Source organism: Dryobates pubescens, chromosome 2, assembly GCF_014839835.1.
Source record: "Dryobates pubescens isolate bDryPub1 chromosome 2, bDryPub1.pri, whole genome shotgun sequence".
Classification (NCBI taxonomy): Eukaryota; Metazoa; Chordata; class Aves; order Piciformes; family Picidae; genus Dryobates; species Dryobates pubescens.
The window spans coordinates 37,407,187-37,551,365 of NC_071613.1; the positions used below are offsets into that span (position 1 = coordinate 37,407,187).

At 38.6% G+C, this 144,179-nt stretch overlaps 3 protein-coding genes across 4 annotated transcripts; all 3 read right to left on the reverse strand.

Moving 5' to 3' along the window:
* Nucleotides 1–8,067: 8,067 nt before the first annotated feature.
* Nucleotides 8,068–14,963, reverse strand: TBR1 (T-box brain transcription factor 1). Of its 2 annotated transcripts, XM_054175153.1 has the most exons (7): nt 14,140–14,963; nt 13,587–13,741; nt 13,139–13,260; nt 12,616–12,774; nt 11,722–11,783; nt 9,623–9,740; nt 8,068–9,517 (listed from the first exon to the last, which is right to left on the reverse strand). In XM_054175153.1, exons 1-7 carry the CDS (start codon nt 14,829–14,831, stop codon nt 8,897–8,899), a joined length of 1,929 nt encoding a protein of 642 aa, XP_054031128.1. In that variant the 5' UTR covers nt 14,832–14,963; the 3' UTR covers nt 8,068–8,896. The 2 variants fall into 2 exon arrangements, with proteins under 2 accessions (XP_054031128.1, XP_054031121.1); XM_054175146.1 differs by having other exon boundaries at nt 8,068–9,740.
* A 4,045-nt stretch (nt 14,964–19,008) lies between these two features.
* On the reverse strand, nt 19,009–59,676 carry PSMD14 (proteasome 26S subunit, non-ATPase 14). The gene is made up of 10 exons (XM_009911143.2): nt 59,606–59,676; nt 44,058–44,129; nt 43,614–43,733; nt 42,679–42,749; nt 41,583–41,733; nt 28,697–28,804; nt 25,243–25,317; nt 22,880–23,005; nt 21,603–21,665; nt 19,009–19,432 (listed from the first exon to the last, which is right to left on the reverse strand). The coding sequence occupies exons 1-10, from the start codon at nt 59,651–59,653 to the stop codon at nt 19,334–19,336; spliced, it is 933 nt and encodes a 310-aa protein (XP_009909445.2). The 5' UTR covers nt 59,654–59,676; the 3' UTR covers nt 19,009–19,333.
* Nucleotides 59,677–101,263: 41,587 nt separating this feature from the next.
* TANK (TRAF family member associated NFKB activator) lies at nt 101,264–130,554 on the reverse strand. The gene is made up of 10 exons (XM_009911075.2): nt 130,457–130,554; nt 129,659–129,792; nt 124,494–124,640; nt 121,249–121,357; nt 120,316–120,428; nt 111,735–111,914; nt 110,457–110,533; nt 108,152–108,270; nt 105,982–106,562; nt 101,264–101,683 (listed from the first exon to the last, which is right to left on the reverse strand). Exons 3-10 carry the CDS (start codon nt 124,590–124,592, stop codon nt 101,516–101,518), a joined length of 1,446 nt encoding a protein of 481 aa, XP_009909377.2. The 5' UTR covers nt 124,593–124,640; nt 129,659–129,792; nt 130,457–130,554; the 3' UTR covers nt 101,264–101,515.
* Nucleotides 130,555–144,179: the final 13,625 nt, after the last annotated feature.

Consider the following 144,179-nt stretch of genomic DNA (forward strand, 5'->3'; position numbering starts at 1 on the left):
GCAACACCATTAAAGCTAGGAGTTCAGCTGGTACATGCTACTTAAGAAAAAAATCAGAAACAAGACACCCTGGTTATGCAACTACAAATACTAAAAATATTTACTTTGTAGATTCCTACAAAATGGGTCATGTTAAATGTTTTGTAAGGGTTAAACCCTCCACAATCACATAAAACTCCATGTAAATGTAAATTTAAAACTACTGGTATAAAAGAGAGCAGCCTTCTATGGATCTCATCTTCTTCAGCAATCCTGAGCATGGCTTTCCTTGTTTAAGCATCTTCCACAGAAGTTGTTAAGAGACAGCACACATCTACGTGCTCAAGCTGTAAACAGAATAAGCCACGGATGAGCCAGTGAAGCCCCCCCACCCTGGGGTAAAGGACAGAGGAGAGCAAAGCAGAGGATGAAGCTCACAGGAGGCTTGGACATCTACCAGGGTTAGAGACCAGAGGCTGGAGACTACAGCCGTATTTGCATCAGCTTTGAGCTCGGCTGCTTCATCACCCAGGAATACAGTGATGCATGCCGCATCTTAAAAAAACTCTCTGGGGGCAGGTTTCATGTTATAGATAAGCCTATCTCATGCCCACTTGCTGTGAAAGGGATCGCCACCTTCCTGTTGTCCTGCCCTTGCATCCACCAACCTGGCAGCCTTTACCATGCAGTATCACCATCATCATCCAAATTACTTCAGAGAGCTGAACTGACAGCAAACCACCCGTCACAAGAAGGGTTGTGTACCCAGAACTACACTTAACATCTTCTAGATCCTTATCCTGAGGCAGTTGTAGAGATCAAAATAAAGTTAACATGAAACATAATTACTGTTTAGCACAATGTGTATTCAGCATTGGCACTACTGTTGTCCTTCTATACCTGGGAAATGTGACCACAGCAACAGAACCACATTTTAATTACGAAGGGGAAAAAACCACCCCAAGCCCCACAACACGTAACACTGCTAAAGCAGAACAGACTTGGGCTCTGATCCTGCAAAGACTTCTGTGCACGTACATGCTAAACTTTACACTGTCACAACACAATTATTTGTGTTATTTCTCCATTTATAACATGCTTGGAAAACAAGCACGTAACTGCTAATCACCTACTGTGGGATTTGGCCTTCTACATTACATATCTCTAAATGGCATTCAGTGAAATACATTCCTGAAGCACTCTTACATCCACATGTTATTACAGTAGATTTTTATGATAATTTTTAAAGGCTGATTTTTAATTTCTGTGATTATGTTACATTAGTTTACATCTACTTATATAATCAGTCTGTCATTTAAAAAAAAAATCATTTATATCAGCGAGAAGTTAAAGTGGACAATATACAGAAACACTGAAATGTTTAGAAATACAATACTGAACATTAGCATCAGAGGGATTTATAGTATTTAGCACAAAGTGTGTGTGGGGGGGGAAAAGAGCTACACTAGAAAACTCTGCAAAAAATGTGAAGAAGATTTGAGCATCATGAAATCCCAGACACATACAAGAAGAACTGAAAATACCTGATTAATTTCCTTCCATTCAACTTCTGATCATTTATATTGAAAGAATACTGTTGTTTTGAATACTGCCCCTAAAAAGGGACAAATTCTTGTACAACATACACCAAGCAAACTGGGTGTGAATCAGTCATGAAGATAATTAAACCCTCAAAATCAACCTTGACAATAAACAGAACTGAACAGAGACCAAAAAAAAAGTACAGTAAGGTAACAGTTGATTTTTTATATAATTATTTTAACACAGGAGAAACAAGGATGGATATAAAATTAATACTTAGCCCTATCCATTCCATCAAATGGCATCTGCTTCACATAGTATCTGAACCACAAGAGGAAACATTCAGGTGATACAGACTTGTACTGAATCACTGAAGCCAATGCATTGACATAATTTGTACACAAGTTAAGGATTTAATTCATGCTATTCTGACCCAAACTCTGCAACAAATACCAATCCTCAATTAATATCTGAATTAACTGCTCAATTATGCACCTGAGAATAAAACTGCAAAAAGCGTGGAAATGATTTAAAACTGCAAGCACTGGAGATTTTTCAGTGAGATTTTCATTTCTGAACATGGGCTACTGAACTATTCAAGAGACTTCTGAAAAACACCCATTGCCACCATCACTTACATACTGCAGTTTCCACAGGAAATTTGAGAACTGTCAATAGAAAGCAGAACCTTTTACATCTTATTCAATATCTTGCGCCTAATTCAAGTGAAATGCTCCCTTCTGGTGCAAGAATAAACTGAACTCCCAGAAGAGAGCTCACACCAAGCTTAAAGGAAGACCTGTGTACAAACCCATTATGCTTTAGAAGTACAGTGGTAAAGCAGTGGCAACATGGAAAGGTAAGAGTTGCCAAAAGGGGACACAGTGTGGAGAATCGTTACTTCTCTGTGTTATTGCACCACAGATCTAATTTGGGGAAATGTAGGCACTGATCACAGAGCAACAGGTGAGACAGAAGGTGCTGCGGCCAGGCCCTCAGGTGGGATTCCTCAATAATACAGGGTGAGTGTAAACCTTCTCCAGGGCCAGAGAAGAATCACCATATTTCCTCAGTGTATCCAGCAGGAGGTCTGTGGAGGATGGAGATGTGAAAGTCCAGTTGTAGTTTACTACCGATAAATGACATCTCCCCTACAGCAAAGATTTCCACAAAGGTATATAAGCTCCACACAGGGTGTTGATTCATCATCAAAAGCATTTGCTAGCTTACATTTACGATTTCAGTTTAATTTGCTGAGAGTGGGTGTCTCCATCTAAACCAGGATACCTTTCAGCAATAAAAAATTTCTCTCAACTGAAAATACTGGTGCTGCTCCCTCACCCTTTAGTCCCAGATCAGCATTGTCCACTTCTTGGATAAACAAAAGCAGTCAATCTACAACTAAATATAATTCAAGAAAGAAGCCCACCTACAAAAATTAATTCCACAGCATTAAGATGTGACTTTTGAAAAGTTTAAGTTATGCATCAGTGCTGTCACTTAAAAAAAAAAAATAAAATTACCCAAACAAACAAAACAAGAATATTACAAATTATTGAAGTGGGAGCTTGTGTGATGCTCTTCGGTAATTCATCAATGCAGTACTTCCGCTATATTAAAAATTCAAATTATTAAGTGTACTCTAAATCAGTCAGTCACTTCAAGGTACACAGCTATCACAATTATTGAAAAAGGCCTTGATCCTGAAAACATTTATGCCTGTGAATTTTTAGACAAGCGAATAGTCTTTGTAGGACTGACCTTTTACTTTACGTTGTTCACACATATGAACTTGCATGCACGATCAGAGACTAAGGTAGGAATGCACATTTACAAGCTATCAACATTTTACCTAAAATGTCTCTTAAAACAGATTCAAAGTCATTACCAGCTGTTTCTTATTTAAAGCTTAAGAAATAAATGCTTGTTAATATCAATGTAATAGTATAAATAGTTTCATAAAGAAGTGATGTACCTGCAGTTTTCATCCATTCTGTCTCCAGGGTCTGTTTGTGGAGGTTTTGGGGGGTTTTTTGTTGGTGGTTGGTTTTTTTTAAATACACAAAAAAATCGATCTAAAAAAAGTCAATTTAAGACCCACAAGATCATCCATACTCATATCAGCCCCTTAGTGTTACAAACACTGCAAGTACGAGAAATTGCAGTGATAGCATGAATAAAGCATCGCAAAATTTATTGTGTAATATATTTTATAATGCCAGAAGTTATATCTAATCAGTAACAGCAGCCTTGTATCCTTAAAAATTAATGATTATTCTGCATCTGTAAGAAGAAAAATGTTATCTATGCTCCACGAGTTTTTTATATACTTCAACCAGTGGGGTTTTTTTCAGATATATAGATATAGATATTCGAACAAATGCAGAGCTTTCAAGTGTCATGCTCTCAAAGAAGTGGTGCATTTGTTTGTGCATTCCCAGTTAAAATGCATTCTGACAAATGCATGAAATGTTATTACTAAGCTGTGAGGTTCTCCAGACCTACCACAAATATATCTATTTAGCTGGAAGGAACAGGATGCTGAACACAAACAGTTTCCTTCCTTCCCTCTACGTATCACTGTTATTTCTTTTTTTTTTCTCTTTGACTTTGCCCCTGTATCTGAGCAAGTGACACATTCCCCACTGGAAACCACATTCATGACAAGTTTTAATATTTAAAATGAAAACTTGTGTTCATTCTGCACAGAACAGTACCTGAAAAGCATACTTTCATGCAAAATTCTTTTTTTCCAGCTTCTCCCAATATACACACATTCTTTCTTTTATACATCACAGTGATTTTAAAATGGGCTTATGTAATTTAAAGCAGATTTCCAAAAACAGTAACCTTTTACAAGGATAAATCAGAGCATTTCCAGATGACAAAGTGATCTGCAAGGGCCATACAAAGCACCTGAAAAAACAGACTGAAGAAAATAATTTTAACTATAGCAACAGCACTCACTGCATAATGTTATAAAGAAAATTATGCAATTAGCTATCTTATCAGACTTATGAAAATTCAGATTTATGCCAGTTGGGAGGGAGAAAAAAAATAATCATTGTTCACATCTCCCTTGAGCACTACCTAGGGGAGGGGAGTGATGACCAGACAGCGAAAATTAAGAAGAACGTGTCCCACCTTACGCCTATTCTGCCAATCTGTCATGGTTGTTCTTCTAGCTCCATAGGTTTACATGGTTTTTTTCCTAATTTTTTTTTTTTTTTTGCTGACAAGTAATACAAGACAGATTTTTGCCTTCTTAGGATCTTGCAATCTAGTTTAGACATAGCACGTCAAGTGGTGATGAAAGAAGGTTAGGGTGGGTTTGAAAAGATGAGGATTCCAACAGTAAACGATGCAGAGACATCAGTTTTGTAATGTACACATGTTTTGCATGATTCATTGGACCAAAATGGCCAAAGGAACTTAAAAAGCTGTCAAAGGCATCTTTACCTCTGACCTACCTAGTCATCCATCTGCTTCCTCATACTGTCAATCAAAACCCTCCCATGCTTATCACTATTCTATTACACGCATTTTCCACAATCATTTCTCCTCCAGCTCTTAAAAACTATCTTAGCGAACATTTCAATCAGTCATTAAAAATCTTGTTAAAATATGCAATGTGTCATCAAATATGCATAGCGTACTCGTGCAAAATCTGCAGCACGTAAATCACTGTATTACATTTGATATAGCATTAATGTAAAACGCTGCAGAAAGTATTACCAGCAAGACCTTTGAATTAGTTTCTACGGATCGGAGCTTGACATTGTGTTATATCACATAAAGCAAAGAAAGGGCAACTGAATAGACTATTTTGCACAATAAATCAAAAAATTAAAAGCCCAGACAGCACACCTAGAATGATACTTCATGTAAAATTCATGCAATTTGTTGCTGGACAAACAAATTCATATACTGGTTTTGCTTCGACTAAAACAAGCAGAAGTACACCTCTGATAACAATAACCTAAAAAATTATAATAAAGTGACCTACCGACAGGAATTAGCCTTTTTTTACTTCTGCAGCCCTTAACTCTTCAAATCTCTTGCAGAAATAGTTATGGAATTATCCTGCCGAAATAGTTATGGAATAACATTAACCACTCACGCACAGGGAAGGATTTTCTTCAGACCTGTCACACGTTACGTATTTATTCCAGACCCGATGGATAATCACCAGTAAATACAACCTAGCACAGTAACTTTTAACAAGCGGTCTGCCTTTAGTGAGTGCCCGCATGCCCGGCCGGCTGTAACCGCCCGCGTCCCGCCGCTGCAGCGGGCTCCCCTCGGGGCTCTCCGTCCGGGAACGCCGCTGTCTCGGTCAGCAACCTTAGATGTCTGGTGGGGACAACGCGCGGGACAGAGGGAAGGGAGGCTTTTGCTGGCCGAGAGCAGGGAAGAAGGGCCAAAGTCATTAACTTTTGCAGAGCCTTGCACCACCTGGTGCGGGAAACACCTAGGAGGGCGTCAGGACAAGCCCCTCACCGTGCCGTTGAGGCCTCCGGGCACCGCAGGAGGCAGTTTGACGCTGGAGAGGTGGGGGGTCGCGTGGGGGGTCGCGAGCGGCGCTGCGGCCTCCGCTGTCCAGTATGAGGCGGCCGGGGAAGGGCGCGCACCTCTCGCCGCACCGACTGCCTGCTCTTCACCGAGGGACCTTCTCCCTCCTAACTGTCCAGGCTCCGAGGGGTACGGCCCCCCACGGCCCCTCTGTGGGCGGGCGCCCGGCGGCCGCGCAGTCCCCATCTCCGTTCTGGATGCAGCCCGGTGAGTCGACTCGACGGCAGCCGCGGGGCGAGCGACGCATCCCGCTGCCCTGCGAGTTCGCCGCCGTAGGCCTGCGGACCCTGCTCTCTCCCGCGTCCCCTCCCCCCCCACGGCGCGCACCCGGCGGAGGCGTTAGGGATGCAGAGGCCCCACCTGAGGTAAAACCGCCCCGCACTTCGCGGGGGTGCGAGGGGAAGAACTGCAATTAGGCTGCTCAAGTCCTCCCGCGTCAATACCGTGACAGGACAGAATCCCCGTAGCAACTTCGCACCCGCGCTTCCATCCCCCTTCTCCCTCCCCCCCGCCGAGAAATCAGAATTAAACTGACCTTTTTCCCCAAACACCCTGCGCACCACAACCCACGCAGGTGCCGGGGATGCCGCCTTTCCTAACGCCTATGGATAGCTTTTTTTCAAAGGGGGCTGCACCCCTAGAAGGTCGGCAGAGTGGTGGTGCTGCGGGAATGGGGAGCTCCGCCGTCGCTCCATTGCCGCGGCAGCCCGCGCAGCGGGGAAGGCTGGTCCTCCGAAAGGACACCCGCCCCGGGAGGCCCGGCCGGGCACCTCGCTGAACGCTGTGGGGGCTCTGCCTGGGCAGTTCATGCCCCAGCCAGACGAGAGGAAGCTGCGGGCGGGCAACGCTGCGCCGCGAGCAAAGACCCCCGCCACGGACCTGTCCTGCCTGCAAAATGCCGTTAGGGAGTTTAAGAGTGAAAGGCAGGGGTAATTATAAAACTCTCAAACCCGACGGGGTTTCATCTCCCTCTTTCTCTCTGCAAACCTTCAGGCTTAGCGCGGTGTACGCCCTCACCCCCCACAAAACGCCGAGGGCAGACTACCGCGCCTCGAGCCGAGACCGGGCGTGGGGCGAGCTCACGCTCGCCTCCTCCCCTTGGCCTCCCCTAACTTCGTACTTGCAAAACAGCGAAGTGCTTCTCAACAAGACGTTAACGTTTTGCCAGGTTTATTTTACTTGGTATACACAGACGATACAAACGGGCAAAAACCGAAACATTCTCAATGGAGCATGTACTGGTATAAATTATTTAGTTCCACAGACGTAACAGAACAAATATAAAAATCACAACATTCGATTTACATAAGAGTCAAAAATATACACACGTTTATGACCCTGAATTTCTATTAGGAAATTTCCTCATCGAGTGTAATCTAGACTGAATATTTAGCCTGATGCATATTTCAGTTTATAATTGGTTTTTTCCATATAAAAATGCGTTAATTGTATAGATTTGCTACTCAAAATTCGAAGACTTACTATTCTGCTTCGCCGGGGGGGGGGGGGGGGGGGGGGGGGGGGGGGGGGGGGGGGGGGGGGGGGGGGGGGGGGGGGGGAGGAAGGGGGGCGAGGAGGGGGACACCGGACCTGGAGGGATATTAGTTCTCCTTCATTAATATAAGAGGTTTACAGGAAAGATCGCTCTTACTTTCGATGTGCATTTGATTCCCCAGGAAGTCAGATCTTGGTTAGCTACTTTATGAAAAAGTCAATTCCAAAACTAAATGCAGTAAAATATACAACTCACAATTCATCTTCACTGGACTACACTATGGTTACCAACAATTCAGTCGTCTATATCTTTTTTTTTCTTTTTTTTTTTTTTCCTTTTTTTTAGATTATTCATTACAAAGATTTACAGCAATATAAAGAATGAGGGGGAAACTGCAAAGAAATTTGAAAAGAGTTTGTCAGCATATTTGGCACCTGCAGGGACCAGTAATGGATTTGGCACTTGGGGGCGGGGGGGGGGGGGAGGGAGTGTTGGGGGGAATACCATAAAAATAATACTGCTGATGTCGAACTAGTTCGTTTAAAGAAAAATACAGAGGCAGTCAATTTTGCTTTTGGAAGGCGTCATGCTACTTTAATCGACTTTCCTATGAGATGTATTTCTGTTCTTTTGAAGGGAAAGCTGAGCTTTGCCTTAGCTGTGTTAGCCCAGGGCATGGCATAATTATTTCATACCAGGAATTGCAGAGAAAGTGAGAAACCCATTACTCGCTGCTAGAGCTATGGACCACTCTGCATCTCCAGAGGCATTTATTAAGAGTGTTTACCTGGGGAGGAGCAGGGAAAATAAGGAGCGAGGGAGATGTAGGGAAGGGCATAAAGAAATTTAAACAGGATCTAAGTTTTGTGACTTAACAATGAAACAAAACCAAAAAAAAAAAAATCCAAACAAATAATAAAGAAACAGAACCAAAGAAAAGTAACCGGTTACAATAAATTAAATACTATGTACAGGCATTTCACAGGCTCTTTTTCCCCCACTGCTATCCCCTAGTAACCATCCGTAGTAAAAGGAAGGAAGCGCTGTACGGTTTAATAGTCTAAGCATCCTACTTATCAGTGGGTTTCGGAGCGGCCGTGCCCCCCGCGACCTCGGCGCGCCCTCGGGGAGCGGAGCGGGGGGCCGTGGCGGCAGCCGCGGCTCTAACTCCCTCCCTGCTTGCCCGCCGGGCCCCACGGGGCCGGAGCCGGGGCCGGGACTACGGATGGGACAGCTAGGGGCGGGGGTCAGTGCGCTAACGCGGAGGAGTTATTGTGCAAAAGGACGGCGGTGCCGGGCGGGCCGCGCCTAGCTGTGAGAATAGAAGCCGTAGTAGCCGATGTCCTTGGCGCAGGTCTTTTCGCAGTCCCGCTGGGTGAGCACCTCGCTCTTGAGGGGCGAGGAGCTCTCGGACACCGGGGTGTCCGAGGGAGAGATCCGCCTCCTTTTAGCCTGCTCGTAAATCCCAGAATCGGTGGAGTCGATGGACTTAATGGACGACGGCGTCTCGATCCAGCTGGAGTCGGACAAATCTTTGGGCTTGGAGTCCTCGGCTCCCGGCAAGGGGGACCGCTCGGGGGCCAGGCTCTCTGCTTCTTCCCCCAGGTAGGGGTTGCCAGCGGCCATGCGCGCCGCCGCCGCGCTGTTGGGCCAGCAAGAGAGCACGGAGCCCGATTTGCTGCAGTACTGCGGAGGGCTGCGGGCCCCCCAGCCCGAGGGGTCAGCGTAGTAGCCTAGCGGCCGCCCGGCGCAGCCTGCCGCCTGCAGTGGCAACGCCTTGACGCCGGCGGCCGCGTAGGAAAGCAGCGTGGCAGCATTGCCGGCGAAGTCGGTAGCCGTGTCGTAGGCGGAAGCGGCGAAATCGAGGCGGTTGTTGGCGGGGGCGACGAACCAGCGTTGCGGCGAGGGGGCCCCCGGGTCCTCGGCTTGCTGTGGGGAGAGCAGCCCGTTGGTGTGGGGCACGCTGCGGTCGGCGCCGGGCCCCGGGCCGGCTCCTGCCCCGGGGTGGAAGCGGGACTTGGCGTAGTTACTCACAAACTGGTCTTGAAGGAAGGAGCCGGCCATGGCGTAGCGGGCCCCGGGCACGATCTGCGAGCGGGGCGAGTCGTTGGGGGAAGGCGTCAGCCGATCCATGTCGCAACCCGTGTAGATCCTGCCCAAGAGAAGGGGAGAGAACTGGGTGTCCGCCACTGCCCGGCGCCCTTCTTGGCGCGGGACGCTGCCGGCCGCAGCCCTAGCGCTTTCCCGCCCCATCTGCGGCCTGCGTTCCCCTCTGGGATCGGAGTCCTCCGGCGCCAGGAGCGCCGAGGGCCTCAACCGGGAAGGCGGAAGATGGAGAGAGGCATGGACAACAAATATTCAGCAACCGATTGGTCCTTCATTGACGGGGCAGGGATCTCTTGCTCCGGTTCGAGCCCAGCATCCCAATGGCGTCAAATCTCGCGCCGTTACACATTGACCAGTCCCGCTGTACGAGCAACAGGCAACCCGGTCATTTGCCGCGAACAGCATGAATGGCAGACTAAGGAATTATATCGGCTGTTTAACACTTATTATTGGGAGTCATAGACGAACCATCAACATTTTACCGAGTTTAAATTAAGCTAATCTTTAAACACCTACTGTAGAAAATGTAAAGACAGACACATCCAGTGTTCCCTGCGTGGCCTATATATAATTCTCCCATGCTGGGCTGCAATTTGCGATTATAAAAACTTTAATGGATGAATAACTACTATCTGTATTTAATTCAGGCTAAAACTGTGCTTTAATTAACCCTCCACGCCTCCTGGAATTTCTTATCCAAAATAAACTTGGCCCTTAAACAAATTCAACGTGCTAGACAACATTGAAGCTTCCCCCTCCCCCCATCTCCTTTCAAGTGACGCCTTATAAAGTTTTTTCCTTATTAAAAAGAGAAAAGCACTTGTGGCTGGAGGCGAAGGCCATGCAACCTTTCCAAAAGCTGCTCATCTTCCTCGCAGGACGCCCAGAAACGCGGACAGGCACGGATGCCCCCCTCTCTGGCACCAAGTACCGAAGTTCCCCTTCCCGCCGGCGGCTTGGTTTCCCCGCCACAGCCACCGCGACCCTAGCCTTTGAGGAAGAGCCTGTGATCGGTCCCGAACCCCTCTCACATTAGTTCAGGCCTAGGTGTCGTTTCCACACTTGGAAACTGCTGCTGGAGGATGCGGGACCGCTGTCAGAGCTGAGGGAAGCTTAAGCAGACGCTGAAGATATGCGCGAGCTTAGGCACTCCACAAGAGAGGCCGCTCCCCGCCGCTGTTTAGAGTGGCAAAAGGAGGTTTTACCTCTTAAAGTCGGAGTCACGTACCGCAAACCTGTGGCTTGCAGTGGGGCAAGTGAACTCCAAAGCCGCCCACCCTTCAAAAGGCTGGGCCGCCCTATGCCCGCCACCCGGGCTGGCCCGGCCCGGGCTGGGCAGCGGGGTCATCGTCTACCGGGACGGGATGTCCCTATTCCGCTCCCGAGCGCCAAGAAAAGCGGCGGCACCAGCGGCAGCTCCTGCGGAGGCACGGCCTGATGGATCAAACGGCCGTGCCTGGGAATGAGCGGGCCGAAGTGGACAGGCAGAGGGGACAAACCGCGGTTAGAACTTAGGAGGCTTTAGCTCTACCCAGAAAATAGGGGGTAAAAAGAAATAATAAATTTAAAAATGCATGTCCATAGAAGAACAAAACGAGCCAAAGAAATTGCTCTCTGAACACCGGTTCTGTGGACCTCAGGACTGTGCAAACCCGGCGGGCTGTGCGGGTGAGTCTGTCGGAGCCCTTGCGCGGAAACTTGGAACGGGGCGACACGTGCGTGCCCGGAAAAACCAACAACAAACCCGCCGCGAGTGCTGGAGCCAGGTGCGGGCTCAGTCATGGGCAGCGTGGCCCCGGGCGCGGACGTGGCCGTGGGCTGCGCAGGGCTGCGCTGATTCCAGCCGCAGGGTCGGCCGCTCCGACGCCTCGCCGAGAGAGCTTACGGGTACCTCCCTCCCGGAGGGCTCTGGAAAAACCTGACATTACACATTTCAATGTGAAATGAAACCAGCTCGCATCCTGAAGTGTCCCTCTTTGACATGTACGTGCAGCCGGCAGAAGGGTAGTAAAAACCGCTTTACTTACGTGTCATAATTGTCGCGGAAGCCTTTTGCGAAAGGGTTGTGATCTATTTTCAGCTGTGTGATCTAGAGAAAAAGAGGAGCAGAACGCACGTTGGGAAAGCCTGGAAAATGTACCCTGCTGAGCCAACACATTTGAAAAAGGATCAAGCTTTACTCTATTCGATCAAATTGCTTTTAAAACGTGAAAAATAAAGCCTTGGCGTGTGTATAGGTAACACAGTCTAATTTAAGGTTTAGTTTATTGTAAAGAGTACGATAGAATTTAGTGTTTGGCCCCGTGTTTTGAGACCCATATTGCTGCTACATAGGTATTAATATATTTAAATCCAGAAATTCTACAAAACGTACCGCAGAACGGTAGCTGAGAGTTTGCATTTGCATCGAGCAAAATAATTAAAGCAAAGATGTGGACTGAACATATGTCATTTGAAAAGGGGGCACCGGGCTATAGTAAAGCCAGACCACCCCGAAACGTAGCCAAGCATTAACGAGCTTTTAATTTGAGAAAGTTGCTCCGTCACCTCCGGCGAAATCAATGAGGTTGTTAACTGATCTTTACAGATTTGCAGCTCAAGCTGACAGCTTAACAGCTAACTGAGCTGCTTCCGACTGAAAGACAAACGCCTTTGCTGAACGCCCAGCTCCAGGCGTAGCGGCACGATCGCTGCGCGACCGGATCCGTCGCTCCGGGGCAAACGCAGGGTGGCGCGGGTGGCTCCAGCCGCGACCGGGGTTCGTCAGGCTCGGCCAGAACAGAAGGGCATGGAGCGGGAGATAGGAAGCCTCATCACCCCGCGGGTGGGGAAGCGCAGCATCCGGGCCACGCCGGCCTCTGCGGGGGGCACTGCGGAGAACGCGGGGGACCATAAGCGCAATAGACCAGAGAGCACTTTACATCAGTGTTTTGGTAGGCGGTGACTGCTATGAACTGGGTCTCGGGAAAGGTGAAGGTCTGCACTCTGCCCGGCTGGTTGGTATCCTCCGTGCCGTCTTCGTTCACCTCCACCACATGCAAGCGGGGCTGGTACTTGTGGAGGGACTGCAAAACCACCATCTGTCAGGCAGAGGAAAAAGAGGAAGGGGGCCGCGGAAAGAGGAGGAAATTAGAGCGAGAAGAACCGGGAGAGCGATGCCTGCGGGCGGCAGGACCCCGGCCGCCTCTCCGGGACTGTCTCGGGCTTCCCCGGCCACACTGGGCAGAGATGTCAGCCTAGGCAACGTTCTTTGGGTCAAAGAGGCCCGTGACAAAATAAACGGGAGTGCTTTCCTCCACCACCACTACCCTTTTATTTTCACCTAACGCGACGATTTTTAAAAAAAAATTTTTAAAAAATCACACGTCTTTTCGGAAGCGGCAGGATTTTGCCTGAAGCAATTAAAATTAACTCCGCCAGAGTGTCTGCGTTTCCCCCACTGACCTGCCCGTTGTTGTTCGATGCTCCTTTATTATTTGTAAGTTTTAGTTTCCCAAAGGAGATTTCCTGGCGCATCCAGTGGGCTCCCGTGTTGGGAGAGTCGGGGTGCATGTACACCCGGTTTCCTAAGCAAAACGACAAAAGCCACAATCGCATCACAGTTCCCACATACACCCCGGTTCTGCCTCTGTGTAGCAGCACACCAGATCGAAGGACCCCGTTCAAGTTAGCAGTATTTTACTGCCGACATTGCTTCATTTTAGCAGAGAAGGATTAAAATAATGTTTTCCGAACACCTCTTACTTTCTCCTCCACCCTCTTAAAAAAAAAAAAAAAAGCATCATTGGCCCATTCTCGTTTTAAGAAGTTGCCAGAGCCAGTCCACAAAGGCTTTAATTAATCATTCTCACCTACATATGTGTCGGGAAAAGTGTTAATTGCAGGAACTTGCCTTGTACATTGGTGTCCGCCTTGCCGCAAGGAACCCATTTGCCTCCCTGAAATCTCCAGTGGTTGGGATCCGCCAAAATTACATCCACAAAAATATTGTAGTGAGCCGTGGGGTCGAGACCAGAAATATTAAAACTTAGGAAAGGGAACATGCGCCTATAAAAAAGGAAAGGGAATAAAAAAAAAAAAAAGGAAAAAAAAAGAAAAAGAAAGGAAAGAAGGAAGGCAAGCCATCGGCAGCGACAGGCAGACGCTGAGAAACCATCCCGCTGTGCTTTATCCTTACGGCTCCCGATAGCGACCGGGAAATAAAAATCAAAAGAAACTCCCTCCCCGAAACGTCGAGCTTTCCGTGGGGACGGGGTGAGGACAGCAGGCGCAGGGACCTGCGGGGTGGCAGGGAGGGCTGCCCCGGTAGGGTCCGGCACCGACGCTCCCGGCGCCCAGCGCAGGGGCCCCGGCAGCGGACGGCTCCCCCGGGGCGGCGGAGGCTCCAGGCGGCTCCCCCGGCGGAGCAGCCCCGACACCCGGCGAGGGTCCGCGCGGTGGCTTACCTCCCCTGCTTCGTGATGATCATCTCCGTCTGGTGCCGGTGAAATTTCAGCCAGAGTGGCCTGTTGCACAGGTAGACCTGAGCCTTTCCGGGAACTAGCCCCGGCTGGGTGGAGGAGAACTGGTAGAAAGGTGCCCCTTGGTAGGAATGGCCATACTGCTGGGGGTAAGGATAGCCCGCCGCGGGGTAGCCTTGTGGAGAAGAGTTGGACAGGAGGCTGTTATAAGCTCCGTTGGTGATCACAGGATGGTGAGCCATGTAGCGGCTGGGGCTGGCGATGGAGAAAGCTGGGTGAGCAGGTCCATGCTGGCTGGGGTAAGGGAACATGGTACTAGGAGCAGAGGCAGCAGACTGGGGCTGGCTGGACTGAGAGAGCAGATAGCGATCTGCAGCAGATCCATCGAAACTGTGACGAAGCTCAGAGACCCCGTCCAAGACGGGAGAGAGTTTATTTCTCTGGACGTCCCCTGGTGTGTCCTTGGAGTCAGGAAAATTGTCTGTATCTGACTGATTCGTCATCCCCCTGGTAATTTTTTTCAAAGGTGAACTTCTCTCCAGGTTGTCAGTGGTCGAGATAATAGGATGATCATGCAAGGCAAGCTCAGATCCGCCTGCATGTGGGTAACTGCTGCTCACATTGAGAAATTTCTTGGAGAGCATGATAGAGGGAGAAAGACAATGCTCCAGCTGCATAGCTCTAGCACCACAGTAATAACCCTTCAGTCCCTGGATCTGAAAGGGCTCCTTAGTATCAGAAGCTAGACATCCTGGGACCCTCACTAGACAGAAAGCACTTCATCCGCCAAATGCTTCCCAAACGTTTGATTTACTTTTTTTTTTTTTTCCTCCTTTTTTTTTTTTTTTTTTTTTTTTTTCCTCCCTGGGAGAAGAGATTGGCCAATTGACACTATGCAGCAATCAGGAAAGACTCACTTTTGATCTTGCTGCTTGTGGAGAGGATGAAACGGCTGCTGCCATTGGTTAACCGCTGACAGTAATTTAATTAGATAGACATTAATTAGGATAATCACCTGGCTTCTGGTCGCGACGATCATGGCAAATTGAAGGAGATGATTTTATTGTGAGATAGAAGGAAGGGGAAGGGGGAAGGGAAGAATGTGTTTGCTGTAAGAACTCATTATTATGTGACCTTTCCAGCATTTTTTTTTCTTTTACTGTGGCTGGAAAAAATAAATCAAACCCCCCTGCGCTTCCCCAAATATTGCGCGCGTGTACCCCGCCTTTGTGTGTCAGGGAGGAGACCGGCTGCTGGGGGCTTCGGGAGCCGGCTGGGAGGGGAGCGCTGGGCTAGGCGGCTGCTGCCCTCGGCTCACCTCCACGATTTGCCTTCTTTCGGGGCGCGCAGCCCCTCTCTCCCCAACAGCTCCTGTGAGCGACCCCCCCCCCCCCCCCCCCCCGCTACCCTCGGCACAACGCCCCCACCCCTTCCCACCCGTGCCTGCTTCGCGGGGGAGAATACAACCTCCGTCTCCCCTGACAGCGGCCGCGTATCATCTCTTTTAAGTTCTGAAATAATCATAAGCTCCGCAAGCCGAAGTGCCCTAATGTATTTGCTGCGATGTTTACGGGTTCTTCAGTAAATTTATATTTTACCCGGCAGCCGTAATGTCGGAGATTATCAGCAAAACAGGGTGGAAGGTATCCATCCACCCCTCCGGCTCCGGATTTCTTTCCCCTTGATGCCTGCCATCCTTCCGTGCTTCAGTCCCACCAGCAGCGCTAGGAGGGGAGGGAGGTTTTTCACAAGGTTGGTCAGGAACAGCTGCCTCTCTTGGCGGCAGCGCGGCCCGAACGATAGGCTCAGGACGGGAGCAGAGAGCAGGGGTCCTGCAGCGGTAGCCGCCGGCACCCTCTGCCCGAGGGCGGCTCCGCAAGATCCGCCGGCCCGGAGGAGCTCTAGTCCCGATCCCGGGCGGAGAGCGGTGGCCCTGGGTGCGCACCCCACGGGGGCTGAGCGCGGCCAGGCCAGGGCGAGGCCCGCGCACCTTTGGGAAACGGGCTGCTGCCGCCCGCCGGGACACCCCGTTAGCAGGAGGGATTGGCAGGCAGATCCCCCACTGTGGTCCTTTGAGCCTCGGGCTAACTGAAACCGGGATGCTCCAAGACGAGAAGATGCGTCTGAATAGTTCAGGGCACTCTCCTACCACCCAGCCTCTACTAAGCATCAATCTCCCTTCTTAGGCAAGCTTCTAAGATCTTAAAAGCACCGTTTTGTTGTTGTGGGTTTTGTGTGTTTGCTTGCATATTTGTTTTCTGCCTACGGAGGACCTCTTCCTTTAGCAGTTCGGACTTCAAAGTATTTTACAGACCGTGTCCTTTTCCAGGTGACATCAGCAGCCGGCTTAAAGTTGGCATAATAAACCCAAGACCATCAAATCATCATCCGAAGCCAGGTTGAAACTTGGCAAACTCATAGCCAGAGAAGACTAGAACGAGGATGTTTTGTCAGAACATGTATTTCAGCACTCTCAAATCCCAGGGCCATTGGTTTCTCCATTGCTTAACTGTGAGCTAGCTCAGTTATTTGGAATTTCATAGAAGCAAACATACATTCTCTGCAAGGAAATTATTCTAATAAAATAAACCAAAAACCAAACCAGTTTTACTCACAGTTGGGTAGTACACCACATGCAACTTTCCATACTCCACCTTCTCTTTTCCATGCTAAGAAAATAGTTTTATGAGTATCAGTTCTAACTTCCTGACAGTTTTCATCAGTGTACTCAGCCCCTTCCCTTTCACTGCTTGAAACCGACAGAAAGGTAATGGACTTTAGAGGCAGGAGATGGGTCGAAATGCAGATAAGCCCTGGGAAACGTTGCCCTGAATTACAGAGCTACATCCATATAGATGCAGAGCTGCAATGAATTCAGTGGTATACTGCCAATCACATGGAAGTGCTAATGTATGCCAAAAACCTTCAGTGCACCACTCCTAAACTGGTATAATAGGGGAATATGAAATGGCAGGTGGTGTTACAGAATCGTCGTAGAAAGAAAGAGGTTTGCTAATACAGTATGTCTATCCTTCATGCTGACAAGTGACGAGGGGTCAAGCTGCTAATGAAGGTCTGCTCCATTGTGGCTGAAGGCTCAGAAGGTGGCAACTTCAAAACCTCTTTCTTCCTCCAAGATGGTATATGGGCTGCTGCTTTTCAGGTTACTGCATGCACACATTCTTCCAACTCCTCTGCGTAGCTCCTAAAGCACTAGACAAAAATGAGGAAAGATGCCCCAAAACCCAGCCATTTGTTTATTCACAAAACATCTTAGTAAATGGAAAATTGTGCCTCCAAGTCAAGCTAAGTGGATAGAACACAGGGCACCACAGCAGAAGCTCATGCTACAGGAGATCTGCATCTCTAGCAGACTCCCTTCAGCTACCCTCTGCAAGATGTACATTTGTCAAAATTAATTTAGAATATGCAAGACTTGCTGGTTTATCTCCCTGCTTACACCGGCCTTTCACACATGTATACACTGCAGCACTGTGATAGCTCCTCTCCTGTTCTGCAGTGCCATGTTACCCACGACCTGCCAAACTCTGTCTCCCTCGTGGCATTACACGTGCGTGTGGGAGTAGGTAGCAGCAGGGATGTAGAGCCCGGTTGGAAGATGAGCCCCAGGGCAGGTGCCCCAATCAGCTCCTGCCCCATGTCACCCTGGGGCAAGGCCCAAAATACAGCCTTTCTCGATGACATGCAGGTTTTTAGTGCGAATCAACAGAAAGCACTTCCACCTAACTATATGCAGGCAAATGTGGTTTGGTACATCTCCATTTTCCCTGTCTGATATTCTACTGCCTAGTGTGGGGGCAGAGGGAAGGCCATACGGAGGGCAGCTGCAAAAATCTGCATGTTTCCCTCTGAAGTAAGTGCATGCTAAATATATTTTGAGAGAGAGTTATTCTAAAATAGTAAATTAAAAGGCCTAAATAAATTCCAAACAAAAGAAAAACCTTCAAATGGCAATGAATAAGTAAATAAAAAATTACTGGGCACAAAGTGGAAAATCAGACAATTTTATGGGCTGTTTCTTTACTATGTGAGTAAGATGTCACATACTTTAAAAATAATCTTCAACACAAAAGAAGATATCTGGTTTTACTTGTGTGGCACAATTTTGTTCTTTAAAAAATCCAGTAAACAAATTATTGTGAGTGACAGAGAAAGAAAGCATTTCTGCCCAGATAAAAGAATCAAATCAGCCTAAGTGTCATCCAATACTTGAAAATCTCCACTAGCCCCCTTCCCCAAAACCACCATCAATCACCAAACCCAGTTATTTGGCTTTGCTTAAGACCAAGCAGACAAACCACCTGTGTTCCTGTGAATTTTCCTCCCTAGCCACTGGAAATGGTTTAAGTGTCATATTCCAGTTGAGACTCCTTCCATATATTTATATATATGGATGTCTCAAGTATGTTCTCCTTCACAGGAGGGAAGGTTCATATAACCTGGAACAGCCTCTATCACTTTAATGTTTATTCTCAGAATACTGCTATTTATGATACCACTTGTGAGAGTTGTATGATTCAGTTATCAGCATAACTGAATTAATTTTCTTAAGGTCAGCTGTTTCTGTGGATATTGGGATTTCAATAAATACTGAAAGGGGAGGTAGCAGGGGAATTTTCAGCATTTTAATTTATGTACATCCTCAGAATTCAACACTACTACATTTTTTTTTAAATCTTACAGAACCTATCTGGTAATCAATGAGAGCCAAGTTTTTGTTGTCCTAGCAATCAATATCAGAGTAGTTTTGCAGTGGGTAGAAGTAAACCTTTACCAACACTTACCTACACTGTTGATTCCCACCATCCTTTTTCAAAAAAGGCCTTCCAGAAGACAGGTTTGTAAATGTATTTATTATGTTGCAACAATCAAAATATATATGTACTACTGATTTTGCCCCCAATATTAAATGAAAATGTAATACATTTTTGCCCACATTGTGTTCTTGAATGCTTTGGAATCTGTGAAGACTCTGACATAAAGAAACTGAAGCAACTGCACAATTAGAGACTGAAAGGTGTTTTAGTGCTGCACTTACATCGTGAATTAAGTCAGATGTCTCAGTTTAATCAAAGACAGCCTTAACAGTCCCTGTTTTGTGAGTATTAGAAAAAAACCCAACAAATATACACAGAAAGCATCACAAACAGTAAATGGGTTATTTAAATACAACTGTATCCAACATAGCGGCTAAACACTGGACAATGTTTGAGGTCATCAGCACATCCACATGCTCTTCTAAATGACGTTTGGGATCCTGAAATACAAAGGATGCCATGAGATAAATGACTGAAACATCTCTGAAGGATTTCATTTTGTTCAGGTCTATGTAAGATGATTGCAAGTTAAGGAACACAGGTCAGTAATGTTCCTAAACTTTCCATTCTACCACGACCTAGCAAATAACTGAGTTTCCATGAATACGATTTTATTAGCCCATACCATCAACTCAGGTAATTTGAGGATAGGTTTAGGAAGTAAATTTCCTCCCAGCATCCAAAAAGGAACCATGACAGTTGTGAGTTTTGAAAGACATCACACAGTGTGTGTGGAATTCATTATACATCTCACTAAGGCAAATATTTTAATCTTAGTTCTGGTACACTGCAGTTTGTATTCAGACCTTTGTACAAATGTGTGTTCTAATCCTGTAGAGACTCAAGCATGATCTAACACGGTCTTTGAACAGTTGTATTGACTGCAAGAAAATTAGTGCATTTATACCCATTGGAAAAACCAGAAAAATGCACAATGCTATGTTTAAATGTTCTGAAAAATGGAATGTTAGGCTAAGCCTAAGTAGTATTTTGAAAACACACATCCACACAGACTCTTACTCAATTGATGTGGGCATTTTTGTGGGCATCTGGATAGAACAATAAGATTATGTCTGGTTGAAAGCCATACTCGCGTACTTCTAAGTAATTCATCTCTAAATAGCACAAAATTATCAGGCACGTTTAAAAAACATCTCTAAACTTCACTGTAGTATTATTGTAGTGGAAAGGAATGAAAATATGGAAGACAATAGTGTGGGAATTTTAGCTTTTTTTTTTTTTAAAAAAATGAATTGCTGTCAAAATCTAATGAACCAGTGTACCAGACAATCTGTGTGAGATGTCCTTCTTAACTCATTTCCAAAGATCATACAGTTCTCCAAAATTCTCTCTGTTCCTAGCAAATTATGAAACCTAATAAGATAATATCCCTGTTGTGGGCAGCTCGTCATTTATGAAGCTTTTTATAAAGACTGCATTAAAAAACCCAACACATGGAAGTTACTTAACTGAACCATTTTGTAATTTAAAGAAAACAGTAGTTTTATTGGGAAAAAATATTTTCTTTTTAAGGAACTGGTTTTTTGTTTGTTTTTTTTTCATGTATGCATAATGATTTAAACAACTAGTGAAGCTCAGGTTTTCTTCGAGATGACATCGTAACTCTTAAAATACAGCCCTTCTTACATGCTTTATTTTGTATATATATTTATCTGTGTGTAGGTGTGCACAAACACCATTGTTCTAAATGCCTCAGAAATACACGAGTGACTGAAGAATAGTGCAGATGTGTTATGACACAGCTGCTAGAAGCTGACATGTAAGAACAATCCAGAATCCTTTAAATTCTTCTATCACTACCAGCAACACAACAAATGCTGTTCTTTCAGGACAAACTGGATATTTGAAAAGCTATTTCTTGTTTCCATTGCCCTTCTTGAATTTGGACAGAACTTCTTACGAACTTGTTTTGCTCTCCTCTCCTTCATCAAGGCACATTTCCTCAACCTTGATGTCAAAATCAATTGTAGAAATAGTTTTCTGTCGTCTTCTGTAACATTCTACCTTGACATTGCCAAGTGATGTAATGCATTGATAGGTATTTTCAGTTTCAGCTAGGGTCCTGACCTGTTCTCCTTCACAAGCAATAGAATGCAAAGCAGCTTACCTGCATGCATACATACATAATTAAGCTCAGCACTGACAGTGAGTTCATGAACTGAGGGCAGGGGTGAGCTGGCTCATTAGCCATGATGATATATAAACAACACTCCCACTATTTTTCAATTATTACCATTTTAAAAAATTGTCCACAATTTTGGCCTCTCTGACACAGACTTGGGTACTTTTATACCTCTTCTTGGAAAGAAGTTTACAGAAAAGAACCCCAACAACTACCAAATCTCAGCACTGCTCCTCTGCATGGAACAGAAATGCATATAGAACACAACTTGCAGATATTCTGCTGATTACTATAGTCACAAGCTGTGATCCTTGCACAACAATCTTCGACAAAACTAAATTCATTACTTGGGAGTGTGGAGAATATCTTGCATGTAGAACTAAAGTCACCTACGCATATGTAAAAAATTAATATTTAGAATGAACGAAGCATATCATTCCACCTCACTGTAATTCATCACACCTCACCTGCTTGCCAACATTTTTTATTGCCAGCTGTTCAGGTGTCATCTTATCTTCTTCTTCAACAGCCTGTGAAAGAAACACAGAAAAGGTCACTGTTTCAAATTTCATTTACTTTTCCCCCCAAGCCACAAGATCCTCAAAATATAATTTGCTTTCTCAAAATTAAAAAAAAAAAAAAGGGGGGAGAAAAAAAAAGGGGGGGGGGTAAAAAAAAGCAAACAGCCATGGTTTTAATTACTGTTAGTGCAAAAGATCAAGGCAAATACTCCCGAGTGGTATCAACAGATAAAGATAGCTGGAGATAGTTAAACTACTAAAGCAGAAGAAAAATAATGTTACTTACATAACTTACTTTCAAGTGCTGAAGGTTTGACCTCAATAAATTTTTTACACTGTTTATAGTCACATATTTTCATATATTTGTATAATATTCTGTTGCCTCCAAACTGTAGCTTTGTAAAGTAAATCCACTAACTTAACTAAGTGAATGTAAAAGTGAATTTTGGTTTTAAGGACTTCTAAGCAGTTAAGAGAATAGCACTCATCAGGAATGACTGACATGCTTACTACTCAGAGCGCTGCTTGTTGAGATCTGGTATTTATAAAACATAGTTCTAAGTGTAAGTGGCAGTATTAAAACAGCACAAATAACTGTGATTCCTCTTTCTTACACCACTAATAATATATTTTTTTAAATCTAAAATGAACATTGAATTGGGCTTTAGACCATGTTCTAAATACTTACCATCCATCTACCGGAATGATACAAATAAGTAATTTTTATTCTGCACTACTGATCAAGTAGTCCTTGACTGAAGGGATGAAGAATACAATCAACTGCTTATTTTGGTTTACAGGAATCTTATGTTGTCTTCACTAATCAAGAATACAAAATTTATGTCATTACTCACATTTCAAAGCAAAATGTGAAATGCTTTGCTAGTTTAGGGCAAAAAGTCAGGCAGCAAAGCCTGAAGAGCTAATAGGCAATTAGAAACGACACATAGTTGGTTAGTAAGAAACATTATCCACCAGGCCATTAAATCCCCATTTGTGCCTAAATTATCAAATCCTACAAGACTCTTTGCCAAAAATTAGATTATAGAAATCAAGTAATGAAAAGTTTCCGCAACAATTGCTTTGTTCTTATAGCCTAGTCCTTCACAAGGCATTCTGAATAAAACCTGCGATATTCAACTTCTTACTTCTGAAATTAAGCAATTAATTTCTTCACTTCATAAACACAGCCACAGTTATACTATCATATGAGATATGAATACCTTGTTATAATTCTTAGCTAATTCTAACATCTCCTTCACTACTGTTTCATTGAGTTTACAATGTTCACTGTAGTCCTGCAGTGTCAAACCTTCCATCCAACTCTTCTTATGCAAATTCAGCAACATCTGCAAAACAAAATCTCTTTAGAGAATTCATTGTAGAATAAATTGACAATACTATGAAGATCTCTTTGACAGAGAATCAACTTATAACGGTAAGAACATAATAAACATTTGGTGATCTTACAACGTTTAAATCCAGGAAATATAATAATCAACTATTCTTCTACAGCAGATGATAGATTTTGCATAAGCTTTTGAATATCAAACATCTTGAACCCTAAATATGAAAAGCAGGCATGAAAACCAGGGTCACATTTACTTGGACAGGAATACTTAGGTTTTTCTTTTGTAACTTTAAATTTGTTGCTGTAGATTGAGAGCACACAACTGCACTGTAGAAGAGCTAGCAGAAAGGTGAATATTTTAGCTGTCAAATAGGGAATGGTTCAAGCTTCTGGCCTCAGAAGTTGAAAAATATTTTAATGCTTGGATTAAATATATGAAGTAGTTATTTGGGCTTCACTGATTATCCTGAACTGTACGCAAGCCGTTCCACAATTGCAGAAGAAGTGAACTTCTAAAACAACCAAAGCATGACTTGTCTGTGTTTCTCCTCCTACAGCCCTAAAAACAACTTGATAAAGTCATGCAGAGTTTTGATGAGAGTAAGTGTAGGAACTATTAGAAATACCTGCTATGTTTAACTTGACACTCTGATGTCATTCTTGAAAGAGTGAAGGAATAGCTACAAAGATAAATTTTCTGATTTTGATGACTAATGAAAGCGTACCTTGTGGATCTTCTGCAAACTTAAGGTCTGCAAACAATTTTCAGCTTGCCTTCAATTTGCAAACGCTGCATCTTTGAGAACCCACAAGTCCTGTAATTGCTACAACTTGAATAAAAAGTGCCTGTTTCATCCTGCGTACATACAAACTGAGTTGAAGCCTTGTGTCTTAATTCGTATGGCCAAGGTCTTCATTACTGACAGAAGGAGCTGTAGGTATGCTGCATATGGATAGTTTAACAAGGCTATCTGGAATTTAAAGGTATGGTTTGGTGTGATTGGCTCCTCATCTAATATATGAAGCATGTATTCTTGCATGTACTCTTCTTATTACAGATGGACATAACACCATGAGGGGAACTTGATATATATATGAACCTGTGTTATGATCAATGTGTGAAGATAGCTGCTGCTTCATAGAGTTACTCTAACTTGCTCAATATTAGTCTCCTACTAGTAAAGGTACCTATGTATGTAAAGCTGTTAAAAGAAAATTCACAATTTGAACTTCAGAAAAGACTGGATTGGCCACTGTTGTATTTTAGTGGAAACAATAACCTCTCAAAGTTTCATAAACATTACCTAAGAGAGATGGTTTTGTTGAATCAGTTACTTTTCAGTAACAATGAGGTTCTGAAAGTGATACCAGCCTAAAAAGGGGTTATGCATTTCACAAATTCTTTTAAGAATGCACATTTTTCCATTATTAAAAATTGGTGGATTTTTTAATTACTTCAAGCCCTCAAAAAGTCAAAATAAAGAGAGAAAACTGTTCTGGCCATTTAATTGTAAACTCCCAACTCTTGAGATCAATTTATAACCCCAACAAGGCAATGAATGTACATAGGTATAACTCAGGAAAGAACCTGGATTTTCCAAGAATTAGCTTCTAGATGATAAATAAGTTTGGGTTTTTTCTTCCTTTCTGATTGTTTTCCTGGTTGAGACTGTAAACCTAGATCTTACTGGTAACTGAGTAAGTTTGATACAGAACTCACTCAGAACATTTGTAAGTGAACAGTATTTTTTTCTGTAAATGCAGGACATCGCTACTTCCTCGTGTTCAATGAGACTTCAGGAGCTTCATACCAACTGGAAGCACTTCCCATTAAAGTGATTATAGTAAAAACCTAAGATAACTTGGTTATGTAATTCTATTTTGGAAAATATGGTCTTCTATCTTCAGGAATTCTAGCCTGTGAAAACCTAAGGCAGCTAGCATGTCTTTCAGTTTCATCAATGAAAATTTATGTTTTGTGTGAAGTTTCAAGTTAGAAAACAGCACAAGGACATTCCATAAAACAATTGGACAAACTATTCATATGAATACTAGAATGTGGTTTTGGAAGATTTTGTCATCATGACTACACACCTAAGTGCTTTCTGAAAGGGAAGCCATCTACCCCAGGAGTTAAACAAATACTGAATGTATCAGCAGTTGAAATCAGAATATTGCCACAAAGTTTAAATAGTTTGTGTTCTTTGTCCTCTGAATAAAAACTAAACCAATTACCTTCTGTTCTAGTTCATTCTTCCTGTAGTTGATGGTGATGGAATAGTAATGCCTGTTTAGTCCATGAATTAGTGCCTGTAAAATTCAGGGGAAAGTTGGCATAAAAATTGCCCAGCATTGAAATGAAGAAATATTAGAAGGAAAGGATCCATTTAAATACAACTATCTTCAAGCATCACAAACAAAAGAAAAAACACCAAGAAACATACACAGAGATTTTAAGTAGGCATCAATATACCTATTCCTATTTCTCTTTCAGTGATTTTTTTCTCTGACAGTCCTACTTTCTATTTCTAAACCATATTTTTTTCACACATGAACAACTACTATAGGAAAAAGTAGTAACTGCCTGCAAGCATTTGACCGATACATATGCACAGACATAGGTCTCTCAAATTTTTACTCTCAATAAATTTGGTAATCACTTCTATTAAAATATGTCTGTTTCTGTTACAAATAAGAGAATGTTGGCTATCTAATAATTTATAAACACTGGCAACATTCACCAAATGTGTCCTCTAAGGTACAATACAAAGAAACAGTAGCTGAAGCAATGATTAAACACGTCAGATATGGGCATCAAATTAACCTTTGATATTAAAGCTAATTTTCTTTTTTTATTAAACTTTAAATGAAAAGTAACCTTGTTCACTGTAATCATGCACTTTGCAAATTTATCCTTAAACTTGTATGTCACAATCTGATTGACAGAGATTAAGTAAAGTAAAACGTAAATACATGCATCTTCTGTTTTGCTCATGTGCATATAACCTTTTCTTTCTTTTTTCTTCCCCCCCCCCCCCCCCCCCCCCCCCCCCCCTTTATCCCTTTATGATTTAATTGTGAGTTGGGTTAGTATTTTGAGGGGAGGTAAAAAATTCTACTACAAATCCTCATCACAACTAAATTAGTAAATTTTTCAAATAAAATTTTACATATATATTTAGATTTATTTTTTAGACCTACAAAGAATGTATTTGCATCTTATGCAACTTAGCATTCCAAAATTATCAGTATGAAAGCTGAAAATGTTCTCTTCCACACATTTTAAACAAATTCCTTCTGCAAACACATACACAAAGACACAAAACTACTGGAATGGCTACATTTACAAGAACCAGCAGTTACAGATAACCATTACTTGTGCCACTTACTTTCATCAATGAAGTAATTTATGCTTGCAACTATTAGCAATAAAGCATTTCACAGAATCACAGAATGTCAGGTTGGAAGGGTCCCCAAGGTGATAGAGTAGTTTAAATGAGATGGCCCAGCACCTTGTCAAGCTGAGTCTTAAAACTGACCAATGCAGGGGAATCCACTAGTTCTCTTGGGAGATTACTCCAGTGTCTAACTGTTCTCATTGTGAGCAGTCATGACTTCCACTGCCATTTTCTTACCTCACTCAAAATGACTGCATATGAGGTTTTGGGGTTTGTGTTGAAACTCACTTGTAGATATTTAGGATGTTCTCTAAAGCTCCTAAAACTTGACAAACATCTTTGCTTTTCCCCATTATTCTCTCTTTCCTTTCCTCTTCCAAAAATCACTCTTTGAAAGAGCAGACAAATGTAAAAGATAAACAACTGTTCCACTTCAAACTTGAACAGTACTTTCATTTAGCCACTGCAAAAAGTTAAAATTAAAACCCATAAAACACTTCAAAACAAAGCTTGTCTTCTTGTGTTCTGTCACAAATGGAAGTCAACATTTCAACAAGGATTACAAATTAAATACACAAAGAGCAAGTAAAAGCTGTAAGAGAACATGGGGAAAAAACCCAAAAAAGGAATGAAATCAGGCCAGACACTATCATTACTGCTACGATTTTAAGGATGTCTTAAAATCCCTGCTTCTAGCCCAGCAGAAATCGATACTGCTTGCTGCTGACCTCAAATAGGTCAGAATTTTATTCACAACTGTAGAATAAAAGCACAACAACACTGCAAGAGCCCCTGCAGTTTTAAGAACAGGGTATAATTCTAAACTATGATTTTTGTCTTAACAGTGATATTTGCAACAGCTCACTGCCAACTTGCAAAAATAATATTTAAAAAAAACCACCCAACCCAAACCAAAACAAAACCCCCACACTAACAGAAACCTAAACCACCCATGGCCAAAATAAGCCATGCTATAGTGACAGTGATCTTAAATAATGAACTTGAATAATACTGCTGGGGTTTACAAGGGAGGTCATTACACATGGTCCAGGAAAGCCCAGCAACATGCAAGCATAGGCTTGCCTGTATCTAATCAAGAGTATTAGCTGCTTATTTGGTACTCATTACGGTTCACAGATTTTACCAATTCAAAAATCAAAAGTAAATCACAACAACCTCCTGAAGCAGATGCTCTTTAATGGTCTGTGGGGTTTGTTGGCTGGCATTTTTCATAAACAGTAAATGGTTTCAATGCATTAGTGATAAAACCCCTGATCTTTTGAAAGATAGGGGTGTGGTGACCGAGCAACCCCCAAAGGACAGCTCTTGTACAGCAGTTTAGCCCTTATTTCCTATTTAGCCCTATGAATAGTGCATGGTCTTTTTCTTGGATTTTTATCTAGAAAGTACTATTTTTATTATTGAAGTAACAGATTAAAAGAGCAGGAATTAGGCTTTATGGTTGTAAGCACCCGTGCCCTTCAGAATGTATACTAAAGGGAAAAAAAGTTTTCTGGAAGGCAAAAAAAGGAAAAAAAACCCTAAGGCAGAAGGATGATACACATAAAAGCATTAATCACTCAGGGGATATTTGTTTCAGTACAGAAGCTATTTCTCCAAACAAAGGTTTGCTTCGTTGAAGACCAATACTTTGGTCTAATTAGCAAAAGTCAACTTCAGAAATAAAACTCTGAATAGTTAAGTTTCACAAATGTTTGCAAAGAAATACAGAACAACCTACTCAAAAGAAACACTACAGCTGAAGCCGATCAAGCATCTTGCATTACTGCATTCTATAAAAATCAGAGATCAATTATTTATGACACAAAGTCAAAGCTAGATTTCATATTAAGTAACACCCTATGTAAGCATACAGTAGAAAGATAAGATTATAAATGAAGGAAGAACTTTTTCCATTATTTACTTCAGAATAATTTATCTTTAGGAAAACTGGGATGTTAATAAGCAGCAATATTGAACTCATAGTACCAAAAAGAGTTACTACCAAGCATCACACAGTATGACAGCAAGTTGCATTTCCATAGGTCTGTACTTTAACCTTTGCAGTAGGTAGTTACACATGCATTCCTGCTCAGGTAGCTAATTTAGGGCTCAATTTTAAACCCTTCATGTATAGAACTCCACTGACAAATCAAATCAATTATAAACACACGCCAAAAAATGCTATGGAGAGAACAATAAACAATTTATAGCTTACTGGTTTTAAGTACTTTTCTCCAAAACTGCTGAATAAATCTTCCAATTTACATGACTATCAGCACTGTATTTACCTGGATAGATGGCTTGTTTAAGTGACCCAGATTTGAAGTTGTTTGTCTTGGTTCATGTCCTAAGACCATCATATTAGCATTGATCAATCTGAAGGCATCAATAACAACCTGTAAAAACAAGATGTCAAGTCAATTCTTTTTAGAAAATGCAACTAATAGTGCCAAGCAACAGTGGACAAGGCACAATCAGCTCTCATCTGTTTTTGGCCTTTATCCAGAAAATCATTTAATTATAATATTAATAAAAAAGAGCCTCCTGCTGACTATGCTATCAGCACACTACACTAACTTGTATTGTAAGGTGACACCAATTATTACCTTTTCAATGGAGCTCTAAGTTTTATATCCATGATATCACCATATAACATTGAATTTTTATGTACACCTACTCTAAGCTTCAAAGGTATGCATATGTTTGTCACCTAAATCTTATCCAATCAAAGTGAATGACAGAGAGAGACTAAAACTGAAAGTGAGCACAAGCTAAGGGACCAAGTCTAAAGCCCAGTCCTGTCACATCAATTATACTACCACAATACTTGAAATGACAACAAAATTATAGCCAGCAAGGAACTTGCCCCATGTATTCCCTTCTAGTCAGATGCTTTTTGCTTCTTGTGACTATGAAAGGGTCTATAAACTGTCTGATGGATTAAAAAGTCCTTGTCAGTGTCATGCTCAGGAGTAAAAAAATAGAGTAAAAGAAAACCAAGGTCATTTATGATTTAAAGGTACACGGTAGGTAATATTCAGTGCCGTTTCCTTGCAAATAAAGTAAAACCTTCACTGATTTTTATTCAGTCCTGAGCTGAATTTGTCTATAAAAATCTTGAGAAAGGATTTCCTAACCCCATACAATAAAATCCACATCCCTATCCTACACCTTGGTGAGGTGAAACAGAACAGAGAAGAAACCAACAATCCATTCAAACCCACCCTTACTGGGTACTCGCCATCACAGACTTTTAATTGCAGGATCAGAGTTCTTGCTTAGACCCCAGTCTTTTAACTGGGCCAGTCCAGGTACAGCCTTGTACATCCGCAGAAACACCCAGGCAAAACTTGCAGGTATCTATCTTGCCTGCTTGTGCTTGAAGGTTTGTTCTGGTTCACTAAACTAGATAGTTCAAATCTTCTTTTAACAGCTTTCTATCACATTTTTTATTCTCTTGCTCTCCATACTACAACAAACCAACCCATTTATATGACTGCTTTGGCATTTTTAGAAATTAGACCTGAACCACATCTTTTATGAAGTCAACCACTGCTACTGGAAGTTTGCAGAGAAAGCAATACTGAGCCTCCCACCTTGTTCTAGAATTTCCCTCTCCATTTACACAAATATTAATAAATAAATAAGTTCCACTTTATTAGGAGTACAATGTAAACAGTGAGGTTATTCACGTGGAAATAAAATTAACTGGCAAGTAATTATAACAAAAAAGTAAAACAAAAAATGTGAACTGTAAAGTCTAATTACTTATTACCTGTTGTATTTACTTCTGAGAGCCAACTATACCAGTCATGTTGAGTGACTCAGTGCCACTAATAGTTATTGCCTGGACTCCCAGGTGACTGGCCAGATTCATCTGCATGTCATGACTTAAAATTGCATGCAGAAAACATACCAAAAAAATCTTCTTTATTAAAATTGCTAGGGTGTGACAATTTTTTTCCTGAATAATAATAAACCCATAACACAATTCAGATTGACTATGCAGCAGAAGCATGCCATCTGACACTAGTGCTACCAAAAAAAAAAACAACCAACCAACAAAAAACCAAACCCCACAAACACAAAACCAAAACCATCCAACCAAAAAACATCCCCTCCCCCCCCCCAAAAAAAAACAAAACATCAAAAATAATCTGGAACAGTTTCAATGTATCTTTACATTCTTATGGTAACATACAAAGTAATTCTATTTTGCTTTGATTATCACCACCAGACTTTTTTCTATCTCAAGCTTTTGTATATGTGTTCCATTTTAACAAGATGCTCTAATTACAAACATCTGGAAATGCCCAACCATAACAAACGGGCAGTAAAATAGTCAAGCAAAACAGAACAAAAAAATATTCACTCCACAGGTCCTCCAGAGACTAGCTAGATAAGGGGAGAAAAAACAAGTGAGGGAAAATTCGCTCTACGAAGCAAGCAAGAGTATCTTGGCAATATACTATAATCACAGGGAGCTGCTTTGTAATGGCCATGATCCTAGATTTGAGTTTAACTGAGATGCTCACTAGACAATGTTGAGTTTATCCAAGAACAAATAGTACTGTTCAGCACGGAGTCATGTAAAATTAAAAGAAAATGCAAACCAAAAAATTATTAAACTTGATTTCAATGATAAATTCAACATTTCAGTTCATGTTCTCAAGGTTATGAGTGGATAAATTTCGTATTAAAATATGAGAACTAGCTGCTAAAATATTTCTGAGTGATACCGAATTATTCTAGCATCTTAATACTGACCAGAAGTAATTTTCCTAATGTTTGAAGTACTACCTGTGTGGGAAGGATCGCTCTCTTTACCTGTCCTCCTGAAGCAATGAAATAAAAGTATCTCCTAAGTAGGACAAATGTCAATCTAACAGAAAGTGGTATGAAATAATAAAATCACAATATTAAGCTTTGAAAAGGGATAAAAAAACAATTTCTACAATCCCAGAGGGGTACAAAAAGTACACGTGTGAATATTTCTCATCTCGGTTACACTGTGACGACCAATGGTAACTAAATACTTTAACTACACTAAGATTAAAGGAATTTGCTGCTATCACTATAGCAACCATCTTAAAGAAACTAACATGCTCAACAACCTGGAGGCTAAATTTAGACCTAATATGCAATAAAAACATAAATACAACAATAAATCCTGGATATTCCTTTCTATGAAATGCAATTGTTGGTTTTTTCACAGTGAGCAGAAAACAGTCCCTCCTTTAAAGGATTATATAAAAATAAATAGACTCATTAATGTCCAATGTACTAATGAGCAGAGGGTGAAGTAGGTGTTAATTATGCCACAGTAAGATTCAAGAAAAAAGCCATGGTACGCACTTGGAGGTGTGTACAAGCTGAAGCCTCCTCTCTATGTTTGTGTATTTTGAAGTACAGTATGATGCAATCAGATGACAGCAAAATGGTCACTCTGTAGTCTACAATGGAAACTAGACACAGTACTTGGAACAAAGAACTTCTAAGGATTAATTAAAAGCTGAATAAACCCCCATTCAGTTACTTAGCAATTTTTTGTTGTAAGAAGCCTGTATTTCTCATACAAAAATTGTGAGCTTCCCCCATACTTGAATTACTTAATGCAGCCGGCACGGTTTTTAGTAAAATCTACTGCTTCCGAGCTCGATGCTAAATTCCCTTTCTGTAAAAGTTAAACAGAAGTCTATGCCATTGGGTTATTTTCCAGAAATACAAAGGTAGATTTTAAATTTTTTTTCTAATGCACTTTCACAGTTTGACTCTTTCACCACTCTGACCATTTAATTTCTCCTAGTGTAAGTGTCTTCAGATTTTTCAGAGGTCATTTCAACAGCAGACAGCTTATAACAAAACCATTAGCAGTTTGGCTAGCTTAAGGAAACCTCTTACTTTCCTTTTTTGTTTATTATCACTGCATGAATCTGCAGCATATGAGAGTTTATAATTTCTCAGGCTTGTTAAATTCATGTTAAAGGTCTGTTTTCTTGTTGAATAAATTTTGTTCATATAATGCTGCCTATTTCATATACTGAGTCTTTAATAGCACCTTTGGTCTATGCGCAACTCACAGATCAAAACAGAGGACTAAAATAGGGGTTGATGATGCTATTTACATGTGTGATTCCTGCTGTCTTCTTGTTAGTAGCTTTAATATAATAGAAGACCTTGTCTGTTTTGTAATTAACACATCTTTACTGGAGAGATATTTGGAAGTGATTGCTGTGAATATACTGGTTAGTAAAATAAACACAATCACACACCACTTTCTGTTATCAGACAAATTTGTGAATTGTACACATTATACTCCAGATCAACAAACTGTGATATAACAGCCAAGTAGAAGACACATTTATATAACCCTTTATTTTTCTGAAAATATGTATTCAATCTGACCTTGCAAATATAATTAGCTTGTGGGATGTGTGGATTTCAGTACCATGGATGCTTTACTAATTGCAGCTCTTGGAAATAGATACTAAATATTTGGAAGCTGCCAATACAAAATAAAAACTGCATCTTTTTGTACATCTGTCTTAGCTTAAAAAAGCATAATAATCTAAAAAAACAATAACTATACAGCAGTTTTTAAACATTTCCTGGGGGTCAACAGCTCACAGTAGAGCCCACATAAAGTATTCTTAGCAATAAAATTCACAATTATCTTCAACGTACTTAATAAATTTGAGGCTAGCTATAAATAATATGACTCACAGTGATTCACAATTTAAGAGAAGTGCTGGACTCCTCAATTGCTAACTAGATAAAAATCTGGCCTTTTATATTCTGTACATATTGAAAATAATAGCAAGATGAAAATTTAGGATGCTTACTAGCCAGTCTTATTTTAGCTTCTTCTGACAGTGTGAATGTCATATATGTATTACCCCTTTTTCTAAAACAGTCCTCTCCTACTTTGTGAGGTATTAAAAAAAAAATAAAAAATTCAAAGAGTACTTCACACACTTAATTGTTAAATCCCTCCAGCGACAAATCTATCAAAAATGCTGAAAGAAACGGTTCTGTTTTGCAACACCCACTATAATTTAATGGTAGATTTCAGTTAGAAACAATTACTCCTCTTTTGTTTAAATTAAACTAATATCCGAGACCAATATTTTTCCCAATGAGGAATCTACAACATATGGTGACTACCTAAAAATGTATTGTGCCCTTGGAATTGAAAAATGTTTAAGAACAAACACACCAGTGCTTAAAGACAACTCTGCAAAGGATGTAACGTGGTTATGCCAGGTGTGGAAAAAGAAGTAATGTCCCGTCTAAAATCTCTTTTATCACCTGCAACTGACCTGTTATCAACTGCTTAGTTTATTTCTAGATTCTTTAAAAATGAAATGGAACATGTGACCTGAGAAGTGCAGCTTGGGTTTATGACCATTTCGTTATTTATGCTGCCATGCACTGTTAGACAACTACAAGTGAAGAACATCTTCTGTCCCCTGTAAGCCCACAACATAAAAAATTCAAAGAAATCTTACTTTTTATGCCATTTCCAATGAAAAGCACTAAGAACTGAAACTGACTCATGCCAAATGCATATCACTGAATTGCTGTGATTGTGAGTTTGAAGTTTGCAACATGGAAATTATTTATAAAAATGTCAATTTTAGCTCCGGAAAATATATTCCTAGGAGTATGTGCATTTTCCTTCTCTATCCTTAGAGAATTGTTTACTTGTGGTCAAATCTACAGTACAACTTGAATATCCATACTGGGTGGGAAGAGAACTACAGTATAACACATTTATCTTGACAAGTGAGGGCACGCATCCATAACTCCCAAGTAGCAAAGCCGCAAGTTTTAAAGCTATATGCTTTAATGAAGATAAATGGACTATTCTACATTCACCATGTCAAAAGGAAATTAAACATTTAATACTCTTCCACAAAAAGTCTTCTTGGAACTTCTTTTTAAGTCCTAAGGAAGTGCATGAACTGAAGTAACCTATGCAAATGGTTTAGGAGGTAAACACATGCTGCTTAATTGAATCACAGAAAGTCCAAAGCTGCATAAAAAAAATTTTTAAAACATCACATTGATATGAACAATTTAGGTATCCCATCAAAGAATTAGGAAGTGAAATATGCAAAATGTTATTCTGAATCTGTGCAATTGCTATAAAGAATGTTTGCTTTCAAACAAAACAATTAGAAAACAGTGGTAAACTGGTAGCAATAAACCAGTTCCATACTTTGTGGTTTACGCTTATGTTTAGCAAACACATCCTGAACAGAGAACAGTGAGTGGCCTGCACTGTAGTACAGATGTAATTCACCTCTTACAAATGTGATCCTTCAGGGAAAAAGAGCATCAATCTTTATGGAATTGATAGCAATCAGACCCAGCACAAATTTATCTACTTCCTTATTCCCTAGTTCAGGCTCCTACTGAAACTCCATTCTTGCCTACATTAGACTGGGATGCTTTCCTCTCTGATATGCAGGTTACTGCACCAAATACTCTTGTTTAGACAAAAAACACACTACTGTACCAGTATCCAAATGTTCTAGAGATTGTACAAAATACACAGAAATGTACATTTGAAATTTCAAAAGTTACACATTGTAAAGTTATCTTCTCCATTTTAGAGTTTTCCCTTTTACAATAGAAAAGGGATAGCAAGTTCAGTTCTAATAATGAAACTTTTTTCCAGGTATAAAAGATTCTGACATAAAATTACAGGTGTCACATGGTTTTAAAATATATTTTCTTGGAAAACATTATCTGCATAACAATTCACAATAAAAAGACACATCTGTGAAGCAGTAATGACAGTATAGTTAATCTATGGATTTGTTTAGTTGTTTTTAATGAATACTTTCCAGATGTACCCTAATGACTGTTGAATTCACATGTGTCTAGGAAAGGATTTAAGGTAAAGGTTATTAAGACAAATGCATGAAGTGGGGAGGGGAAGTTTGGTATATAAAGAAAATCTTGTTAAATGGCTCCAATCAAAGTTCTCAGAAAATTTTTAATGTACTACTTTAAATTTCAAACTCCAGGCATTCCACTAGTGTCTCCTCCACACATCTCCTTTTAAGAATTGCATTCTCTCTGCCTTGTTCTGCAATCTCCTCCAGTCCTGTGCTTAATTTAAACAAACAAGAGAACAGGACAGGTTCAAAGGAATAACAGCATTCTGATAAAAGCATGGAGGTCTGAAGACATGGAAACTTTCAGAAAACTATTGTAAGACATTCAGATGAAGAAAATTTTTTGAGGCTAGGTGGTAATTCCACACAGGTTCACACCTACATTTGGTAGTACCGGTGGGCAAAAAATAGGAATAGGAACATTTTATGGAAGAAGTTGCCAGAACAGGTCATCCCACAAATGAAAAACAAAGCTCTGTTCAACCACATGATCTGTGGCTTCTGTGGTGGTACTTTATGCCATGCCTACAGAAATTCTGTCCAGTTTGAAAAATGGATACAATCTGATTGGCAGAGTAAGAACTGAAAACATGCCGGAATACTACAAAATTTCAAAGCATAGTATTTGAGTCATCACACTTTTCTGACAGATTCAGAATTCTTTATCATTCTTAACAGAAATCTGAATATTTAAAGACACTATTTTTCTTTGTTAACAGCTCAAAAGGACTTTGAGAACTTCACCTTCCTCATGATGACCTTGGCTATGGACCTCCAGCAGCAAACTCAGCTAAGCTCTGTTTCAGTTATTCATTTGTACAATGAGGGTAAAACCAGCATCTTTCTCTCTCTCCATATAATAGCTATTCTAGGACTAATAATACTTAAAGACCCCAAAACTCCAAACACCACACAATAAGCAAATCCATACAGTATAACTGTCCCTCTTTGGGACTTCTAGAAGCATAGTAAGAATATTTTTTTCCACACTTTAAAAACTAATAAAAGAACAAATGGTAAAGTTCATCAGATTTGTTGCTCCTTTTAGAGTGAATTAAAAAAACCCCAATCAACCAAACCAGTTTATGACTTCCACTGAAAAGAAGTTGTTTGAATGAAACGGGTTTGGACTACAGTCCACATACTGGCTACACTTCCAGAAGAAGTTACCTGGATCATAGAACAAGGTTCTTCAATGATGTATGCGACAGAAAACAGTAGTAATAAACAGAAATCACTCACTGTACATGGGGGTGGGGGGAAGCCACAACAAAACCGAACAAACAACTACAACAACAATAAAGGATTTGAACAGCTATTCCCATGAAATGATCACATTTTAAGACTCAAGTGAATAAAAGCCTAAGTGAGCTGGTCTGAAATAAATGTTGAAACTGCTCTGCACTAAGTTGGACCAGATATCTCCTGAGATAATTTGCAACTGTAATTATTTTGATTTACCTGCCTACCCAAATCACAGAATGTTAGGGGCTGGAACAGCCCTTGAAATCATCTAGTGCAATGCCCTGACAGCACAGGATCACCTAGAGTAGGTCACACAGGAACACTTACAAGCAGCTTTTGAATGTCTCCAGAGAAGGAGACAGCACAACCTCTCTGGGCAGCTTGTTCCAGTGTTCTATCACCTCTTCTTCCTCTGCCCTCTAAATGAGATTAAGATAACCATAAAATACCATAGCAAAAACCTCTTTTATGAAGGCCTCAAGGTGTGGTTTAAGCCCACAATTAAGATGCATGTCACATTTCTTTTTATCTGTGAGGAAGCGATGAACATGCAAAGTAGAACTTATAAAAAGTTGTTGCAAAGACAGGTCTTATCCTCAGCAAACAATTAAAAATAAAAAAGGAAAGATTTTTGCCATAAGCCAACAGATCTTAGAATCACAGAATGGCTTAAGTTGGAAGGGACCTGTGGTGTGTTGAAGTTTCCCCCCCCAACATCAACTTTGCAAGACCAACTCAGTTAGAAGCAAATGAAGAAGCTGTATTTACAAGCAAAAACTACACTCTACAATGGAAATGTACGAAATATACAGTATTTACAATGTTATATAGATATTTACAATTAGCAAACAACACAAAAACTCCCCAGGTCAAGAGACCAGGGAAGCTGTTCCACTGCCCGCCCCCCCATCCCTCTGTCCCAAGGAAGAAAGGCGCAGAGAGAGAAGTAGTGTGTTAGACTTAGCCAAAGCCAGCCGATAAGCAGTTTATCTCTCCTGAGCAAAGCAAAACAGCCAAGATCAGAAGAGAAGAGAAAAGGGAAGAACTGTTACGGTACAGCTCTTCTCATTCCAGATATATACCCAATGAATTTGTTTAGAATAATCTTTTGTTTTTCTTTTTACACCCATTAGTGATTTATTTATATTTTTCTACTTTTCTGCTTGAAATCTGTAACTAAATTTCAGAGGCATAGCCTAAAACCACCACAGGACCTTAGAGATTACCTACTCCAACCTCCCTGCCATGGGCAGGGATTCTTCTCAACTAGACTCGGGCATGTCTCCACTAGACTCAAATACAGCGCATTGCTAGGAAAAATTGTGGTGTAACAGACATGAAATTTTGCTGTATGAACACATTTTTGCTACACATCCCATTACACACCACAAGCACCAACAAACTTCTCAGCTGTACAAAATGGAATTCTGACAATTTTGGACATTGTACCCATCATGAGCAGTTATTTATCACGGGAAACCAATTAACTGCCTCAGAAAACCAAACCATTTGAAAGGGTGATTTTGTTTTATAATAAAGATTTAAAATTTAGAACAGCTTAGAAAAGAAAAACACCTTTCTTTTTTTTTTAATTTAACATTTATGAGCACAATACAGTAAGTTAATATTTGTAGTGTTAAAGATGCTATATTATAGTGGGTTTAGTGTAGTTACATCGTTATATTTTCTTTATGAGGTGAGGAACAGCTGGTAAGTTAAGGCCAAAAAAAAAAATTTTATAAAAAAGAAAAAAATTAACATTTGGCAAAGGTATGTAGTTTTCTGTACAGACTTTTCAAAATATGTGTTGGAATTAAATATGAAATATCAATATTTAGCTTCATTGCAGATCTTTAATAAAATTACTGCTTCTGTGGAATATTATAAATACATATTACAACTTCCATTGCACAGACTGGAAAACTGGAGGGGGTAAAAAAAAAAAGATTTATTATTAAGCACAAGAGGAAGCAACAGCTAGCCAGGCTGCCCCACTGGCCATCTTTCAGCATGTTTACTTTGACTCCATTCATAGAAATCAATTTAAAAAACCCCAAAAAAGCTTTTTCTTTCTGGGTTCTGGTAACATTGACCTTCAGTTACAATTCACAGATCTGTTCTAAGTTTATTTTACAGACATTATTAGAACATTATTAGCCTAAAAACTGATCAATACATGGTACACACAGTCATGAAAAATCATATTGTGTATGCAAGAATATGTATGTAAAGTACTAAGATCAGGATTTAGAATTAGTTTTCCTTCATGCTTCCTACTATAATAACAGTTCTAAAATCGTCATTAAAGCAGTTGGCATTTAATCCACAGACCTCTCTGAGGGTTTTCTTTCTATGTAAGGATTTTATATGACTTTTTAATTTTGCTCATTAGCTTTAGGAACTACTAATTTTTAAACCAACGAGAATTATCTATGTGTTCTTATACTTAAGTTGCAATCACGCATCTCCTCCTTCCAGGTTTTTGAAACACATGTATCCAGATGAGGACAGCTAAGAAGTTAAAAGTTTTCATTTCCTACCAGTGACAGGGCAAAGTGTTTTTTTATTGCTTTAGCTACTCAGGGTGAACCCGAGGCTCCCCATCTGAATTCATTTCAACTTCCTGACACCTGAAAATAACCCTTGCCCTAGTTATTCCTCACTACTAGAACCACAACTACTTCACTGACTATAGGCCATAGCAACTTATGTGGGCATGGACCTGCCCTGAGGTGGGTTTAAAATTAGCTAAGTTGTTATTCTGGACTTTGTTTTTAAATATATCTAATCACAGCCCAAACACACCACATTAAAATCTTCAATGCCACATGTTCACTGTATTTTTTTGCCAGACAGTTACGCTAGTAAAAGGTACAAAGAGCAATGATCCATGGACTACATGAGCGAAAAAAGCCCACCAGTATAGTGGCTCTGCAAGCAGTTGTTCTTTTGCTGGCACTGAGAAAAAGCAGGTACTTCCCTGAAATATGTTTAACTCAAGTTTGCTAACACATGAAGAGGCATTGGACACCATACTAAGGCAGCTATGCACATGAAGCAGTCAAACCTGACCTAAGAAATTGAGCTCTAATGTATATTCTTATCTCAGTTCATCTAAAAATCAAAATAGATTTCAATATAAGTGATCTTGCCAGCCAGGCTCATAAAAGTCACAGATATTCCATAGTCCAATCTCACACCCCAAATCAATAGATTAATTAAAAGGGGGATTCTTTCTGTTTCGAAGCTTTTAAGGATGCACTTGCCAGACGCATGACAGATGTAAACTTTTTTAATGTGAAACCTGAAAATGTAATTTTGTCTGATTGTAGCAGCTAGACATGTACAAAAAAATAAACATTACAAGACTACTAGTGATCTCAAGTACTGGCAGCAATGCTGCAAGAAGAGCTGTAATCAAGAAATGTTTAGATGGACAAAGCTTTATTCGCATTCAAAATAAATATGCCAAAGATTATTTTCCTGAAGAGAACAAAGACCCTCAAAGATGACATCTGTGTCAAACAACAGTGGCAAAAAAATATTTAAAAAACCACAACACCCTGGCACTTAGTGAGCAAGTGTGGTGTAACAGTAGTGTGACTTACTGGCAGGCTTTTCTCCTTAATGAATGTAATAGCTAGTAAGTCTAAATTAACTATTAGCATAGTCCCAAAAATTGTATTTTCATAAAATAAAAAGAATCCACTTTCAACAGTTCCACTGGAATGAGAAAATTAAGAAAAAGCAGAAGGAAAAAGTTTTAGAAAAAACAGGCCGGGAGTAATTCAATATTCTATGCTATCTTCCCCTCTCCCTCCAATAAAACCTACCCAAATTTTCTTCTACTCTTAAAATAATTTAAAAGGCAGAAAAATTGATTCAGATGTCCAATAGGTTCCAAACAAACATCAGAAGCTATTAATTTTTCAATTGCCTATTGCACAAACAAATTTGCTATGGGAATCAGAATTAAAAAGAACCCAAACAAAATGTAGCTTCAGAATGTTGAAATTAAGGGAACCCTTACTGGAATTGTTTGGTAGCTTTAATATGCTCTGCTTCACAGGAAATACGATACTACAGCGTTACAGAAAATGAACACCTACTTTGTAAAATATTTATAAATTTACAATAATATCATCCATATATACCACAAGGCATTTCAATAATTATTCTACAATACAATGGGAGTGCATGCTCAAACAAAACACCTCAGCAGTATTTTAAAGCAGTAAACCACCTAGCCAATTTCTGTACGTTCTGTAGTTTTTCTAATCCACTCTCCCTGTGGTTGAGCAAAATCGAATTGCCTCTCACATTTGCAGACAGCTCTGTGAAGGTGATAATAGAGCTGCTCCCTGCTGTCATGAGGCAGGAAATAGGAAAATGGCATATGGGGCTAGAAAGAAATAAAAAGAGAACTAAACAAGAACAAAAGAGATTTCAACAAAGGACAACTATAACCCAATATGCTTCACAAGTTAATCTCTTTTCATAATCGTTTAACATACTTAATCGTTTATCTACACAAATCTCAAAAACTCAAAGGCTTTAATAGCAAGTCCTCTGTAAAGTTTTATTGCTCAAAACATTTGCAATAGAAATGATACTAAAAGCCATCACATGCAATGCCTATAAATCAATGCTGCCTTAGTACCCAAGTTAAGGAGCTGTACATATTACAATCTGTTAGTAATTGATCTTAGATTTTGTGGCTAAAATGTAGTATCTGAAACAATGTATATGTGGACCTTTAGTTGCAATGCAAACATGTTGAGTAATATCTGAATAGCAAAACGTTAAGAGATGATTATGATTGGCTATGCGTACTGACAGCATCAAAACACTTCCAGTCTGTTTAAGGACTACTTATGTAAGATGCAGAAAAAAGGATCTTAACAGTGACAATTTACTTTTATTTTTAAGCACAGAATGGGCCTCGAAAAACACACCTTTACAGTGCTTCCGTACAAAAATCTTACTGAAGTTCCTTAAAAAAAAAAAAGGAAGCCTACTATACCTTTCCTTTTACACTCTGAATGGGATCCACCACCACAGCAACAGCTCTTTCTGATAAGGCTTCAAAGCTCTGCTGAGTATTGATATCTACACCAGACAACCAGCAGCCAAAACCAGGGTGACTGTGATACCAACCAACTACCATTTCAGGTCTGAAACAAAAATAAAAACATGTAATACAAGAAGAAATAGTAATGCACCAGGGCATAAATTAGGATGAGCTGTGGAAAAAACCATTAGCAACAAAATAAACAAAAAACACCCTGCATTAAAAATATTTAAATTACTCAGTATACTATGGTGAAAACAGACATGAATAAATGCAACAAAAGAGAGCTATCATTAAGGGATGAACATTAGCAGTGGTAGATTGTGCTTTCAGTTTTCACCCTGCTACCACACCTACCCTGAACCAGTTTTTACCCTTTCAGCACTCAAATAAATATCTGCTCTTTAACTCCTTGGTGTCAAGGGTTGAATTTGCACAGCAAAAAGTCCGTTTCAAACACAGACAACCGGAACCAACAGTGGGAAAGGATTAAATATCAATTAAACCAGCAGCAGAAGTAGGAACTCAGTCAAAAAGCAATTTGCACTGTTCTATTCAGCTGCTGAGCCTTTTGCTAACATTAATTTTGAAGTTTTTCCCACAGTAAAAGAATTTGAGCAAGGAGACGACAACTGTTGAGAGGAAGGAGTGAAAAAAACTTGTTTAAATATTAGGATCTTTTACAAAATTACTTCGCCTTTCTTTTCATTAAAACTGCTCATAAATAAGCTGCAACTTTCTAAATTTTTAAATATTAATTAAAATAATTTTTAAAAAATCAATCTTTTAAGCAGGTGCTATGTAGTAACTACCTATACTGGGCTGAACAGCTTTCTAACCTTCATGTGCAATAATCAAAGCTGTACGTTTAACATGACAACCAACAATCTCCTAATAACTGAAATGCATGAGCTGAACTAACTTACCTGTTATGCTCCTCACCTGATTTCTGGGTCAATTATTTATTTTTAAATATTATTAATAGCTCCTAGATCACTAGTTTTGCAGGGAGTACTTCTTACTGCCAGCCCTCTTTAGGGTGACTTACCTTCCTGTTTGTTTCAGCATATCTAACATTTTTGCTTGAAATACAGGATCAACAGCCTCCACACTGACACCCTGGTGTAGAAGATATACAGAAATCATAGCAGTTGTACACAAAGCAATATTATCTTTTAACTTGTTACTTTCAACAAAAAATAATTTAAAGCCCATTCATAAGCATCCAATTAAAAGGACAGCCTCACTACTTTAGAACTACTTGACAGAACATCTTCAAACATAAACCATAACTTTTATAAATGTATTTCAATGTGTATTTCAACTCTGGCCTGTGGTCTCTTACAAGTTCAGCTCTAGAGGTTTTATCCAAGATAAATATCACATACTGACTTTTTGCAGATCCTGCTTACACCATGCACACCCATTGAGTAAACTCAGGACAAGACAACTGGAAAATTTCATTTATGTGCAGCTCTGAGTTACAAAGGGACCCATGCTGCTTTTAAGAACAAATTTTTCACTCAATTTACATCGAGAAAAAAATCATCATAAATTTTGTTATACCCACTGGCTCATCATCTCTTTAAACTACCTCTTAATAATGTGAATATTTTTACTCAAAATGAAAATACACCTTTTTTTCACAACACATAAATAACACTTAAGAGATATGCCACCGTAAGGTCTGTCAAACAGAGCAAGTTTGAGGTATATTTGTAGCACCATCACAACTAAGGGCATGATACACTTCTAGCCAAACCTTTTATATTTTGAATCCTTCTAGTTTTAAATAATTTTTGAACTAAACCCCCTAAATCTATTAGACATATTCAATTATATCCCATAGGTTATACCTTAAGATTGCATAATGAGGCAAAACAAGAAAAACTATTAAAAAAAGAAAAAAAAATTACCACAAGGAAAAAAAAATAATCCAAACAAGTACACGAAATTAGGAAGGTCTAACTGCAAAGAGCTCACCGTTCCCGACTGTGGCATTGCAAAAACATCAATCACTCTCACAGTGTAATCATCAACAAATTCTCCGAGCATCAGACCCATAACTTCCATAGGGACACCAGCGCGACCATGCTTCAGCATCTGGAATTAAGACCAAGTAACAGTGCATGTTTAACAGTGGGTTCAAGTTTGACTTGGGATAGTTCTTTCAGCCTTTACAGATCCGTAGGTAACTTGTAGCACTTTTGGAAACTGTAAGGATCTATAAAATAGTAACATCAAAGCCAACAATAAGAGAAGTCATTACAATAAGTTTCTGACTCTGAGTGTTCCAAACAATATTAATTTATTTTTAAAATTAGTCTGATCGGCACATAAGGAGCACAAATCCATAAACATTGGAGAGGTGCCAGGTGCTCTATCTCCATCACTATGCATAGTTCAGTACACAGACAGAACACTTACTTTCAGCAGTGCAAGGGAAGAGATATAAACCTGTTCCGCTGTATCGACCGCAGGAGCATCTGTTGGTGGCCCCTATAAAAAGAATAAATACTTATTTTCTCAATCATTGTTGTTCCGCTGTTTCTAAACATTTTCTTTTGTTCTCTGTATTATGAACCTTACAGAAAAATGCATACATAATTGTGACTTTGTATTAGGTGCAATTCCTAAAATTAATGAGAGATAAAAAAAGGCACACCCACCCCCCCCCCATCTTTACAGCACTAACGTATTTCATATTACGAGTCACCAGCTAATATCCTCATCCCAAAATAATACCAGTCTCAGTCTAAAGAGCAATCTTATCAGAAGCAGTCAAATAAAAACCTGGCAAGCACTGCACTGGGTACAAACCTGTTACAAGACATACAGCCTAAGAGTCAGCTAAGTTTCCATTAGTCAGCCCTGCTGCAATGCTAACCTTCGTCAACTGTAAAATATGGCCAGTTCTCCAATTAACTATGTGTTTCTTACAGTGGTGTGAATGTAAATGCTGCTGGGCTTGCATGATTAACTGGCACCAACACAAACAGCAATTTCCCTTTGCTTCATCAGCTTTCAGCTAAAGCGGACTTGCAGCTAAAGGCTAAGGGAGTACTTTGCAGATACAGTGGTACAGTGAGAGAAAAAACGGACCTCCGATCCCTAAGTGGAAAAGCTGTGAACAAAATACTTTGCTCTTTGCCTTATGAGTAGTTATTCAAAAATTAGCACAACTGTCCCAGGTGTGAATGATTGGTTGAAACAGGTTCTGTGTACTGCTGAAAATGAAAAACACAGGAGGCAGCAGTTTAAATGTCCCTTCCTCCAGGAACAGGAGACATATTGCTCTTCTATACAGAACTCCGTATGACTGTATCTCATTACAGCCAATTAACAGTACATTCATTACTTTATTACCCAATTGTGTACAACAAATTTCCACTAAAAAGACAAAAGGTTACCCCTGCACTATGTGATGTAAACTCAGAAGGGCAACAAAGCAACTATGGAGTATGGTAACAAAACCAAACACTCCACAGTAAGTTAAAGAAGAAAAATTATGCCTGTACACAAATATATTGTAGATTGAGAATTTTCATTTCACAGTTATAACCAAAGTTGGGGAAAAAGAAATAATTGAGCAAATGATTGATTTTTCACTTAAAGTGGAAAAACTCAGTACAACATGCCTCTCTATATGACACCAAACAGAAGACACGGTTATCAACAGAAGCCATTGCCTCCTGTGGATCATACCAGGAACTTAAATAATTAGCATATTAAATTTGTGTAGTAATTGCCCTATCTGCGTACTTTTACGCACACAGAAAACCATCATCTAGTCTTCAGAACACTTTAAAGAAAGAATAAGTTTTCAGATTTCTTTCCTTAATGTCAATGAACTCCTCCTCTATTGCATATCTAATAATTATATTTCAAATCTAATCTGTATTTTGGAACTTGCATACATGCATGGATGTGTGTCATTGACACCTGCTTTCTGACACCCTCAGACCTTTATTTCCAACTTTGATACTGCTGACTATCACCTTTTGGTATGGGATCTCCCTCATGTCTTACCACTCGTTGCTAATTCTGTCACTTTGGCCTTCCCATCAGCAATCTTCCAGCAGGTTTAACTGTTCGCTTTCTACAATATTCTCACCAAAAGTGTGTTTTTAACCAAATTTCGTCTCTTCATCAGGTATTTCCCTGTCTAGCCATAGTACAACAGTGAGATGCTCCAGTGAAGAAGTGTTCCTTTAACACTTATGATGAAAAACTCTATGAATAGCTCTTCAGAATGTTTCACAGAACCAAAGGCACAGGGCACCTGAATCATGTAATTTACTAGAAATAAATTTTTGAACTGATGAAGCTCCAAATATCCAATCATTTTCTGATACTGTTACTATGTTCTTTTCTTCATAAGCATGTAAGTTTACTTTCTTAACTTTAGCTCTCCTTATTAAGTTTATTCTAAATGACCTTTTTACTTGGATGTCTTAATACTTTGGAAAGCACAGAGACAGATATTTCCACTTAATCACTGCCAAGAATAAAGCACAAACGGGTTGGGTTTTAATTAACAACCCCCAAAATTAGTTTGATAACATAACATAAAGCTCTCCGCCAAGTCTTTACCAGTTCTAGATCACAGAGGGTCTGAAAACAGGGCAAAAGTACAAACACAGTAATCATCTGCTTTAGGACAATAACACCCATATTGTGATCACCATACCTATTGAACATTTGTCCCAGATTTTGATTAACATTCCAGTGTAAGCAAGTGTCCCATAAAACCATTCAGTATTTTTAAAAATAAAGAATAACATTAAAAAAAAAAGAGAAAAAAAAAAGAAAAAAGTCTTCCTCAAACTCACATATGTAGTTCTGAGATTTTTGGAAGGCTAATGTTGATGTTTGATTGAGCCTAGCCTCTCAAAAATCAGGAGCTGGAACTGACTGCAAAGTTCTTGAAGAGGCTTTTCTATACAGAATCTCTTATATCTGTTAAGATGGCAGATCGCACTGACACCCTTCCTGCAGCTGAGGCATTAATCACGTCTGTCCCCTATGTAGACACCTGGGTTCACAACTCACGAGTTTAATTATTCTTCATAATTTTTCCCATTTTAAAACAGTGAGTGGATTCAACACATACAAGGAGGAGATAAAGACAAATATTTTTACATTTTGTTTATGTGAAAAGGCAACTAAATTACCTTTAGTTTAAGTAAAGGCAGGAACTAAGGCAGGGTAATGCTTTCATCTTTCCTTCTTCATTTTATTTTATTTTTTATTAATTTCTTGGGAGTTTTCAAATGCTTGTTTAGTATCATAGCATAGTATCAGTCAGGGTTGGAAGGGACCACAAGTATCATCTAGTTCCAACCCCCCTGCCATGGGCAAGGACACCCCACACTAGATCAGGCCAGCCAGAGCCTCATCCAGCCTGGTCTTAAACCTTGGTGATGGTCTAAAGGAGAGTATAGTTCACCTTATACATTATCAATCCTATAGGCACTCTATGAGATGAAGTAGTTGCCATTTTCAAAACTAGTGTTAAGGTTCTCATGCCAGCAGCCAGCACCCAAAGCCTGCAATTCATTTTTGGAACAAGAAACACTGCTAATTCATGAAAGAACATTTCATTAACATAAACCAACTTGCTTATAACTTTTTTTTAAAGCCATAGTATTCAGTGTGAGAGATTTTACACACTGAGTTTATATATATACACAAATGGCTGCACTGTCAGACTATATTAACTGCAAATTCCACTGTTTAAGCCATGATAGCTCCTACTTTTATCACTCAGTTCAGCCAATTTACCTGAACTCTTAAAAATTACTTAATGGTAGTATACAATGCAAATAAAATGTAGGTTAATTCATTATCAGCCTTATAAAATACAGCACATACTTACTATTTTCTCAGTAACAGGCACTTTTTGTGAAAACCTTACTATTTTCTTTCAGCCTGCTACATTTCCCTTAAAATTACTAGCTACGATATGAGAAAAGGAATGAACCCATTGCACTATACACAATTATGTATTATCATGTTAATATTTCTTCCTTTCTTTTGAATATAGATTAGAATGAACTGCTCAGGAGTTCTGTAATGATTCCAATATACCAATGTAAGAATTTTGAGAAGGAAAAAATCCATAAGTCAAAATTGGTCCAGAATCTAGCTTCACAACATACTCAGTTTCATATAATTTTTCCATCAAATTGGTAGACAGAACAATATAGGCACACTTACCTTTCTACAGAAACTTATAAAATACAAGGCTCAAATGCTTAACCTAAAACTTTGAAATATTTAACCAGAAACTAACAGAATACCTCTTGGGTCTTCCCCAGGAAGTAGTTTACTTAGCTTTAGACACTGCCATTTGAAAGAACAGACGTTTGCAAACTGGAAACCATTTACTTCCATCTCTCACTACCTCCTTCTCCAAAAATGGCTCATAATCTAACAGTCTTGGGGTGACTTCTATTGCAGCTTCTGAACACTAGTTACAGAATCTGTGGGAGCTAGGCATAGGTGCTACATCTTGACATTTCTTTGGCCTACTTGTGGTAGTCTTCCACAAAAATTTACACATTTCTTTCATAAAGCAAAGAGAAAGAAAAACTTTATTAGTTAATCTTTTTCACAGAGGCAAAGACCCTCCACAGCATGCGCTAATATCACTGCTCATAAACTTCACTGTCTGCCAACTTTAACAAAGGAGCATCATCCTTAGGAAGCAGAGTACCAAATTAATTAACTGGTATCAAAATGCAAAGAATGCATTTGATTCTGCAATGCAAAACATCTTTGGGTATTTTTATTGCACACTGGTATTCAGAGGTGGTCATTCAGTTCACTCACTATAGAGAGTTTTTAAGACTATCTCCCTTCAAAGCAGTGAATACTGCTTTCATTCTGCATCTCCAGAGTTTTTGGATAATTTCTTGGGGAACTGGAGAAAAATGGGACTTGGAAGATGCATCGAATATCGAACATTCTGTTTTCCAAGCATCCCTGCATAAGCTAGACACAGTAATTAAAACAGAACTATTAAACCCCCCCCACAACTGTTATTGTGCTACTTACTGGAAACTGATGTTTCTTCTGAATGAACTATAAATGCTGTCAGTAAATTGAGCTGCCTGACAGCCAGCTATCTCATAAAACCCAACCAAACTCTGGTTTTGTTTTTGTTTACAATGGCAGAATCCCAATTTTAATAATTGAAACAAATGAACTTACCACTATTAAAATAGGTTGGTTGGGATTTTTTGCTTAATTTTCTTCAGTAAGACTTGCAATGGAAAAGGAAATCACATCCAAGTTATGAATAGAAGATTATACTGTAATATTAAATTATGTATGGTACTATTTTTGCTTCAAATAGTTAAGAGATGATCCAATATCAAAACCAGCCCTTTATTTGGGCAGTCCTTGTTGACGAAGTGTTAAAGGCATTTGCCATTCTAACAGGATAAAAAACTAACACCTTGAAGTGATACCTACTCAGGCCTTTTAGCAAATTTGTTAACACTTTTAGGTATATTACTCCACCTTTCTCTTAGTGTGAACTGATATCAATTATTTAGCCAATTTTATTATGTTATTAAAATACCTGCTGATTAAATGTGAACCTAAGTGCCATTTAGGAGCACTGCTCTTTATTTGTACTATTTTACGTTTATTCAAATAGGTATAGAAAGTGGACTCGACTAATTACACTGTCAGCTGAGAAATCTTCCACAACTGGAGACACTTTCTATTGTTTAAATGGATCTTAAACACTGCTCCAGTGTCATGGTAATAGCACAAAAGATGACTGCAAAATACATCATAGCTGTTTCAAAGAAGCTCACTTTTGCAGGGGCAACTGTAATTAAAATAAAAATAAAAATTAAAAAAAAAAATTAAAAAATCAGTGAGCCAAGTGCTGTAGAGAAAATTTTAGCTTTATTGCACCAAACAACATACTGTATAAAACATGAGAGCTGTTATAATCAATCCTACTTTTTTTATTTTTGCAAGTGGAACAATTTAAATGTGAACATAGGACCACAAGCAAACATTGACCGCTATAGTGTTTATTTCTTTCCCAGGAAGGTAAGACAGAACCTTTTAATAGTTTAATTTTGTGAGTATTAAACAACTAGTGTGAAAAACAAGCTGCATGTAAACTATTTCTACTGCCTCTGCTTCAATGACTAGCACAGGCAACCTGTTATAGGAGGTGTTAATTGGCAATAGGAGTACAAGTCAGAAGCATGTTCCCCATCGTCCTAACCCAGCAAGGCTAGGTCATTAAAGTGGAAATGAATTCTTTCATGCTGGCTTAACCCTTTCAGTACATATTTTCAGCTGTTACATCTAAATACAGCTGAAGAAGATAACAAAAAAACCCCGCTAGAAAACAAAACCACCAAGACAAAAAAACTTACACTACACTTTGGAATTAAAAAAAAGTATTCACCCACCCCATGTTTTCTTCACTTCTCTTCTCTACCTCCTCCAAAACACGTGTTTCAGATAATCATGGCATTTATTACGTAGATAAAGGGGGAGAAGGGCACTAGGGTATAAATGCAACGACAATCATTGTAAAACAATTTATCATATCAAAGGATGCAAAAAAGATCAGGCACTTAAAGTGAACTTAAAACTACCATTTTGTTGAGGTAAATCCAATGGTCAGCATATAGCTTGGTTAGAGGGGAAAAAAAATACTACAGAATATTGCCTGCAGAGGGGACACAAACATGAGCAAGCTTGCAGGGCAGGCAGAGGTATTGGTGATAATGAAAAGACCTTAAGAGTTCACCAGAGTACCACTGCTCTTCTCTACCTGCCCTTTGCCAGTAAGTGGTATAACCTGACGATATAGTGACATAAAGAATGTAAGATTTTAGATCAGCATAGTGCTTTTTACACATTGCTAAGCCTGAAAGTCTCAACAAAACTGTGATTGTGGAGCAATTTTTCCTTTACTGAGACAATACACTTACTGAAAATGCCAGCTCATATTCCTTTAGTAGAAGTAGAAGTGGTGAAGTGAGCAAGCCATATTTCCAGATTTCAATGGTTCTAGTAACACTGTCATGACAAACACCAGAAGCCATGTATTGCATTTTCTGCAGCTAACCTTATCAGTCATGACTGAGAAAATGATCCAGTTCATGCAAAAAAAAAATTAAAATCACAGTTCATAATAAGGGAAAAATAAGATTACTTTGCACTGTGAATCGCCACGCTAATTAGCAGCATTTTGAAATTTCATTGCAACTTTCAAGCTAGTACACACAGGGTTTTTCAGTTAGTTCCACATCAACAGGATTATATTTTGAAGCTAGCATTATGTCTAAACACTTTTTATGTTTACGCCCATTTTTATACCAATTATAATCAAGCATACATAACAGATCACAAAATACCATAAGTCTTAAACAGCCTAGATTTCTGAAAGGACCACATTGTCTTGTTACACCATATGTCAGCATAAAAATTCTAGTAATATGCTTAGTCTCACAGAGAGTCTCATAGACTCCAAAGTGGAGTAGGGGTACTATGGAAATATTATGACATTAATTACTACTTTAAAAATACCTGCAAAAAACCCTTACCAGGCTACATAACAAAAATGTATCTCCTGAAGTTTATCCAGGTTCACGTTTACAACCAAACTCCATAAAGAGCAATACAGATAGACTTGAAATATGTAACATTTCTTCTCTCCTCTTTAAAAATCAAAATTACAGAACACAGAATTTTGTAGGCTTTGAACAGTTGGCTAAATGGGTTGGGATACCCAGTTTGCAAGCATGTCTTCATCACAGAACCCAAACATTACTACTTACCTTCTTGGTTTGTTAGAGTGCTTTGTTTCTGTTTGGTTTATTTTTTTTAAATTTTAAAAAAGAAAGGAAGGCACTAAAGTTTAGCTTATCCTATCCATCTAGCAGTAATCTCTCTTCCACTACCAGCAGTTTCATGGAAGAGGTACAGTAATCCACAACCACATGCAGGATTTCCCATATATCCTTCTAGAATGCAATGTGTTTTGCTCATGTAGATGTCCCAAACTGTCAGAAATTTACAGGGTCTTTTACACTCCTCTTTTTCAATACTACCATTGAAAATACTCTCAAAGATTGAGGATTAAAGCTTGCTAAAAAATTTAAAAAAAAAAAAAAAAATTACCAGGTTTTGTCATAAAATTATGCTAGTTGAATTTACTTTGACAGGTAATCTTAATTTTACTGTAGTGTAACTTACAGTCATTTTGTTTAATTTTTATTAGAAGTAAGTACTTATCACCCAATCTCAACATGTGTCCATGATAAAAAGTCATTTACATACATTACTTTCATGTGATTTTTCAATAGACTTTCTGCAATGTCCCCAACACAACTACTGCATGAAATGGTTGCTTACGTGTAATCTTTCCTTGTTCTAGCATTTTCATTCTCTTTACCCTACACAATCTACAAGTTCAATGATACATAAAAAAAGCTAAGGAAGGTTTGCTGCATCACTGCAGTTAATGTTCCTGATTATCAAGCATAAGCAAAATTTTGTCTAGATGATCTTTAAAATGTCTCTTCCAACCCAAACCTTTCTGTAAATTCTATGACAACATGTTTAGCAAAAAAAAGTCAGATGAAAGACTCAAACCAAATCATAAGTAGGATTGCACATGTTTTTGAAAACAGCTACCATTTTTCACAATCTCAGGCTACTAGGAAAATAGAAATTCCAGAAAATAAAGAAGTCAGTTTCACTCCACAATAAAACCAGGATGGACCTGTTACCTATTCCAGTGTAATTACAGAATGTATTGGGATTTAGAAATGAGAGCCTGAAGGCAGATAATGGGTCAGCATTTGTAGATTGTCTGCCTCCAGAAGTTTTGCTTTTATACAGATTTTTAATTAGCTTATTCTAGACACAGTTCTGCCAAGAAGGCAAGGTAGCCTTCAGCAGATGCTCTCTGAGAACACCCTAAAGAACACTTTGTGCAGCAGAGCAGTTAAGAAGGATTTACTCAATATGTAAAAGAATACAGTGGGCTCTATATGCCTACAAGCTCGCTGTTATGAAGAGTATTGCCTCTAGATACAATGTGAACTGGAAGACTCAATGACAGTATCACAGGTAAGATCACTCTCCTCTAGGGACCAACTACAGAAATGATCCCTGAAAGTATAGTCTTATGAGGGTTATTTGTTTTGTTTTGAAAAACAACTTTTGTTTACAAGCAACCTCGCACCAATATGAGAACACGACTTCAAACTTCCAGGAAAAACCTGAAGATGAGTCTTCTACACCAAAAGAAGAAAACAGAAGTCCTCGTTCAAAGGTGCTGCATAGCAACATCACAACTTCAGTCAAGAGCACAGTATTTCAGAAAGAAGAAAATTAAAACAATCACTGTAAGGGGGTTGCTTCTTGCCTGCAGAAAGGAACATTACAAGTGAACAGGTGTAATGCAAAACGCACAAAGATGGCTGCTCTTTAGTCTTTTAGTTTAGTTTTTCCCCCCCTCCCTGTTCTTTCTCATTATGGCAACACTAATTTCCTTGTCCAAGATCCTTTGTCTCATCTCAGGAAAGTAGACTGGACTACACCGGCAATTAAATTGAAGAGAGAAGCTAATTGCCTAATTATTAGAAATAAGGAAGTTTAAGATCTGAGGCCAAGAGAAGACAGCTAAAAACGGTTTCCAGAGTTTATAGGAAAATAGTACATCAGAGGAAACTAAAAACGTACTGGCTTTGTTAGTTTTAGTTTTATGTTCGTTTGTGATTAATATCTAAGGTATGACTGCAGTGTAGTCCATACTTTAAGGCAGCTTTTATAATAAAGTTCACACGGTGTTGAAAGTACAATCATATGACTGTTCTTAAACCAATTCTAGCATGTTTCTCCCTCTCTTATTAGCACTTTGAGATATAAATCACTTTACAAATACTCAACTGTGTTTTGAATGTAGGAAAACTATACCCAGTCTTTTGCAGTCCCCAACAACTTTTGAATAAGAATACACTACCAATGGAGCTGTCATCATCTCCAGTGTAAGCAAACACAGTCTACACCAGTACCTTGAATCTGGTACTTTTGAAGCTTTCAGTTGAACAGTACTAACTGATACAGTAAAATACTTGTCTCATTCAATTAAACAGCACAGTTTGATACCTAAGATATCACAGTACATTAGAGATTGGAAGGGATCATCAGGTCCACCCCCCTGTTAAAGCAGGATCACTTAGGGTAGTCTGCACAGGAATGCATCCAGGTAGGTTTTAAAAATCTCCAGAGAAGGAGACTTCCACTGCCCCCTTCCCCCTCCCCCCCTTCCTTAAAACAAACAAAACACATATTTTGGATATAAAAAAACCTGATGCGGAAACTTTCTACGGCTAAAACAATCACTTAAGAGTTGATGTCAGATGTTTAATGGATGAAAAAGGTAACTGAGAAAGTCCTTCTACTCTTTAAACAGGTTGATGGCTTCTGGGGAAGAAAAATGCAGAACTGGAATAACCCACCCAAACTGTATGCCATCTCATCTACTGAGAGTTATACTGGAATTCTAGAAATACTAAACTTCTTAGTACTTGAGAACTTTGCTGGAAAATGTCTCATAAAAATGGCACAGAAATGATGCATGATTTTAAGAGCTTTAATTCAGATTTATTCCCCTGGCAGAGTATTCTCAAACGAAGCACCTGAAGCTTCAAATACATGTGAGAAGCAGACAATAGCATATCGCCACAACTCAACCACATAAAGAATATATATCCAGGAGACTCAGGAAAGAAAAGTCATGCAGGTGCAACAGATACTGAGATACCAAACCACCCTACAACTTTCCAAAGGAAAAAGCACTTCATTACCTTACAGAGAACACATTTGCACCCTTCAAACTAAGAAGCAACCTGTTTCAAGAAATCAATTAACAAAACCAATTTTCAATAAGATGTTGAAGTGTTGAGTTTCCTGGTTGAGTTTTGAAGACTTGAGATTTATTTTTTTTAGGAGTAAATTGGAGGGGTACTTGTTTGGATTTGTTTTGGTTTTGAGTTTTTTCAACGTTGTTAAGTTTTGGTTGTGCCTTTTCGTGTTGCTGTGGATTTTTCAAATAGGGAGTCATATGATGCAGATAGTCAGCTAGAACATAGCATTTATTTCAAGAGACACATCATCTTCATGAAGTAAATCAAGGAAATTTGAATTTAATTGTTAATTGGAAATGACCTACACTGAGCCTGACCCTCCCCTCTGCCAGCCAGATCACCAACTCTTATTCTGAAGCACTGCAGAATACTGAGCCAGTAGTGCTTTTTCTAATAATCATCCTGGCTAGATCAGCAGATGAAACAGAACTTTAGATCAGTGGCAGGTCTCCCAAGTTCCCACGGTGCCATAGATTTACTAAATGGGATCAGCATGTTCTAAAAAAACATGGTAATACGAGGCAAAAAGGTTCCACAGCATCAAGCAGTGCAATGCTTTAAACCTCATAATCAAAGTGACAGTTTTCAAGTGCCATTTACAATGCCCTAATCTGGAAACATCCCAGCTAACCCATCTGATCAACTATTTCACAGATGGAAGCACTTGATGGCTAATTGGCAAGTCCATTATTCAAATAAAATAGCTCTCTACACTTTTATTTTCTATATTCCAAGTCAAGGTGTAAACATTCCTTACAAGACACAGGTCACTTGTTTCTCCTTCTCTTCCCATTTGGATTTTTTCCCTTCCACTCTGCCATCAAGTATGTTAATTTAGAAACAGAGAAACGGTTTTATTTTTCACTTATTGCACTAGAACAGTTGTCTTCATCAACAGAGCCATGTAAATTAGTACTTTCAAAAATCCATCAAGTAATAAACCAAATTATTTTAACATGATTTCAAGCAATGCCATTATTTCACTGCTTTCTATCACATCTGGATTCAGAAAAATAGACTGGACACATCAGCATGAACAAGAACTTATATAGCTTGGATTATTGTTCTTGAAGTGTTGGGGAGAGAGAGTTCTGCTAAAAATGCACTTAATTTTCTCACACTCTCAAATGGTATCCAGCAGGATTGCCTAATAGAGGCATATGTGGAACTGATTTCCCTAGGAAACAATAGTTCAGCATACAAAATGAAGAGGAGTGTTGATCTAAATTCCTGCCTGCTGCATAAGTAAAATGCTTACCCCACAAAGGCTGTTAATTTGTCTACAGCAAATGTACAATGCAAAATGAAGTATTAAATCACTAGTGAAATTTTGGGGTAGGCAGTATTCCAGGGGAATGAAAACAGAAGATGGGAAAGAATGAACCAGGGAGATCAATAAAAAACCCACAAGGTACAAGAGGGAAAAAAGAGAAAACCTTACAAGAGAAGGAAAGTGGATATTGTCAAAATCTGAACTCCCATGAACTACAAAAGGATATTTAAGAACTAAGCATTTTATCTGTGACATCACATTTTCAAACTCTAACAGTTTCCCTACTTTTTTTTTTTTTTAAATAAGCTTGAATCACTCACTCTTAGGCAAGCATCATGAGAGCAGAATTTCAAATGCCTACAGTATGAGGCACGCAAGACAATTTCTGCATGAAGTACTGTTGCAAAGGTGGCCTTCTCTATGGCAGCAAGTTCCAAACTAACCACAGGTGCCTTCTCGCAAAAAGAACACAAAGTTAATGATCCAAAGTCACTCTCAGGAAACAGTGTAGATGACTTGTACAATGCCATGAACTTTCAGATCCTCATACTTCCTCTTGTCCACTTGCTGTCCCATGAAGACAGTCCCTTATACATCTAAGACTACAAGAAGAGAAATGACTCAAAATTTCTAAGGCATAAGTTGCTACTGAAATATCACTTTCAGATCGCTTCCTTAAAAACCTGTTTTATTAGCCATACAAAGACAAGCTATTTAGCACCAACCACCTCTGGCCAATTCAACACTGAAGGCCAATCAGACACTCAATAGCACACAGAAGGAAAAAGCATTAAGAAAAGAGAAGAAGAAGAATTCACTGAAAGCAGTTTTCAAGTGTAATACAAGACAGCAAAAGAAAAGAAAGTTGGGGAAAAAATACAACGAGTACTTAGGACAACATATATGAGTTTGAAAATTAAGGGGAAAAGCAAAAACAAAAAAGAATAGAATAGAATAGAATAGAATAGAATAGAATAGAATAGAATAGAATAGACCAGACCAGACCACGTTGGAAGAGAGCTTCAAGATCATCGTGTCCAACCTATCATCCAACACCACCCAACCAACTAAACCATGCAACCTAGCACCCTATCAAGTCTCCTCCTGAACACCTCCAGTGATGGTGACTCCACCACCTCCTCGGGCAGCCCATTCCAATGGGCAATCACTCTCTGTGTAAAACTTCCTCCTAACCTCCAGCCTAAACCTCCCCTGGCGCAGCCTGAGACTGTGTCCTCTTGTTCTGGTACTGGTTGCCTGGGAGAAGAGACCAACCTCTGCCTGTCTACAACCCCCCTTCAGGTAGTTGTAGAGAGCAATAAGGTCACCCCCTGAGTCGAGTCTTCTCCAGGCTAAGCAACGCCAGCTCCTACTAAGATATAATCAAAAGAGGTGGATTTACCAAGGTGAAAGAGCTAACTGTTGAAGAAGCAAAGTCAAATCAATAAGAAATAATTCCTTGGCAGAGATCAAATAGGAACTGTGCTGACCAAGCATTTTCTGTTACTTAAACATTAATGTAAATCAAACATGCTGTTAGCAGAATTCCTATGATGCCATCCCCTAAGAAAACCCCTAACTCAAAAAACAACCCAAAAAAACAAAACAACACACAACCAAAAACCCAACAAAACCCCCCTAAACTTAAAATTGTTATAACTACTTCAAAAATGCTTTGCTTTTTCTACAAGACTATACACACAGATGACCCTTATGTTAGCAAGCATGACTCATTCAGATGTTTTTGTTACATTCAACCTTAAAAGTAAAACCTCTAAAAAAGAGAAATGTCACAAAACAGTAAGAAAACCTAGAAGTTTTGTACAGTTGTTTAAAACACTCTAAACAAATTTATTACCATGCATTTGCACTATTTCCTAGCAGGAGCAAGTATGTCCATGAAATACCTGACCTCACTTCCACCTAAAAGCCATCTGATTCACTCTGGATTATCTCTTAATCTCAATTCTCAATCAATCAATATTCAGAACAGAAGTAACCTTTGAAGGTCCACTGAAAGACTGTATTTTCAGGATATAAAATTGTTTCTGAAGAGCCTTCCTGATGATTCAATACACAAGAAGATTACAAAAGTACTCAAGCAGTGAGAGCAGAAACTTGCATAAAGAGCAATTCAGCTTTCTGCCTTTTTTTTTTTTTAATCCAATACATACTCATCAATTCATTTAAGATACAATTAAGAGACAATTCCATATTTAAACAAACACAGGGCAGCTCTGCAGGCTAAAGCTGCCAGAGGAGTTCAGTGAGCATCTTCTGAATGTCCTGTTCTATTGTCTGCCACAATTTTCCAGCAAGCTTTAAGTTAAAGCTGAGAAATGCAGAAAGCAGTAGAGTTAACTGTTAGTTTGAAAAACAGCTTTGATATGCGTCAAGTTCAGAGAGGACTAAGAAGTGAAAGCTTGAGTGATTAGACTGCGCAGATGTTAAAAAAATGAAGAGTCATGAAGCAGGCTGGCAGCTCAGAGGAATAAGAGAAATAACTGTTTAAGAAAGTGAAACTAAAAATAACTGAGGGCTGTTTGAAGATTAACTAAGAGAGCATGAATAGAATTTTAGCTATAAAAAGGAAAAAATATGCACCAAAAGTCACAGCTTATTTGGCAAAACACCTAGAAGCAGCAAATCAGCTTAGAATATTTCATCAAATGCTCCAGTATTAAACCACTCCTTTCCTAGTTATACTGGATACAAAGACACTGAACACAACCTAAAGAAGCTGTGGGCTTAGCAACTGCAGTCATCCCAGAAGCAAACTCATACACACATGCATCGTGACATCTAACACAAACAGAACTGATTTCTTCAGAATAAGATTCTGGATTCTCATTTCAGAACAGAGCCCCAGAGGCAGAGGATGAAAGCTGAGAAAGACCACATACTGTGACCAGCCAAGACTGCAAAGGAAGCTACATGGGACTGCTTTACTGAAGGAAAGAATTCTTCCTACAGGATTCAGATTACGAAGTTCCCAACTACTTATCTCACCCCGTGTCAGCAGTAGTCACCAAGATGAACCTGGTTTTATTCTTGAAGACTGCTGGCCATACCATTTGGCTGAGTAAAAAAACACTAGCACTTGCCCTATTAGTAGGAGAAGCCATACAATGTGTGTATGTCTCCCAGGGGAACAGGACAGCTATCAGGGAGGTTCTTTTTGCTGCAACTAGAGTAACTAGAAGTTACAGAGTTATAGAAGTGAGGACAAAAGTGAACAAAACAAGACATAAGTGGCTACAACTACCTGCAAGGGCTAAACTTAACTGAAATGACATCTCAAAATTTATGTATACTTCAATATCTTATAACACCCATCACAAAGTGATCCATGGATAGGATAGATAATTTATAAAGAAGCAAGTGTTTATGCTTATCTTCACATTCTGAAAAATCCAGGTTACTTGCAATTCCATTTTTTTATTAATCTCTTAATTCTGTTTCCAATGCTTTTCAGTCCAAACTTTAAAACAGTCAAACACAAACCTAAAAGTTTATGAACATTCTGCAAACTCCATGCCAACACAGAGTTCACACTGACAAAAAAAAAAAACAAACCCAAAACAAAACCCAAAACCACACCAAAATCAACCAACAAAAATCCAGTCAGGCTGCAACAGTGATTTGCATACACTTACAAAGCATCTCTAGAGTAAGGAGATTATTACTATGAATTCTGTTGATACTGGTTTTAAATAAAATAAAAGGAATATTCCAGAATTTATTAATATTAAAGAGATGTTATTGACAAGCTACATACTAACCTGTCCCAGCCCAGGCACACCTCCTCCAAGTCGCAGAAGTCTATCCATATTTCTAGAAAAACAGAAACAAAGGAAAAATGTTCCCAAGCTCTGAAGTGTTTACTAAATTGCTATCTATGTAATTCACCTTTAGTCACTCAGTATGTCAAAAATATTGGTGGTAATTACAACACAACATCAGACTTCCTGTTAATTAACACCACATATTAATTCAAGAAGCTGTCTTCCATGCTAATTAACAGACCTTGTTTTATTGCTTTGGTTTTGGGTTATCCCCACTTCTGAAGATGAGGACTCTTGTCAAACTTTTCCAAACTTTTCCATCATTCAATTAATTGGAGGAATTTTATTGCTCAAGAACATCACCTACATCCAGGAAGTGCCTAAAACTTATTAGTTATACAACCAAGTTTACTCCAATTTGTTCAGAAAGCATCAATAAAAAATGTGGAAGTACGGATTTTAGCATCCTCATTAGTAAGTTCTGCGCTAATTAACTTACAGCTTGTCAGTTATCATCAAAACTACACGTGAAAGACACTGAGCAGATTACAGATCTCTGAATTAGCATCAAAAGCTTTTTTTAATGAACTCATTATACTAAAAGAAATACTGTAAAGTAAACATTTAATGTGTATATAGTTAGAAGACTAGTGACAATACAGTCATTTAATACATTTCCCATGTTGCATGCACCATTGCTTTAGCACAATGCCAATCAATGCAACTAACTTTTTTTTCATGCAACTAATTTATTCCAATCAATGCAACTAACTCATTACTCCAGAAATAAGAAGCTGCAAGGTGCCTAACTAAAAAAAAAAAAATTACACTGATATTTCTCTGGGTTTATTAATTTTCTACTGTTGAAAAGTAATCTACTATTAAACTGTGGATATCTAAGTAAGGGTTCTGTCCAGCTGTACATATTTACATTGCTTACTTAGCTTTTTCAACTTCTTAGCTTTATAGAAAACCAAATTGTGATAAAATAAGCAAAAGCTACTGAATGTGACGTTTTAGAGAGCTGCTTTCAGCATACCCAGCCATTTCCAAGGTTTATAGAAATGAGTACACTTTACTAGATTATTTTACTTGTGAAACAGTAGATACAAAGAAAAGCATCAGAAACTACAATCTTAACTGCACAAGTTTTAATGCAACACAATAAAGGCTGTTCACCTTAGGCTGTTCACAAGTAATTGAGAAGAGCACCTTCCAAAACACATTCATCCTTCAAATGGATGTAACATTACATGTAAGCAAATTATACAAACAAATTCAGACTGCATTAACAGCACTAATTCAAGAAACTTCTTTTAAAGTTAATTATGTGAAACATCTTTTAACTTATTATGGAAAAGTAATGTCATTTATATATTAAAGTATGTTGACAGTGAATTTCATCTCATTTTTTATGAAATTTGGTATTTTTACTAGATACATAATAACATGTTTAACTTCAGTTTAAATCCTATTTTAAGCTTCTCGTTAGCATAAAAAGAGGCAGCATTTGAACATACAAAGTTATCTAAGTCCTACTTAATCATGTATGGAATTTCACCCATTTCAAACAACAATATCTAAGACACATGAACCAATAAAACTTGCCCTATTTGCCAATTTCACTTTCTTAGTTTAATGCACTAGCAAGCTATTAGTTTCATTTCATTCACTCCCTCAATGTTGTAGAACATGCAAACCTAATAAGTGCAGCCTCAATTAACAATACATACTTTCTTAATGCTACTCTGGCACCGTATGAATGAAAAGGAGTTTATTAAAGGGTCAATGGTCATGCTTTTCTTTTTAGACAGTCACTGAAACCAAGCTTCTTTTTTACAACCAAAACCTGCACATTAAGCATACACACTTTTCAATCATGAACTACAATAAATTCCAAATCAAGTTGTAGGCTTTCCATGGAAAGGTCAAGTTGCTGTTTAAAGCTATTATGCAAGCACATGGTAAATGGCTTCAACACAACAGTCAGGAGTACAAATTAACACCAATAACATTTCATTTTACCCCTCTATGGTAGATACTCCTCCATTTAAACCCACAGTGATTCATCTTTCATGACACTAATGAGGGCTGAAAAGTAGCTGAGAAGTAGGTTTAAACTACTAAGATTATTTTAAGCAATCATGGTTGCACATTTAAGGAACTCTTAGTCTCTACAGCTGGTAACACTAAAACTGGCCTTTCCTACACCTAATGCATCTTCCATAAGCCTATGAAGTACATTACTGATGTACTTTAAGAAATAACACTGAGTTAAAAAAAAATTAAATCTTAAACCTGTTTACATTGTATGTGAAAAGTAAGAGTTGTTTCTAGCGCGTGAATATTTTCTGTACATAATTTATTCAGTATATAATTCATAGGAACATATTTTGTTGTATATTAAAGCTAGATTAGACCAGTTACGCAAACTCATTTATCAGCACAAATTTCCAGGTTTTGAAATAACAAGATCTCATTTTCTTACAGAACTCAAGGGATGTAACATTTTCCACCTAATAATCACAGACTAACCACTAAACTGAAGATGTTCAGAATCTCAGGATATGAGCACAGAGAAAATCTCCACAAAGCAGTTCTAGATGTACTGCAAATTATTTCACTAGCTCTGCATCTTGACTAATGCTTTACTTTCTACTTTGTAAATGAAGCTGCTTTAGTAGGTCATAATATATTTAGACCAAATCATATTTTTGTTTACTCTGTATAAACATCCCAATAATTCAATTTAGTCATATAAATTAAAACCCACTTTATATGTTTTTAATTTATGGTGCTCTAAAATAATTTCAGCTATAAATTCCATTTATGAAATAATGCTTTCGTAAACTTTAAATTAGCTTCAGAAAAAAAATTCAACCTTAATTAAGCTAGCTCTAGAATTCACAAACGAAGAAAATACACGTTTCTAACCTGGTGCTCCAGAAGAGATGATCACAGAACAAACTCAGCAGCAGCTCCTACTTTTTGACTATGAAGACGATGCTCGCAGGTCTGTTTCCTATAGAATGAAATATAAAGGAGGGAAAGAGTAGAAAACTAGTAAAATCTAGAAACAGTAGCACATATTAAAAGAAATGTTACATTGAAGAATAACCCGAAGAATGCTTTTATTTTTTGGCTTGTACCATATAGCACTTGGAAGCAGTGCATGCTGTGCTTTGCCCAAGTACTCATAGTACTGAATGAGATTTCTCAAAATTACATGGAAAAGTATTTAATAACACAAGTAAACAATTTAAAGCTAATCAATAATTTAAAAGGCTGGTAGAAATTGAAACTATGGTCCTTTATTACTATTTTAGAATTTTCTGTAGCCAAGAAGACCTAAGTATGAAAGGGAAGAGCAGCCTGCAGGTATTGTCAGTTTTCCTTTTTATTTCTGCAAGAGCAATTAGTCTGACTAGAAAAGCCACAGAGGCCTTTAGGTTTGCCTGAATTTAGGTTTAAAGGCTGCTCCACATTCAGTTTAGGAGTTGAGAGTCGTGTTATTCTCCTCCCTGAGAACACTACCCAATAACTGAATCCAGTCAATCATTTGTACTGCAGTGTTTCAAAACATATCTGTGAAATGATCTGTGGCGATGATTTGATAGACATTTTTTTCAATGTCAATGTTAACATAAGGAGCAGTGGAGAAGCTGCTGTTGCTTACCAACTTGATGCTGCTCTCTCAGTACTGCCAGGATAGCCATTTGTGCAGCCTTGCAGTAAACTGATAGCCTAACAAAAGCTTTCATTTTAACCCTGTTCACTTCTATGAGACGATTCACACTGCATCCCAGAAACAGTTGTCTTGGCACAAGAGAAAAAGAGGTCTTGGAAGAACTGATTGCTTCTACCACTAATCCAGACTCTAGAAGACAATTATGTCAAATCACTCTTTAAGCTAATGCTGCCCAATTTTTTTTTTTGTAATGAGGTAATTTAACAGAGACTGTTACCAACTTTATCTCAAAGAAAATACAAGCAAAGGAAGACACATTAATCTTCCTGGAAAGTTAAAGAGGAAAGAACAAGTTGGAGTTTCTTGGCTGACAGGCTAGGGTGGAATTCCACTAACAACTCGAAAGAAAAGCTGCTACTGCTGCCGGCTTTGCAGAAGGAAAAGATCCAGGAAAGGTGAGCTAAGACCACAATACCTGGCAGTTATATTAGTACAGGTTGCAATAGAACCGCAATCCGTTCATAAGCAGCCTTCAGAGTTGCAACCTAATTCACTTTTAGCCAGCTGTCCACACAGGGTTCCTGCATTCTCTTCCCCACTTCCTACAAGAATGTTAAAGAAACAGATCTCTCGGAGCTTGGTTAGTTCACTGGGGGAAGCACACAACATGGTAACCTGTAGTTCAGTATTTTTCCTCTCTCCACTGCCAAGTGCAAAAAGCCAGCTTTAATAACACACTCATCTGTTGTTTTTCCCTACACACATATATAAAAATCACAAGAAAAGAAAAACAGTTCATAGTAAATCTTGCCTTCACTCCTTCCAAAGTCAGCAAAAGGTATTTTGGTAATATTTCCTTCTGTTAGCAAGGAAGAGTTAACAATCTCTGTTTAAAGTGAAATTCTGAAACAGTGAGTAGACATATCAAATAGTTCCATACCTGAAAATTGCAGAAGGACAGTTATATTCATAATAAACCTGAAGTATGGTGTACTGCAGGATTTGTACAACATGCACTCATTGAGATCAGTGTGGTCACTGATGGCATTAAAAAAAACCAACAAAACACCAAACACGCTTAAGCAGCTCTGCTGCTCCTGTATGTGTGATGGAAACACCTCAGCTAAAAAATGCTTCATTGTATTATATAAAAGCCCACAACCTCCATTATTATAGTTTTCTTTTAACTGTTCTGGCTTCAAAAAGGAGAAGTCTGTGGTTATTAATAATGCAGTAGAAGTATACACAGAGCATGTCAACACTGATAGGAAACTTTTTTAAAACTCATGTTTCATATTTGTTCATAATACTGCTGCTAGATAGCCATAATAATTAGCAAGTGTTACCCATTAGGATAGCTCTGTTTCACTATTCAGCTATTGGTTACTACTTTCAAGTCTCTTAAATGTTGACTTAAATGCATTTAATAATGAAAACATGTTTACTTGGTTAACACAAGAATGACATTATGTATGTGCATTATGCACAAATACATAGGTATTAATCAAAAACTATTGGCACATTTCAGTGTGTATTTTGAAACCAACTTGAAACACAATGTTAAATTACGGTGTCTCTTTGCACAAGACACAAGTTTCACACTACAGTGCACTGTTTTTGTCTAGCATTAGCACTCCATGACGCAATCCCGCAACAGAGGGTTCTCCTGGATTGACAACTTGTGTGAGTTAAAAAAAAACAGCAAAACACCACACCAAAATCAACCAAAACACACCCACCACAAATAAAGAAAACCCCACTAAAATTATCTTCAACATATGTGGAAAAGACAACACTGGCTATTAAACTGCCCTATTAGAGACTATCAGACTATACTTTGGTGACAGCAATATACTCCACTCTACTCCCAGAGACTTCATGCAAATAATTTCATCTTTCGTAATTCAGTCTCTTCACCTGAGACTACAAACTAAGCTTTGTGTAAGCACTTCCAGATCTCCTGTTGAGAAGATCCACACAGCAGATGGATCAATAATGTTATTATCAGCAACTAAAAAAGTAGTTTAAGCTGTAACTATGACAATTTCAACTTCACTAGGGATAATAAACAGCTCCAAAAGTAAATTAGTTGAGGAAGTGGATCTTGCTGAGAAATAGAATTTCAACAGGAAAAGAACAAAGACTCATTGCATGTAAAGTCACCAAACACTGAATGAAAGAAAACTGAACCAGAACAGAGACTTCACAAGTGACAAGACAGGAAGTAATGGTAGGGTGTGCATGTAAGTCTATCTTCCTATACATTTGGTATGAAACAAGGGGGGGGGAAAAACTTCCATCAGTTCTCACTAATCTGGTCACTAAAGCTAAGGATTAACCGTGCCACTAATGAATGTGATCTCAATAGTGCAAAACCAGAGCTACACAACAATTTTTGTTTCCATAACGTGTTCAGGTCTGTAAACCTGAAGCACACAGACCTCAATCTCAATAGATCTGGGCTGGACCAGGTGTGCACATTAGTTTCTCAGACTCTGCTTTCTGATTTCCAGAAACACAGAAAACCTAATTTTACTACATCAAGTGCTGAGCTGGAGCTACTGAGGTAAACCAGGCCCAAGCAGACTACTCTAAAGCTACTTAAGTATATCCAAACCAAACATACAAATAAGGGAAGGTTCATTAAGAAATGTATCAGTACAGAAACCAACAAGATACATTTTAATTTTATGCTGTATAAAGTACTGAGCTGTTCTGGAGTCTGCAGAAGGGGGGGTATACACACAACTGTTGTGGAACTGTCCCCCACCACCAACTCTATCACACCAGTCTTCTATTATTCAAGGTATCCTAGCTACCTGTCCTTTCCCATCACACTAGATGTTAGGAGATAATTGTAGCTACTATCAGTACGCACTCCATAAGACCAGTCAAGATTGAGTAATTTCCAAAAAGGTTTATAAAATAATTAAAAATTTGGTATTATTTAATGTTAATTTTTAAGTTTGCTTAATGACAAATATCCAATCAATATCTTTGATGTGGCCTGCTATAACATGCTGATAAAACACAAATTTCTTATTAAGCTGTAGGCAAAACTTAGTTCCTCAAAGTCACACTAAAGTGATTCAGAAGCAATTAACCTGCAAGCCAATTTCTGGATTTATTCACAGATCTTTTCCTTGTTTCTGTAACACAAGCTCACAACATTTTTTTCAGCAGATTTCTCTTCCAAGTATACTCCCTATATCTGAGGTATACTTGGACTGAGGTGCAACTTGGACTCACAAGGGGTGAAAGCTTTAAGATTAATATGAATCTGTCAGACTTGTCAGCTTTCCTAGCACCTTTTCAGGTATATACAGCTTTCAAATTAATTTGCTTATTTATTGTAGAGTCCATCTCAGTCATTGGTTTTCTCTTTCCAGTGTACTGGAAACAAGAACAACTTTTAAGAGATTACATCAGCACTACATCAGCACACATTCAGATTTGCCAACTGTTTCCAAGTGTCCACTTCTATCCCATAAATTTGTTCTGAAAACGATACTTAAGTCTGCCGTATACATAGAAACAGCGCTGTTAATTTTAATCATTGTTCCCTTAATTCTGTTTCATTTTGCCTGATACGGATTAAAGATTTCTTCTTCACATACCCCTATCAGTGCTTTGTCTTGTCTTCCCCCCTCCCTCCATAACTCGAACTGAACTCCCGGTAGTGTTTCCCTCCAGCAGCAGTAGCGTTTCAGTTCAAGTCCCTCTGACGGGAATCGGTCTGCTGCTGCTCGCAGAGTAAACTGGCAAAACAGACTGCGACATTTGGTGTCCCGAGACGCCGTCCAGACGCTGCAGCCCTGACGCTGCCGAAGCGAAACGCGACGGCTGCTCTCGGCCGGCAAGAGGCTTGCCCGATCCCGGGCCCGTGAAAGGCCTGAAGCTCAGACGGCCCGCTCCACGACTCTCCCTGGCGTCGCTGCCCTGGGCTCAGTCTTCTCGCTCCGCCTGTTTACAGCCACGATGCTGGTGCAACCAGCACAAATGCAAGCAAGCACCGCCGACTCTACGAGGCCCTCATTCTCCCTGTCCTGGACTATGCCCCACGAGAAGAAAAACTTACTTCTAGGCCTACGAGATCTGCTTCTTCTTCCCTCCCGGTGAAGGGACGGGGCCGCTCCCGTCCCCCCGAACCGCCTCCCTGGCCGGGGATCGGGCACGATCCCTATGGGCCCCCCTCCCGCCGCCACCATGCAGAGGCCGCCCCACGCCGGAGCGAGGCCCCATGAGCCGCAGTGAGGCCCCCATCGGCCGCGCCAAGCCCCCAGGGATCCCTGTGACACGAGTGCCCGTCACGCTGAGCCCTCACCTAAGCGCAGAGCCCCTCTCAGGTCACGCCGCCTAGGCCCGGGCCGCCGTGAATCAGCCGGATTTCATTCAAACCGAGTCCGCCCAGGCCTTCACAAAGACTTCCTGGTTCACAGGGCACGCGCGGAGGCTTCCGGTCCCGTAGCCCGGGAGGGAGGGGGCTGGGAGCCATGGCAACACGGCCATCTGCCAACGCCCGGGCCATTTAAACGGGCGCCTGTTCCGGCGGCGGGCGGCTGTTGCAGTTGTCGGTCTTCCTCTTCTCGGGCGTCGTGGAGCGCCTAGGCCACAGCTAGCGAGGCCGCGTAAAGTCTAGAGAGCGAGTTGTGGCCGGTCTGGGCCTGAGGCTACTGAGAGCCTGGCGGCAGTAGTAAGAAGGAGCTTGAGAAGTCTGTGAGACAGTGGTTTGAGATGGTTGCATCCACGTTTTTCGTTGTGCCGGGTGGACTTGTGCAGTAACAAATTCATAACTGTCTCAGTTACTTGGAGCTTTTGGGAGCAGAGGCCTGCAGAGGAAGTCGGTTTCTTAAGTAACTGAATGGAAAGTGGCACTTGCTGAACTGAAGCACTTAAACTGCTTTGCTGCAAAGAGCTGTGGGTTAACTTTGTCTATTGTGCCAAATCAAATTGCAGGTGACTAGCACCTGTGCTCAAATAATGAGACAACTGGATGGTGGAAGAACCAAAATCAGTATTATAGAAAATAGGAGGATTTAGAGAAGAGATACAGGAATGGCCATATGTATAAAAAATCCTAAACAGAAATGGAAAAGAGTGAGAATTTCTGCCATACGAACAAGACAACTTGTGAGAGAATACCATAAAAGTATGCATGCTGGTGAATGATGCAAAGAAGCAAATTGGAATTTCTACAACCTTAATCCAGGACCAAAGGGGGTTTTTTTAAGTTAAATCAGGAAAATACAACTTGCCAGGTTAGAGCTGGGCCAACCAATAAATAAGTGAGAGATGCAACCCCTTTCCACAAGTGAAGAGCAAGGAAATAAGGGAAAGAGACTCAGTGGCTGGAAAACTAAAACTGCTTTAATGAAAATAATAACAACAAAGGGAGATACATACAAACATGTACAAAGCCAATATCAAACCAAACAGCCCCGATGACAATTATATCACTCTCACCACTGATGTTGTGGGCAGGCACTGGGGAAGTCACAGACTGGAGTCAGCAGCAGACAGGAACCCTCAGGAGCTGGATTTTGGAACTGGATTCAGGAACAGATAAAGTCCTTCTTGAATGCCAGCCATTGAAGAAGAGGGCTTGACTCTTGTGATTCCTCAGCCTTATACTGAATATGACACGCATGCAGTTTTGTGTCACCTGAACTCCTTGTCACAGGTATGGCCTTTTACTCTGCGCCCTCCAGCATAGCACACAAGATATAGCAGTGACCTTGGTCTAAATACCAATCTTTGGTACTAACTAGAATCACTGAATGCAATCTAGAAGCAGACACTATCTGCAAAACCATGCCATTACTCTCAGAAAATGCATTTACTTACAGGAGACTTAGCTAAAAAATAAAATCGCTAAACAGAATTACCTCTGCTCTAATTCAAACTAAGACCACAAGGCTGGTAAATACTTTTCCAGAAAATACGTGAACATAGAATCATAGAATGGTTTGGGTTGGAGAGACTCTTAAAGACCATCTAGTTCCAATCCTCCCTGCCATGTGCAGGGACACCTCCTGCTAGACCATGTTGCTCAAAATCACCACCCTCATGGTGAAGAATTTTTCTAATATCAAATCCAGCTTCTTGCAGTTTGAAGCCATTACCTCTCATGCTATAACGGCATACCTTTGTAAAAAGTCCTCTAACTATCCTGTAGGCTCCCTTCAACTGCTGTAAGGCTGCTATAAGGTTTCCCCAGAGCCTTCTCCAGGCTGAACAACCCTAAGTCTTTCAGCCTGTCTTCATAGAAGAGGTGCTCCAGCTCTTTGATAATTTTTGTGACCCACCTCTGAACCCAGTCTAACAGTTCCATGTCCTTCTTGTACTGGGGGCTCCACGAGACAAAATTACTCAGGAATAAATGCCAAAATAATGGCCAAAATTTTTTTTTTTTTTGAGTTTCATTTGTATCTAATTACTTAACTATTACAAAAGTTTTTAAAAGTATTGGACAAATTTAAGAACCTATAATAGCAATTTTTTAGTATTGCATAAAAAGTTTCCATCATGAGTGGCCAAAAAGTGGTTTGGTTTTAAAAACTTCTTTCAGCCTCGAGAATGTAATGTCAGAAGATGGTCAGCATTTTCTACTCACAGGCAACTACATGGAGGCAAGTGAAAAGGTACTACGTTATAGTACCTTTATTGTATTATTTATATATTTATTTATTATATTATTATTCTGAAATTACCTCAGCAGATATAGTCACCCATTCCATGACTCTTTAGCAGGCTCAAAAATCTGCATGTTTTGTACCATGGTGTATAAAATTAATCAAAAGAAAAAGTTAATTACCATTATGCCTGCTTGCTCGGCTTTTTAAGAGGCAATCTTATTGAAAAACACTATTTCTATAACTGTCTCTTCCATTCCTTTTCAAATTTATTTGGCTATCACAAGAGTTCAAGTTTCCAGAATATTCTTACAAAGCTAAAACTCAAAATGTAGTTAACATTATGGTCCAGTCATTTCTTTTTTATATTACTAATGCAAAACCTATTAGTGCAGTTTATTGCTGCACCCATAACCAAATTATTCAGGAAAGGGCATAAAGATGTGTATCTCTGTGTGTATGTTTGTCTTATACAAAAGAAAACTTGCACCCTGCTTCAAACAGGCAATGTTCTTTCCTGGTTTAACCTGTCAAAGCTTAGTTCCTACAGTCTTCAGACTCTATTTTGAGGCTTTTGGATGTTTGATGTTCTCAAAAGTCATTCAATTAATTAAGTGGAAGCAGGCTTGTTCTTTTTTTTCCCTTTATTCAGTGAATTGAAATGCATTACACATTTTCCTGATTTGTACCATATTTTCCAAAGCAATCCTTTTATTCCTCCATGTTCACCAGAATTCTGACACCTTAAAGAGAAATATTCATTATATTTTGATTCTCACTCATTATATTTTGATTCTCACTCAGCAGTTACATGTCTATAATAAAAAGTGAGCATTTCTTTGGGAAAATATGTATAATAAGGAAAAGCAACATAGATCTTTGTGATTTACCTGTACCTGCTAACTTCAATGAGCTTTGTCATTTCAAACTGTGAAGACTTGGCCCTTCTCGTTTGAAATAAAAAGTGAAACAGATTTTCATTGTTATTCCTAGTTACATTTCAAGTCATAGTATTGACTTTTTAAAATACATACATTTATTGAAATGTTATAAATAAATATAGTTACAGGAGAAAAAAAAGGAGAAAATAGGAGAAATATTTACATTAGAAAGTATAGTGAATTAATTGGGTATATAAAGCAGTATCATAGCTAGTACTTATGACAGATGGTATTTTATATTTTGATATAAAAAAGATATATTCTTAATCATATATGTCAAAGAAAAGAGACCATATGTTGTTAAACACTTCCAAATTGTCATTTAATCTGAGGGGCACTCTCTTGCATGCTACTGGATTCCTCATTGTTGTGGTCTAGCCAGTGCTAATCCATTGATTTTTATTTATTGTTTTGCTGTAATACAGTGCTGAATGAAAACATTCAAGATTTGTTCCCTTTTTTATTAGTTGGATAGCTGTCATAAGTGATAAAAGCTTCTTTTGATTGGACTTACATTCTTTCATTTTTTCCCATACTAACCTGCCCTTGCTTGTAGAAAATTATCAATGGGGATCAGATTTGCTAGGAGATCACACCTTTTTTTCCTAACTCAAGATAGCTTATCTGGTATATGATTTTCCACCAAGTCTGTGTTTGGATTAAAGCAGCAATCTTCCTGAAGCTCTGTAATTAATGAGTTTAATTATACAGAGCTGAGTGATGAAATGAAAGAGTTATGTGCGGAACACAAGGAATAGACTGAGAGATTGGCCACATTTTTCTCTGAAATCATATATGTAAATGAACACAATGTTTATATTAGGGTGGGAGAAAATACCCCTGCCTGTGGTACAATATTAAAAAAAAAAAAAAGAAAAAGAAAAAAAGAAACAAACCCAAAAATCAAACACGTACACACACACAAAAACAAACCAACAAACAAAGCAGACCACAAGAAGAAAACTCAGCAGAAGATACAAATTTAGAAAGCCCAGGATTAGAACACACAATGCACTGTGGATTGTACAAAACATGAGGCTTGTGAACAATTACATTTTCTGTGTTAAAGCATGTAGAGCATAGGGATTGATTATACATGGGGAGTACAAGAGCTGCTGTCATCCTTGTGAGGGGTTAACAGAGTCTGAGGCAGCACACTTGGCTTTTATATTTTATTTGAACTTTGGTAGTCAAACACTGAAAAAAGTAGTAAAAGAACAGTAGTTTCTAAAACTGAAGCCTTTTGCCCTGGGAATGGACTGGAGCTCTCTGTCTTGGCAAACCTGTATATGGGAAAATGGTTTCTTCTGTTATACTTGGCAAGCACTCAAAACAGTTAGAAGTGCTTATGATGACCTCTGTGACATCCCAACAGCTTGTAAAATGCTTGATCAACTCTTTGCTGCATGCAGACTAATAGCAGGTCTTGTCACAGACTGAATAAAATTTTAAAAGATTAGTTAAAGATAGTATGTAAGAGTGAGATTACTTTTTTTAGTTTTCTCAACAATTCTACAATCAGCGGCAGAAAGCTGTTAGAGGTTTTTAAGAGGCTTCATTAATCATGAAGCATATGATTAGTGAAAACCTGCAAACAAAACTATTTTCATCTCTTCCAGAAGATAAACCTGCCCATTAAAGTATGACAAGTATAAACTCAGATTAATTTGGGTGAGAAGAATGATAACAATGTATTTGGATATAATCTTATCCCAGTTTAGAAGGGAGAGAGTATTAAGAAAATAAACATTCCCTCCCTGCACTGAAACACAGTACCCACACACACAATTGGAGCCAAAAGATCTTGTTTATGTTGAAATTTTCAGTACTTGCTAGCCAATGCAAATTTCATATAGAGTCCTAAAGAAAACTGGACTTTTGTCTTTCTGTTTATTTAAAGTGATGGCTGAGCTGTGAGAACTATCTAAAACCATCTGGAGAAGAAAAGGCCAAGAAAAAAAAAATCAGTCTTGCTGGAAATGCTTGTGTTGAGAGTGTCTGTGGAAAAATTTGATGAGGAAACAGAGAAGTGGGTTTGTGTCCCTGGCAATTGCAAAGGTGCTACTCTGTGAGAGACAGATTATTTAAATAACTGTGCAGAAGGCTGTAAATTGAAGACTGTAAGTTAAGAGAATGGTGATATGTAAAGTGGACATACTGTGTTTTTTTTCTGGATTACTGTGGGATGGAATGAAGTTCTACTTCATTGTTGTTTGGTTTGTTGGTTGTTTTTGGGGTTTTTTTTGCTTCATTCAGTGGGAGTTTTCCCCCTTGTTTGTGACACAGTAAAAATAAATGTTACACTTCCTTTAGTACTTCAGATATTTATGTTGGACTGAAACATGCCTTTACAAAAGTGCTGTGTAACTGGTATAAGGCTTTTCACCAATGTCAGGTAGTGAGAGCCAAGAAATAGAAACAATTTCAATACCTCTGTAGCTATGTCTGTGTTAGGAAGTAGTGCAGACTACTACTACTAGGAATTCATCTGTAGGGCTAAATAGGCAACCACACTATATTTCTTTCAGCTTTTTAAAACTTTGGTTAACTCTAACTGAGTCTTGTAGAGTCTCTCCCAATTTCACCTAAAGTGTATTAAGCATGTTCCTGGTCTGCAGCTTTTCATATTAAAGAATTCAGTTCCAGGACTCAGGCATCTTCAGAGGACAAACCAAAACACCAGAGTGCACCAGAACAGCACTCTTCTTTAAAGACACACTTTGGATCCAGACTGAAATAGTCAAGATACAAGATATGTGTGATTATTATTTAATTTTAGCTGGTTTTGGGGTTTTGGCTGGTTGGCTGCTTTCTTCTTGTTGTTGTTGTTGTGGGTTTTGGGTGTTGTTTGTTTGTTTGTTTGTTTGGGGGGTTTTGGGTTTTTTTTTTGGGGGGGTGGGGTTGAGTGGTAAGAATTAACCCAGAGTATGGAAAGAAAACATGGCAGAAAGCTGGAGAAGAGTGAAAGAAGGTGAAGTCTTCCACATTGCTACACATGGCATGCCCAAAGCACTGGGTATATACAATATGTTCTATGGAGAGCCTCAGGGACCTGTGAACTGCTAGATAAAACCCATTCAGTGAATATTTTGATCCTCACAAGAATGTCACTTGGGAAAGGCACGTTTTTTACAAGAAACCAGCTGCCAGATGAGACCATTGACCATTGTTAAGATCTTTAAAATAAAGCCAAGTAATGTGAATTGGAGCAGTTAACAGATGGATGAATTACTTGTGATATAAGTGATAACCAAGTCAAAGCAAGGTGAGAAAAGGACTTGACATTGCAAAGAACAGCGGATATTTGCAGGGCTAGTAAAGACTGCTTCCCAAATAAAAGTGTTAGCTAGTGGTGAAAGAACTGGAGTGTATCTAATTAAACATGCATACCAAAGCATAAAGAGAGAATACAAGAGTAAACAAATGGCAGAGACCAGACTTGTTTTCAATAGATGTAAAATCAATCACAACATGGTGAACGGGTCCCGCACGAGAGGTTCAGTGTCCTGTATACAATGAAAGCAGCCATTTTGCAGAAAATACATTGCTTTCAACTCACCATGAAGACATGCTAAAGAAAAGCTATCCACAACTACACTGCTGGCGACATCAGTGAAAGTAATTATAATGATTTATGTAAGGGATGGTAGGAATGACATAATTCTATAAAAACAGATTTTCTGCTCAGCCAGAATTTTTTTTCCTTTGAAATTCCCTTACAAACAGGGATGCAATTTGTAGATTTTGGAAATTCTCTGATGACATGAAACTAATGAAGAATTGCTACATAGCTGCATCCCACAGTGCTCTGCATAAATGAGTTAAATCTATAGAGATTACATTACTCAAATAATCACAGTGATATAGGAGATAACGAGACACTTGGAGTCTTGGTGCCTCTACAGAGCAAGGTTCTGTTTATCAGTTCTGATTTACACTGTTACTAAGGAGGTGAAAGAGCCTGTGCTATCTATTTAAATAGAAACTGCAACTAAATACAAAATACTGTATCTAGCGTAGACATGGAATTTATAACTGAGACATAGTTTTCAGAGTTATGTAAACTATTGATCAGATCATGTTGACTCCAGGATGGTTTCAGTTCTTGCAGTCCGCAAATAAACCTCATGGTGTTTTTCCCTCTTGTTGACTTGACTCTTTCTTCCGTGTCCTCCTTAGTGAAATTTTCTGCTATGCTTATAAACATTAAAGCATGGTGCATCCTTATTGTATCTGGACGTTTTCTGAAATAATACAAATTGTAAACAGGTGGCAAATAAATAGATATTTCTCTGTTCATTTAGAAAACAGCTCTTTTATTGATTAAACATATATATCATACTTCAGTCAGTTCAGCTTTTTGTAATATGAGGCAATGGTAGAAAGAAATGGAAAGTAAATACAGCATTGTTTCTTGACTATGACTATTCTTGACAATTTGTATACTTGTGATCTTGTCCTCTGTGTTGATCACTGTAAAAATACTAGGAGTAAGTAGAAAGATTTGTTGCATTCTTGAAGTACCTGAATTGTCAGAATTTTTCAGGTCTTTTCCTACTGAATAGGCAAGTTCCTTACAAGCATCAATAGAAATGCAATTGGGGTAAGCAGGGTATTTGCAATTGGCAATAAACTATTCAGGTAAAGCAAGATCCTTACTTTAGTTATATTGGCTGTGTGCCATAAACAAATACAGCAGTAATTTATCTCATTCCATGAGCTATCTTGATTCAGTTGATTAAAGGCTATAAACTGACTTTAATTATATGTTGTAACAGTTGGTATTTGAAGACCTAAATATTTAGGACAGTGTGGTAGCAGTTTGAATCTCCATTGTAGAAATGTTCTGAAGAAACTCTTACTAGTGCCCAGATGTCTAGTTTCAGCCAGTTTCAGCCTTTTTTTTTTTTTTTTCAAATTCATATGCCTTTTTTTTCTTTTCCCTCCTTCTTTTAGAGACTCTTGATTCTTTTAGCTTGAACTACTAAATATTTGATTATCTGTCTTATTACAGGTCCAGAGTTCAGTCCATGTGTCAATTGAACCTAAGCCTTTTCTCTGCAAAGGTAGGATGTGGAAAATGTTTCAGTTTGAGATTTTTTTTTGCAAAGATAATCAAACAGTAAGACCTTTTTTTTTCCCCTTGGAAAGTAAGTAGATGTAAATACTACTCTTGTACATACTATTGTTTTATTAAAAGATTGGCATATTTGTGTTTTGAGTTCCTGAGAATTAATGTGGCAACTCTCAGTATCAGGTACTCATTGATCTGTTATGTGATGAGTTTGTGTTAATTTTAGATTAATTTTAGTTACATTTAAACTTTATCTTATTATTTTATTTCCGATTTAGTTGCTCTTCCAGAAAGAGTAAATAGGATTCCGTTGTTGATTCTTGTTATTAAAGCTGGTCATCACACCATTGTCTAAGTGATGATATTTTGTTTCACTGATAAAAATGAGTCTAAATCCAGATAAGCAGAATATCACACAGACAAACAGAATGTTGGAGGCAAAAGTAAATACAAAAGCTGGCTGTAATTAAATAAATACATTGAAAACAGGTAATGACATATGATTATTCATTAAGTTCTTTAAATTCTTGTATTGCTGCATCTAAGTTGCTGGATTGTTAAAGTGCATTTATAATGCACAGTTTGCACCTTTTTAAGAATTTGAGTTAATGCAGCAGGGAAACATCTTAACTTGTCCTGAGACCACAGATTTTTCTATCTACCTGATTTAAATCGGTGTAACAGATTTAACAGCCCAGAGAACATAATGCATAGATGTAAATAGTCACCTATTGTAGTCCAAGAAAAGACTTCAATATCTGTGACCTAGTTTGGTAAATACTCAAAATATTTAACTTGTGAAGTCATAAGATACTCCAGTGGATTCCTTTAGATTATGTCATACATGCTGATTATACCGACATATGTAAACTTCATACTCTCGAAGGCTTTGCACAGATTGCTTCAGAAGAGATTGAAGACTAGGGATTATTCCACAAACTCTTTCCAAAGTCCACAAATCATGAAGTTAACAGTGCTTTCAAAATACTTTGGAGTTTTTGAGTAGTTTTCATATATAGGTCATGAAGTTGCAATGTTTAAAATACCTGAAATATAGTATGATGATTCATATGGCACATGCAGTAGGGAATTTTTAGAGTAATAAATGCAATTGTAGATCTCAAGAATCCTTGTCTTGCAGTAATTATTCTCTCTAGAAATTGCCTCATGGCATCAGAGCCTTGTCTTTGTGGATTTTAGAAGCTTGGGGTTTTTAACCAGTGTTAACCAGAATTCTCACTGCATTTGCTTTTCTGTAGTACTCTTCTCAGCAGTTGTCCAACAACCTGATACAATTTTTGCTCCTCTCATCTTAGTTTTATGCTCCCTATTGGGAAGAAGTTTCCCTTCACCACAAAACTTGGATATAGAAATTAATGCAATTACTTATTTCCAAGTTACTTTAAAAATTCATTCAAGGAAGAGCAATAATCTTGTCTAGCTAACAGTTACCTTTTGTATTCAACATCCTTTACTTGATGTTTTCAGCAGCTGTGGATAGCCTCTAGAAAAATCATTGGTGCTTTGTTGCCTATTTCTTTGTGAGCACAGATGCTTAAAACTTTGCATGACTGTAAATAACATCATTTTTAATTAGAAACGTGCTGGTTTAGAACTGCCTGCTCATCTTAGCTCCATCTTTCAGGTAACTAGAGCTGCTAATTACTTTCAAAAATCCAGGTCAAATGGTCACTATCTGAATGCAGCAAAATACATTTCTCTCTCTAAAAAAGACAGGAACTTTACAAATATTTTTAAAGGTCAAATTTTGTGCTCTACTTGACTTTGTTCTTGGTAATAGATCTAGGGTTTTGTAATAGTAGTAATATATGAATAGTTAATATTCCATAAATGAGTGGTAGGTAAACTACCTATGTGTTCTTTTGTGATGGAAGACAGCAAAATGTATTCTTGATGGCATACATAAATAGTAACTTTAAGGACCTCCATCCTCCGGTTCACTCAGATTTTCTCCATGGATCTTTAATTTTTGTGTTTCTCAAGTAAGTAAAGGAAAAATAATTCAAAGTGGTGATCATCAGATGTAGAATACCAAACAACCTCTTCAAATTATGACCAAAATCAGTTATAGAACCCAAATATTTTGAGCCATATTTTCTGTCCCTCTGCATGGGACAATTTTTAAATAAATGTGGGGGGGTTGTGTGTTGTTTGTTTGGTTTTGTTGTGGTTTTGTTTTGTTTTTTGTTTTAAGAAAATAATTTAAAGCTGTTATAATAGTTTATCTCGCTGACAGAATGGATGGTATCTGATCTAGATCTCTACTTCTGTGTGACCAGTGTCATTATTCACAAAAATACTTAAGTAACAAAGAATTTTATGAATGAAAGCCACTGTTATTGTCACATAGGTCTCTTGCGAGCACAAGAATAGGCTGCCCACTGTGTGAAATGTAATCATTCCAATTATTTGAAAATACCTTTGCTATTGCAGTTAGTTTTCAAAGAACCATTAAAGTTGGTGAGCTATTGATGATATTAACATGGTGTAGGCCTTATAATTTGATGGTATTTCTTTCAGCTCTTCTGAATTTCCTAACATTTGGCAAGTTTTCTTCAGTGCTTACCAGGAAAATGCTAGCTAGTTTTGATACTTCCCTTGTAATTTAAAATTGGCCTCAGATACTTTTGACTGATGTGGATTATATTGATATCATGAATGAAGTAGAATGCTTATGTGTTGTAAATATGTGCTGTTATAATGTAGGTAAGCATTGTTCCTTGTTGCTTCTAGCATTATGGTTTACTATACAACTAGAAAAGCCCTTCAATAATATCAAGTCTTTCTTATGTCAGTGAAAGCAGCTATCCCTTATGTATTTTGAATGAAATGGTATTTTTAAGCAGGAAGAATCCACTCTGTCTATATTTGGGCATACAGATCTATTGCAACTTGAGATCTTTGTCATTTTGACAGTTGAATAATCAGGGTGCTTTTTTTGTAGAAGAAGCTAAGAGTGCTAAATATGCTGTTTCATAAATCTTTACTAAAGAATGATGGGTTTATTTTACATTGACTGATGCCAGCAAGAGGAAGGCATGTATTATTATGTAGTATTGCACACAAATTTATTTCACATTAGCATGGAGTGTATATTTACATTTCTTTAGAAAAAAAATTGATAAGAGATTTTCAAGCACAAGGAAATACTGTGAATAATGCTGCCTTTTCCTTTTGAAACTTACAAATGTTCTATATGACTCAAGTCATCCTGGCATAAACCGTTCTACAATGCCCAAGGAATAACACCATTATTTGGTCTTATTCATCAATATTGGTCTTTAAAGTTCAGAAATTTCAGAGTGGCATAATCAGCACAGTTGGCAGCCCTCCTGTTTTAGACCAAAACTGCCACTACCTTTAAGAGTAAAGGTCCTGACTACAAATGGGCATCAGAATTCTATGATATTTTGCATGAGCTGAATGCTGAATTCTCCTTTAGTTAATACTTCACCTAGTTGATGATATTGCAGTCAATGAGGATGCTATTACTCATATCAACTAAGAGCAAGAAAACATTTTAAAAAATATTTTCATTTCTTCACTGAGAGAGTTGTTCATCATTGGAATGGGCTGCCCAGGGAGGTGGTGGAGTCACCGTCCCTGGAGGTGTTCAAGAGGGGATTGGACGTGGCACTTGGTGCCATGGTCTGGTCATGAGGTCTGTGGTGACAGGTTGGACTCGATGATCTTTGAGGTCTCTTCCAACCTTGGTGATACTGTGATACTGTGTTCTTTTCTTACATTAAACTATTGCAGATAGTGGCTATTGAACAAGTGTGCAAACAAAACCATTCCTCTAATGTGGTGAGTGAAAAAAATGAAGTGCTAAACTTTATCTTTTATATGGATGGGAAAAAAAGGGAAGTTAGATTGCAAGATCATTGGTATTTATTACCATTGATATTAAATATCTGTGCTAGCCACATGCATTTGTTCTACAAATGTTGGAGCAAAATAAGGCCATGCATATTCCTACAACAAAGCTGTTCATTGTATAATTTAGTTTTCAGCTGAGTCTGAACTTACTGCAGGTGAAAATAAGATGATCCAGATCTGTCAGCACTGATATACATGTAGGTGGTTCCATTATTATAATTTGTGAAATGCTCACAAGCTGTCTTTGTGAGGGTGCTTATATACAGTAATGTATTAAAAAGAAGCAAAATGTTCTAACTTATGATGGCATTGCAGTTGTGCAGTTTGTGTAAAGCGATCAAATGTTTCTAAAATACACACAAAAAGTTTTTGAAAGGGAAAATTGAATTTTGTTATTGTATTTTTTGTGTGTGTGTGAAATAATACTACATACTTGAAGAATTTCCTGCTTTTTATATAACAGGTATGTTTTGATCAAATGGAACTGATAAGTATTTTTCAACTAGATGTTCTTTTTTTTGAGCTGTGAGTTACTGTAACAATGATGGTTTTATATGGTACACTGCTATTAGCTGTGTTCTTCTCTCTTGCATTAATGAGTTGTTGTATTAATACCAATTGAATTTCTGGTCTTTTTTCATTCTTCTGAGAAGACCACTCTGCTTTTTTAAAATCTCTCTTAAATTATACTTTCAGTTATCTTTCAGTTGATTTAAGTTATACTTTCAGTTTGCAGTGATAAACGTGCGATAGATCTACAACTCTGATTAAAATTAATTGTAGAAAAAAACTATCCAAACCAACAAAACAACCCAACACATTACTTCAAATATCTACTTTAGATAAGTTTATTTTAAAACAAACAAAAACCCCCAAAACCCAAAAAACCCACAACATTTTAAAGTCTAATAGATAATGTAGCTGGATATAGTCCAGTACTTTATAGGCTGAATTTCAGTTCTCTCCCTTCCATGTTCAGAACTTTTATTAAGACGTTTTATTAAGACTGCCTGATAAACTTAGTGAAGAAAAGGATAAAGTTTTGGATTTATGGTCTCTTCATAGAGTAATTCTGCTTCATTTACTTCTAGTGAAGCAAAATGAAAAAAATAAATATATATTTCTGAAGTGATGCTGATTTTAGCTTGCTTGCACTCTTGTGAATGTATAGATACGCCCTGGAGCTCTGCCTGTGATGTTTGGTCCACATATGAGCCCATGTCTGAGCTTGAGTAAGGAAAATGACCAGCTCCATGATCCAGTAAATTCTTTATGAAAAGTGAATGTAGTCACCTAAAACAAGATAATCATGTGATTGCTTAACCATATCCCCTACTTTATTAGCATTTTTGGATGAGCAGAGCATTCCTAATCTGTAAAAAATTGCTCAGTGGGCACTTAAACAAGCAGAATGTTACTCATGTGAAATTAAGGGCAAACTATATTTTATCTGTCCCTGAAAACAAGATTACTGCTCTGAAGTGCAGTCAACTATGTAAAAAAGTGAAATGTTGAAAAATGCTTCCTGTTGTGTTGCCCTTTATATCTCCCTGAAATGTGAATATTGGAATCTTCAAATTTTCATGTAACTAGCTGCTCTGCTTTTCTTCTCTTTAGTTCTGGCCAGTGTGTTGTTTTTGAAATATTCAAACAAAGAAGCCACAAACCGCTAGTCACACCACAATACCAGCTTGTGTTTACATTTTCAGCTCTCCAGATCATGATCCTATTGAGTGCACATAGAGCGAGTGCGTGTACACGCGCCCATCCACCATCAGGAGAAATGAAACTGTAAACACAAGCTGGTATTTTGGTGGGGGCACACTAATATGGCGGTTGGTGAGGTCAGAAGGTGGAGGGTGAATTATGGATCCAGAATTTCCTTGTATTTTTCCCTTTAAGTTAAACTGCTTTCAGAGTAGCTGCTTTTCAAACTATAATCTTTAGTTGTTTTAAAAGAGTAGGGCCTAGTTTAGTTAGTTTTACAATATGTATTCAGACTTGAAAGAAGATGAATAATAGCACTAACACCTGATGTGAATAAACTAGACAATGAAATATAAACTATATTACACAGAGTTCTGCTTGCGTTGATTGGAGGGTGCACAAGAATGATGTCACACTTTTTACCATTTATAGAATTCTTCACTGAACTATCTAGTGAATCATATTGCTTAATATTACACTAAATGCTAAAATAGTCTCCCTTTAAAATCTAACTAGTCTGATAGCTTCTCCTAGGGTGAGAGCAGCATGTGCTAATTTTCAGCCCTGCTATCATATTAGCATGTTGTGTTAACAACATTTCTGAGCTCCTTTAAATGCTGTATATTGTTCTCAGTTTCATAGTAGACATTTTAAAGCAATGCAAAATCAGTTAAATTGCAGATACTAAGCCAACTGTTTTATAAATTAATTCTAAAATAAATAACCTTAAAAGTAATAATACGCAGGCATAATATTTGTCTTTTTAATTATTATTATTTTAAACTGTAAATACATTAAATTAGTTGCAAATTTGATGACTTATCACACAATGTCCATATTTATGTGATTCTTTTTTAAAAAATGTGTATAAATTAGAGGGAGCACAAGACTCCAAAAAACCCAACCACAGGCTTTGTTGTGAAATGTCTACACTTCATGGAAATCACATAACATCTGAATTCTTAGTACATATCTGGTTAAATAGAGTGAAGAGGGCTGTTTACCTGCACTTAAATGACCTGAGAAACATGATATTTTGAGCATTTGGAATTGCTAGCTGGAAATGACTAAATATAATAATTGCTTACCCTTGCAATGACTGTGATCCATTTGGAACAATAATATTCAGAAAACTGTAGTTCAGTCACAAGATCTGAAAAGATACCACAAAGCTTTGAAAAAAAAATTGTAATCAAAGTCATAACGTAATTAAGTCTGAAACAAAGGTATTTTAATCTGCACCTTTAGTTTATTCATAAAACATCAGAGATTAGAGAACGCATCAAAAAGGGATACATTTTTCCTCTTTTTGCTATTATATTTGTGACATTAAATCACTGATATATTTTTATGAGTGAGCTTTAAGTTAGTGTGAAAAACTATGTCTCGATTTGATTTAATGGAAGCTGAGATTCCCAGTGCAATCCACCACACAAGACTGGGAAATTTTCAGTAAAGTCATGAGAGTTAGCAAACTGCTGAACACTTAATTAACTAAAGCTGTAGTAGAATGAATTGGTAGTTGGTGGGAGGTCCCATCTCACGCTCTCATCTAAACAAAAGGTTGATAACAATTTGGTTTGGCAAGTTTCTTGTCTGCCTTTTTTTTTTTCTTTTTTTTTTTTTTTTTTTTTTTTTAAATTTAGATGCCTATCCTTTCACTCTGATAGGCAGCAAGATGTGGGGTGACTTCCAACCATCTAGACTTGCTACTATTTCTGTGGACTCTTCATCTCACCCTGATCGTCTTATTCCTGGCCAATGACCCCATCCAATAGCAAGAAAGGACTAACCTGTCAAAGACTAACCTGGCCTCAAGATAGAAAATGTCTTTTCTGGTAGGGCATAGCAACCCATCAGTCCTGCAAAGAGATGTCGTTGTAAGAGATCTGTTCAGTTGTTTTTCCCAGACCTTAAGAAAAAACTATCTAGGAAGGAGTAATAAATGGAAATCCTGCTAATATTTCTCCCATATGCATATTTTGTACTAATGGCTTTTAAATCACATTTTACTGTAAAATATTGTTTCTCAGAAATCTTGTCCATCCAAACCATAATCCTCTGATTTATGGCTTCATATTTTTTTCATATAGAATTCTTACAGAATTGTTATGATGTCATATTAATGAACATCAGACTAACAAGTAAAAAATAATATAGCCACAGTAGTAACAACAGCTGTATAGCTATTAGTAGTACAAAGCCATGCCCCTTGGTTTTAGTATAAATTTCTTTATTAATACAGAGCAGAAAAACATAAAATTAGGGAGATTGTATTTCTGAATGGCACAGCTGAGGGAGTTGGCAGAGATCAGTCACTGTTTAATTCCACTTTAAAATGCACCAAAGATACAAAGACTAATACTAAATTAAGAAGAAAACTGGTATGCAGAGAATGATTAGTGTGTGGAAAGCTGGTATGCAGTTGAATGATTAGTGTGAATGAGAGCCATGTAGCCAAATCCCACCTGTACGCACTTTTGCCTTCTGCCAACATGTTACTGTGACAGTTTCACTTTATTTATTAACAGAAACAATTATTAGCCTAATTTTAAACTATCAAACTGGATTTTCTTTCATATTTACTGTGTGTATATTGCATATGTTTTAATGCAGTATGTAAAAGAAAACTGTATTGAAGTTGTATCCCTTTACATAATTTCAGATTTTGTATACATACTTAGAAGTAGTATTCACAAAATATATAAATAGTGCATAGTAAATAGTTTCATAATGTATAAACTGATTTTGACAGCATAGCACCTGATAGAGGATTACTTTCAGAATTATTTAAATGGAAAATTTAATCCTCAAGACTATTATTTTTAAAGGCTTTTATCAACATTTCAAAGTAATGTGATGAATATTTGCTTATAGTAAACAGTAAAACACTTTTTAAAATGCACTGCATCACATTTGCAATTAAATGTTTTACAATATTCCTTGAAGGGTCAGTTTAAATCTTGCATAGGTGGAACTCAGTTCAGCGTAAGTATAATCAACTGGTAGAGTCACATGTGCCACGTGGCTGAAAAAATAGTAGATGAAGTAACTTACTCTTACGATTGCTCTCACTGTAGTTGATGTGCTTATTGGGTTTTTTTACTTGGAGGAGGAGTATGGGATGACTTGCCTTATGTTTGTTTTGAGGAAGTTCCTTCAGAATTAGATCTTATTTACAGTAAATCCAAGGCTGTGGTTCCACTGAAGTTGAAGCCAATCTAAATGTTGATTGCTGCAAACCCTACTTTTGGCCATATGTTACCACCGCTTTCCCTTGAGCTGTCTTTACTGTGCTCTTCTCCAGCATTTTCACTGGCACCTTCATTCATCTGACTTTAAACTGAATCGCTTGTAGCTCAATGGCCTGCTCCTAACTGAGAGAAGTACATTTTATAAGATTGGTTTTCTGTTTCTTTGGTTTTTCTATGTGGTCAGACCTGTGCTATGGAGGCATGCAATAAAAAAAAAAAAGAATCAGGAATAAGCTCTGACTTCTGATACCAGCATAGTTGTATTGTCAGGCTACATCCTGAATATTATTTTGCCATGAAACAACTCACTACTGTGGGAAGGCAATGGGGATCAGTATCATCCAAACATGTTAGGGAGTGGGCAGAAAAGACGTGGCAGAAACTGTACTAAGCAGCTCTGATAGAGACCAGTTCAAAGTGTCATGAAACTGTAGCTTTAGCTAATGAAATTGGATAGCTGGCTATGTGTCGCTTAGGCATTGACAGAATATATTGGCTTTTCATTTAAAACAATGCTATCTTTATATTTAAACAAAAATAGTGTAGTAAGGGGTTAAATGTGTTGGTTTATGATGTCATTTTAACAGTTTGAAAACAGTAATGTAGCATTATTTAGTTATTAAATGATTTCACAACAATTGTTGTATAATTATTGTGATCAGAGTTTTGTAAATATCTAAAAATAGGAATCTGAACCTGATTTCTTTCATACTCACAGAAATCCTGTCTCTCAGTGCAGGATTAAACATAGTCTCAGGTAACCTAAAACTCACAAGTGATCGCATCTTACTACAAAATTGGTCACTCAGCTGCGTCATACAGTAGTAGACCCCTTTTGTGTCTGATACAAGGCTTTCTTCTTATGCAAGAATGTCCTGTTATTGCATTAATTATTCCAAGACTACCAGTACTTCTAAAGTGAGGCACAGAGCCTTTAAAAAATATAATAAAGACTTCTTACCAAAGTAGCTTAAACGGTGTCATAGTACAGTGCAGTATTCCATCATTTTAATTGTCTTGAAGCATTGTATCTAAACAGTATTAATGAGGTTCATATCCAGAAGAAGACAGATTTAGAATCTCATTGCTAAAACTGGTCAAATAATTCATAATGAATTATTCACCTTGTTTTTTTCATGAACTCTTGGTGAACAGATTGTGATTTTCTCAGAAGGATTAATTATTCAAAGTTATTCACCAAAAAAACTTAATAATTCTTGGGCTCAGTTTCTTGGTGAGCAATATATTGTGAACATCTGACCAGCTCCTGTATCATACAAAAAACTATTTTTCTTTTTTTCCTGTTGTGACCTTTCCCAATCAGTTCAGGTCTTCCTGACATAAAATGCTTATAAGACATTTTTTTCACATACTATCCAAGGAACCCTACCTCTAAATCTAAGAAAGACATAAGAGTAGCAATCTTAAAACTAATGCAATATTGTCTCTGCCTTTCAGTTACTACATATTGCATGCTATACTATGCTTTTACCTAATTTTCCATTTCTTACTCTTCAATAGATGATTCAATCTCAGTTATGTATGGATGACATGGGCTTATATACTGAATTATACATTCAGACTGTTCTTAGAATTATTGCAGAAAGTATTCCATATATATGAGTAATAGTTTAAATTGCTTGTCTAAACCTAGTAGCTAAAATTTAGTATGTACTAGTATTATCTGTGTACTATTCAGAACAAGCCATTATTCCTCTTTTTTTATTCTTTTTTTTTCTCTCTCTTTTTTTTTTTTCTCCCCCCCATAGTAATATATATCCAAAGCATGTCGCTTTCTCCAGCTCTCAGATATGGAAATTATCAATCTCCACTGAGACCTCTTTACCTTCTGCAAAAACTACACTGGAATGTCTTCAGTTGCTGGAATAGCTATGAACTAGCCAGGGTTATTAACGTTTTGCAAATACTGCCTAGAAGTGCTGGTTCAGCCCCAGTTTATACTACTTTCTTCAATAGCTCTTCCTTTAGTAAGAAAAATCTAGTTCTGAAGTTGGCTCTCACTGAGGAGCAACTCTGTCTTCCAAGGAGGCAATATTCTGAAGAATCTTCTTGTGGCACTTCTTTTCTGGAACTCTGCTTTTAACTTTTGTGAGCAACTTGGTCTACAATGTTCAAATCATGTCCTTCAAATGCAACAATATAGCATCACCTTTTAATGTTGTAAGACTACCTATCACTGAAATGCTTAAATACTCTAAGTAAAACAACAGAAAGAAGACAAAGACTTTTGTATTGTTCTCATGAACCAAGTGGGAGAAAATAACATAGGTAGCCTACTGCCATTGTGATCATTCTGTTACCATCACATTTAACTGACTTCTTTGCTTCTTCAACCTTTGTTGCTCACAGTTTCTCTTTAGTAATGCCAGGAGAATGTAGCTGTAAAGGTACATCCAATTATCTTCTGTCCCAAACTACTGCTGTAGAAGTTGAAGGATTGCTTTATACAACACACAAATTGGTACTAGACTGGCGGACAAAATTTTGAAATTCAGGGTGAGTGATTTTTCATTCCTACCTGTTGCCTCAGGACCATGGAGATGAGTTCAATAATGAAAGAGTGCTCAAAATGTAAAGTTGTTGAATTAACATTAAAACTGATTTATTTTAGTTGTTTCCTACACCCCCTATATCCTTTTCTTGTCTCTTCTCCATTTCCTCCAGTATCCTAAGTAATTCTCAGATTATCTCTGTACCTAAAACCCCAGGACATCCTCTGTTCTTTTATTGAGACATATCCATCACATTTCAGGCTTTTCCCTTTAGCCCTAGTTCTGAGTTCTGGCCTGCCAGCTAGGGAAGAGACATCACATGGTGAGATTGGTCCAGGAGCTTATGCAGGTTTTATTGTCAACCAACTGCTGCCAAGTACCAAATAGAACAAACAATGGTTGGCCTCATTGTGCTTTCCCCTAGTATTAATACATTTACTCTTATTCAGAACAATTAGGAAAAAATCTTAATATATATTTTTCAGTCAAACTTGGATGAACTTTGCCAAGAGGTTTAAAAATCATGAGGAGATAGGCCACACACCTTGAACCCCCCCATTTTTCCTTATTTTCTCTGGAGACTACAATTTTTAAAATACCGCCACATTACCTCCTAAAGTGGAATTAATGAACACATTGAAATGTCTGAGTAGCAGAGTACTATATATAAAAAAAAGAGTTTATACCTTTTGCACAGTTGTATGTATAGCTATATCTGATGTAAAAGTTCCGAGGTAATAATTATATGGAAACCATATCTAAAACTGAGAGGCATTATGTTACACAACTCCAGATGTCACAGAACTCTCCAAGCAATGTGTGCAGTTATCTAGCACGACATCCAGTATGCAGTTTTAATTCAGTGAACTGAGGATGAAGGCCCAAACCCTGTTCTCCTTAATGAAAATAATCCCAGTATTTTTTTGAAGTTTCCTGGATGCAGTGATTTACATGAAACAGTGAACATCAGATTTTTTATTATTATTATTAGCTTGTGCCTTACATTGTTAGAAATTATTTGTTCAGTATTATCTAAGACTGTTCTTTAAACTTAACTGATTAAGGAAATTTATATCATTGTTAGAAGAAGCAAAGGAGTTGTGGGAGAGCAAAATATTTTATTCATATATATATATATATATATTTACATTCATATATTCACAGGAAGGCTTGAAGGCCATTCTTTGTCCAAATTAGAACTTGAAAAGCAATTTATTTTTAGTGGGAGAATGATGTTGTGTATAAAGTTGGGATACTAATGTGGGTGAATTGTGAAACTTTAAAACATACTATAACTACAGCACTTTTAAAGAATGGGCATGTTTTATGTGTTTATGAGACACTGGGAAAACGAGTGGATAAAAAAGGTGTTGAAGAAGTGTTTGCAATCTGGAAAAAAAGGCATCACAAATAATAATCCAGACAAATACAGAAATGGGAAACTCATCTGAATATAAACACTGCTTGTTGATTATCCTACACACAGGTATCCCTCTGTGTGTCCAGTTGAGTTACTATTTTAGTCAAGCTATTCTTTCCTTTGCTGTGGTCGACTGTAGGTGGGGACTTATATCATTCTGCTTTGGAGACCCTGTATTTCAAGAAAAATTGTTCCTTAAAAAGATCAGACTTCTTCTGTGAAGAGTCTATGAAGATAAATGTGTATGTATTCCAGTTCCAGATGAAAATCTGAACGTGTGGATCTCTTTATATAGTCCCACTTTTCTCTAACGTGTGCGTGGTATTGGTTTGGTGGTGGCACAGAATGCTGTAGAATTATGTTCTAAATATGAATATATTTTCTTTGTCTGACCGAATTGTCGGGTGCTATTTGAAAAGCCAGTGCTGGACTTGGGCAGGAAAAGCCTGTTTTGAAGGCAAAAGGGAAGGGGCAGTCAGATTTCAGACTATTGCGTGAGGGAGGCAACAGTAAGGCGGAGGAGCCCGAGCCGTGCGGCTGCGGGGGCCGGCAGTGCGGGGCCGCCCTGCGGCGGGAGGAGGCTCCGCGCTGAGCTACCAGCGGCGCCGGGGAGCTGCGCTGCTCGGCTGCATCACCCTCTGAAACAGCCTCTGTTCTCCAGCGAAACAGAACCAAAGTGGAGGAACACATAGGTGTTTCAACTGAAGAGGCACTTACTGAGCAATAAAATGGAACAGGATTAGTATGGGGTTGTAGGTGGCAGCGGAAAGGGACGGCAGAAGTGGCAACGGAAAGAGACGGCAGAAGTGGCAGCGGTCCGATGCCGGCTCCCGCCTTATGCAAGCTGCAGAACAAGCGGTGTCTCCCAAGTCCTTTCCTGAGGCACCTACCCCTGGAAAGGAGCGAACTTCCTGGCCTGCCTCCGTGAAGAATCCGATTTTTCTTCCAAATCCTAAACACTCTAAAATCTTTACTCGTGAAAATAAGACTATTAAGAATTCACAGATTATCGAAAACATTAGCTAATCACCCCACGCCTGTCCTAAAAGAGACAGACAGACACTGGGGAAAGCACTGGGGACGGGATGGTGTGAAATGCAGCAGCCTTGCAAAGCCTTTCCAGCTCCAACCTGCTATTACAAGAAAAGGATCATGTGAGGATCCTTTGAAAGGCAATGTTCCGACTAAAGCAAGCAACTGCATTAATTGGGCATCTTGTATTCATACATGCTGGGCTAAATAAAGGAAGCTGGTTTGCTGTCGCAGGCTGGCGAAATACATAAAACTAATCCCTTCAATTACTTTGTCGTTGATTAGAGTATCCGTAACAAATGCACAGCCCTAGGATTTGTATGTACCACGGAACATCTTTTCGTGCAATAGGATAAGCATCCTGAACTAAAAGAAAAATGACTGAACTTTTTTTCTTTTTTTTTTTTTTTTGTCCCCCTCCCCATTAGAGGGGGTGGAGGGAAGCGCGAATTGCCACGACTCCCTACTTTCTAGAGCTGAAGCTACAAGGTATCCCCCCCTTTTTTTTTTTTCTTTTTTTTTTTTTTTTAATCGCCTGAAGTTAACTTTCATGATGGAGACAAACTCGGCAGGACAACAAAGCTTTGATCTTTGTGTGAAGGAAGAAAGTAATGGAGTGAAAGTCTCTCCAGAGGGTAATTATTCTTTGACCGCTCAGGCAAGAAGTTCCCTGTCACTGTTAAGGTTAATATTAAGGTAGCTCCGCTATACTTTCCCACAATAATAATAATAAAAAATCCTTCCCAGAATGTTATACTATTAATTGCCAATTTGCATATGTGTGCAGCTGCTGTTTTGGCTCCGATCTTCCATCCGATAAGCTTGCTGGAGGTATCACAGAGCACTTGGCAGCTTTCCTATTTGAAAAGAAAGCCTTCCTAACTACAGAACAGCTGATAGTCTATCAGTGATAGACCCTGATGGCGTGAATTACAATTACACTACTTTTCACACTAAATCTGGGTGATAGCTACTTGGAAAGAAGTTTCATCATTTTTTACCACAAACTGGAAAAAGAATTACATGGTCATGCTGTGCTTTTAAAGGCAGTTTGGTTCACTTTTGTCTATTTAACACCTAATTCCGAGGAGTCCATAGGCATCTGGAGATCTGAACGTCGCGTAATGAATTCACTGTTTAGATGGGAGATTTTTAAAATCTACCTCAAATTACATTTATTAACAAGGCGAACAGGAAGTGTTAGAGTTGTTAGACGCTTCATTTATTAAATAATTTGTGGGTATTTTCAGTTGTCATATCCAGAGTCATGGGGGTTTACTTATTTTTTAATTAGCAATTACAAAACAATGCTACTGCAATTTAACAATTCATCACATAATCTGGGGCTGTTCAGTTCAGTCACTAATGCTAGATAATTCTGATTGTTATTTTGATCTGTTTATAACTCATTTTGTTGTGATAAGAGAGCTGCTGCCTTGAAATTAAATGTCACAATTTCCTATGGACCTTGGTGTGACCTAGAAGCTAACTATATCGTCTTTGTCTACCTATTTCTTAACATTCTACCTGGTATGGCAAAGCAATAGGAATTAAAATAATTTACTTATTTTTTCTCACTTCATGATTGGTCCCCATTTATCTTTAGTGTGTTTCCATATACCACTGCAGAGGAAGAGGTGGGGGAGAGTGTCAATTTAATTGCAAGAGTAAGTCACCCACATTGCTGCTGAGGTCACCGTGTCTAAACTTTTAACTTTATATACCAGTAAGTTAATTTAGCAAGGTGCTGTCCTGATAGTTAGATGTTGCTGTTTAAATATCTTATAAAGACATGGTGGAAAGCCTGACGCAGCTAACCTAGCAGAAAATAGACTTTGTTTTCCTTTTTTAGTTGCTTGCTTTATTAGATTTCTCACTCTCGCAGATTATCCAAAAACTACCCATTGATTGATCGCCCGTAGAGCTGCATTTGGTGTAAAGAAAAACTTCACAGCTTTATTGGCTCCCAGGAGACAAAACAAACATAACAAGATATTCGTATTAATACAAACAATGCTACAAATGAGAAAATCATCACATTTTAAATAAGATGGTAAAGTCAGTCCAGTGTACATCTCAGCCTCTGCTATACTAGACATGGCAGCTTAACTAATCACCAGCGCTCTCAGGCACTAGTCCCTATGGGACCTGTGTTACTGCTTGCAGCAGCTCATCATCATGGACACAACCTAAGCAAATGCCACCAAACAAAGCTTTAAAAACCCAGTTTAATGGTATTTTTCTGAACCTTTGAATATAAACATTGTTTTGTCTGTTTCTTCAAAAATATTTTGAAATGTGGTTTGTTTTTTGTTTGTTTGTTTGTTTGTGTGTGTGTGTGTTCATCCTTGAACCTAGAAACTCTTGCTTATTTTTTAGGGCACCACAAATCTAATCATAATAAGGCATTTATTTGGGGAAGAAAGATAAAAGACCTGACCTTTTTGACATTTCTTCTGAAGACAATGAAAGGGACACGTAACTTTAGCCTTGGGGGGGGGGGGGGGGGGGGGAGGGGAAGGTCCGGGAAAATTTGATTTTTAAAGAAAGAAACTTCCCCTTCTGACACAAACACACATGCCACCAACTTTTTGCTTTAAAGAAAGATGATGCCTCTTAATTTTGTCTGAAAGACATCACGAAAGGAAAAGGACGGGGTTTGAGGTTGTTAATAGGCTGTTATTTCCTACAAACTCTCTCTCAAGACACTCAACCAGCCTGTTATACAGTAACATTTTCTTCACCAGCATTTTCTTAGGATAGCTGTTTTCTTCATGCTTTAATGGAAAAGTTATTTAGGCCCAGAGGGAAATAGGGACCTTCCGAAATGCAGTGGGAATCTTATCATCCTTATCATCTTGTTACCCTCACTCAAAGGGTGAGGTAATTGCTCTTCCACCATTCTGGTAATCTCTTCTCTTTGATAGATTGACTAAAATCAAACTGAAGCTGGGTTTGGCCATATGACTTCCTTAAAGTCCATAAAACATTTGACAGTTCTGAGAACAGCATCATCTTCCAGGTCTTGCATCCATTTTCTACAGCATGGTGGGGTCAGAAAAGGCTGAAGGTACTGCCTGTTCTTTCTGAGCCTGTAGCATCTTTGGGCCAAATGGACGCTTCTTGGCATTCCTGATATTCTATATGAAAAAAACAAAACCAAAACCAAGACAAACACAAATAAACAAGCAAAACCACAAAAAACAAGGCTAATTTCTGAATGTTTGCTGCAGTTACACCCATTACACTTTAATGGGCTTGTAAGATTGACTGCAAGCTCTCTGCTGACTTCTATACTGGGGTTTTTTTCACACTTAACCATCAATCCTTGTGCAAATCCGCCATGACAGACCTGTGCCTAAAATGTCAGGCACCCAAGGTATACAGAGTTGGGTCTCTGTGCAGGTATGGCTTATATAGCCTCTTTTGTGAGTAGGCTGATGAGATTTATACAAAGGAGCAACACACAGACATTTAAATTAAATTAAAAAAAAAACAAAACAACATCCAACTAACTTTAGAAGAACTTGTAAAGAGTACAGTCATTTTCAGATTACTAGACTTGTCTTCAAGAAGTTGCAATTGCAACCATGGGCATATAATGCCAAGTTATCATAATACAAAGTGAATGTTAAAATGATGCTAAATTTTAAAACCTTGGAAGCTATTTCATGACCTACTGATAAAATATTTTGTATTACTTTCCAAATATGTATTCTTCTCAGATTTATCTTGCCTTTGTGTATATATACAAAATCAGATGAAATAAAAGCTTCGGAGAAAGGTAGGGAGACACTAAAGGAGATTTGATACAAAAGAATGAAAGGAAGTTTTAATGGTAGAGGGAAACCTGCTGTTCCTTCTCCCTGGGCAGAAGGGCTAAACCTGGTGGCTTTATGCTGGAAGACTTTTATCATTCTTTGAATACTTAGGGATACTAAACTCCCTGAATAAAGAAATCACAGGATTCCATTCTAATTAGGGTTATTCCTGTTGCTACTGTCTTGTATCACTTGAGGCAACAGGGAATCTATAAGTAACAAGCTTATTTGATCTGTATCAACTGTAGTTAAATGGACACATGGATGAAAACTATTAAAAAGTCAGTGTATGTGATTTTGGCTGCTGAGTCTCCGTGGGCTTTCACATCTCGGATGGCGTAGAGCCCGAGGTTTCTCTCTCGTGCTCCTATTGAGCTTGGACGTGGCTTTTTTACGCCCCCACCCTTATGTCCAGAGTTATGTACATGTTTCCACATATTAAAAATGTAGTCTACACTGCTCGAATTGACAACACTATCAGAGCCTTTCCAGACGTATCCATCACCAGGTCTATGTGCGCTTTGAACCGTATCACTCATGCCAGCTGGTTGGTCTGGTTCTGTACTGGAAGAGAACTTGCATAAGACTACAATGATATTTTTCCCCTGCTCACTTCACATTCTGTACTTCCCAGTGCAGCTGCTGTAATCCTTTTAACCCAACAGAAACCTCAAGCGCTAGACTGTTGATAAATTGATGGGTCTGATGGCCTTTCACCTGGTTGGAAAAAGTGCTAATGGACATTTGTAGATAAGATTCTCGCCCGACCAGAGGCTCAGTTTCTGCTGTGCAGGCACAGACTCGTCACACAAAGGCTCTACTCCCCACCCCGTCTGTATGTACACTCTTTTACATGCACACTGACCCCAGGAATAGTTTATGTGGGGTTTCACGGCACCTGTTGTAAGCAGAAGTTCTGACAGTTTCACAGTCCGCCATCACAACAAGTTGTTTCATTCCGTTAATCCCTGTATGTGAGTAACCTGTGTACAGGAGCCTTGTGGTGGCGAGAAGGGCAGTTAATCAATAATAATAATAATACAAAAAAATGTTTAAACCCCACGTTATTTGTCACTCCTTTGCTGTCGGTCAATTGTAAAGCAGAAACTTTCAATGGCAGCGTATCAGTAACGTCAGGAGGGGTGGCAGTGCAGCTGTACGGGCTGCCTGAGTTCATCCATCATTACCTAGCAAATGAGCCGACTGGCTTGTGGGCAGGTACAGAAGCCCTGGCAGGCAAGCAAGAGAAGAGATTATTTTTGCGTATCTCTGGGGAATTCAGTGGCGTTCCTGATCTCAAATGCTTGTAATTAAGAGGATGGCATCTTTGGGCTGGAGAATTCCGGAGAAAATCATTTTCACAGCACCTAGAGGGCTTGATGTTGTGCTTGGTGACAGATGGGAAACCTTTATGAAGGCTCCATAACCTTTTGCCCTGAGAGACTATACGCTTTGACACTGCAGGAGTGGAAGGATATAGATGTTTTTACTTGGGTGATAGTGTGGTGATTTTTAAGAACAACGAGTCATTTATTAAAGTATTTTAATGAACTATGCAAGCAGCAGAAACCTGACAAAGCTTGTGTCACTGCTGAGAGTGAAAACATAACTATTAACTGTAGAGTGTTTAGTGTTTGGAGATGTCTATATTGCACAGAAATAAGATATAGGAAAAGACTAGCAGATAAGATTTCATATTTCATCTTTTCAGATCATGACCTCAGGAATGCCATGCTATTTCCATTAATTATTTTCTCGACATAAAGATGCCTGTGAATATGAATAAAGTTGTATTAAAAAACGGTAGAAAGAGAAAGAGAAAACAAGACTCATTCACATTCCGAGTCTGCTTTCTGTCTCACACGTATTACATTTCACAAAACAGATAGAAACAATAGAGCTTATTAAGAAAAACTTGTTTTGAATGGCAAATTAGGCATAATGAAAATACACACGTTTTTACAAGTAGTTATTTTTTCACCAATTGAATATTTTAAACCTTTTTAAAGTAGGTACTTGCCTCTGCAAAATGTTTTCCTTTTAGCTCATTTTCACCATATCACCCTGCTATATCTATCTAAAATTTTTAATTCGGTCATCTCAGAGACCTTGATAAGACAAGGCAGTGCCTTGTCTACGTCCAGGCAGGAACCAATAGGGGTGCCCTGCCTTGGCTATGGGAACAGCAGTGTCAGTGCTGGTTTCCAGGCTGAACAGGCTGATGCACAGATCCGTTCACACTATGGCTTCTTAGGCAGAAAAAAAAAGTGAATATTATATTCAAAAACATATCTCAGCATTCATCTTTGACAGAAATACATTTTCAGTGCAGCATAGATCATCAAAATAGATACAATAATTTTTGACTGGTTTGGAAAATTATGTGTAATCAAGAAAGAATCCAATAATCTTTTAATGAAAAGTCAACTTGACCTAATAAAAAGTCATTTCCTCCTTTCATCTTTTTATGTACAGTCAAAAAATTATCACAGAGAACAGAAAAGAAAGGCAAATTTTTGTCTCTATCACCCATATATCTAAATTCAGAAACACAGAAAAAATAATCTCCTTACAAAAAAGATTGCATAAGTGATCTTGAATTTTGCTTTATATTGTAAGTACATTAAATCAGTATTCCCAATTTGCACAAACTTGTGTATCTAGTGTTATAAAATTTCTTAAAACACAGAACACTCAAATGCTGAGCATTAAAGTAGACTGCATTTTTCTACTTCTTAGGTATTGGAGCGATCTGGGAATTTATTTTTACAGCCTAAGATGTCAGTATGCCACAGAAGCATGAAAATCTCACCATCTGTATGCTCATGGACAATCTCATCAAGTACACTCAACGACAGACTTAGAATAACAAAATTTAAACGCTATTACTACCGCCTAGCCATGCACGCACTCAAATCTATTTTAAACAGCATTCAACCTGACTTTCTCATGCTGCTTACCTCAGGCCTAAAACAATTTAATTCCTTTCAGTGTTTGCTTACCTGCATGAATCCTGTTGCACATGCTATTTCAAATATTTCATTTTGCCAAGTGCTGATCCATGCTCTAGTCAAGGTTCAGGAGCAATGGCTTCACCTGCCAGTTTACCTAATGTGCTGGGCAGTGTCCTTCTGGGTATGTGTTACTTGTCAGTGCCAGGAAACAAGGATATGTTTTAGCTGGAACTCTGTTATAGCAGACACTACATAGTTTAGATTAACTCCTTTCAGTAGTACAGCATCAATGTGTTATTCCCTTAACATAAAACATACAGATTATGTAAATCTGTAATAAATACTATTTTGAAGTGTATAGTAATCAGAAATCTTTCAGGGCAGGATGGAATGGAAACTGAGAAATATTGGAGAGTAAACATTCCAACGCTCATTCCTCTGCTTCTCCCTGGCAGAGTGGAGCACTTGCTGTAGCTGGGCTGCTAATGCTCCAGCACTGGGGTTTGCCCCCTGAGTCTGACAGAGCATGGACTTTCTGGGGAAGATGGGGCAAAAGCAATCCAGTGCAAAGCATTTCTCCTTTCTCTGCAGACCCCATCACACTGTTTTCAAATGGGAAGGGTTTTCCTGGTTTGAGGGAAGGCCAGCTCTTTTTGTACCTCCTCACAGGGTACAAACTGGGCACATGCAATCATTTGAGCTTGAAAGGCCGAGCAATCTGAGAGGCAAAAGGCAGTGGTGGAAGAGAGGCCCTACAACTTGCTTACACCCTGTTTAGTATGTACCCTAGTGACTGTGCAAAGCTAAGAGAACAGGAGAGCCTCTGGAGTTCTTCAGTAACTGGCACAGCTCTGCACTTCCCTCACTTTTAGGGCCTGGTCTGGGTCTTTGGTGGTGGCTTGTCTCTTGCTACTCGACACTGCTGCTCTGTCAGATATCATCTGTTCTCTTGAAGGGAAGAAGGAGGCAGGATGTCATTTTACAGAACCCACAGGACTTGTACATAGAGCCCCTCGCCTCTGCCCCTCGCAGGGATGCATGCTGACGGGCTCCTGGAAGGCTGAGTGCCAAGGGCGAGGTCTGACATCTACCACCGATACCCGCCAGCCTGACAGAGACCCCCAGGTGCTGCTTGCCCCGCCGCGCGGTCCCACCGGAACTCTCTCCGGGTTACCACCTATGCTGGGTGTGGGGTGTCTGCTGCGGAGGGGTCTGATTGTGTTGGGCTTGCCATGAGGCCAGCGAGAAGGAGGGATCGCGGTAGGCAGGCGGAGGGAGGGAGGGAAGGAGGGAAGGAGGGAGGAAGGGAAGGAAGGAGGCCGGGCTGATTAGCATGCAGCAGCGCTCGCAAGCCCGGCTCCATTGTTTTAACACCTCCCCTCTCCTCCGCGCCAATCTGTCACCGTTCAGCAGGCGAACGCTGCTGCCTCGAATGCTGCTCTTCTCAAATGAGACGGATAATTAGCTGCCCCGCACGAATGGCGCACTCTTCTCACCCCTGATTGCTATCACCTTCTTGCTCCTGGCAGTTTTGACACCTCGTAATCAGCCTGCTGCTTTTTCTCTTTTCTTTCCCTATTTCTGATTTTTTTTTCTCCCCCTTCTTTTTTTTTTTTTTTTTTTTTTTTTTTTTTTAATGCAATCCCAGTTGCCATTTGGATTGAGCCTTCTCTGTTGAGTTAACCTTGTATGATTGCGGGGGAAAGGGGAATATACGGTAGGGAGGAAAAGAAATCGCCTTCTCTGAGTCTCATCTGCTGAGTGAACCGTGGGTGGGGGTAGGAGCATCTCGGCTTGATCCTCCAGTGCTTTTGTTCATAAGGAGGAACAGCCTCTCCTGAGCATCTTCTGAATTAACATTATCTCGGATGGGGGAAGGATCATCTGTGGAGCGATTCCTCAGCTCAGTTAAAAAGACAAAAAGCTGCATTTGTATTGAGCTGTTAAATTCAGGAATATGAGGAGTGGACTTCAAAAGTAAGTTCACACGGCCAGGAAGCTCTATCTCTTCCAGGCAGGCAGGGAAGGAAGGTAACTTCTCCTGAGCCTTTTAAAGGAGTGAATTCAGTGTGGTTCATGGGAGTCGGAAGAGAGCTCTGATTGGAGTGGGAGGTGGCAGAGGGAATTTCTTCCCTTCTGATTCCGCAGAAAGAAGAGATCTCAGTTAATGCTCTGGTGATTTCTGAGAGATCTTAAAAAAACCCAGAGGACTCGTGGAATCTGTCATAGAACGTTTTCCCCTCCTTTAACAAGCACTGACAGTCTAATTACTGGAGCTACGAGCAGCTGTCGAGTTAGCCGTAGAGACGGAGCTACATGTGTTCTCCGCGGTCGCCGGCACCAAGCCCTTTCACCAGGCTGTGGCAGTCGTAGCGCCACAGCACGCTCCTCAGAAACCTTCCAAACAGAAAGGGGAGCGCTTTGCTCCCTGGCTTTCAAGCCAGAACGAGAGTTCCCGCGAATCCCGGCTGTGAGTTGGCACGCTGCGCAGTCAGCGCGGGCGGCGGGACAGGCGAACCCCACAGGAGCCTTAAACGCAGCCTCAGCCCCGGGAGAGACTCCGCTGGCCCTGGGAGAGGAGGAATTCAGTGAAACACCTTGGCATGAGTCTGCTGCTCTTTCCCCACAAGTTCCACTTCCTTCCCCTAGGCCTATTATTAATATTTTAAATGAAATCCCACTTCCTATTTGAATTCAATCTCCTTTGCCGAGTTGAGCTTGTGTGGAAGTGGGAGCGGAGGAATACCGAGCCTCCTCTGGTGAGAATAATAAGGCAGATGTCCCTGCTGGCAGCAGCAGTCTCCTCTAGGAAAGCTGTATGAGTGGGGCTCACTCAGGGACCACACTTACCTCCCACAAGTCGCTCACAGCTGCTTTAGCGTGAGATGTATGTATTTATTTATTTATTTACCCCCTAGACTGGTGCCCCAAGCAGTGGTCTGATATGGTCAGCCTATCTGGATGCCCTCAGACAGCCGCAGTTTTAAACACGCAGAATTAAACAGCTTCCACAGACGCAGCACTAGGCAGGAGCTCTCGTAGTAGGGAGATGGATGGGTTCTGCTAGTCGACGAAGCTGTGGACAACCGTGTTCCCCCTGCTTTTTCCTCTCCTCCAGCACTCTCTGCTCTGCAGGCAGAGCGGAGTGGTGGTGGTGCCAGGCTGCCTCCGGCAACAAAGAGCCGTGGCCAGCGCAGGGACAGAGGCTCAGCTCAGAGTTGTCTTCTGTGCCAGCAAAAGAGCTCATGGGCAAAACGCGTCCGTGCATCGGGGTGTGGGGGGTGTGGGGTGTTGGAGGGTGGAGGGATGGGGTGGGGGACGGGAAACAGACGACTTTATTTTCTTTAAAAGTGATTCGCAGTTTGTTCAGCCCTTAATAATCTGAGCTCCTGAGCTCGAATTTCACGGTTGAGAGGACAAGTCGGTTTTGTGTAGGGCTGGCTGGAGATGTGCGAATCCCCTTCCCTCCTCCCAATCCTGGAACTTCTGCCTCTCCCAGGAACCACCCTCAGCCGTGCTCTCCGGGGAGGTACTTCACACGCCGCACGGCAAGTCCAGGGAAAAACGTAACCTCAGCACGGGGCACTGGCAGAGCTTCGGAACTGTCAATAGTAAAAGACTTTCTCCAGGTCATATAGCAGACGTGCACTGTACACTGCTGTTTATTACAGTACACTCTGTTAACAACCAGTCACAAAAGAGAGGTTTAAAATAGAGAAAATAATGTCAGAAAAATGTTTTTTGTAAATATTATGCAGGTGTTAATTCTTCCAGAAATTGGTCACCACTGAACAAATCTTTTAAAAAAGAAACTCTTGTACTTTGCTGCTATGAAAATATTAATGCTAATTATCTAGTATTAGGACTAAAACCTATATTCAGTTAAAATGCACAAAGCTTCAAGTCACCCTTTGTCGTTAATTTAAATTACTTAGTAACACCCTCCTCCTTTTAAATCTGATCCACATAAATCCAGAAAATGTGCAAACTTTATCAGAATGCAATGTTTCAAATTGAAATGGCATTGAGAAAGTTGCTAAGTATATTCAGGTTAAAAATCAGTTTTGGGTACTCTGTTTCCCCTGTTCCTTTCTAAGTTGTAAAAGCTTTGAGCAATCCCTCAGAGAAGAGCAGAAAGGTAAATAACCCTTGGTATTCTCAGTTTCAGGGAATGTTTAACTTTTTCTATTCTTCATAATAGTATAATCTTTTCCTTGGTATTATTGTTACTAATTATTTATGTACATGAACAAAACCATTATTTTTTTACAAACATGTAACAGATATCCGTAAAATCGCTACAGTTACATTTTGGCAACAGGGTCATTTATGTGCTGTGTTTGATTACTCTATTAAACAATTCATCTGAGAAAGTCAATCATTCATCTACATTACTCGTGATCAAGTTTATCCTAATTTTGGCATACCCATCATTCAGTTATGGTTTTGTGATGATTCTATAAAAATCTCAATGAAGAGTTTCACTACTCTAAATTAAACTCAGAAATTTTGTAATGGAAATGAAAAATGAGAGTCTACTTCTCTCCCTGTTTACTTCAAGGAGAATACAATCACATCACTAGATACTGAGAAAAAAATCCTAGCATTACACCAATTTCCCCAGTTAGATTTAGGCATGAATCCTGTAGGTCTACACTCATAATCATGATTTTGGGCCTATTCAGGCAATGATTTATTAAAAAAAGAAGGAAAAAAAAAAAAGAAGGAAAGGTGTTTAACATCACTTTCAAAGGTAATATTGAAGCATAACAAGCAGTAACATGAATTACAGTACTGAAAGGCTTACAGTTTCATTTTACCTTGTCAAAGAACAATTTAAAATGTGCTTATCTGACATTTCCAGTCATAAGTTCTTGTTGCAAGAAGTCTTAATTCTTGAATTCTTGGCATATCCATCGAGTAAAGAAATCAAATGTATGCAAAACTAGGGATCCACTGAATTCTCATACATTAAGACTGTACTTTAAAGTGGGAATTCAGATGCCGAAGAAAATCTTCCTTAGATGTTACGGATGGTGGGAAAACTTCTCGACAGAATTCACATATTTTGGACTGATTCAGTTCAGAGTCTGTGTAAGCTTGTGCCAGCAAATTATTGTCTTGAGGCTGCCAAATGAGCTAGAAGAAACAGAAAATTGTTATTGATATGGTTTACAATATAGTTTACATTATGCTGTTATTTATGTTTACATATAAAAAAGTACCTGCCTCTTTAAACTATGTGTCCTTTACACCTGCCTAGAACTTGAGAGTGCTCATTTAAGAAAAGCAAGATAGAACTTTGATTATTTAACTCTGATAATCATACCATCCTTGCAAACACTTTAAATGCTTTCATGATAAATACTGCTGAGTAGGAGTTTGTAATATTCGTATGATGCATGCTAAAGCTTTTCTTTCCCTTTGCATTTCAGTATTTTACTGTGGAAGTCACAGTACAAGCTAGCCATCTAAAAGAAAGGAGAAAGCACATTTTTACCTTAGAATAAAATGTTTCTTGTACAGAGTTAACATGAATCATACTTTATTTCTGTTCCTATTAACACATAACTAGTTTTCAGTTTACTTACAAAATGGCTAGAGCAGTGTCATATGGCTTAAGTTACTTACTTGCTCTGATTGCCTTTTAGTGTAAACACATCTCAAATAATCTGTTTTGGGATTCCTTCTTCCATGACAGCATCGAATTCAATGAGTATCTATCCATGCATTCAGGCAGTTCTGAAAACTATGCTAGATTTGGTTCAGCAGCTCTTCTGCTCTTGGCCCCTGAGCTAGCAAGCTTAATGCCAACAGGTCTGTTTACCTGATACTGGAGTTTGTGGGACTTCAAGTCAGAGTGTACACTAATTATTTAGCATTGTAATAACTAGGAATCAAAAAGTCTTCTATCAGTTTTCAAACTAAAGTTAAAAATGAAGTTTGATTATCTCCGTAATAGTGACGCAAGATGAAATACACCGTTATTTTCTATGTCCAGGACCATTAGGTTTTGAGTCAACTGAAAATTAAATACACACTGCTGTGGCTACAAAGTAGACAGAATGGCAGCAAACTGGTAAATGGTGATGGAACCTAGAAGAGGAGAGCATCCTATAGTTTTTTGTTTTTTTTTTTTTTTTCTCTCAGTTTTCTTCCCTCTTGCTTCACTCACACATGGAAAGGCAAGCAAGAATACTTTAGAAAGAAGTTTCTTTGGAAAGTTTGACATTTTTTTGCTATCAGTACTTACCCAAGAGTTTTATTTTTCATTTCTTATTCAAGTGTCACCATGCCAAGTAGAATCTATTGTTTATTCCTCCCATGGTAACTCACTGTACAACTAACCTGGCTTTCATAGTTAAACTGTCCTTTTAAACCAGTTAAACTTCTTGGGAGTCAATTTCCTGTCCATTCCCTGTTTAAACACTGTTTAGCTTATCACATACCAATAGCAGGTTTACGGTCTTTCATTATGGTCAACAATCCATATAATTAAATCGACTAATTAGTAATTAAGTGCAATCACACCACGTTTTTCAGCTCAAAGAGTCTACTTATTGTATGTGGCTGGTGTAAATTGCATATTAAATCTATCTAGTCACTGACACACTTAAACATCCTTGCAGAAATGTGTTTGGAATTACTTATTTGTACTACCTTAAGATGTAAAGCACCATTAAAAAAAATATGAAATAGTATTGTAAAAACCCCACAAAGGACATAACAAAATTTGTAATCTTAGAAGCAGAACAAAGGGAGGTACTCCTCCAGCAAGCCACCCAGGCAGGCACTTAACTTCCGTTTCTTTCTTTGAGTGTTAAGCATGCACTTAATAAGCTTTTCAGAATAGAGATGTATTAAAGCACAAGTTCAATTTCAAAAGCATTCATATTCAGATTAAGATCAATAGACTATCAATTTACTTTTAAAATCATGAAGATTCTTAGAAATACTTTGGGTGGGAGCAACCCCCTCAAACTGTGAATACTGATAAACACATGCATCTATATGCAAGTCTCAGTTAAATGTAGTCTGTAAAATTCTAAGTCCACTAATATCCATGTTTATTTTAATCTGCTGCTCTTTTCAGTCACATGTTTTTTAAAAAAGTTACATGCTAAGAAAACAGTACTGAGTTTTCACATTTAGTATCCACATAGAAGGAAAGAGCTAAATTTATTACAGCAACTGAGAGCAGTTCCAAGAACTTACTGTTGCCAAATCTATTGCATTTATGGGGTTTTCCATTTTATAAGTTAACATATGTAGTAAATACTTGAAAGTTTTATCTACACTAGCAAAAAAAATATATAAAAAAAAAGTCAGGTAGATAATTCTTCCCTGCTGGAGTTTAACCAGTGGCAGGGATGATGGAAGCCATAAGCAGTGTAATTACCCCTTAGAAAGGTGTTAAAAATACTAAGAACAACTTATGCATATGCTTTGATATGGTTAATAAGTCTAAAGGGTATGCGTGGAAGTAATTTTAATATACATATAGATAATCTATGAATCAAACCTTTAGCACAATTAACAGTCAGTAAAAACCTTTAAAACTGAGTCCAACTCAGTGGGCAAAGTACTGAAAACCCCCTTTTTGCAGACAGCTGAATAAAGTTGATAGATGCCTAAACATATTGATATATAGGTATTTAATAGATTCTAAAATAATACTGACTTGTTTTAAACAAGCTTCTGATAAGAAGTAACATTTTAATTGATGTCCTGCATGTTCTACACTGCTCTTGTATATATGCCTTGAAAATATTGCAACAATTCATCATTAGCTTTCTTTTCCACGTGTTAGCATTATTACTTCTTTTTCCCCACAAAGTGGAATATTTACATTTTAAATGATGGCTCCAAATTAGTTTCCTTATTTTACTATTCTGCCACAATTCTTCTTGACTTTTTAAGCTGCATAGTCCCCTATCAATTTATAATCACATACCAGCTTTTCACTTGCTGTAACGCACAATGCAGGGTGCCATCTATTGAAAAATGAGTACACAGACTAACTAGTAAAAGAACAAGCTGGAGAGGGAATACAGAAAAAGAGAATAGTAGCAAGCAATGGAGTGAATGCTTCACAGCTCCACAGGAATTCTACCAGTGATAAAACAAATGGTTTAATTTAACTCAGTCACAACTGTAACTGAGGACCCAATGATAAGTAAAGCACAATAAAAACTATGATTAGCAAGTTGGTATAGAATTGAGATATCCTACATCACAAATAGATATTTAAAATACATTAAAAAAAAATTTTTTAAATCAAGTTTGTAGTTTAAAATATGCTGAACAGTGAACTTTCCACGCTTTCAGCTTTTAATCCAAAACTGGTTTGCCATGGAAAACTAAACTAGATGGGGTACACTTTAGAAGAAGAAAATATCAAAGCTATCATGTCCTACAAACACTTTGCAAAGGCTACTTTTGCATGTCATGCAGTGGCCAAATTGAGAAGTAAAGCTCCTCTGCTTCATATTGTCATTAGCAAAGAACACAAGACTGTATCAATGTAAGTAGTAAAAGCATGCCAATTCCATTCTCACAGAATTCCTAAATATCACTATCTGCTTATTCTTGAAAGGCTGTCCTCTTACAACATTTGAGAAAAACCACAGGAACATAAAAATATCAGTCTGTAAGGGTCTGTTAATAATTTTGCCAGCAATTTGAGACAGGATGTTATACAAAAGAATCAAAGTATTCAGAGACTTAATTGTCGGAACCTGCAAAAATGTTTTTCTGCATTACAGCAACTGGGCCTTGCTTTCAAAAGCTCTCATGGACTTCAAGTAGCTATAATTGAAATTGAAACCTGAAGTACCTATGTAAACCTAAAATAAAGCATTTTATTCAACTTCCTTTCACTTGAAAAAGGTATACTTTCCTTCTTGATGCCTTAAACCAAGACAAAAAAAATGTTCAAGTTTTCTTAAAGAGAAGGAATAGGGTGCTGTTTATAGCTCAGAGATACAAAGTAGGTAATCTTTTTCACAGCAAAGTTGTTTATGTTCAGCTTTTTAATTAGTTCATTTGTCATATTCTTTGCTGTACATTAAAAACAATTAAAACAATTATGTGCCCTATTCAACTGAGATCAAGGGTAGAAAGAAAGCAGTCCAGCGGGCAACTTAGGATTTATGACAGCTTTGAAATAGATATAGAAGCAATTAATATCTAAATGAAATTAAATTTGCTCAAGCATATTTAAGTGCTTACATCTGCTTAAATTCCTGCCCTTTCACTAGAATTGCCTTGTACATGTACTTCAGTATCAGGAAGCAGAATTGAAACGAGATAATGTCTTTAAAAAATACGGATGAGATGCCTTCTACAATATATTAATTCTGTCTCAAACATCATTGCAAAATAGTTGCACAAATCGATACCATTTTTTGAAATGCACAGTATTTGTAGAAAGATACCTGATGAGGACCTCTGATGGTTGTCCCAGCAGCTTCTAAAGAAGAAAAAATTACTTCAGGTGCACCCTGGTTTGTGTGCTTAGGTACAAATGTGAAACCAGTGTCTGTTGTTTTTAAACATATTTTGTCATGGATATTTTCTATGGGCATCTTTACATGATTTGGGGGCTTTATTTTGTCAACAGTGAAGTTTTGTAAAGCTGAGGTCATGAGATCAACTCCATGAGCTTCAAATGAGTTAGGTTCCAGTTTACTGAGGTTAACAGCACGGTCTCTATGCTCCAGGTTAAAATGATGATCTTGAAGCATGTTTTCAGCTACACCAGTACAAGGAACTGTTGGTTTTTCCCGAGTGCTCTGCAAGAAAGCAGAGTCATTGACTGTAGGTGGAAACTTGACATTAAATTTAGAAAGTGATTCTACAGAGTTGTTGTCCTCATCTTGGCCCACTCCTCTTGGTGTGATAGATGTGATGCATGATGCACCTCTATTTATATCCTTTATAACCCGAGGCTTAAAAAGCTCTTCTGCTTGTTCATCAGTTTTATCAGTACACTGTATCGGCATGGAAAATGGTATTTCTGTGAAGAAAGAATACAGAAAACATTAAATAGTTCACTGAAATATAGTTGTTAAAGTTGGGGTGTTGTGGTACTTTTCCCGAGAGGCTTTTTGATCTCCCTTCTTGGCTTTTTAACCTTTATTTTTTCTCTTTCAGTCTGAAGTTTCAGAAACATAAGCTCTGACACAAAAACTAACAGAACAGAAATAAAAGGAAATAATTCTGTTCTAGTAATTTTGTTTCCCTTTGCTTGCTTTATGGCTACAAACATTTTAACTTTATTGAAAATTATGTTGTCCCATACTCTTAACACAAACTTGCATCTATTTACTGACATGCTCTGGCTGAAATAGAATCTGGAACCAAAACCATTTCATACGATGCCAAGAACATGCTAGGCACCATAAGCATGATTTCAGAAGGTATTCAGGTATCAAACACCCATTAGTTTCCAAATTAGGTCAATATTTAAAATGAATAACTGTTCAGAAGGGGGGATCATATTTTCCTTTTGTGTTGAGAATTCTCCCAAGATTTTTGGCACTTTATTACGAAAAATGATAAAAATATACATGGTTAGTCCTGTCCAGGTGAGGGAGTAACTTCAGTACAGCAGCCTTCTGACATTGTAGTATAGTAGGCCACAGAAATAACAGAAACCAAGCAGATATCATGCACAGCTTTTCATGCAGTTGAATTGGGGACTTATTTAAGGAAAACAAATCTATTCTGAAATAACTTGTCAAGAACTCATCCCCCAATATTCCCACCCTCAAATAATAAAATTTAGTAGTGTAAAATCAGAATATAACAATACATTTCAGACACAGCCATTTGAAGGCATAAGCTACATATTAGCACTTCATGTACCAAAATTTCAGGAACGGCACAATTTAAATTAGAAGCAAGTACTGAAATCAGCGTCTTTTGCTTCAACCATGTAAGTTTGGCAGGTGTTTCTTGAAATCACTTAGAAGTCCAATGCTACTATTAAGAAAAGCTAGTAGGGAATACCCATAGTAACCTACATTATATTAAATGTAAGCATTAGCAGAACTGGACATAAAGGATCTCCTCCAGTTCCAATAAGCCTTTCTTTTGTTCTCAGAAGTGCCAGATTAAGCTCTTGTCCCATACTACAAAACAGTATACAAAAGCCTGCACAAGGAAGTCTAGAAAGTAAGTTCTGTGACTCTCCTCAGTCCAGCAGTTTTGCACTAACAGATATGAGGCTAGAGACATTCATAACAGACATCTTTTGAACTGACAGCTAAATTAAAAGCAAGCAAGTGCTGTCATTCACACAGTATGAGGGGATATCACATGTAGTAAGTGCCTGCCTCTCACTCCAAGGGACAAAACAATTACAAGAGCCATTGATGTGATGACTGTCTTTTATAGCATGTGATTTGGAGCATTCTTCACAGAATGGCAAAACTGGCGATGAGTTTTCTTGGTGAAATACTGAGTACCATGTGAACAGACTTGAAAAAGGCAGATGGTAAACAGTGGAAGTACTTCTATGTATGTGTAATTTGCAGTATTTTCAAATATAAAGCAAAGCTTTCAAACAGTTGAATCACAATAAGAGCTTAAGTATGATATTACCAGTTTCAGGTTCTGGCTTTATCTTAAATTTACTCAGTTGGTCTGTTTGGTCTCTGGCTAGCATACATATTCGATGACACTCTTCTTCCATGTCATGGAAAATAGTCTCCAGATTCTCTCTGGAAGATCAAAATTGTAAATTAAAGAGCCATCCAATTCAGCTTGTGACCTTTAATCTAGTCACACCCGCAAACCAGAGAAAAACAATGGTGTAAGCTACTTTTCTTGGATACCTTGTTCCTCAACATATGTATGCATATTTTTGTTCTTCTCAGTAAAAGCAAGCAGAAAAGAGAAAAGAAAATGTTGTAAAATAGCTGTTTAGTCGTATATCACATACACATACATTCAAGCTCAGGGCCTGACCCTGCAAGGATCCACCCCACCAAAATCCAGCCTTTACATTTCTTTCATTTCCCTCAGGTTTTTTTGTGGAACAGCTTAGCTTTCACAGGGATACTGTTTCCATCTTGTTCTAGGGGAAATAAGATACTGCTTTGAACATTAATTACTGTCCATTGTTTTCTGTGTGCTTCAGACTTGGCAGGAGAAGGAACACACAAGCATGTGTTACTGCTCCTTCCTTATTTGTCTACGTGACATTTTGGAGAGGGGCTTGTGAACCCCTTCCTTCTCTGTTTTATACAGTATCACATGATTTTTCCTTTTATTTTGAGGGATATTTTTTATTATGTGTTTTCTGGACTACCATATGAACACCCAGTGTCTACTTATCTGCACTAAGAATGATAAAAGTAGCGTTTCATGCTGATGTGAGTTTTACTTGCCTAAAGGCACTATGTTATTCAGTTATTAATGCATGCCTAAAATTCCATTGTGAAGTTTTTATAAACTTGGTGAGTAATTTACATTTCTAAGCACAACAGCATGAATTTTATAAAATGAAATTCGTGGATGAAAACTGAAGTTGGTGACAAACCAGGTTGATGTTCTCTTTCGCATGTTTGTACTGAAAGAGCTCAAAAGGCCTCTTTTCGTAATTCAGTGAATTGTTTTCTTTTTTATTGCTTATTTATATAGCAATTAGGAGTGTCACAAGCTGTGCTCCTACTTCTGCTGAGCTTTTCTTTTTGAAGACAGAAATGTCTATTTGTATCATTTGGAAAAAAGGATAACTACAGAAGGAGTTAAAGTTGCTACTGGTAACACTTGAATTCTGATCACTTTTCAGGTGTTTTGATACATGTGAAATTAAAAAAGGCTCTTAAGACAGGTTTCTAACTAGCATGTTAAAATATACATAGTAGATGAATCAATCTTAATTTGCTAGACATTGTGATACTGTAATCTTAGGAATGTAAGATTACCAGTAGTCTTACCAGTCACATACCTCTTTCCAAGAAAACAGTAAAGTAAGGGAGCTATTTGAGAGCAAGAAGACAGAAGACGGGTAAAAGTGTTTAATTTTTTAGATATAAGTCAGTAAGGACAAAAAAGTCTTTATCACATTGCAGTCTTACTTCCTTTTTTTCTCAACATAAAGCAGTAGAGTCAGACTAAAGATCCACATAGTTCACCAAGCCTATGTCTAAGTGGCCAAAAGCAGATGCCTAGGCAATAGCACAAGACAGCAAGGTCTAATACTCTCCCCTCGCCTCATCTTAGAGAATCCTCTACCTGACCTCAGCAAAATTGTTAAAAATGGTGTTACTGCCTATCCTGTAAAAAATTCAAACCTAAGACTTTGGTCAATCTTTTTCCAAAAACACTGTCTAAGGAGGGAATACTTGCTAAGGAAATCTACTGCTTTCGCTCTCTTGGTCATAAGCAAGGGCTGAATGGTTTCAGTTTACAGATAAACTTGGTTTCAAACTCTCCCATTTAGGATGGATCAGGCCAAGAACTGTTTCCATATGCTGACTATCAGACCTCCTCCTGGCAGTATAGCAGGCTCCTCTGCTGTGCTGCCATCAGTTAATCCATTATGGTTTGTACATTCCTGTTCTGAAGAGAGTTAATGCAAGGGGGTTAATGCTTATCCAAAACTCAGTGTTAATAGCCACTGCTGCTGCCCACAGAGTTTAACCTCCCGCTGAACCAAGTGGCTATTTTTCCTCCTCTCAATTTATCCCTACATAGGTGTAAAGCTCCAGCTATGATTCCATGTAGTTATTGGCTTTATTACCTTCCCACACCAGCTCTCTAGCCTCTGCTGCTCTACCCTACCCCTTGCCCTCATCCAATTTTGAAGGTACTGGGTAGAAAAGAGGGAAATATCTTGTTTTACTTAATGGCAGAAAACACAATGAAAAGCAAATTTTTAAAATGCTGCAAAAGTATTTACCTTTCAGGTAGGGGTGGAATGCCAGCCATTCCTAGAGATAATTCAGGCTTAGCTGGAATGACTTTCTTACTTTTCACCTTGAAGTAAAATATGAAAATATTGATCACAGGTTAGCACATTAATTTTGTGCTTCACCCTGATATGAATAAAAATGTCACAGGATCTTCACCTAGTCCTTCTGGAAGATCTCAAAACATTCACAAAATGACAAAAGCAATTTTTTACTGTTTGTATGAAATTCCTATTTTTAGTTTACCTTAGCAACTCACTGTGGCATTTCTCTGCCCATACTATGGTTCTAGGAACATTACTTGACTGTAATTCTGTTTCAGTCATATATAAGATAAGATCACCCATTGTGCATAAGCTTGTTAGTGAGGTATCTAGGTATTTTAGCTCCTAAAAATCGATTTATTATCTGAAATTTTCAATGAACACATCACAAGCTAACATGTCAAATAGTTCTAGCAGGTTTTAAAATGAGTTATTAACTTTGACTGCCACCTTGTGTTCACTCTAGTATAACACAAGGGAAAACTACAATAACCAGTCATTAACTTGTTCACTGGATTCACATTACCAGATAGCCTGGGTAGCTCCTCTGCTCCATATCAGACACAGAACTTGCTCTTATGCCTGCCAAATCAGCTGTTTTCATTGATACATTGTTTATAATCATAGAACCATAGCCTACAGGTTGGTCTTACCTTGTACAAAAGTGCAGCTGCAGCTCCTGTAGACACATTTGAGCCACATTATATTTAGCAATATGGGTTACAAATGCTTGCTACAGTAAGTTAAGGAACACGTGTGAAGTTCAGTATCAACAAGTTATGTGTTTCTATGCCTTACCCAAATTCACTTTAAATGAAATACATTTACATGGTTAGATTCTCATTCATGACTGCAGTCTAGCAACCCTGCAAGGACAGATTAGCATTCTGGATGCTATTCTGTAACACAAATAAGTTAACATAAAAGTGAAAAAATCCACTTTACCTTGGTGAAAATTTCCAACTGAAAATTCTAAACCAGATGTTTCCACAAAGACAAAAATTTTAATGACATAATTAGCATACAAACTGACTACTATGGAGTTAATAGTTCAGCATTCCCTGGGTGCTTTATATACTCCAATGAGAAATTAAATTATAAATTATATAATGCTGAAATTTAAAATCAGTTTTTTAGACTAATTAGTATAAATAACATTTGAAAGAAGCCATGATTTACTATTTAAAAAAAAAAAATTATCTTTACTTGGGTTTCTTATCTTACCTCCCTTTTATATGTTGGCATCTGTACACCCCTTTGTGCTTCATTTAGTTCTTTCAGTTTGCTTTTCAGAGTTTTTATTTTATCTTCTTGGTTGGAAATAATAGATATAAGCTTCCTTTCCTTTTGATTGTTTTTGTCCTCAAGTTGCTTCAGTTTCATGCTCTCACTTTCTAATTGTTCCTAAAACAGATTTTTAGAAACACTAGTACAATTAATAGAGTTGAAGCCTGTGGGATACTCAGCAGTCTGGAATAAGGAAAATTAAGCTTTTGCAATGTAAATAAGGGTCAATCTTATTTATTACATTATTAATTTGAAACTGATCTTAAAGACCTTCTACCACTACACATAGATGTAACTCATCATGGATGATTACTCTTTTGGTGCAGAAACTATGCATCATGGTAGATAAAAATCCAGGGAAACAGATGAAAAAAACACAACCAAACATCAAAAGATGGAAAAAAAAAAAAAAAAAAGGAAGAGAAAGCTTTTAAAAAAAATTGTTCTGGAAAAAACCAAACCAAACAAAACCAAACCCCAAACATGAAGACTGAAGATTTTAGGCTAAAGAACCTACATATCATCTTCTGTAACTAATGTTACAGCAGCTAGATTTAATTTTCTCAAGAGTCCAGTAAGAACACTATGAAGAATTATGGTACTATGAGACACAGAAAGCTCAAAGGTAGTATCTGATGAATGACAAATGACAATCATCTGCAGTGAAGTGGGAATAGGATTACAATTTCTATTAAGAGGAAATAGAGATACATAAAAGTAATCTTAACAAGTAAGTTTGCAGATGACACCAATCTGGGTAGGTGTGTCAATCTGCTAGAGGCCAGGGAGGCTTTACAGCAGCAGCTGGACAGGTTAGACTGATTATTAAGTTCAACAAGGCCAAGTGTCAGGTCCTGCACTTGGATCACAACAACCCCATGGTAAGTTAGAGGCTTGGCAACATGTGTTTGGAAAGCTGTGACCAGAATATGAGTCAGCAGTGCACCCAGGTGGCCAAGAAAGCCAATGGTGTCCTGACTTGTGTTATAAACATGGAGGCCCAAAGGAACAGGGAGGTGATCGTCCCCCTGTACTTAGCACTGGTGAAGCCACGCCTTGAGTATTGTGCTCAGTTCTGGGTCCCTCGCTGTAGGAAGGTTATTAAGGTTGTGCAGCATGTCCAGAGAAGGGCAATGAGGCTTGTGAAGGGCCTGGAACACACGACCTATGAGGAGTGTCTGAAGGAGCTGGGGTTGTTCAGCCTGGAGAAGAGGAGGCTAAGGGGAGACCTCATCACTCTCTACAACTGCCTGAAGGGAGGTAGGAACAAGGAGGGGGCCAGCCTTTTCTCCTTGGTGTCAAAAGACAAGACTAGAGGAAATGGTTATAAACTGTACCAGGGGAGGTTTAGGCTGGTTATTAGGAAATATTTGTTCACTGAAAGGTTTATCAAACATTGAAATAGTCTGCCCAGGGCACTGGCAAAGTCACCATCCTTGGAGGAGTTCAAGTGGCATGTGGACCTGGCGCTTAGGGACATGGTCTAGTGTTGACACTTCAGTACTGGGTTGATGGTCGGACTGAACGACCTTTGAGGTCTTTTCCAACTAGATATAGTCTGTGAAAATTAGCAGGGTTGATGCTGAATATAATTTTCTAATTATGCATCTTTTCCATGATCTTAAAAGACTACAAAGTCAGAGTACCTATAGTATGGGGAGCTGCTTTTTGCTTCTCCAGGAATGGGAAGGCAGTGACAGTGTGGGTTCATAGACTTGAAGCTACCACTGGGCTATTATATGGTCACAGCATTCACAAGTATTAGAATTATAGAATGGAATCATGGAATGGATCTTCAATGATCACCTAGTTCACCTGCCCCTTCAGTGAGCAGGGACATCTTTAATTAGTTCAGGTTGCTCAGAACCTCATCCCACTGACACTGAATAGCTCCAGGGATGGGGCATCTACCACCTCTCTGGGCAACCTGTTCTGTTTCACCACCTTCACTCTAAACAACTTTCTTATGTCTGACCATTATATAGTGAAATTACATTTCCCATTTAAAAAGCCAATGGGATGCAGCTTTTCCTGTATTTTCCTTTGAAAATGATTTGCTGGAAATCCAAGCACCTAGGAAAAAGCTCATGTCAAAGAGAACACTTGCCCTTGAATAAAAACCTAATTCTTAAGGACAGTAAAAGAACTTTTCCATTGATCCTGTGATACAGCCCTGGTCTGCACACATGTAATGTATCTGTTTGGGATGATCATAGATCCAAATAACATGGACTTTCAGACAACTGGGAGCAATTCAGTAATGGTCAGTGATTCTCTTCCATTTCTCCTATAGTCTCCTCTGGGAAGTGGGGACAATATTTAAGCAAACAGTAAGAAAAGCCACATGGGAACCAATATGAGAAGATCAATGTAACATGTCGCAATGAAGATACATCAATACATACTGATGTAAAACATTCTTGTGCACAGTCAGGATATCATATCAGAAAAAAGACTGGAGAAACAATGACACCTTTTTGAGTCTTTCAATAATACAGACCATCATAGCATGATGATCTTACAGCTTCTAATACTGATGGAGTTTGGGTGTTTGCAACAATGTGGTTACATTTATAAATTGCCTAAAGTTTATAAAGCTGATGATGTCCTGACAAGTAAGTATGTGGCACAAGTCATACCTGCTCAGTTAAGTAGTTGGCCACACAATGGATCTCCAAAAGAAAAGATACTGATCTCTTCATAGTACAGATGTAGCCTCTTTGCTGGCTGCTAATACCAGCATACTTGCCTGTAATCATCATGAAAAGTCTTTCCTCATGTCCAGTCTGAAACTTTCAAGTTCTAACTGCCTATTGTCTCTCCCTCTCTTGCCATACACCGTTATTAAGAGACTGGCTCTATCTGCCCCATAACCTTAACACAGATATTTGAAAGCTATTATCTTTCACTGAAACCATCTCTTTTCTAGGCTGGACAAGCCCAGCTTCTGCATCTTCTTCCCATGAATATGTACTCAAGCTCTCCATATCTCAGTGCAGCCTTTGCTGAACTCAGTCCAGTTTGTCAAAGTCTTTCTTGTACTGGAGATCCCCAAAGTGAATGCAGGTGCATTCTGAATGCTGAACAGAGGGAGGTACTTCCTTCCCTGGGTGTGTGAACTGTGATCCTATTAATACAGCCCAGAGAGAAGTTGCTCCTCTTTTCCAGGAGGCCACACTGCTGACTTATGTTCAACTTGCTGTCTCACAAGACACCAGCTGCCTTCTAGTAGAGCTGCTCCACAGCCAGTCAGTCCCTGGACTGCACTGCTGCAAAGGCAGGTCCTTTTATTTTCCCCCGAAGTGATTGATAACAACCTGTTTCAGTGGCTTCCTATAATAAACAGCAGATTGTTTCAAGGAAAAATACTGTTTAATTGATGAACTACTCTAGGTGGTCCCAGGAAATATTAACTGTAACTTTTAATAATTCAACCACAAACTGCTCTTTATTATTAGATCTCAATAGCTTAAACAGATAAAGCAATAAGAATAAAAGGCATCAATACCAGATTTCTTTTATCAGGTAGCAGGGTCTAACTAACAGTGCTGCACACAGAAGAACAACAGCTAAATGTGTAAGACTGTCAGCACAAAATAGCGAAGTACAACTTGCTTTGCAACAAAGATAGGAAACAAAGTGACACTAGAGAAGCTGGTATTGACTGGAAGGTGCAACTCAGCAAGACTGTTGCAGTAGCTGCTCTTTGTTAACTCATTTTAGCACCATAACTTCGGGTGCAAAATGACTACCATACATCTGCCATTCCTCTACTTACGTTGTGCACAAAAAGAAACCCCCAACCAATCAACCAAACCCCCTAAACATTTATTACATGATTAACAGTTCTGTGTACCATATGCATCATACGTTCCTGACAGAGTTTTCCTTCTCTTTTTCACAGCACATTAAGTTCTGACAAAACTCACACAGTATTTTAATACTGAGGTTCTTGGCCCAGGAAAATAAGAATATGACCGTATTTTCTTGTCACAGGTACTGGCTTTAGCCTCATGTTTTAGGGAGTTTACAAGGCTTCCAATGTCCTGCTCTGTACTAAAAATAGCATGCAGAAGCAGCTTTACTTGTTATTGTCTAATCTCACATACTAAGGTTTTCCGGTTTTGCTGGGCAGCTTGTGCTCTGAAACAGTACCAGGATCCACATTTGTCCTAGTTTAATATAAAAGTTTAGCTAGCTTGTACTCAAAACCAGGCAGAATTTTAGGTCCCTTTGCTCTCCTCAGGAAACCAAAAAGAAAAATCTGATAATCTTATGTATACTTTCATACTGAGCACCAAGCCAACCTGCTCCACTCACTACTTTCAGTGAAGATGAATGTGAACTAAACCCCAAACCTTTTTATGACGCAGCGGCAACAGAATTTGACAAAAGCAGGTAAAATACACAAGTATAGCTGGAAAGCACAAAAAGATAAACCCTCCTTCATTTTAAACCTCTGAAATTTAAGATCTAACTAGGCACCTAGTACAATCAATCCAAGATAACTGTTAACTTTACTGAAAGACAGAATATAGTCCACGGAGAAATCCCATTTGACTCAGCAAGAGACAGCTTCAGTATGTACAGATAAACCTGGGCACCTCCAGTCATGGGAAAGTTTCAAGGAAGGACAGGAAGAAAGAGCAACATTTTAACTTAAAGACTGTAATCATAATGTATTATCTGGAACTGTTAATTTCACAAGCCTGACATTTTTGGAGAAGTAGAATAAAGCAGTTATTGCAGTAGACAACAATGGCTGAAGACATGATTTATTTGATTTGGAGCAGAATATGGCTATAATCAGAAAAATACAGGCTTTTGAAAAGAATATTTGTGCTTCCAAATTTCAGTAACTGAAAAATCCAATACTATATTGACTTAGGTACAAGACAACTAGAGTGGGTCAGTGACAGGACAATGGGGATTTTGGTCTAATAGAGGTCAACAACGTGATGTTCTAGGGAAGAGTACAAAAAACCAAACCAGGATGTATTTATGATTTATCCTTCAGAAACTAAGAAGATCTGAGTATTTATTAACTCACAGCAGATTTCTCTTCCATGAAGTTGTCCAATTTCCCCCTGAAGCTGCAAGTTCCACTATCTTTCTTGTGAAGAATCAGCTCCTTTTATTTTATTTTTTTTTTAAACATGGCACATCAATTTTATTTTAACTTTTACTTTGTTCATGCAGAAAGACAGAGAAGTGGGAGCTCTTAGATTTCTCAGGGTAACTCGATGTGGTCCTAGTGATTTGCTACTGTTAGTTTTCCCCAACTTGTCCCATACATTTTTTTTCCATGCAGCAAACATTTATCTATCATACATTCTACATTTAAGTAGTACAAGAATTGTCAGCTGCCATAAAAGCCTATAAAGCATTTATTACAACACAAGTAATTTTCCATCATCTTCAACATCAAATTTAGTTATATGGGTCTCCTCCCCTGCTTTATTCAATAAAATGAAGACTTGTGTACAGAAACTGCTGTGTAAGAATTCCACCATTCCTTGCTTACTAAATTCAGTTTGAGTTATTTGTTTGTATTTAATTATTGTAGGACCTGTGAAAGGGAAGTCTGGGCAGAAATACTTTTGAGTCATTATTCTAACCTGACATTTTTGGGTTTGATTTGTGGAGCCTTAAATTCTTGCATAGATATGTGCTCCCTCTTAGAAAGTTGTTATTCACAGATGTCTGGGCAGTTTTTCTTAGTGACTTTTCATGAACAAATCAGCAACCTGGATGAGGGCACAGAGTGCACTCTCAGCACATTTGCTGAGGACACAAACCTGGGCAGAGTGGCTGACACACCAGGGGGTTGGGCTGCCACTCAGTAAGACTTAGGCTGGAGAGTTGATCAGGGAGAAACAATGAAATTCAACAAGGGCAAAGGTAGAATCTTGCACCTGGGAAAGAACAACCCCAGGGATCAGTAGAGGTTGGGGACTGACCTGTTGGAGAGCAGTGAAAGGGAAAAGGACCTGTGGATCCTAGTGGATGGAAGAATGACCACGAGCCAGCAATGTGCTCTTGTGGCCAAGAAGGCCAGTGCCATTCTGGGCTGTATTAGAAGGGCTGTGGTTAGTAGGTCGAGAGAGGTTCTCCTCCCCCTCTACTCTGCCCTGGTGAGGCTGCATCTGGAATATTGTGTCCAGTTCAGGAAGGACCTCAGAGAACTGCTTGAAAGAGTCCAGCACAGAGCCACAAAAATGATCAAGGGAGTGGAACATCTTCCTTACGAGTAGAGACTGAGTGAGCTGGGGATCTTTAGCTTGGAGGAAAAGAGCCTGAGGGGTGACCTCATTCATTTTTATGCAGGTGTAAAGGGCGAGTGCCAAGAGGATGGAGCCAGGCTCTGCTTGGTGATGCCCGATGACAAGACAAGGGGCAATGGGTGGAAGTTGAGACACAGGAAGTCTCATGGAAACATGAGGAAAAAATTTTCACTGTAAGCCCTGGAACAGGCTGCCCAGAGAGGCTGTGGTGTCTCCCTCTTTGGAGATATTCAAAACCCATGTGGATGCCTTCCTGTGTGATCTGCTCTAGGTGATCCTGATCTGGCAGGGGGGTTGGACTGGATGATCTTTCAAGGTCCCTTCAAGCACCTAACATTCTGTGGTTCCTCCACTTGCTTCCAGGCCATGAATGGCATGGCCAAGATAGCTGGAGTTAACAGAAGTGTGTGTACCTCTGCTGTGTTGTATGGATATCTTTGTATTACTCTTGCCAGGTTGATGAAAGCTTACTGGGCACAACACCAGAGTCTTCCTCATATCAGAAGGGCAGTGCAAAGATATCCATGTACCTCTGCAGAAGCCAGCCTTGGTCCAGTCATACAAGTTTTCCTTAGGCTCCATGCTGTCAACTCTTAGAGAGCTACAACATTCTCAGTGACAGGAACATAGTAGGCTGGGCCAAGATGATTTGGCATGGGTTTAGATCTCTGCTGATTCACTGTTACCTTCTTTGTATAGCACTGTGTCTGGGTTTAAATGCAGATAGATCGTAGAGTTGATTCTCCATGAAGTTATATCAGAAATATTTCCGTTCATGGTACAGATGAAGCAAAATTCAAATGAACCACCTATTGTTAAGAGGCAACTGCAATAACTGACTGCACAAAAAAATGCCGATAAAGGCAAATAACAAAAACAAACCCTTAAAGTGATGATTCCAGCTTCTCACGCATTGCCTGTTGTCTTCTGTGTAGATCACATAATTTTTCATTGTTTCCCCACAAGAAGAGCAGATAAATACAGCTTCCTTTCTCTCACTCTTTATATGTCTAAGTAAGTTAAACCCATTGTCCTTGAGTAAGCATTCAGAAACAAGATGAAACAATGTAACTTGGTCAAGTCTTCAGGTGCAATTAATTGTAAGACATAGTTTTTATCCAACTCAAGACAGAGAAATGAAAAAATATGCAAAGACTTTCCATGAAAGAATTAACCTTTCAGCTGTGATATATCCTAAATAAATTCCAATATTAGGAAAGAACTGACATCTTGTGATTACAGATTCTAGGGTAGAAAAAAATATATAAAGACTCTTTTTATTAATGAAAAGGAGCCTTTAGTAACAGCACATATAAAATGTTTGCAAAGGCTTAGTCTCAAATGAGATTTCATCAAGATAATTAAGTGAGCAACAGTATTCCAAAGAAATTATTTTAAAATTAACATTTCTGATTTAAAAAAAATGCATTTATGTGAACTTAACAGAATTAATTTGCTTATAGCTAAGGTATAGGAAGCAAATTCTGAAATTAATTATTTTTAAATCTAATGCCTGATTTACTATAAGGGTATTTTTACAACCCTTACAGGTTCCCTGGTATGAAATTTCACATTCAAGAACAGATTTTTGTTACAAGACAGTTCTCAGAAAACAAAATAGGGTGACTTGGGATAAGAACAATGTAACTTTGTGCACCTCTGTCACTGTCTTTTCACAATACACAAAATCCATTCAAAGTATTCCCAATGTATTCTGCACTATTGCTTTACTCTTATTCCAGTTAATTCTCAACAGGCTACAGTGAAAAATCTCAGGGTTACTTCACTGAAGAGGGGCATAAGTGACATCTTATTAAAACAGGCTTTATGAAAAACCTAAACAAATCATCAGCATCTCCAAAGCAATGAACGGTTCACTTTCCACTCCATCACTTTGAGTGGAGATTCTCTATTTCTTGCAAAAATACTCAGAATGGCTGCAATTGGAAAAGCTCTTGTGCCAGAACGAGAAAGCCCTTTCTTGGCCACTGGTTTTGGCAGGTTAAGAAACAAGCAAGAGAGCTCGAGAAATCTAGATGATCCTTGGAAGGACCAAAGACAGATGCTTAGTTCAACTAAGCAGACTGCAGTGGCACAACACACACACACTTCAGGTATTCTTGTACTAGAAGTGCAGTTCAAAGGCACTTCTCTTTTACTTTAGGTTCTCATAGTGTAATCATCACAGCACAAATGTGATCTTATGTTAAATAAAACCCTGCAGGTGACCATACCTTTAAGAGCTTTTCTCTTTGCTTTGCCACATTCAGTTTTTCAGAGAGCTGTCTGAAAGGTAAATTGGAGGTTTCAGTGTCTTCATGCATCAGAACATAGGGATGTGCATTACCTTAAAAATAAAAATTAAAGCAGCTGATTTTAACTGCATTTTTCCCCAGTCAGTTTCTAAGTACAAGTAAAAATAAAGGAAGCTAGGTTTATATTAACTTTACTTTGAACAAACCTTTATATTAAACAAAAGCCCAGTTCTGTGCTTAGAGACAATGCAAGACTAAACCATCAATAAAGGATGCACATGTACCCTTAAAAATAAAAGCCAACCACTTAGCTAGTATTTATGAAAACCAAGAGTGTTAGGCTAGTGTGAATAAATATTTAATGAGCATGGCAGATTAACACATGGTTACTTTGACTCTTCTCTCATTTGTGTAATACAGTCAAACAGCAGAAAATTATCCATCAATGACTATTTAATTTGCAAGAGATTTATCTCCCTATAAAGCTTTAGTTATGCAATAAGATTAGCATCACAAGACTAATCTAATCTAAAATACATATTACAGCACTCATGTCTAGAGCAACATGAACTAAACTTATTAGCAGAGAATTGCAAAATTAATATGTAAGAAACCTGTTTTTAATTCTAATGAGGAATTTGAACCCGTATTTTCATAACTTCCACTGGCATCAGTGCAAGCTAGTTGTACCTCTAAAGAAAAATCTCACCGTTTCTTGAAAAGGATAGAGACCTCAGAAGTGTAGCATTTTATAAATAGATTTTGAAACTGCACATTTGTGTTAACTCTCACACTCACAGAAAAGTATGATGCTGCTTTGAGAGCTGTAGATTGTAAAAACTGAAGCAAAGTCAGAGCTATTCATCAATACAACACAGCATAAAAAGAAATAATGTGCAAACAAGTACATACCTCCATTAGCATTCAGAGCAGCTAACTGTGATTTCAGTTTTGCAATAATGCTGTTTTGAAGCTCTATCTTTTCCTGCTGTTCACGTATTTGCTGCATGTAGTTTTCTGTCTGCAAATATAATTTAATTAGCATTAATCTAATTCTGTTTTGACTAGGGGGTCGTCTATTTGACATAGAAAAAGCAGCTCTGATTTTTAAAGATAATTGTAGTCATGGACCTCTGTGTGAAAACCCAACTACAGACACCTTTGGCAAGTCCATATTTTTGAAGCTGCACTGATTAGAGAAAGTATTATAGGAAATAAATCCTGATTTTTAATAACTGTTTCAACTGTGGCAGTTGAATAAGACAACTTCAAAGTGAGGTTTCTTCACTAATAGTCATAGAACATATCAGGTTTAAAATTCAGAATGCTGGTCAGTTAATCCACAGAAAGATGTAATTTCCTTCCCCTCCATTTTCTAAGAAATAAATTATATTTATTTGTTAGAAATAGGCTTTCAAAATGGAAAACAACAATGTTGCTTATTCCACACAGCAGATATTTTGTAAGTAACTTTAACTGCCCATGAGAAGAGTTTTCCCTGTTCCTTTGGAATGCAGTAAGCTTGTTTTTTTTACCCTAGAAACCAGAGGGCAAAAGCAATCAAGCAGCCCCATTCTCCATCTACCTCTACTCCATCTCATGCTATAAATAGGTCATACAGAGCCTAGTAAGACTGTTGATGTTTCACTAAGGTGTATAAATATAATATTAGACAGCCAGTTACTTGAACAAATGGTCAGGTGGCAGGAAGGTGCTAATATTAAAAATCTATTATTTCATTAGCACATGACTAATATTGCAGTAATAGTAGTGCTAAAAACAAAGGAGAAAACTTGTGGAGTCCCAGCAAGGCAACTTACAGGAATGCACTCAATTTTTCTGAAATTAGGAATTTATCTATTACTGGACTGGTTATGACCTGGGACAAGAGTAAGCACTACTTTCATGCCTATTCAGACACAGCTACCTGAATTCTCAAATCTCAGAATCTCAGTCACACCTCAACTCCACACTCCCTTCTTACTGCCCCATGTGTTTGTCTGTAAAGCAAGTTGGAAAAAAAATAATCTACAATCAAATATTTTAAAAAGCCAGGAAGTAGTTGTACTATCAGAGTTTATTTAAAAAAAAAGTGATCAAAGAGCAGTGCACTCCAGCAGCTATAAGAGACCTCATGAAGCAGAAAAATCACTGAGAACCAAATTGAAAATGTACAACAGCAATGTCTTGTCAACACTTCTGTACAGAGCACAGACATGACAGCTAAAACAGACAGAAGAGAAGATGCTTTTGACAGCCAGTGTGCACAAATTATTCCTTGAGTCAGATGGCAGCAACAAGTTACCAACTAGAAGATCTGCATGACAACCAACCATCCATCTGTATCAAACACCATCTGGCCAAGATGACTCTGGCTTCTGTGTGCTTGACATGGCTCCCAGCTCTAGAGACTGGCAAAACAAGTGGCCTATCGGTAACTTAAGTAGTAAACTGTTAACAACAGAATGGTGGACAATCCAACACTGTGTGAAGGCCACACAATGAACAGAGGAAATTACTAGAGTAAAGCACTATACAAAGGTCATTCAAAACCCACTAGTTTGGGTAAAAAAAGCCCTGAAAAACAACACCAACAAAAAAATTCCCATAACTAACAGTATGTAGTCTTCCTGAAAAAATACTTTTGTTCTCTTTTGAGCCATGAAATCCAGCCACAGAAAGTTTGATTAGGACAAAGACTTCAGCTGGTATTAATCTCTTATGAAAGGCTTTAAACCAGAGAAAATGCAGAGAGAAATACAGCAAGCGTTCAGCTCATGCTGATCTCACACACTTCTCTGGTTTTCTTCTGCAGACTTCAGAAGGGTTATCTGACCTTTTACTTGATGTCTTGTTTCTCGTGCAGAAATTTCTTTCATGTCCAGTTAGATAACCCAGTAGTACTAACTCGGCTGTTTTCCTTCAAATAATTATATTGTTCAGCATAAAGGATTTCCAAATATTCTAACATCTGTTGCCTTTTGTTAAGTTAGCAGCAATTTTAACGTAAGGTGTCTTGCCATGCTACTTCTGTAGTTTTTTTCTTTATTTAACAAGCAGATTTGCACCAGCGCTGCTGCAACAGACTATGAATGGAGACAGACTGAACAGTGGATGACTGCACACATGACTGACTTGATACCTGTTCTACACTGCCTTGACTAGTTTGTTTCCTCTGCAAAGGGATGGCAAGATTGTGCCCGGGTATCAGAATACTGTCTAGCAGACCTTTTGCCACTTCCAATTTTACTGCTCCTTCCATAATAACACCAAGTATGTCCTCTGCCCCTGAAAAATGTCCCAGCCTACCAGGTCTAAGGAAGCTTCAGGAAATCCTGTACCACCACAACCATTCAAGCCTTCCTACAACAGAGGTTCCACTGCTGTGCAGAATATGCACAATAAAGTTAGTATGACAAAGCCCAAACCTGATAGCTTAGCAATGTACTGGGATACATGATGAGAAGTTCTAGAAGAGTTTTGGCTGAAGTAACGTTATTTACACAGACTTAAAACTCAAAGGTGCTCCTTAGTGGTCAGAACAACTCTGGAATCTTTCTGCTACTACATAATAAAAGAATAATTGTACAGATGAGTATTTTAAAACCAGCAGTATGCAGTCTAATAATTTTTAGGTAAGTTTGCAGTAAATGTTTCAACACAAACTTTGTTGTCCTAATAGTTTGCACATTGCTCAGCATATTAGCATCTTTAGCCTTTTTACATCAATTAAACCAGTAATTCATATGGCATGTTCTACTATTAACCAAAAGAGACTTAATTTTTCCCTACTAACACAAAAATATTTAATGCAAACTATTTGCATTAATAAATGTTAAAGTAATTTTTAACAAAGCAAATGAAAATGTAAAAAGGACTTTACTAAAGCTAGGTAAATTATATCTTTCCTGTTTATGTTGAAATACTTCATTAATGATCCAAGACAGCACTTTTCTCACTTTTAAAATCACAAAAAAATTAAAAGTCAAAACCCCCAAACTCACTCACTACATGCACAACCTAGTAAGTTACTCTGACCTGGTTTCATATTGGCAAAGTTCGACTTTAACAGGTGCACTAAAGCGTGCACAGCTAAAGCGAAACCGAAATGTACAAATACCACAAGATAAAGATACAGTTCAGAACCCAACACATACTTTTTGATGTAGTTCTTTAACAGCATGGTCCCTATCCATGCATGCTTGTCGATAGGCTTCATAAGCTTTGTTAAGTTGCTCTCCAATGTTTTTGTCCATAATTTCCAATGCTGTTTCATCACTGAAAAGATGGTCAATTTAATAGACCTGAAATGAGAAGGAAAAGGAGACAATGCTAAAACCCAAAAGTATGCAACTAAAAACATACATAACTTGCATCAATATAAAATTCCAAGTAATATTCACAGTAGGTTTGAACATTAACTCAAATAATACTTTGAGCTATAGCTCTGCTCACCCAGCATTAAATTTTAGGTACAGGGATAGATTCAAACAAAAAGCCAAATAAAAGTAGGTTAACTGTGAATCGAAATCTTGAATAGGTAAATGTATGTGTAGTTACAGATCACTAGCTGCCTGATTTTATGTTTCCAACAGTTCAATGTTTAAACAATTGTGAAATAACACATAGCATTAAACACCAACCCAAAACTCAGCTTCTGCCACTAAGGAATGAAAAGCTCTGTAGCATTAAGTCATGAACTTATCCTATTCTATATTTGAAAACAGCAGCACAAGCCATACTATAAGGTGAATGAAAATATCTTTTACCTAAAAATCAGTAACTGGGGTTGTTTAGCCTGGAGAAGAGGAGGCTCAGGGGAGACCTCATTGCTGTCTACAACTACCTGAAAAGAGGTTGTAGCCAGGTGGGGGTTGGTCTGGGGACAAGGGGACACAGTCTCAAATTGTGACAGGCAAGGTTCAGGCTTGATATTAGGAAGAAGTTCTTCACAGTGAAAGTCATTTGCCATTGGAATGGGCTGCCCAGGGTGGTGGTGGAGGCACCGTCCCTGGAGATCTTCAAGAAAAGACTGGATGAGGCACGTAATGCCATGGTCTAGTTGATTGGATAGGGCTGGGTGATAGGTTGGACTGGATGATCTTGGAGGTCACTTCCAACCTGCTGGATTCTATGACTAAAGAATTGGCAAGAACTCACACCTTTACACACAACACTATCAACTTCTTACACTTTGTGAACAATTCCTTGTGGTAGTTTTAGGCAGAGCCTAGAAAATTTTCCACTGATCTTAAATGGAAAGTAATAGAATGTAAATAAATCGCCATTTGATGTAAAAAGGAAAATAATAGTAAGTTCTAAGTAATTCCATTGGACAGATAACAATCACGACAGTTGGATCTGTAAACTAACTTTTTGCTTCCTTCTCTCTAGCAGATACTAGCTCTGGTTTCTGCAGGCTTTGCTGACCTTGGTTGCATTGCTTTGTTGTGGCTGAGTATTAACAAACAACTCTCTGCTCTTTCTCTTATCCTGTGTCTACAGTGGGAAGGGAAGGGAGTAAAGAAGCTATTAGTAGCCCCCTGGTTTGTCCAGGAGGGTTTCTGTGCTGTTTATAAATTGTAAATACCTGTAAATATTGTATATTTTGTACATATTCATTGCATTTCATATTTAGATTGTAGTTTTGCTTGTAAATACAGCTTCATTTGCTTTCTAACTGGTCTGGCAATTTTATGTTGGGGGGAATTTTCAACCCACCACATTCCTGAAACTACAGCTCATCATTTTGACACATAAGACTACAATGCTATTAAATATCACAGTCTTCACTTTAAGAACAGACTGGACTTTGCAAACACAGGTCCTTTGCTTCTATAGTATAATGTCATAAATATTAATATAATTTATCATAATGTGAGGACAGGTTAGCAAAGTTCCCCCTCCATAACCTACCAGCATTAAAGAAAGAAGGAAGAATTAAAAATAAAATCAAAAAATCTGTAACTCATCTGTAACTCACATCTCTCCTGCTATTTAAAGCATGGTTAACTCACAGCACACAGTATGGAGAGCCATCATCTCATACCAACTTCTGGGACTACACACAAACCACAGACTACTAAGAAAAGGATGTTGACTTGCTGGAACGAGTCCAGAGAAGAGCAACAAAGTTGGTGAGGGGTTTGGAACATAAGCCCTACGAGGAGAGGCTGAGGGAGCTGGGGTTGCTTAGCCTGGAGAAGAGGAGACTCAGGGGTGACCTTATTGCTCTCTACAACTATCTGAAGGGAGGTTGTAGACAGACAGATGTTGGTCTCTTCTCCCAGGCAAGCAGTACCAGAACAAGAGGACACAGTCTCAGGCTGCGCCAGGGGAGGTTCAGGCTGGATGTTAGAAAAAAGTTCTATACAGAAAGAGTGATTGCACATTGGAATGGGCTGCCTGGGGAGGTGGTGGAGTCGCCATCACTGGAGGTTTTTAGGAGAAGACTTGACAGGGTGCTTGGTGCTGTGGGTTAGTTGCTTGGGCGGTGTTGGATTGGTGATGGGTTGGACGCGATGATCTTGAAGGTCTCTTCCAACCTGGTTTATTCTATGTATGTATTCTATTCTATGTATGTTAAAGCTGTTAAAAGGATAACCCAAGCAAGAAGGTTGTGAGGATAACTTGTCTCAGATTCTGGTCAAATTTCTGAAGATTGCAGCTTGAAGCTTTTGTTTGCGTTTTGTTCATGTTTACTCTTGAATATCTTTTATATCAAAGAGCCTGAATACAGAAGCGTGGTTTGACTTTCCTAGAAGGTGCAACAGACTACTATTGCACCCTTTTGTCCTGCAAACTTTAATTTGAATATGTGAGTATTGCAGAAGCAACTGCATTTCAACTCTGGCATGGCTGTACCTTAATAAAGGTGAAGTGAATGCTTTGACAGCTGGGAATGATTCCAGGATGCTGTGTCAGAAGTATTACTGAAATCCAAGTTTTGTGTAGAATGCCTACATTGTTTCATATGAAAGGCAGCTTTTATTTTTTTCCATACACCAGTTCAGTAGTTTATAATCTCATTTCCATGGATACTGTCCCAAATCCATGTTAGTAACACATACTCTCTTCCTTCCCCAAAAAAGTACCCCTCTGCTAACTGGAATATTCATTCTAATACTTGGGGCATACCTTTAAACAAATAGTGGCTGTTTTTTCAATTTCAAATGAAGGACTGACAAATTACAAATGACTGCAGGGGTGGGTACTAAACTGCAAAGGGCTATTGTTATGGCCAGAAATGATTGAAAGTGCTCTCAAATCCTTTAAAAAAAACTGTGGAGTTTGCACCTATGTTGATTTTGTACTTTTCTGGAATTTCTCCAGAGACACTTATAACAATTTATCTAGTTAATGGCAATGTCCTGTAAATATAAAAGGTAATTAAAAAACATGAGTGAAATGGAATTTAAGACTATGCTCAGTTTCTAATAAAAGGAATTGGGTTCAGGTCTGTATGACTCTCAGTTCATAGAAAATGAGGGCATTTTCATTGATGGAAATGAAAATCCCAGTTAGGAAAACAGTATTTAAACTCAACAATATTTATACTCAACTTCCAGCCTTTTACTGAGACTGGGAGTATTAACAAAGAATTTTGCACTTATCTGGACTGCTGATACCAAAAGTAATTGACCCAACAGGCTGAACTGCAGCACTGCACGTGATTTTCTACTTGCTAGGAAAAAACTGAAAATAGTAGCTAATTTACTGGTGACTCCCTAAAATCCAGATTCCATGGAGTAAAAAAGCGGCAATAAAAGTCATTACCAGTGACACTTTAACTTGAACTATAACAAGAAAAATTAGTCCTATATTCCCTCATACCCTAGACACACATTTCTGCTTCCCCTTCACCCTCCCCTTTCTTCCAACAGAAAGAGCATTATTGTAAACTGTATCAACAAACCAATCCAGCTTAAAACTAAATGCTAAATGCATTTTTGCTGTGTTAGTTTTAATGCAGATCAGCTCCACAGACCACTTTAAGTGGCGTGATAACACAAGGAAGCCAGCACTCGCTTTGAAATTGTGACATGAAGTCACAGTTATGCCAGAATGATGTTAGGCTGCACTGCCACAGAAAAGGATACTCTTGGCTTCCCTGATCCCTGGCCACGTATTTTTGCAACTTTCTTATACTGGTATTAGTATTTCTATGATACACAGTTCAGTATGCCAAAGTAGCTCCCAACTTTCTCAAAAAAGCAACAATGACACCCCCCAAAAAAAACCCCCACCAAAATTAAAACTAGAGCTAGCTCACTGTGAGGCTGCTGGAGCGCTACTACCAACACAAGGAGGCAGTGGGAACATAAGATTGGCCGTGGGCAGGACTGCAGCAGTCTAGATTTAGATTGGATTAAGCTACTCTTAGTCACACCCTGAAGTGCCTGCTGCTGGAATAAATAACTGCTTCTTATGTTAGCTATCTCATATCCAGAACTCCTTGCAGTTAGAAAAACTGGCTCCTTTTTCTGCTTCTCCTCCACAGGCATCAATATTTATCAAGGAATTTGCCAGCTGTTCCTTGCCATTTACTCTTCTCCCTACACCTAGTTATGAAGAAAAACAACTAAACAACCCTAAAATTAAAAAACCAAACCAAACCATAACCACCCAACTCCCAAACCAAATATTCTTACTATTCTCATCAGGCTTAGTTATGCTGTATCTCTACAGCAACTGGAACATGTTCAGCCCAAAGTAGGCAACCCTGATGTTTAGCTGCTGACATTCTAGATATGCATTAGACTCTAAAGACTCACAATTATTAACAGGATTATGCAGACAGAACAGATGGAGCAATATAAAACGCTGCCTTTATTCTAACAGGGACACAACTAGAGAAAGAGATTAGCTCCAGAGTTTCCCTGATTTGGGGGGTCCTGCAAATGTGACTACCTGTGAGTGGTATGTAGCTGGAGCTATGGCAATGGAAACTAGAATTTCATCCCTTGAGTAAGGATCTGAACATTGGAAAGCAACAGGGTATAGCAAATGCTGCAAGACAAACTTTTAAGTACATAAACACAATGCAACCTGCTCTTAAAATACTTCTTTCAATTGACAAGCATTTTCCTGATACAGGTTGGGAAAAATCCCCACAACAGTAATACGAATTTTCTATGACTCAAATACCAAAAAAGCCCTAGCACAAATATTAGCAACGTACTGCAGTGTACGTTGTGAAATCCCAGTTCCACATATCACCAGAGACATTCTGAGCTTTTGTGTGCCTCAGAAAATATCTTAAGTTCTGAAAAAATAAGGTTTTAGCTAATCTTGAGTATCAACACAAACTACACACGCCTACCTCTCATACGTTCATATGGGCAACTAGATGCCATCCAGAAGCAAGTACTTCACTACATTTTTCTGCTTTCAAAACAGTTTCTTCAGTGGAAGTAATTTGTAAATTACACTAGCATCATCTTGGGAACAGGAAACCTGTTGAGGTAATAATTTGAGAGAGAGACTGAGAGCTCACTGCACTTTTGTGGCTTTCCTCCTCCCCCCCGCCCCCTTTCTCTTCCTTGTCTTTCTTTTCTTCCTTGTTTTTCTAAAGGACAAAATTCCTGCTCTGCCCGACAGCGGGAAGTCAGAAACCCTGCGGGCTCCCCTAAAATCCCCGGATTAGAAGCTGGGGCGCAGACAGCCCCTCCGCTCAAGGAAAAGACGCCGATTGCTGCAGAGCGGGGGTTTAACACAGCCCTCGCAGCGCTACCGTCCGTGCAGACAGGTCACCTCCTTCTGCTTCTCCGCTCGCTGCCGCCCAGCAGCCGCCACCGAGCTCACTACCCCCGCTCCTGTGGCCGCTGATCAGCGGCAGGGGGAGCTGGTGGCGGTGGTGGCATCGGTCTCAGCCCTTCCGCAGGCGTCAAGACCGCCTCCGCGCGCAGCTAATGCGCCCCGCTCCGAAATGGGGCAAAGCGGCACCGCAGCGGGAACCGGCGTCCCTAGGAGCGGATAGCGGAAGTCGGAGGAGCGGAGGGAAGGGGCGGTCGAAGAGCCCGCCGCCAGGCGCCGCGGCGCGCACCCAAGCCCCCGGGGCCGAGCACCCGCCGCTCTCCGCGGAAGGGAGAGGAGCGGTTTGTAAGCGACTCAGACTTACGGAGCGCCTCACGGAGCCCACGACCGCTCCCGGCACAAGGCGCTCGCTCCTGCCCGAGCAGCTTAACCCAGGAACCAGAACTGACTTCCTGTGGTGCCTCTCCCCGCCCCGTGACGGGATGCCACGGCGCTGCCCGCTTGGCCGAGCAGGTCGGATTGGGGAAGCGTCTGTTACAGCCACCAGGAGCCGCAAATCAGGCAGGGGCAGTGGGGGGCTGTCCGTCGAAGCACGGCGCTTGCCCCGCCGGCCCTCCCTGCCATGGCAGCATAAACCGCGCCTCTACGGCTCCACACAAGGATGAGCATCTTTCGGCTCTGCTCATTTGCCTTTGCAATGCCTTTTCTGCCTGGATGCAGCCAGGCCCCGCCCTCAAAAAGGGTCTATGCTGCTCCTGACTTCCGCAGGTCCCTCTGTCTATGATTCAGCGCGAGTTGTAAATAACTGTATCTATGGTTGTAACATAATTGCACTCTCCATGTCCAGAATACTTTGTGTCTTTTGTGGGCTACTGAAGTAGCATTTTTTCTCCTGCATTTAATTCACTTAGGCTACGAATTTGATATAGACTAGTATAATGGAAACACAGAATTTTGATTCTGCTACAGCTATAAGCCCATCTCTTTTCAGGTCACGTATATGAGTACAACTTTTTCCCTGAAGGTGGGTCGGAGGGTAAGAGTTAATGGGAGAAAACGAGGCATTTCGTATGCACTTGCAGAGGGCACTGTTAGGGAGCTGGCAGCAGAGGAGGTTTACAGCGTTTGAGCTGGCCTTGGCCATCTGAACCCCAGAGAACATAGTCACCTGGGCTGGTATTTCATCTGCTGGAGCAGAACGTGCCCCTTTACCTTCTCACACCTGCATTTCAGTCACGGGAACTTTAGCTACCCCAGGTGTGTGCAATTGGAAGCTTGAGGACTGGGCTCAAATGTAGCCACAGGAAGAGTAGCTAGGCATTTTCTGTACTCTCTGGAAAGTTATTTCTGTTATGATTTACTTTCCCCACTAAGTCTTTGTCAAAAGTTGCTAACATCTTTTTTTGGTCTGTTTTGGCCTGTGCTAAGACTAAAGAAACTTTCAGGCACATAGTTTGATGACCCAACACATAATACTATCAAGAATTTGCTGTGTTCGCATGTTTCCAAGAAAGGGAGATTCAGTTTCCACTTTTAGAGACAGAGTAAGACAGCCAAGTTAAGGTTTCATTCAACCAAGATAAAAAAAACCACCCCACCCCCCCAACCCACAGCAGCTATTGTTTCTTTTAAAAAATGTCTAAATTTTTGTCATTCAATCTTAACATGTAACTCTGCACTTAAAATGGTAGTGGATATCTTAGTAACTGCACTTCTTATCCATAAATGGAAATACAGTTTAACTGATGCTATGTTTAAAAAGGGATAATATGCAGGAAAGTACCAGTAGGTGTTATCTGATGATGAACATATATCAACTAAGATTACAGCCAAACTTGAATAGAGCCATAATATATATACAATCTCTGAAACACTGTCATTACACAGTAGTTGTTCTAAGAAACAAAAGTTTGGTTTTTAAGATCTAGAAATGTACTTAATGTAAATTTCCTCTGAAGGTCTCAAACCCCAAAAGTAAACCTGATAACTGTCTACAAACATTATTTTTCCAATCACATACATTATTCTATTAAAATTTATCAGTAATATTATTTCACAATAAAGCACGAGAGAAGCTGTTTTTTAGTTCTGTCTGCATTATTTAGTGGTTGATTTTTTCCCCCCCATTACTACCTTTCCTTTCCAAATACAATAAGATGTCTGTTACAAGCTTCACAATGACTCATCTTGACATTCTTAAGGACTTCCACCACCCTTTTGAAGAAATTCTTAAATAGAAGGGAAAAACACCCATGAAAATAGTGTAAAACTTATATTGTACAGTTCACTTGATCTCTAACTTTCATAGGGATTTCTTCTTTTCTCCATATTCCCCCCCCCCCGCCCTTTTTTTCCCCCCTATTTTTCTTCTTCCTCCTTTCAGTCTCTCTGTTTCCTTCCCTACAGCTGTTCCAGGAATGACTTTCTGTGTTTCTGTTCCACATGAGTATTTCACATTTTTTGTCATTGTTAATGCAGAATTTCTTTCCTTTATATAGACTTGAAGAACAAAATGTGTATAGGTAAAGCTAAAAATGATTCAAGAATTTAGGAATCTACTAATCTTAAAACCAGATGCAAAACACTTACCTAGAATTTGAGAGCAATGGTGAGGAGGTTTTTATCTGTATTATTTTATTTCTCTTTGGCTGCAGACTCAGGTAGAGTCTTATTTAGAATAATTATAAACATTTTGGTGTGGAGTGAATTAACAAGTTGATACTTTTTCAGAGTGAAAATTTGGAAATTTTCTCTGAGTGGGTTTAAATACCTCACAACATTTGTATACAGCTGGCTGTTTGACGTTACTTCTAAAAAGGTATTTTAGTAGGAATTTTACTTAGGGTTTCTGGATGTGGTGCTCATTGGTTAAACTGTGTTGAGGTCTCGAGAGGAACCTGCTCTTTTGGCAGGGTCGTGGTGCAGCAGTTGCCAAAAGGCCGTGTGAAGGTTTAAACATGATGTCTTTATACAATTTTAAGCTTATAAATGCTAATTGGCTTCCACCAGCTGATAGAAGGAGGTTAAAATGTTTTTTGCAACTCCTTAATGTAGTCATTCATACAGACACTAGGTGGCTCACGTCAGATGTTTAAACCTTTCCCAGAACTTCTGAACTGTGGTCCCAAAAGAATGTGTGGTGCGGTTCTGGGTCCTGAAAGAGTCTGTAATACTCCGTGGTGTTTCCCTGTTCTCTCAATGGCTGCTTCTTGTTGTTTTAAGAAAATAAACCCCACATTTTGCTTTTTAAATGCCTTTCGTGGTCAGAAAAGGAGAGTCATGGATCAATTCAGACTGAATGTTGTCCTTCCATAGTAAGTGGTGAGGCTGAATCCTTTTACTTTTTAAATTTATTTTTTCCCCAACAGTTAGAGTAGTTCATTAAGGAGCCTTTAGAAACTGTACTATATGCAATGCCAGTAACGTATGCATCCTACCTGTAGGCTGTAACAGGCAAAAACAGGGTTCCAGAAGGTAAACAAAGAATATTTAATCAAAATGAAGACATACAGACTGTACTATAAGTAATATAAAAATAGTGTTAGTACAGTTGTTAAGTTTGTGGCTCATCTTGAACTTTTTCTATATATCTGAATGCTGAAGTTGGCTGAGTGTAACTTACCCATTGTCTCTACACAGTGTAGAAAGCCAAAGAATTTTGTTTTCCCATCTCTTCAGTAACAATACAACCTTTTTTTTTTTTTTTTTTTTTTTTCTTTCCCCGTGGGGAGTGTCAATGTGATTATGAAATGTGGTTCTGTACTTCAGTACTGCTTATGACTAATATTAGTTGGGAACTTCCACTGAGAAATACCCAACGGATAAACTTCCTTAAGTGCAATTGCAAGCAGACAGTTATTCTCTGAAGCAGAGACTTGAGCAGAAACAGCCTGCAAACTGGCTTTGGACCCAGTGCAACATTCCTTGCTTCCATAAGTGACATCAATGATTTCTGGAGGCTGACTACCCTGGGAAAAAGGTTACCCTGCATAAAAAGGGATCAGTGCACGAACAAGCAACATTCTTGGGAATAGCTAACATATGCAGTATCTCTATTGTACCAAATTTCATACATACTTCTTAACATATTGTAAATTAAAAACCAGTGATGATAATGACACCAATAGGAAGTAGTAACAGCTTAATGTAACTTGTGTTGCACAAAGAGAGAGTGCAACAAGCTACAGGGTGAGACACTTAGTCTATTCATTGATTCTTAGTTAAGCTCTAAAGGAACTTAATTATGTGGAAGCTTTTGGTGACGATGGAGAGTGGAATCAATACAGCTGGTCAGTATGATCTAGTATTGTTCCTTTATTGCTTCAGTATTGTTCGATTATAATGCAAGCATAGTACAGAGCAGACAGTAGAGCTGACAGGCTAGTAAGAAGTGCATAGAAGAAGTGCCCAGTAAGAAAACCTTTACAACTTATATAAACTCAGAGGGCATTGCTGGCATGGCTTCATTGGCCCCTCACGAGTGACCACACACTATTACTATAGATTATTGGTTAAACTAGTAATAACACGCAAGATTGTTGATGCACATGTGCGTCCTGTTGCTCCGAGATAACTCTCTGTGTTTATAGCTACCAGCGTCCTGCTTTGGTTACACGGTGCAGGCACATCACTGTTCTGCTATACTGCTAGCCACTTCCACACCCATGCTGGACACAGCCTACCACCATGTCAGGCGCTAGGCCTACACTGCCAGATTGCTCACACTGCTTATTGCAACCATTACCACAGAACCTTGAGCTCTGTTTATCTTCATTATGTCCTCCTCCCTTCTTCCCCAAACAACTGTGTAGCGAAACTGAATTTCGATGGAAGAGTGTAGTAAAAACACCATGGAAAATTTATTTACTCTAGCATCAGTGGGTATTTTTACCATAGAGACAGGGTTTCAGGAGATTTTACAGATAAGCATTAATTCCTCAGACTTGTCAATGTGAAAAAGTTAGATATATTGCTATCAGCTACCTTACACAGACCTTATCTTTCTGCTCCTTGTGAAAATCCAATAAATCTTCATAGTTGATTCAGTTGGAGTTAGATTATATTCAGTATCCAGTTTAAGAAAACGTGATTAATATAAGGAGCCTTTGTGCTGTTTGTTGAATGTTGTTTGATCCCAAGCCTTTATTCAAGCTGTTGGTGTGAAGTAAGAGTGAAGGGAGTCAAAAAGAGATGTATTTCTGTGATCTTATGACCTTTTTTCCTCTTGTGCAAATAAACCAAACCAAAACAGAACAAAACAAACCACAACAACAATAACCCGCCCCCCCAAAACCAAAAAGCTAATCTAGTTCATCAAGATCACAGATTCCATGGTATTATTTTTATTTTTGTAGTCTCATAAAATTCCAGAGTTTGGGGAAAAGGAAGAGACATGTGTCGATGAAAAATCATTAAGTTAATGGACCTGTATTATACCTATAGAAGCTTCTTGTCAAAAGTTTTCATGATGTGAAAATTTTGGATGTGTTCAAGGGGATACTGGACAAGTAAACACTGGAGAGATTCACTGAAGGAAACTGAAGAGACAGGGAGTATCAATCTCAGGAAGTTTTCTGACATGAAAATAGCTGGCAGCTGGGAGAAGACTCTGAAGAAGTACTACATATGCTTGCCCTGTTCTTATTCTTCCCAAGGCATTGATTTCTAGCCACTACTGAGGAGAAGATGTGTCTGAACCAATGTGGCATATGTCCTTATATTAATACTTTCATGCTGATACTAATGTATAGGAATTTCTGTATGTTAAACAATCTCCTATAAAAGACAGAATGCTCTAGAAGGAGAGGGATCGTGACTGTTGCAGGAGCTCCAAAAGATCTTGGAACATCCATTCAGAATTATTTAATATTATTTTAGAATATCCATTTGAAAGATGAAACCCTTGAGCGGATTTGTTAAAGATAATCAGTGAATAATATCTGTTTTCTCAAAAGATGCCATGTACAGTTTGCCTGTGTTTGCAATTCAGTTGTTATGATCAGCTGCATAATATCATGGCCTTCATTTGTTAGCAATTGTTCTAACTGCACACAAAACTTAGCAGAAGATATATCTATGTAAATACACAGCAAAGCAACCTTCTTGATTGGTGGATTGTAATCTTGAGAAAAAGGCCTTACAAAGCATAGTGGTTAGAGGTTTTTTCCCATTCCTCAGCTGGTGACAGCACCTAACCACTTAATGCAGTTTTTTTAGAGCAGGAGTTATGAACTAGGTCTCCATATACACCAATAAATGTTGCCCTAGTTATAAAATGTGCAATGGAATAAACTTCCCAGGCTTCCTTCTAAAGTAAAATTTATAGGGAAAGCTACTAAAATGCTCTGGCTCTTTTTAACTTTTTAAGGAGAATACAAATCTCCTTTAATTATCTTTACAAGATGATAGAGCAATTAAAAATATATCTATAACTTCTCTGAGAAATTGATATACTTCCTTTCAACATTATTTGATTGTCTGTTGTAGTGGAATTTGGAAATAAATAGTTCTGTTTCTATGCACAGTAAAAAAATATTTTGGAGTGATTAATCTCTGCAGTCTTTTTCTTGTTGATATAGCTGTTCCAGCTCCTTGTGTTGATTTTTAAATTGTTTTATAAATGAAATGATGCCTTTATGACTTCAACAGAGTGCTTTTCTTGATTCTTACTCATAGTCATCCTACAAGAGTTTGGTGGGCCTGAGCTTGACTAATTAGAGTGTGTAAGACAAAATAAGATGCTCAGATGAATGTTTCTATAAATCTTACAATACTATTACAGTGAAATTCTATAACCAAGTAAACCAAAAAGATTTCAGCAGTCATTGAGCAGTCAGGTTGCTCAATTTCCTGATATCTAAGAAAATGAACAGTTGTGCTACTGAATTTTGTGTTAAATCTTTCCTAACTTTAAGCAAAGAAAGCTTGAAGCTTTGTGCTGTGTGGTGGCTTACCTTGTGTTGACTCTGTGCTTGGTCTCATTGTCTGTGAAGCTAAGAGGACTAAATGTAAACAAAAATGCAGACTGTCTTCTTGCACATATTTGTTCTTACTGTGCTGTTACCAGGAATACCTATGTGAAGAGATAAAGAAGGGAAAAAAAGGTTAATTTATTGTGTGCTCTCAGTTTCAATACAGAAAATGCATTACTGGTAATAACTCTAACTTTCTGAAAGAGTTATCACACTTTAAAGATTTACTCCTGGTGAAGTAGGGAGAGAAACATATGATCAATGGGTTTGGGCCTTTTTGCATAATTAGTGGCAAAATGTGCACACGCACACACACGCACAAACACACACACACACTCACTTACTTTGTCTGGCACAGCTTCAGTCTTCGTATTCACCAGCTGCTAAGTCATTTTCATCTCTGTAGCTGCTTCCTCCTCTGAGTGAAAACACACCTGCTCTTCTAGCATTGTGTCCATTTATTGTTGGCTTCCTGAAAGCAAAAGATGTAAGAGAATTTTTGCTTTTATCAGAGACCTGAATAAGCCTGGGACAGCTCAAACTCACCGTACTCTTATAACACTGTTATATATTAATTTCTCTATTAATTAGCAATTCCCTTCAGTAGATATGCATTGGGGGCCTAGAATTAAATGGGCATTTTGCTCACATTATTTTCTGTTTGTACTATTTGGAAACACACTTATTTAGCTAATAGTTACTGCATACCTGCCCATGCTCTTAAATTGCACTACGATCAAGTTTATTGTGTATTAAATCAAATGGGAGAATTCTACGCAGAAATGAAAAATCATTCTCTGCAATGGTGAACAACAATTGCATTTTAGATCACAAAAGGGAGATCAGGCAAAGAGAACATTAAAGAAAGGCAACTTGTAATTTTGGGAAATACAATCAGAAAAGATAAGGTGCTTGATGTCAGGTTAGTTGTGAATAAGAAAATGAAGTTCCAAAGGCCCTCCTTCACTTGTGCTTGGCTTTACCTCTCCATCCAAATTGATGGAACAGCCAAACTGATATGTGTTGCTAAAGCTCCCTTTTAGAGTATTTGCCTGCACCTGACAGAATTGATCTTAAATTTCTTCTCCAATTTCTTTGGAGGCAATGTACTGGTAAAGTATTGTTCTGTCAGTCCAGACTCTGATACATTTAGGTCTTCCAACCTATCTACTCCTACTTTGTTGACAGACAGTAGAGCAGCTGAAGGCAAGAATCTCAACAGGAATTTAGGGTTATGGTACTAGCAGCTTCATGGAAGCTGCTACAGCTTTCAGTACATAACTTACTTCCTACACAGAGTATGTGGCTTGCTGAAAAGCAATGCTTCAAGTAGAGTTGCTGTCTCTGGGTAATATTCTGTAGTCATGAATCCTTTCTAGTCATCTCTTTTGGAGATGAAAAATTAGGACAGATCATAGAGATAATTTTCCAGTCTCCTGGCTGCAATGATCTTTGGGTTCCAGCCTCCAGTCTAAGAATGTCTGTATGTTTTATAGCACAGTAGGTAATGGGTCATTCCCATCATTCCCACTTTGCTGTTTTTGACAATCGGCTTTACTCACTGATTTTCTATTTTACTGGTGCCTAGAACCAGCCCTCTGAAGATACCATCCTTGCCAAAGACAGCATCAGCTTTACCTAAACCTTTTCTAACATATGTTTGCCTGTTTTGAAGATCTATATTGGTGATAAAGATTTCACAGCCTCCCAAGGGACCTTCTGTTCTTTCTTACAGATATTTTTTTCCAAAATCTCTAATTATTCTTCAGTTGAGCCACACTTTCCACAGGGTACAATGAAGAAACCGGACAATATGCTCTAGCTGACACTTTCCACCATAGTTTTCAACAAATACATGCTGACTGTTTCATATCCCTAAACCAGGACAAAAGCATAAGCTTGTTCAATTATTTGCACCACTATTTTTCTCAGAATGAAAGTAAAGCAGAACAGTATGCAGTTCCATGTTTTTTTCTGTTCTCTCCTCTTAAAGATCAACATAACATCTATCTCTGTTCGTGCTTTTAGAAGCTCATCTGTTCTCTACACATTCTCAAAGATAATTGCTAATGGCTCCAAAACGTCTTTATTCTGTTGCCTAAGTGTTTTGAGAGGAATTTCTCCAAGCCTACCTAGTTTGAAAATATTTTGTCTAAGCTATTGTTCTAGTCTGTAAAAGTAATAAAAGGTATCAGCCTTTTCAATGCCATCTTTAATTGTCTTTCTCTTCACTGAATGGCAGATCTCTCTTTCCTTTGTCCTGTTGCTCCTGTGTTACTCTAACACATCTCTTTTCTGACAGTATTTAGACCATTTTGTATCTTGACTTTTCTAATTTTGCCATCTTTTTTATATTGTGGCATTATTCTTCTACACTTGCCAGTAATTTATCTTAGAGCATGGAAAGCAGAAACTTCATTGCACTTCAGAGAGTTTAAAAAAAAAAAAAAAATCTTACTGTTGTTTAGCATGTTGGGAATTTTTAAAGCACAGGGTTTTTTTTGTTGTTGTTTGTTTTTTTTCTCTAGCATTGGGGTGGTTTGTATTAGTTCCTCTTTTTCTAAATGAGATGGAAAATGCCTTAAACTCCTTGATTTATTTTTTCAAGGATCATACAGATGCCTGTACACTGGATTTAGGCACCTAAAGTATCGGTATACATCGAGTCCCAGCCAGTTTGCCAGAAGTCACATTGTACATTTATGTTAGAGATGAGATTGAAGCACACAAATGTCATGCTGTCATCAATGGCTTCTGATTCTTGCCTGATTTTTTATCTGATTAAAGCAGGATTATTTGATTACTATCAGATTTGTATATGTTTATTTTATGCTAACAAATTGCCTTACCAGTTCTTCTTTGAGTGCCCTCCAGTGTCCTTCTTTATTTCTACATTGTCTTGTGGAAAAAAAAAATGAATGAAAGAAAAAAAGTTTCAGTACGTATTTTTCCCATCTGGTTAGTCCAGCACTCTTCCTAATTAGTAATATGCCATCCTGTCAGATTCTCTCCTGCCAGGAAGTCATTCAGCTACCAAATCACATCTTCACCTCCATCATATATTTTAACAATTGAAACTAGCAAAACTGCAAGATATATTTTTCCTTACAACAGAAAAAGAAAAATCTACTACAGCAATGCTAATTAAATGAAGTTTAGGATTAATCTGAATTTAAACCAGGCCTTGTGGGATTTTAGACCAGAGTGTCATAAACTATGTAACAGCAATTCTCAATTAACATTAATTTATTTGGGAACAAGAAAAAGCAGCACAACTAGGCACAACCTGTTCCTTACTCTTTCCCCAGTAGTTTATACTCCACTTAGGCAGCTTTCCCTACTCAAAATTCCAAAGGTCAGTCTTTCTTATATCTGGGCAATACCAGACTAGATCAAGTATCACTTGAATGTGAAACCTCATTTTTTTTGTTTTAAAGCCACTTAAAGACAATATATTACCTATTAAATCATAAACCTTATATTTGAATACATTGTTTGTGCTGAAAACCCTTAATTACTGAGTTTCTTTCCATTGGCCAAATGGAATGTCAGCCATTTTAGGATTACTGCATGGTTTCATTAATTTATTTTAAAATTGTCATATCAATGCAAATATTGAAATCAGTCAATACCATCACACTGACTATAAATAACAAGATTAGATTAATAACTGCTAAAATTGTGTGTTCTTTCAAAAAAAAAAAAAAAGAACAGTTATAAGGAGAAATGTAAACTGCATCTGTATTGGGAATCTATAAATGTATTTTAATAGTTTGTAACATGACAGTAAGCAAATAAGAAAGAGGAGAAAATATGAAGTTACAAACTTTCATGGATAATTTTAGTAGAATTTGCAGAAGTGAGATGCACTATGAGAGAATTCTGTGTATTCATATAATCTAATAGAGATGATAGCATTTTTCTGCATTTGCTATTTTTATAACTGCTATAGTATATATAACAAAAATCTGTTTCTTCTAAATTCTGTAGTATTTTTTACTTTTCCATGGAAGTAATTTGAAAATAAATATTATCTATATACCAACTGGATATTTCTCCCAAAATATTTCTGCTGTATTCTGACTCTTTGTGTTTATTTTTCGTATGTTTTCTAGCCACCCTGCAGGTGTGTTGAGATGAGCTGTAAATAAAATGGGGCAGAAGTAGGAAGAAGAAAAATGCACAGAGACTCTTCTGTGCATATGACTCTCTTTTATAGGCATCTGTTTCTAGTTGCTCTTAGAGTCTCTGAATCAGTAAGGCTCTTCTTATGCAGGAACTTCTACTGGAAGCAAGGAAAGAGTAAGGTTATTGTGGCTTAGCACTGGGTACTGTAGGTTCTGTAGATGTTCTAAGGTGTGAGAAAGCTGGATAAGCTCATTGTATGGCCATATCAGGTTTTAGGTTTTACCACTAGTATCCCAGCAGAGGATGAAAGTGATATTGTTTTTCTTCCATAGCACAGCTTGTGAAAAGTGTTTTGTGTTAACAGAATGACATGAATTCTGTTTGAGTAAAGGCCATGTCCATAGTATGGAGCCAGGCTAAAATGTTATGCAAATATAATTCAAAAGATAATACTAGTTCATATTAATTGGTATTTATGTTTCAACACCATCTAAGGAACCTGAAGATGCTCAGGCATCACTTTAGTAACTGAGCAAGTCTTTCTTCTTGCTTCCAGCAACACAGCCATATAAGGTGCCAGCATTGCAGCCAGTAGGCAGAGACCTTGTGAATATCTGTCGGTTCCCTGAAGCTCTCCCTAGCACACTTACACTATTCACTCAGACTGGACTCACTCCAAGAAATAAGTATAGCAAAGCCAGTATTTTAGAATGTGGAGACAACCTCCTTCCAAATGGTCTCTATTAATCACTGTCTCTTTGAACAGCATTTTGCTTCCCTAAGTGTTTGTCAGATTTGTGCCCCAGGCATGCATACTTGAGAAATACAGTTTTATTTGGGTACTGAATAACATAATACAGCTCATTAGTAATAAGCTGCTATTTCTGACAGAACATAAGACTTATTAAACATGACTGTTGGGTTCATTCAATGTCTGAGCAGGACCTTGCTGCAAATACCAATGTACTTGAGCAGACATACAGTAAAATACCATGGGTAATACTTCATTATATCATTAGGAATAATGACAATAAACAGTGATAATGAATCTCTTGGCCTCTTTTATATTAAAAGAAATAAGACTGTAATGTCTCTCACTATAGGAAAAAATCCACTATTTGACAAGAGGTTAAGATGTGTATAAAATATAATGAAAAAGGTTAATTAAGGAGTAATGTCAGACACCAATTATTTAAGCTATACTAGTAGCGTTCTGTTGCATTCTAAAGACAGAGTTCACTCCTATTACTACCTTTGGTCACCAAATAATATGCAAAGCATCTTAGAAATGGTCCTGTATACTGAGAGTATTTTTGCTGGCAAAACTGAAGAATACCAGGTGAAGCATCTTAGTTTTTTTTTTTTCCTTTTTTTTTTTTTTCTTTTTTTTTTTTAACTTTTCTTTCTTTCTCCCCCCACCCCGACAGACATTGTCTGTCTTTCAGCATGCATTGGTCTTTCTGTTTGTTCTTTTTACCTCTGTGTCTTGGGTTTGAGCAAACAGAAGCTCTTTTACCCCTCCCCAAAGGAGTCAAAGAAAAATACTCCACACACTGAATTGGAAAGCTAAATGGAAATACTATTCACAACTATATACAACAGTACACAAATTCATATTCAGCCTCATCCCAGTTCTCTTGGACCTGGGCTTTACCAAACATCACTAAGCCAGAACCTTCCACAACCTCCCCCCAACCAGGCCAAAGCCCCAGGCCTCAATGCATGCCCAATACCTCCCCGTTTCCCCCAAAAAACTAGGTCTGAATGATGCAGTAAAAATTAGCCAGGCCTCTCAAGGCCGAAAACCTCAACTCCCCCAAGGAAATATGAGAGAGATAAGAGCTCAATGCACTGTCAGAAGAGAGAGGGAAAAGGGCAGAACAAATAATTATGCCTGTTTATATAGGGGAATAGATGCAGGATTATGGGAATGAAAATAACAGGGACTACACTTTTTCTGGTGTCCACCCACTAGGCTATCCGGTCCTTCTGGATGACCTCTCTATAGTTGAGACATCCAGTCTTATACCCACAACACTCAGAATAATTTCCATTCCTTCTAGATCCTCATATCTTTATCCTCTACTGCTTCTGCATGGCTTGTAATTTTCTCAGTTTTCGCTCTGCCTTTGCCCCAACTCCACCACCTCTCTCTAACTCTGCTTCTTATACCTCAGAAATCTCACAGTCTGTTTGCAAAGATGCAGGCATGCTCATGACTGTTGGAATAACAAAGGACACTGGATTATGGAAAATTTAAGAGTCTTGAAGCAAATTATAGAGTGATAGAAGATAAAAGAAAGGGCTGCCTGGTCTCTAGCCTGCATGGTACTAGTTGCTTCTCCAGCCATCCTTACCTCTTCCCTGTTATGCAAACTTCTCACTATTCGATCTCACCCCTTCTGCAACATTCAGGGTAGTCTTTAAATTCACTCAGCATTTGGGGTGTACTAGATTGTTTTTGTAATCAAATTATTGTTTAAACCTGTAAGTTTTTGAAACAAAATGACTCGAAAGCAAACATCTATCTACATTCTTTGGATGTCTGAAGGCCCTACAAAGGTCAGTAAGGGTAGTGGATATACAATGATGTTATTATCAGATCTATTTGTTTGATCAGATTTATTTATCTCCACCCCTATTTAATTTTGACATCTGGCAGTGTTTGGTATTAGGGTAATGTTAAAAAAACCCAACCAAACAAACAGCTTGGCTAGGATCGATTGAACTGCGTCTGAGAAAACAAGAACTGGCTTGAATGGTTTTTGAACTTCAGGACACTTACCTGAAGATTATCCAATCCTTTTGAGACTTCCCCATCTGTGCTGCAGGTACCATTTCCTTATTATTTATAACTTTTCTCTTACTCATGCTTGAATATGAGCATTCATACATTGCTAGTAAGTATGTTTAAGTTAGCAGCCACATAAATAATAAAAAGAATAAAGATACTTTACTAGAAAACACAAACAATTGAAAGATCTGAGA

What these genes read in the sequence shown, in the direction of transcription:
- TBR1 (XM_054175146.1), bottom strand. Translation starts at nt 14,831, where the DNA reads ATGCAGCTGGAGCATTGTCTTTCTCCCTCTATCATGCTCTCCAAGAAA. An exon ending in ATCATCACGAAGCAGGGGAG is followed by an intron (nt 13,742 to 14,139) that starts GTAAGCCACCGC and finishes CCTTTTTTATAG; the next exon opens with GCGCATGTTCCCTTTCCTAA. An exon ending in GGCGGACACCAATGTACAAG is followed by an intron (nt 13,261 to 13,586) that starts GCAAGTTCCTGC and finishes CGTTTTGCTTAG; the next exon opens with GAAACCGGGTGTACATGCAC.
- PSMD14 (XM_009911143.2), bottom strand. Translation starts at nt 59,653, where the DNA reads ATGGATAGACTTCTGCGACTTGGAGGAGGTGTGCCTGGGCTGGGACAG. An exon ending in TAAACAAGCCATCTATCCAG is followed by an intron (nt 25,318 to 28,696) that starts GTAAATACAGTG and finishes TGAATTTTACAG; the next exon opens with GCACTAATTCATGGACTAAA. An exon ending in TAAAAAATGTTGGCAAGCAG is followed by an intron (nt 19,433 to 21,602) that starts GTGAGGTGTGAT and finishes TTTGTATTTCAG; the next exon opens with GATCCCAAACGTCATTTAGA.
- TANK (XM_009911075.2), bottom strand. Translation starts at nt 124,592, where the DNA reads ATGGACAAAAACATTGGAGAGCAACTTAACAAAGCTTATGAAGCCTAT. An exon ending in TGCTCTGAATGCTAATGGAG is followed by an intron (nt 120,429 to 121,248) that starts GTATGTACTTGT and finishes TTTATTTTTAAG; the next exon opens with GTAATGCACATCCCTATGTT. An exon ending in ATTCCACCCCTACCTGAAAG is followed by an intron (nt 108,271 to 110,456) that starts GTAAATACTTTT and finishes TTGATCTTCCAG; the next exon opens with AGAGAATCTGGAGACTATTT.